The following is a 119,975-nucleotide window of genomic DNA, read 5'->3' on the forward strand; positions in this document are numbered from 1 at the left end:
GCCGGGGGGGGGGGGGGGGGGCGGATTAGGGGGCAAAAACAGTCTGCACACAACAAATTGCAATTTCCACGTTACGCATTTTTTGTGTCCATGCTAGCTGACAGAAATGCATGAAGTGAGCATGTTAATTAGTCGACACAGAGCAAGCTATCAAATCAGGAGGATCACAGACCAGGGATTATGCTATAATAGTAACAGTGGTTGTGGTGTGGAAAACGCCATACTCTCGATGTTTCTATTTCTTTTTAAACTCAGCAGAAGTTGCCCATTACATTACATAGCCTTTTTTTAATCCTTTTGACATTCTGGCTAGCCAGTTTGCCACCCTGGACTATGCTCTTTGCAGTAGTCTCAAAATTTTGTGTTAAAAATATGACCATTTACAAGACTAATCAGGAAGTGGACAAATAAAGAGTCTTACCTTGTTAAAGGTTTACAAACCCCTCCGTCTGTGTCAGAGTACATGCCATCAGAGCACGGCTCACAATCGAAAGAATATAAATACGTACCTGTAATTGAGAGAGAAAGAGAGAGAATCATTTCTATGTTTATAAGTCCATGCTAATACAAATGACATGACCAGTCACTGGAACCCGAGCAACCAGCAAGGCGCAGCTCGAAGAACCACTGCAACAACAGTTTCCCATAATATAAACGGGCGCTTCCAGTATTGTACAGTGCACGCAGGGCGTTTCCAAGGGCCCTGACAGACAGGGGGTCTCAAAAAATAGTGCTATAATTGTGCAGGGAGGGGGTGGTGGCCTTGGGAGGTGGGGCCCTATGAGACATCTTTTCACGGGACCCAAAATCCCTGGCGGCACTCCTGCATAGCTGTCTTATACACGTGACAACAACAACATCCAGGGGGGCCACTTCTAATCTGTCGTAAAAGAAACTGTGATAATAAACAGCAAAAAAAAGATGAATCATTCCACACCTATGGCCTTATCACAGCAAAGCTCTTTCAAGAATCTTCAGGTTCAGTCACCAAACTCTGGAGGGTTCCCAAAACAAAGGTACTGAGGACACAGCACTTTCAAATGTTTTAAATTTTATTTTAACATTGGGGGACATATAGTAGCAATAGTCTTGTTTCTCTGTAATGTGTATGAAGGGTTAACATACTGTATATGGGATTTTGACAGAAGAGGGTGTGGGGGGGGGGGGGGCGGAGATATGAACATGACACTGGACGTATTTGTTTGTTTGTATTGGGTTTATGGAATGAGCAAAACCTACCTGCAAATTTATAGGAATTCATACGTTCTGCCTAGACTCATATTTTTGGTCCTAAAAAGAAGAAATGTCTGGAGGAAAAAGAGATGAGCTCAGTTTATATTCAAGGCATGATTCATTTTCCAGATAACGAGGATATTGTGTGGGTGCTATTGTTGCTTGAATTGAGAATGATGTAGTGTTAGGCTGGGTGATTCATATTTCTTTGCAGGATTTTACCAACTCTGTAGATACACTACCTGGCCAAAAGTATGTGGACACCTGACATCCAACATTTCATCGGAATTATGCAAATGGGCTAACACTAATATTTATTTAGCAAGGAGAATATGAAAAAATGTATGGAAAAGGACATAACCAATTACACCGAAGCTGACCGTATTAGTGTTAGCATTGGAGCAATTCAAGCCATAGATGTATGAGTCAATTCTATTTAATCCCATTGATCGGGAACATAGCTACCACAGTCTCCAGAGTGTGATCTGAATCTGTCAGTAAGGTGATTTGGACTGGTGAATAACTTTAGCTCTCTGGGCAGCTAGCTAATTAGGATAGCAAACTATTATATCTGTGATATCTATGATATGACTATTATATCTATGATATCTGGCACCTCCGCCTGTCATCAAGCCTTCTACCAAATTTACTGCATCGATAAATCAAGTAAAAAAAATGTTCTTCCCCCCCCCCCGTTTTAGCTATATAATTTTTTAAAATTTATTATAACAGAAAGTCAAACCATATTTTGAACCTTGGTGATGTTATATCACTGCTCACCCTGTAGTCACACAGCATAGCATCACTCAGCTAACTTTCTGTAGCTAGTTATCGGAGAAATCCCAAAACAGTTACAGTCTACTTTTTCTCTAAGCCTACGCATATACAAGTCATGCTTTTACTGCTTATACAAGTTATGATGCCATATAGTCCCCATGGTACGGTCAGCACTGAAAGTGGCTATCGAGCACATATTCATATAATGAGCTGGTTTCACACCACCACTGGTGATTGGTGAAAAAATATTTCATGTAAATCACATTGCTCAAGACATCAGTAACAGCACATTCAACTACCAGTAAAAAAAAAAAAATATTCCAGTAATGAGTGGGCTGTATAAGTACTTAAAAACTTTTTCTTTTAATTCAAATTATCAACAGAATAACAAGCGCTTAATATCATAGAATTTCCTTCATTATATGTAACAGCTATTATGGGTCTTCAATACAATGGAGAGATCAATCTGCTCAACAAATGTTGACAATGAAAAGTTAATGAGAACTGCTGATTTGAACTGCTGATCAAACACACAACATGGTAGGTGACAGTCAACAACGAAGAAAGCGCAGGACTGCCTGGTCACCAGTTGCATTACACTTGAAACCCTGCCAGACCCAGGAGGCAAGACATACACCGCCTCCACAGCTCACTCGCGCACACACACGCGCACACGCACACACGCACACACTCGTGCACATGCACATATAGCGGTGTATGATCCCACTCACATTCTCTGAAATGTCACAGGTCTTTTTGCACTTTCGGTACATCAACCCGAGCGCTAATGTGCGTTACCTGTAACTCAAACCCGCAGCGCGTCACCTCTGACGCTATCTCCCACATTCCACCAACCACAGAAAAGCCCTCACTTCTATAAAACCCGAAATGTCACTGCAGCTTCAGACAGAAGGGAAACTCACTGAAGCGTTCTCTAGTGTTTGCTCTTTGGCTGCTCCAAACGCAAACTTTGCCATCGCTGACATCTCCCCGCATTAAAACTATGTATTTCAGTATCACTCTGTTCTACATTCACATATGTAGGTAGCAAAATATAATTGAGAAAAAAACACACTGAAAAATACCTGTAATCTAAATAAAATTTAAAAAAAAAATCATATTCAAAAGAGATAAGCACCCTATCGAACAATTTAACTAAGCTGCTAGCCATGTCAAATCACACTGATGTGACCTCAGTGTCTAGCAAACATTTAGCCTTAAAGCACCAAGTAACGATCTGTGTAACTGATCAGAAGCAACATTTCTCCCCAGCCCTTAGGCCGAGCGTGTTGCAAGAAGACCAGTGCTTCCTACCGCAGTGAGCTTAGTCATTTCCGTACCACAGTTCTTTTTTGCTCTTTGTCTTGATATGCGTGCCTCGAAGTCGAATCAACGCACGTTTGCATAATGTTACGGAATTGAGGCCGTTCTTATTTTAAGGTTGGTCTGCCTTCTAAGAAAGTGAAAAGACAGCTGCATAGTTCACACATTGTTCAGCTGCAAGCTCTGAAATGACTACACGAACACCGAGTACCCCTGCAAGCCCAGCTCCATCCGTTCATAACTGCCTACTAGGACCACTATTATTGACTCACTGCAATATTAGTTGTTTATTGTGTCAGCCACTAATCGTAATACATTCTTGCAAACAGATTTTGATGGAGCTTACCTTTCACTCCTGTAATCCGTGACTCGCTTTTAAAATGCATGTCTCTAGGTGCTCTTGTGAAACAGAATAATGTGAATCATAACGTGATTAATAAAAGAGATATCATAAACAGCTTGGTTTTATCCAACAAACTGTCATTTTAACAAAGTGCATTTTACTTGAGAATTTTGATAGTGGAAAAAGGTAAAGGCTGTTTCACTGTTGTGCTACAATATTCACCAGGATACCACACACCCACAGATGAATGGATGTTAGTTTGCACATTTTGCAACACAATGTTCATTAAAAAGACCAGGTTAAGCATTAATACAAGAAAATGTGATCAATTTAGAGTCTTATTTACATTTGCTACCGCTTGATGGGTTTGAATTAAGAGTAGTTAAGTGTGCGTGTGTGTGTACGTGTGTGCGTGTGTGTTCGTGTGTGCATGTGTGTGTGTGCGTGTATGTATGTGTGTGCGTATATGCGTGCGTGAGTGTGTGTGTGTATGTGTACGTGTGCATGTGTGTGTGTGTCTGTGTGTATGTGTGTATGTGTATGTGGTGTGTGAGTGTGTTGCACCATAAGTTATTAAATAAGGTACAAGACATAAAAATGTGTGCTGTATCTGAATGAAGCATATCTCATTCCTAAACACAGAAATAGGTGCTCACACCTATTTAAACCAGGATAGACCAGTGTGGGAAGGGTTATTGCAGCCAAACTTGTGTTGTGTTTCAGTGATCCCACTTGCCAGTGTGATTGAATTAAACTTCTACCTTCTTTTGTAAAATGTTTGCTGTTCTGGTGAATTCCTACATCGCCCTGACTCCACAGAAAGAAGCGATGGTTCCTGAGAGTTTGAGGAAGAGGATGGGATGAAAAAATATCTTCTGCGTTGGTTCAACAAGAATCAACGAGAATGGCTGAGTTCCATGTTATGAAACCGACCACCCTCACCAGCAGAGCACTCAGTCAGCCGCAAACCCTCACAATCAGCATCTGTTTTTATAGCACTTCCCATTCTACATTTGTCACGCCATCTTGGGACAAAGAGTAATCGATGAGATCCAACCAGCACAGTGTCTGTGCAAGAGTCATTTGTCACCGAAATATTTAAGTTGTTTGGCACCTTTAATAGCCACAAGAGGGAGACAAAGACAACTGTACGGACTGGGGGGAAACAGACAGCACGCTTTTCAGGCAATATGTGGACCGTTTTACAAGAAATGACGTATGCATAATTTATCACAAAATAAGCAGGACTGTCCGACACACTGTGAATCTTGAGTAGGGTTAAGGCCCCGCAACAGACACACGCATCCATTCCAGCGTTTTGAGGACCCCTGGTGGTAATAGTGTCATAAGTCATTTAACCACCTTTTCATTTTAAGACCTCACCTCAATAAAACAAACAAGCAAACAAACAAACAAACAAAAAGACAACACCTATATATGTGCTGGCCATTTAACACAGAGGTAATTAAATGGAGAGAGAGAGAGAGAGAACCAATTGTACTTTATGGCAGTGAGGTGTGGGGTCCACTCACACAACACAAATTTGCAAAATGGGACAAACATCCATTTGAGACCCTGCATGCAGAGTTCTGTAAAAGTATCCTACGGCTTCGGAGGGAAACCACAAATAATGCATGTAGGGCAGAATTAGGCCAATATCCACTACTAATTAATATTCAGAAAAGAGCCATCAAATTTTGGAAACATTTAAAAATGAGTGACCCCCACTACTATCATTACAAAGCCCTGAAATGCCAAGAGGTGAATTTAAAGAAGAGTCCCCTCAGCCAACTGGTCCTGGGACTCACTGAAGAAAATCCTAACACCACTAATAATAGTCAGTCCCAGGACAGTGACATCCTCCTAGCTCAGAGAATTCTACCAAACACAATTATAATGAAACAAAAAGAAAAATATTTGACCTATTGGAAAGAAATGACAAAAACTCAAAATAAACTTAATTGCTATTTGGCCCTAAACAGACTGTGCACCATGGCTGATTACCTGACCATGGTGACAGATAGCAAACAGAGAAAAACCTTTACAATGTGCAGACTCAGTGAGCACAGCCTGGCCATCGAAAAAAGGCTGAAACAGGCAGACCTGGCTGTCCAGAGAGGACAGTCTCTGCAGTCAAGGAGTGGTGGAGACAGAGCTACACTTTCTCACAACATGTGGAAAATACCCGGACATAAGGGAGAATTTCTACCAGAAATTCACAAAAATATGCCCTGAATTTGGAACTCTAAATGACCACCAAAAGCTCCCCTATTTATTAGGAGAACACAAAAAATGCATCAGACTAGCAGCAAATTACATCACAGCTTGCCATAAACAGAGGGACAACCAGTGAGCCTATTTGGGTAAGCCTATATGTCTGTAAACGGTATGTCCATGTATATGTTCATGTGTTCAATGGTGTATGTTCTTTATATGTTCTTTTCTGTGCTTTGGCAACATAAGTTGTATCTTGTCATGCCAATAAAGCATTTTGAATTGAATTGAATTGAGAGAGAGAGAGAGAGAGAGAGAGAGAGGGAAGTAGAGAGAGAGGGAGAGAGAGAGAGAGAGAGAGGGAAGTAGAGAGAGAGGGAGAGAGAGAGAGAGAGAGAGAGAGAGAGGGAAGTAGAGAGAGAGAGGGAGAGAGAGAGAGAGGGGGGGGGTGAGAACTAGAGAGGGGGAGACGAGAGATCATGTCATGTCACCATGTAAAATCAGTCTTTTCCAAGAGTGTAACACTAAATGTAAACCGAGACAATAACAGCCAACTGCCTCCCAAGGTCGTGGCGGTGCCTGGGTGTTGGATGAGCAATGACATCACGAGACACGACTCACAAATGTCAAGGGCTTTTCAGTTCTGTTTCCAGAGCACCGGGGCTGAGGCTGAACTCCTCCACATCGGTGCTGGGGAAATCCTGAGCACCAACAGGGCTCACCCTCGGAACCAGAATACGCTCTGAAAACAAACACCGTTCATTGCTGCTGTTCCGGCCTCCAGCCGACGCCTCTTTCAAAGGCCCGCTTTCAAAAGATAGCATGGAGTGAAATGAGACTAAACATGGGTACCCATTGTTGTGTGATCCTAAGTTACAAATGTGCCTATAATTACATCCAATATTCAGATTGTTTATGAGACTACTGAGATAAGGGAAAACAATATCAACAACCATTTTGGCACGATTGGTAAAAAGCAACATGTTTTTGAGGGGGAGGTCATACTTCCTGGACAAAGTGTTTTGGCTCAAATCAGGCTAATGGCCTTATACATTTGGAATCCCAAAATCACTATAGAATGTAACACATGAAAGATGCATAACTAAAATGAAATTAGTAGGAATTACAGTGATTTATTTCAGAGTAGGTTGAAAATTCTCCGTAACGTAGGAAACCAAGAGCAACTACAGCAGCTCAAGAATAATCCCTGCCGACGGCAGGGATTATTCTTGAGCAAGGTATTGTGCGGAAATTGAGTCCTATGAGGAAACCTGGTGAAATACATTTAGTATATAGCCCAATTTGTAAATGACATGGAAGTTGAGGTTGATTGAAGTCCATCAGGACCTACACAGGCATTGTGCAACAAAAGGAAAAAAGCCAATGGGATTCTGTAATGTACTGGAAAAGGTATTTAGTATAGTCAGTCAAGGTTATATTGATGTTGAACAATATCCTCAGAGTATTGTGTGCAGTTCTGTGTAATACAATAAGAAATATATTGGAACCTAAGGCAAGAAGAGGGAAAACTAAATTGGTTCTAAATTGGCAATAAAACATAACAAAGACTTACAATATTTAAGCTTCTCAGTCTTGGGGAAAAAAAGACTAAAGGGCATTTGATTGATGTTCTTAGAATCATAAAAGTCATTAACAACATAATCAGGAGGTAGTTTTCACAAAAAGTTCTCAAAGTCAAAGAGAAGCTTTTTAGGTGTTCAAGACCACAATTGTAAACACCAAACCGGACCATGTACTATTTGGTCTGTAAGTAAATAGCAAATATATGTAGACTGAATGGCCCATTCTCATCATTATGTATTCTTACGTTCTTTCAGCAACATTAACATATTATCCTCAGATTTGCTCATCCAAAAATAAGAGTTCACTTTCGTTCAACAGGACACAAAGATTCAATTCTAATCCAAGACATTTGCAAAAATACAAACAACTTTTATTTGTCATACAAAAAAAAGTATACAACCTTTTGTAGGCACAAATAATTACCAATGTGAACATGTAACATTTTTAGCAGGTACCACTGGTACAAATTATAACCAGAGCAGACAGGGATCAGGATCATGGGGGATCACAGAGACAGGTCAGTCTGTTGAAGCCCTCGGTTTGACCCCACCCAGGACCCACACACCGTACTGCCCTACAAAGCCTAACTGCAGCAACTACGCAAAGGGTGAAACTGAGAAAAATGGCTTTAAAGTGTTTTAACCGGCCAGCCGTCATGGTATTTGGGCATAAATATCACCTCATGAATTCATATACAATTAGTGCAATATCACTTATATACCAATAACCCAATGGGGCTGGCCACTTCAAACACGTTAAAGCCATGTTTCTCAGTTTTCCTTTTTGCGTAGTTACTGCAGGCTTTGTAGGGCAGATCCATATCCCCACGCAGCAGCATTTCTCGTCTCAGATGGTCAGCAGGAACCTTGCCAGTGTGCTGTGGCACACTCCCCCCCCCCCCTCCCCTCCCACACCCCCACACCCCTCACACCCCCAGCCTTGTTCATGAAGCTGCATTGTGCAGAGTTATGTACTTCCCCCATATTTTATTAAACCGACCATTTAGACGAGAGTTGCGTCAGTCACAGCGGCAGGTATAGGCCCTTCGCTAAAGAAAACTCTAAACATGAAAGTAATTCACTGAACTCAAGGTGTAAAGTGTACGTCATTTCCTAATCAAAAGAAAACTAAAACATCCTCTGGGAGGGAGCATTTCCAAACCCGACGCGCCCATTGTTTCAAGTCTCAACCCCAGGTGCCCTGTCGTTAGAGCCTTTTTTTTCCTTTGGAAAGCAAAGTGAGTTTGAGGTTGGCTCTGGAAAAAACCTGCAATCTAATTAGTTCCAATAAGTTTTATCCACTGAGCTCATCCCTGTTCTCATTGTACTTCCCTTTGTCTCTCAGTATTGACCTTAGCCCAGACTGCTACTACTGCCAACAGTGCATAGTAAACATAAACATATTTTAGAGTAAAATTACTTTCAAAGGTTCATTGCTATGGTCATTGCAATCTTCTTTGACAACAACATGACAGCACATGCAGGGCAGTGGGTCCCCAGGACCCAGGCTTTTGAAAGTTAACAGGAGGATTTTGTTGTTGATCCGTTGTTTTATTGGAAGCCAGTGAAGGCCACGGAGAATGGGGGTGATGTGATTCCAGGACTTGGTATTGGTGAGGAGACGTGCAGCAGAGTTTTGGACCATTTGCAGTTTACGGAAGGATTTGGAGCTGATGTCAGACAGAAGAGCGTTTCTGTACATTTCAGTACATTTTCCTTCCTGATTGCCTTGCTAGAAAACTATTTATTTATTTTGATTAAATGTTAAAACTTTGGATCTACACAGACTTAGATGAATTTCATTTGAATCACTGCCTCCTTTTGGAGCCCCATCTATACAACACTATGGAGAAGTGTTGTAACTGACAACTTTTTTATTGGCAAGTGACATCGCCTGGACCAAGTTAGACAGACTTATTTCACATCAGCGTATCTACTGTGGGTTATAAGCCCAAAAAGTGAGGCTTTTCTAGTCAGCAAATGAACATAATAACAGTACATGCATCCAAAATGCAATATATTCCTACACAACTTGTTTCATATGATGAAAATTCTGATAAAAAGTTGTATTTTGCACCGCAAAACCTGTGTGATTACATATTGTGGGTGATCACAATAATCTGCACAATCACAATCACAATTTGCATTTGCAAAAATGTACACAAGAACCAGAAAATACTTATTTTGAGTGGTGGTTGGCATGACCGGCAGTTCAGGCACGTGCAGGGGGGGGTGGGGCGGAGGGTGCTCAAGCACCTGCCCCTTTGCCCCTTGCTGTCCAAAGTGCCCTTTTGTCAAGGCGTTTTTGTTTTTTATGCCCGCTTTGAGCACCTGCCCCTCTAAAGGTCTCTGCTTGGCCCTGAGGAAGTTACCACTCAATGGTAAAACACTACAACATTAATACTTCTACAACATGCAGAATCCTTGTCGAGCCTTACTCACAGAAGAAAGACTACAAAAACAAAAACAAAAACAAAAAGAGTAAATCAAGCAAAAACAGCCGATTACCAATATCACAGTTGCATTAAATATTTCAGTCAAAGACTGTAGACAGCTTGAAGGTCTGCTGTAATTAAAATATGGGTGAAGTAGTGGAGACCCCCTAAAAGCTTCTTTTTTTCTACACGATTGCCATACCCATGATGGGGGTCTTTATTGGGGTTCGTATTTAATACAGAATAGCCTTAAGCACTGAGGTGTTCCTGCTATACCCATTAATGAATTGTGGGGAAGACAGCCACCCACAAGGAGGCCAGGAAACACTCACTGAAATGCTGAGTGTTCCCAATGGGTAGCAGGACACGTGTACGATGTCACGGCTGACCCTGGCATGACTTGACTAGCGAGGAGCAGCTGCTGTCTCCGCTCTCTTCCACGGGTCTGCGACAGGGAGTGTCTGAAGAGGGAAGAGAAGAGAAGGGAGGACAAGGAAATGAAATGCTCAAGACGCACACCTGACCAGGCGGCACACAATCGAGCATGAGGCACCACAACAGCTGTGGATCAGCTGCGGCTACGCACATGTCACATGTGCACAGTGCCTTTTGGCTTATGCATCACACACACAATGCAGCAAAATACCAGACACCGAGCCAATATGTACCTGCCTTCTTCTTGTAGTTCTGGATGAAAGGAACGATTAGGTGCTTGCAGATGACAGGAGACAGAAGGATGAGAAGGAGAATTGGTGGCACAGCAATGGCGTAACCAGGGAAACCTGCAGAAGGCAGAAGCATTCAGCGATCTCAGGTTTACAGCGCAGCTTCACACATCCACTGCACTAGGCAATAAACAACTCAAGCCAAAAGCTGTTGAAAGGAATTTGTTGTAAATACAATAACTGAAAAACAAAACTTGTGCAATATGAACAAAGTACATTACAGGCATTTAGCAGATGCTCTTATCCAGAGCGACTTACACAACTTTCACATATCATTTACATTTTCTTATACAGCTGGATATATACTGAAGCAATACAGATTAAGTACCTTGCCCAAGAGTACCACGGCAGTGTTCTACCTGGGAATCAAACCACTGAGCTGTAGGTTACAAGACCAACTCCTTACCCATTATACTACACTGCCACCCTAAAAAACGTATTTTAGCATATGCATATCCAGCCATTATATTATTCTTATTTTGCCATAAAAAGCATATGACCTCATGGTGACTGCCTACGGGATGCGATGAGAAATACCCACCAGGCTTCGAGACTGGAGGTGTGTCTGCGCTCAGAGAAACAGATGCGGAGGTAGAGGCGGTGGTGGGTGGAGTGACGGAAGGGGAGGCGGAGGCGGTGGTTTGGGGAGACGTCATGGCCACGGCTGCAGACAAGGTGACGTGCTTCTTGTTGTCGAGGCCCGAGACGGAAGAAGGATCCTGGGGGTTGGATGTCCGGTTGTTCCCCGGGTCGTCGCGACACTCCACATCCGAAGTGTGAGAGCCCGGTTTCCTCACTCCCCGGGTCCCGCAACTGGGCAAGGGAGACAACACGTGAGCAACATTCAAACATCCGCCATCCACTGTCCCGCGGAAGAACAATTCCCTTGAGGAAGAGGAAAAAGTCCAGGTTCAATCAAGACTCTGAATGACTGACTTGATGAAAAGAAACAGGACTATAGTCATAAAGCATTCACTCTCTGTTTTCCCACTTACGATGAGGCTAAATAGTCAAACGTTTCAAAAGGTAAGCTGCCCTGATTGAATTTTACTTTTCTCTTTGATTATCTCGGAAATTATTGTTGATTGGATAAATGCTAGAAAAGACAAAACATCTTCAGATGAAATAAATCTTTCCGTACTTGGTCCAGTCTTCGCACTTTTTGCCAGCAATATTGTTGAATTTTCCGTGTGGACATCTTAGACATTTCTTTACTGAAACAGAAAAATGAAAAGATTTCCTTCAATATCAAAGAAATGAAAATCTCTTCAAGTAACTTAGAGACAATACACAACAGCTATGCTAAACTACAGTCTCAATGTCTTTCAAATTACTTTCCCAAAAGCCAGCCATCCAAAAACACTTAAGTTACTGGAACTAGAGCTTTGATCTTAATTTCAACACTTTTACAGCTAAAATAGAACAGTTTACTACCCAGTCTTCTGTGACTCACAACTAACAAAAACAAAAAATACTACCACACACACAACCACACCAGTGGTGCAGGTGCAAGAGAGAATAAACAGTGTTGGCGAAGAAAATGGAGTCTGTACACCACATTAGCAGCTCCCAAATACCCAAAAATTAATTTTAAAATGCACCACAACATGATGAATGTTTTGACCCCTGCTTTAGTTTTCACCGCGATAAATTTTATTTACACCCATATAAAAGCTATAAGGTCAGGTGCTTGTTGCAGTGACAGAGGGGGAAAAAACATGGCAGAAAAATGTAGAAATGTGTTTTTAAACAAAACAGCAGACAATAGGCTGAAGCTGTCAATAGTGTATAAGGCTAAAAATGTACAGAAAAATGTACAAAACATGTAGGCTGTCCAGAACAGCCACCATTTGTTCTAGTTTTTTACCTGTCTCATCCAGCTCAGAACCCCTGTCACACTTGCAGGAGCTCTGGTCTTTCTCTCTGGCGACAAATCCCTCGCGGCATCGACACTCTGCGTCCGCCGTGCTCGTGCACTTCGAAATAAACTCACTTCCCAACGCTGGAGGAAAAAAAAAATGAAAATGAGGTTTTCATTTATAAATAGATAGACGTGTCGACGCTCACAGAGAAGGTGGTATGCACGAAACCAGAATGTGTAGCCCATCTGAGTTCCTGTGGTTTGACACACTGCGAGAACCCCCATCAGCTCGGCAGTATTGTATACCCTCATTACATATCCTTGAATTTGTACGCTCATTTATACTGTTCTGACATTTCCATGTATATGGTAAAAAGCTATGGGAAGGCAAAGAGAAAGTTAGGTGGACCAGCAGAAAGAGAGAGAACAAGAAAGAGACATCTGAGGATAGGTTATTACACAACCCAGGAAAAATACGAGCAAAAAACCTGAAACATTCATTCATCCCATACCTTCTTCACAGGTTCGACAGTTTTTACAAGAAATTCCGTTGTTGGGTGTTGACTGGAACGCGTAGTCTGGGCAGGGTACACAGTTGCCAGTCCCGTAATTTTTCATCTGACCTAAAAAAGTTTTTTAAAATTTTCATCGTCATTATCATTATGATCATCGTCAGCACCATCACCCTTGCTCATAACAAAATCTTAACAATCTTAACAGAAAAACAAACACACAATATAAGATGTTGGTGTACAATGCTTGTTCCAGCAGGAGTGTAAGAAAGCAGGGCACTGCACTTAAAGACTGAGAAAGCCCTCATACTTTACCTGGCGGACACAAGTTTGGCGCTCCTGACAAAAACTTCAGGCAAATGCAGAACCATGTTAGGCAGCACAGGAGTCTTATACTTGCGTCCATACTTGTGCATTCAGTTGTACGGTATCTCTCCTCTTTTTAGCACAGACCTGAAATTTATACGGTCGTTGTGAACAAAGGAGACACCATTTACAAAAAGCCGTATTTTTTTTCTTTCTTCCCTTTTTTCGTTCAGTCCTCAAAACCAAGCGGTTGTGTCAGGGTCTCAGACTATCGCACTGCTTAACACAGCGCCTCTGAGCATTTCAGAGCTCATGCTAATGACATAGGCAGTTGTGTGGCACGTTTATAGCCTCGCCCTCACTTTTGAAGACACAGCGTGGAACGCTTCCGTTTGCTCTGACCTGTTTCCATTACACGGGCAGCAGGAAGTTAAGGCATTAAATCTTGCTTCTCAGGATAACCAGCAAGCGCATATTTTCACTTGCTAGTACAACAATAAAACTCCTGTGCTTTTATATCATAGTTGTATTACATCAAGGATCACCAACATATCTGCATTTCATTTGAGAGAGAGAGAGAGCGAGAGAGAGAGAGAGAAATGACATAAATAATGTGTACATTAGTTTGCCGGTTGTAGAGTTGATTATTATTATCATTATTATTATTATTGTTGTTGTTGTTGTTGCTGTTGTTGTTATTTATTTTTATTTTTTGTTTGTTCATGTATCTATTATTGCTATTACTGTTGTTCTTTATAACTCTTGCTTTGGCAACACTGTGCATGTCATGCCAATAAAGCACTTTGAAATTGTGTAATTTTTAAAATATATATATCTCAAATATATACAGGCTTTCATGAATTGAATTTTTTTTTTAATTTTCTCTTTGATTCAGTCATGAAAGTCCTCTTTCAATACTGATGAATGACAAATTACAATCTATACTAGATTTTTCTGAAACATCCTGTACAGCAGTTATTTACCCTCTTTGCAGACACTCATATTTTTGGATTGAGTCTGGGGGAACTCCCAGGTTACCTCCACATTTTTCCTATTTTGAATTACAAAGAAATTGCAGTTGCAAGACTGATATTACTGTGAGTGAGACAGGGCAAATGTGTTGGAGAAAAACTGATTCTATCAATACTTCACTGCCCATAAAAAGTGTATTAATTATATGATGGCAGACACTTCAGTAATTTAAAGTTCTATATAGTTCTGTATTTGGGCTGGCACTAAATGACATTAACAAATGGTGGAAAATATTAGACATTGATCTTCAAATACTCTATGAAACTAAAAAGGGGGAAACGCAAGAAGAAACTGGACTAAAAACCGAAACAACTGCTGTGAGAAAGTAAATCCCCCTTCCCCCACAAAAAGTGTGTCTTACTCAAAAGTCTTTCTTTATATAGCCACCTATTCTCAATTCCCTCCAGCAGAACCGAGCACAAATAGGCCTTCTCACAATTATTCAATCGGCAAAAGGTATGACACATCATTCTATTTATGAAAGCTGTGCAGGAGACAGAAAATGAAGGCGACGGTTGTGAGACACTTATAACCTGACCCATTATCTGACAGCTCGGTAGTCTGGTGTAACACAAACAGTGTTTGGAGCCAAGCTAAGCTCTGTTGCCAGACTCTGGAGCTGGGGGAAAGGGGGGGGGGGTGGTTTTGGCGAGGGGGGGGGGGGGGGGATCATTGAGAGGTGCACTGCCTCCCACGCAACCAGGGGCACCTGAGTCCTTGGTTTGGCAAGGGTGGTCTGCTGCTGTCCTACCCCAATGGAGACACTGTTATCTGCTCTCCTGTGTTCTAAGGGCGCAAAAAAAAAGGTGACAGGTTTTCTCTGGGTTAAGAGACAAAAATCCACTGAGAATAAGAGAAAAATCCCCGCAAAGAGAGGAGTTGCCATGGTAACACCTCTGTAGAACATACAGGCAAAAAAAAAAAAAAAAAAAAAAAAAAAAAAACCATGGAGCAAAGCCTATTTCAGTTGTGTAGGTGTCACTTCCTTCCTCATCTACCATAGGTTCGGAGGATGTTTCCAGAAATTGCATTGAGACTGATGCTATCTGTCAGAAACTCTTTAGATGGAAATTCGAACCATTGTTCCGGTAACACATACCCACACCTCCAGCAAAAGCGTATACCTGTACAGCGTGCATACTAAACGATCCCAGCTTTAACTGTATCAGTATTGTTTTCACTTGACTGTTCTTGGCATCACAGTATAACCATGGCATCGCCAAAATGCAAAGTTTATTGGCCAAATGCCAAAATATTACTGATTTGAACTGAATGGAACAACTGCAAACCACCATGTGACAGCAGTAGTTTCTGAGGTGTGCAAAATTAAAAAAAAAATATATATATATATATATATATATATATATATATATATTATATCTTCCAGACCAAATTTTCACAAAGCCAAGTTATTTGAGGAAATAAATTTAATTACTTACTTGTCTGATGGAAAATAAATCAACTTGCTTCTTTTTTTGACCAGGCACACATAAAACAAAGACAAAAACACTGTTACAGGGTACAAGTGAGGACAATTTTCTTTATAGAATAAAAAAAATCAAACAAGATTAAATCAAACAATATTCACTTCACTGCTAATTTAAAACTTGCCTGAATTGCACCTGCTGCTGATCAGGCTGTTAGTGGAAAGCCACTTGTCTCTGCACATTGCTGCCCGGTTCGATTCTTCATACGTTGCAGTACGATATGTCTGTCATCTCAGTTTCCTTCAGTAACTTGGACATAGCAGCCTCTGTCCACTACAAATTCTCACAAATACTGCATCACTAAGACAACATTTTGACCAGATAGGTCTTTTTTTAAGTGATTTAAAAAAATCTGTAGACAGACATAGCATCACTGCCAGATTAGTGTACATGCGCTACTTGATTGTGAAACGTACTGCATATGTCAAACACAGTGTCTTCTGCAATGACTAGTCTACATGTTAAAACATACTTAAATCCATAACCACCATAAGATCCTAATGAAGCACAGCTTATATACTTCCAATGTGTTCAAGGTGTGGCCAGTTAATCGTTAGTTCTAACAAAGCTGCGGTGTTTGATGATTCGAGTTTTCAGATTTGCTCGTTTTTCTGACAAAGGATAAGCCGCGTTGGTCATATAGATCACGTTCGGTGTTGTTCATGAGATGCCTTCCTGCATTTTAAATTTGAAATGTTACGTCAAAAGGGTTGGAGAAAACACACTGCTTTACATTTGTACTGTAAATAAAATTGCTCCGATCTTGTTGTTATTGCCCTTACAATAACAACAACATCAAAAGTTAGATGGTGAACAGTGAAAGAGAGAGGACAGCAGTAAGGTCACGACAGTGACGCCAGCTTTTGGCGAAGACTTTCAGGGAAAACCTCTCCGGTTCGCTAACAGGAAGATAAATCTTCCTGTTAAAACCTGAAAACGGACTCAGTCAGCAGAATTTCTCATAAAGGAGATGAGCGCGAACGGAGGCAGCGTCCGGAGGGGGGGGAAACGAGATCCTCAAGGCCCGGGTCTGCCTGCAAAGAGCGTCGGGGGAACATATGCGGCTGTGCTGGTTTGGAAATTACAGGTTTCGCACCAAGACTGCTAGGTCTGCAACCACGCAATGACAGGTTTCCACCAGGAGGAAGCCTGATCAAACAGCCGCTACCTTAACTGAACATCTCAGCAGACGTTGAATCGTCTGTGCAAAGTCACACGTACGAGAAGGCAGGACGTTCTGAAACAAAATTCTCAAGCGCCTGCTACTTGCTGGAAAAGGATCAGTAGTTCGATTATAACTTAAAATGTATAACTTGACATCTTTATATACATATAATTGGAGTAATTGAATTATGATGTGGAGAAGATCAATAAGCATTTCCAACAGAACACCAGCAAGGTATCTAGTGTGAGGGAACCAGCCTACGCTAAACGGTGAAATTAGTCATAACTTTGAAGTAGCGATCCATTGAATTATACTTTCTCAAATGTACATTTATAAAATAATGCTGATGTGATAAAAAAAAATTACCCTAAAAGTAACGTTTTGGCAAGCAGCAACATTTTCCATTTTCCTTACATAAAAGCCACTAAATTGATAAATATCAAATATATTTTGAGCTTTACATTCTATTCAGGAGAGAACATTCCCTGTGATCAAATATGATTGAATTGTAAGTATATGGGTGGGGTCTTATAAAGAAGGTATTCTGCTGAGGCAGCCAAGTAATGCAAGGCATTATTTAGACCTAAATTATGAATGAGCGTTCGAAATTAGAGGGGGGCAAGAGCAGAGAGAGTAGGGGAGGCCGAGGCTGGTTGGCACAGGGACTGGTTGGCACGGCTATTTTCTGGTCCTTTGTAGGTCACATACACAAAAATGTCAAATCTAAATGTTTGTTTTCTGGAACTGCAATCATGCATCATGTTAAAACATCTGAAAAAGTAGTCACTTTTTTGTGAGGCAAAGGATTTCAGTTTTGTCGTATCAACGTTATCAAATTAAACTTGCAGGTGGTAAGCTGTCATTTGCAAGACTTTCTCTCAAGAGATTGGCATTGAAGATCAAGTTGATGATTGACAGGTAAATGGACTGCATTTATATAGCGCTTTTATCCAAAGCGCTTTACAATTGATGCCTCTCAATCGCCAGAGCAGTTACGGGTTAGGTGTCTTGCTCAAGGACACTTCGACATGCCCAGGGCGGGGTTTGAACCGGCAACCCTCCGACTACCAGACAATCGGTCTTACCTCCTGAGCTCTTACGGTAGATACTGACTGACGCTGCAAAGAAAACCCAGGAGGCTCTGCAGTAGCGGGGGGTTGCTAATAAAACCACCATGTGGTTTCCTGTTTTGGTGGTTGAAAGCTTTGCTTTTCTTTCTTTCTTTTTTTTGCTTTATAAAAAATTAAGCATGTAGATTTGTCAGTAAATGTCACTTTCATTTCCCACGTTATCTCAGGACAAAAAAAAACCATGCAAACAGTAAGTGAGTAAGTGAAGCATTCGCTCCCTGCACCGAGCAGCTGGTCCACATGGCTGTGTCATGCCCTGTTTGTGTGCCTTCTGCCATGCTATTTGTAGCTGACATTTAAAGAAGGAAACGAATGGTACAAAAAATATTGCTTTCCTTTCAAATTAGAACCATAGAATTTTAGCTCACTGCATTTTTAACATGGGCAAATGGATTGTGTAACAAATCCATAAACAACCAAGTGATTTTTAGGGATAAAATCTAATGATGTGGGAACAAGTAATAACATCTGAAAGTTTTGTGGTTCATTTTTTTAAAAAAACAATCCACACAGTAAATTATCTGAATTATTAGCATTTATTTTGAGCTGGGAAGAAACATCTACTAGCTTATGTTAACTCAAAAGAGCACTTGCAGTTGCCTCTGAATAAAACATACTACCATATTTACATTGCCAACGCCATAACTTTGTCTTGTGTGCTCTCTGAATAATTAATGGGTGTGCTTCTAGCCGTGGCATAATTTCATCTTAAATGTACAGTATTTCCTGAACAAAAGGGGACATTTTTATCAGAACCTGGGAATTTTGCTCTGTATCATACTTTAACTTAAAAAAAACAGTACTTCCATGCCAATTTACATTATGGCCTATATACAAGATGAACAACTATACTCAAATGAATGCACGAATGCAGCAGTAAAAATGATCTTAAATTAAAAATAGTTTTTTTTAACAAATTTGTGAGAGGAGGAAAAAAAGTTTCTAGCACCTTCTGAGTTGTTCTCCGACACAATCCTCTCAAAATGCCGTGCCTAAAGTTGATGGTTTGGGTAGGGGGCAGGGAACCGGGGAAAGATGAAAGTGCTGAAATCTGTAACGGGATTAAACGCTTAACGTGGGGACTGTAGTCCGTGGGACAGTCAGGATGCAACTGTGCGCCTTCCAACTCAACCCATGCGGACCCAACACCCACTGTATACAGGAACCCAACTGCAGGGGCAGTCATGCAACAAGCTTAGGACTGAGGTTTGGTGAAAAAGGGGGGGGGGGTGGCGGGGGGGTTGCGGAAGAGTCACACTGCAGTCATACTGTTCAGCCCGCAGGGCGGCGATAGTGTCCGTGTGTGTTTGGGGAGGCGCCCCCTACAGGAGTCACACTGCAGTCATACTGTTTGGCCCGCAGGGCAGCGATAGTGTCCGTGTGTGTTTGGGGTGGCGCCCCCTACAGGAGTCACACTGCAGTCATACTGTTCGGCCCGCAGGGCGGCGATAGTGTCCGTGTGTGTTTGGGGTGGCGCCCCCTACAGGAGCTCCTCCTCCAGCTTCTGGGTGGCGCACTTGATGCGGTCGTTCTCCCGGAGGTTTCGTAGCCGAGCGGTGCGACTCGTGATTTCCTCCACGTAGGATTTGGGGAACCAGCCCCTCTCCCCGTCAAATAGCCGGATCCCCTCCACCCAGCCTGAAGGGAAGGGGAGGAGCCAAGCGTTACGGTGTGAAATGAAATCTCTTTCTGCGGGAGAACGCCAGAACTCGATTCAAAGACTGAACAAGCTCCACGTGTCCCTCGATTTTCCTTCAGAGATTTGACAATTTGTCACAAAGTTCCACAGTAATAGGCATGTAAATAAACACAGAAACAGAAAATGTACACAATGCTTTGGTAAACAGTGGTAACCAACCCTGTCCCTGGAGATCTACCACCCTTGTAGGTCTTCACTCCAGGCCTTACAAAGCCCTCCTCACCCAACAGCTCAAGATCTCGTTGAGCAGCTAATTAGTAAAGTCACATGTGCCAAATTAGGGGTGAAATGAAAACCTGGGTTGGGTTGGTTACCAGTGTTTCAAAATATAGGCAGGAACATAAAAAGCACAGCTCACTTTGAAAGTGCAGCAATACATGGACACATACAAGTACTACAGCCCTGTCTGATATAGCCCTTTCTGAAACAGAGCTACCTTTTCCAGAGTCTCCTGGCTGAAGGTTTTGCGGTTTCTGGGGGTGGACAGTCCACTTCAGTAAAAGAACTGTTCCAATGGCCTACAGAGATGAACTACAGATAAGCCCGCCCAGGAGAAAAAGAGGAAGTGGACAACAGACTGAGAGGCTCACCGTCGCTTGTGATGGTCTTCGCCTGAAGAATGTCGGCCTTCTCCAAAGTCAGCTCGTCGTGTTCCACGGCCTGGTAGCTCTTGATGCACTGCACCTGGGAGAGATCTGCACGAGGAACAAAAGTAAGGGACCGACCGCTGTTTGTTTATGACATGTTTGTTAAAAAATAAGCACACAGTTGCAGGCTGAACTGGAGAACGTGAGGAGGCCTTCATCACATTTACTGATGATGATGCTGCTGTGATACCTTCACCGAATGAAGCTGTCACCTCTCCACCATACAGCCAAAGCTGCACTGGATAGGATGGAGCTAAAAAAACTGCAGAAATCCTGTTCAAATGTGAAGGTATAAACATATAAACCGTCCCTCCGTCTCTCAGTAACACACTCACCGTCGTTCTCCCTCGTCTGCTCTCCACTGGACTCCAGATCCGGGGGAAACATGGCCGAGATCCAGCGCTGCTTCTCACTCCTGCACATAAAGCAGACTCGAGAGTAAACGCACACAGAAGCACCACCAGCCGGTCCCTACAGAGAATTGTCACCTCGGGTCCTTTCCTATCCCCCTGCTAACGAAATCCACGGTGCCCTCGTGTGCATATTTCCAATATAGAACACACCTCAAAAACCAAAAAAAAAAAAAAAAAAGTAACATCAATGAATATAAGTGCCATCCTTCACACGGAGTTTCAATAATGAAGTGACAGATCTTTCGTTGTAAAGCTGTGGTGTGAACTCGATTAATTTTTTTCATGATGCCTTCAAACCAGGGGAAACTTAGCGGCGAGCAAACGGGGGGGGGGGGGTGCTCCCGTTCCCAGTATAATTCAAATCAGCAGCTCTCACCAAGGGCCAGAAACGGGCGGACCTTCAGGAGATGGGACCTGGCGTAAAATGCCCACTGAGGGGGAAAAAGGCACCGTGTGGCCCCTCTCTCTGAGACACTGTGTGGCCACTCTCTTACTGTGTGGCCCCTCTCTCTGAGACACTGTGTGGCCCCTCTCTCACTGTGTGGCCCCTCTCTCTGAGACACTGTGTGGCCACTCTCTCACTGTGTGGCCCCTCTCTCTGATACACTGTGTGGTCCCTCTCTCTGAGACACTGTGTGGCCACTCTCTCTGAGACACTGTGTGGCCCCTCTCTCACTGTGTGGCCACTCTCTCACTGTGTGGCCTCTCTCTCTGAGACACTGTGTGGCCCCTCTCTCACTGTGTGGCCCCTCTCTCACTGTGTGGCCTCTCTCTCTGAGACACTCTTGCTCTCTCTCTCTCCCTCCCTCGTTCTCCCGCTCGCTCGCTCGCTCACTCACTCCGTGCGGGCTTTCAGCAGGATCTGGTGCTTGAACTGTGGCCCGTCGCACAGCTGCAAGTGGAAGATGAAGCCAGAGATGCCCTGCAGCTTCTGGCTCAGGTCCTTCACCTTCAGCTGCCCAATCCTGGCATGCACAAACACCACAAACTTCCACGTGCTGCAAACAGAGGAAGACAGGAACGTCCGTTGTACAATCGTTGTGCTCAATTCTCCAAAGAATAGCGACGGCTAACACAAAGGGTGTTTGCGAAAGAGTTTAATCTCTCTGGCTAAAGAAAATACTGTCATTCAGTGTCATTTAAAGATGGTTAGTACATTTTCAGTACTTGAGACAGCAGCAGAATGGATTATCAAGAGGGTTTGATTCAATAAAATATACTTAAATTTCACAAAAAATAGGGCTTTTTTCTAAAAGTTCTAACCAGTTAACACTCTGATTATTTTACATGTATATACCAGGGAGACAAAAATGACAGTTTCCTGGAATGTAAACAATGTAAAACGTAAACAAAAGTATGTAGTCGCCGCTCACTCCTTCTTCCGGGACAGCAGAAGGCGATCGTTGAACAGGTGCAGGTAGACCGGCCGAGTGGGCAGCTTCAACTTTGACCCGGATATACTCATGGTCTGCGTGTCCACCTCCAGCAATTCCCCGTGTTTCACCAGCCACCGAGACTGAGAAATCAGCGGGAAGATCTGAAAACAGAAAGTACACGAAGACATAGAATATATAAAAGACACAAAGGGTTAAACTTTCTATTTGACCTGATAATGTACCGCTCTGTTCTGCAAGAAACTGGCTTAAAGCTAAGAATTGTCACATTGGGCACACACTAATCATTGGTTGTCTTGTGAGTAGCGTTTAGGCATGTTGGATATTTCCTCAGACATACGCAGACATGGTTAGGCGCCAGCTGGTAGCTATGTTCACCTCTTTAATATGAGAACTAAAAGAATCAAGGATGTGCATTTCTGCGCACACCACAAAACTGAGTTAGAGTTTCATGAACTGAGATGTGAACTGAGATCAAAGGAGGATTGGATGTATACAGGCAGAGCATGCATTGTCGTGAATTTTTCTAGAACGGCTGACCAGTGCCTTCTGAAATATCTGAAAGCTATTTGACACTACCTTTCCCTCAAAGTGGATTTTCTTATTTAAGTGAATGAGTTCTTCAGTTCTCTTCATTGACTGAACACTGGAATTACATTCCTTTATGATCTGTAAAACACAGGGGAATAAATGAGTTACTGCTGGTCCATCTATGGCTCGTAAAGTTTTTTGCTAGCCTGCTCAGCGTTCAGAAATTCTGCTAAAATGCCTTCACACATGACCCTTTCCCAATAGACCTTTAAAAACAGAATCTTACTGAACGCTCAAGAAAATTTTCTTTGACATGGACAATTTGTCAAATAAATTTACTCCAACATATAAGATTGGTCAGGGAAGGGAATATTAAACTTGATACCTTTTTCAGCTCATTAAAAGCTTTGGTGGCAGTGTCCTCATCTCGAGATCCAGGGGTTGTCCTCTTCAGGATATTCTGAAATATTGGGGAAATTATTATCAATTATATTTAAGTTAAGCAACACGGATGAGAGGTCATGATATATCGAGAATACATTCACGGCTGCTGGTGTTTGTGTGTGTGTGTGTATGTGTGTGTCTGTGTGCGTATGTATGTGCGTGCGTGTGTGTGTGTGTGTGTGTGTGCGTGCGTGCGAGTGTGTGTATGTGAGTGTGTGCGCGTGTTTGTGAGGGGATTTCCAGTATAATCACTGTAGAATGCACTCTCAGAATCTCAGATCTGAGAATCTGTGCTGATCTCTGCCCCTGTTGGGTTATCGGTTGTTGGAGCTGTTTCTTCCTGGCTGAATCTGATCTCAGAAGTGTTTTTGTCAATGTAAGCCACTACCTCCACCAGCATCTTTAGCCTCGTTATCCGCTGGAACGGGAGGATGAGGAAGGAGGTGAGAGGAAGACGCTGGCAGATGGGGTCTTCCTCCAGACGAGCCAGAATTCCGGGAAACCTGGGGTTCTCCTGTCTGCAGGGTGGGGGGCGGTGGGAGGTGGGGGTATCAGTTAGATTCCCGCAGTTTCCATGACACCAACGACAGCACAGAGCTCAGTACTGTGAAGCACCATTTAGCCAGGGTTAAAAAAGTCACACGGTCCACTCTGTGAAAGCAGCCCTACATGTTAACAAAAGGTTCTCACAGCAGGCGCTGGTAGGTCTGCTCCTGGTAGGCCTGGTTGGTGACGTAGGGAAGGTAGACCCTGCGCAGGGCAGGGCAGTGAGCCAGGACGATGTCACACACGTCAAAACGCAGTATGTCTTCCTCTAAACGCTGCTCCAGGTCCTGCAGGAACCTGCAGTGCGGAGGGAGGGAGGGAGGGAGGGAGGGAGGGAGACAAGGAGAGGGCGTGGGAGAAGGAAGGAGAGAGGGAAGCAGGGAGGGAGGGAGGAGGGGAGAGAGAGAGGGAGACAGGGAGGGAGAGAGGGAGACAGGGGGGGTGAGAGGGAGAGAGAGAGAGAGAATGAGGGAGAGCAAAAGAGAAAATGAAACAGGTACAGAAAGAACATAGTATTCTGTTGGTGCATGTCTGCACAACTTGAGGCATCCTTAGCCTAAATATCAGTAAAAGACAAAAATTGGCACATAACTCCAAACAAAAAGGATCTACCACCCAAATTATCTTATGTTATTTATTGTGCAGGGTAATAATTGAAATGCTGACGCATTTCGACTAATGCCTCCCTCAGGGCATGAAATCTGTAATTTCCTCTTTCTTGTTAAAAGGCAAGTGCGCAAGATCCCCACAGGTGAGAAATCCATGCGTCATACCACTAATCTCCCTCTTAATCTCAATATTGCAAATCATAGCATAGAAAACATGCGCAAAAATTAGACAGAAAAAACAAACAACTGTTTTTTAAAAACAGCTCCAAAAAATATCTTTTAAAAAAACTGCTTCCAAATAGAAAATCATGCATGCCAGCCTGAAATGTAAATAATATTTGTAAAATGTCAGTTATGATGTTTCTGACTTCTTATTACTTTCTCCCAATTTAAGGTGAACAGTATTTGCAGCAACACAAGTATGTGCTCATCCAAAGCATGTTTGAGAATTCGGTGTTTCTTCTCCCCCCCTGCAGTCCACCCACTGAGCTCACATACTTGACCCAGGCTAACAGTCTCACGGATGCTAATAAGTAAACAGAACACAAGGATTGAGGAGACAGGGACAACTCTGCCAACTGAAACCCTACGTACTTCCAGGGCAATGCTACTGCTATTTATTCAGTGCCTCGGGGCACCCGGCCCAAATGGGCAGTGGGACGAACAGGATTCAACACCAGAATGTGGAGTGGCTGTGTCCCTGCACTGAGATCCAGTGTCAGAAGGAAATAGGCCACGCAGAAGCCATTTTTAAAAAAAGTCCCTCAGCTTGTTTTCAGTCTAACCGCCGTGCCTCCGGGCTGACGGGCCAGCCCCTGTCGTACCTCTCGCTGACGTCCTTCACGTCGGGCAGCTTGGAGAACAGCCACTGCCTCTCCTGGGCCCCCAGGCACTCGCTCAGGTCCCGGGACAGCATGAAGTGGTCCACCGCGATGGCCAGGCTGCGTATGTAGGAGGCCTCCGACGTCACCAGCTCAAATTTAGCCTGAGACGAGGGGGCGGGAGCAGAGAAAGGGCGTACAGAGACTGACTGTGCTGACACAACCCCCCCACCCCCCAGACAGATTCCTGACTCCTCCCCTTATTTTTTATTTCACAGTTTTCCTCCATGTCTATTTACCCCTCCCTCTTTTCCCATCACTGTTCCTTCTTCCCTCACTCTCCCTCTTAATCCCGCCTCTCTCCCTCCCTCTCTCCCTCTATCCCTTCCTCCTCCCTCCTCTCTCTCTCCCACCCTCCCTCTCTCTCTCTCTCACCTCCTGCAGTTTCCTCTCCTCGTTGCTGAAGGAGTCCAGCGTGCCGCTGCTGCGCACGTCGGGGATGTCCTGCCACAGCGAGAAGGCGGAGCCCCGCGACGAGCGGAAGGAGCTGGTTGGAGAGAGGTTGTCGGGGGGCGTGGCCTCCCCCGCCTCCCCGTTCCCGAGCCTCTCGTCGTCAGCCCCCGGCTCCACCCCCTGCTGCCGCTGGATTTCCCTGTTGATGGCCACATCGCTGTACTCCTGGTACAGTATCACTGAGGAACCGGACAGCGAGAAACAAGGTGCAAGGGAATAATAAAATTATAATCACAGTGGTGAGGCAACACACAAAAATGAGAGGGAGAGCAAAGTACTACTTTACTTAAAAGTAAAACTACTTTTTATTAAAAAGAACATTCTACTTAATACTTTTATGGTAGGTGTGACTAAATTTAGCTTTATGTCTGACTATACAATTCCTCATCTCGCACCAGATGTCCTCGCAATCAGTGTTGCCTTAAAGAAGTGATTTCTTGTAAAGAACACTGAGTAATATTTCAAAATATTCCTTCTGGCACCTGTTTACACTGAATTGTTGAACATTACCGCAGGTGAAAACGTTTTTCTGATGAAAAGTGGCACAGGCATTTGAACGGAGCTCCACAGGGAAGAGGGGTTTAAAAAAAGGGGATTGATGTGGGGCATATGTGAGGAACTCGGGTGAGAGAGGGTGGGTGGAGGCGGGAGAGATTGGGGGAGTCTTACGGCTGGGCAGGAACCGGGACAGACGATTGCTGCTAAGAGTCACTGAGGTGCCCACGTGCTCCTCGATGGAGTCCTTCCTCGCACTGAGGGAAGAGAGAGAGACACAGGGTCACTGCCCACCTCACCTGACGCAACGGCCTGGTGTGCCGACGTCGCCACGGCGACGGTCCTCACCTGAGCCTGGCGCTCCCCCTGTGCAGTGGCGTGGTACCGTCAGCAGGGGGCGACAGCAGGGCGGGCGGGCTGGGACCCATGGGGCTGTGGGGGGCGCTGTCACTCGACCCCCCTGAACTGCGATCTCTGGAGCTGGATTTGTCTGAGGGGGGGAGGGGGAGAGAGAGAGAGAGAGGGAGGGGGAGAGAGAGAGAGAGAGAGAGAGAGGGAGGGGGAGGGGGGGAGAGAGAGAGAGAGAGAGGGGGAGAGAGAGAGAATGCAAGAGGGAGCATAAAAAATAAAGGTAGATAGATAGATAGATAGATAGATAGACAGACAGATATTTAGTTTTGATGTTTCTCCTATTTAAACCTTGCATCCGGTTTTTTGTATTCAAATTTTACACAAAAACAGTAAAAGAACATAAACGGAGAAATGAACTGAAATCAAATGTTGAAATAAAAAACGTGATTCACTTCACAATTATTTGACACTGTCTGTATTAAGGCACAGTGTGAAAGTCCTAATTGTCACTGTAAACATTTAGGCCTATGTTTGGTGCATGTGAAAAACACGTATGTTGTTAAAAATGTAAATTATGCATATTCTAGGGATAAATATCAGAACTAGATCTGCCACCAATCCTCCCTGCATTTAATGTGTGATTGTTAGCCAGGCTATTGAACTGGTCCCAACAAAAAACTGATCAGATTACTGGCACCTGCAAAAACCCCAGCCAGATGTAAACCTCCCGCATCTCTCAATAATAAAATAATTAAGAGAGAGGGTGAGAATTTAAATTTAAAGAATGACAGTTTTTCGCTAAAACTGTATATTCAGATCATCACGGCAGGACAAAAAGCGTTTATTTTAATTGCTGCATCAAAAAGAATGTTAGCTTGCATGGGCGAATGGGCAGCGAGAAAATCAAAACAAGGGTTCACACATTTGCATTTCCCAGACTTCAGAGCGTTACGACACACATAGGTAAAAATGGGTGACCAAGGAGCCTTCTGATTGGTCAGGCCCTGCTCCTCCCCCTACAGAGACTCACTGCTGGGGCTGTGGCTGCGGGGGGGCTGCCGGTCCCTGGAGGCCACGCGGGCGGACAGGGACTTGCCCAGCTTCAGGGCCAAGGAGCTTTTCCGCTGGGAAAGCTGCAGTCGCGAGATCAGCTCCGACGCGGAGAACCGCCTCCTCTCCTGGTCGCCGTGACGACGGGCGTGGAGGCCCCCCGGCGGCGGGAGGGCCTCGGGAGTCGGGCCGCCCGCGCCCGCGCACGCCGACCCGTCCCGCCAGCTCCTGCCTCCCGGGGCTGGCTCGGGTGACGGCGGCAGATCGGGGAGGGCGTCGGGCAGGGGGTCTCCGGCGCCGCCTGCTGGAGGGGTAGGGGAAGGCGCCGAGGGCAGCGTGGGGGAGACCAGCCCCAGCTCTAGGCCTTCTTCCAGAAAGGGCCCCGGAAATAAATACTCACACTCTGGGCTGGGGCTGCTGAGAGAGTCATCGCTCAGACTTTCGGGGGAATACACCCGCATCTTACGCCCTGCAACACACACACGGACACGCACGCACACACACGCACACAGACACGCACACAGACACGCACAAACACCATTAATTACACTCATGTAATTAATTAAACTGCAAAAAAAGTCTTGTAAAGTCTTTTAATCTTGTAATGAGACTTGAAGTCTTTTTATTAGCTTGTTTTAAGTGACGTTTTGCTTGACAAGTTAAATTGTCTTTACCCGTTAGGCGATCTTGAAATGAGTAAAAAATCATTTGTCTTATTTAGTAATAGAAATAAGATTTTAAGTCTAAATATAAGACCAAAATTTAAGTCTAAATGTAAGATTAAATTAACCTTTTTTTTGCAGTTTATCACTATTTTGCAGTATGGTTATTGGCTCCATAAGTTCAGGTAAGTTTCTGTAGACAATGCTGAACTGCATTCAAAACATTTTGGTGATTCTTTACTTTGAAGTACTGAGGTCAGTGATAACAGTTTTATGTGGTTTATGATTTTTTTTAAATGATACAAAGCAGGTAGTTGAAGAGGGGACGTATTTAAGCAGGTGCTCACTGATAGATTTCTCTTTGATGTCCCCGTAGGACGTGCGTCTCTGGGGACTGCAGGGAGCAGGACTGCAGACTCCTAAATCTAGGGAACAGGACCTCTGGGAGTGAGGATGGTGGCTGCTGTCTGGGGACGAGGACAAGGGGAGGAAGAGAGGGAGCGTCAGAGGGGGGCGGGGCTGCGCGAAGACGGGCACGTCGCTGGGTCCCTCGCCGCGTTTGGGACCTGTCCCGCCGGGGTCGGGGACGACGCTCGATCCCTCGCCATGCTCCGGAACCCTCCGTGCATCCAGGGCCGCGCGGGGGCCCAGACCGGCGCCCTGCCCCGGGTCCGGCGGCGGGGTCAGAGAGCGTCCGTTCGGGGAAGGGGGGGAGGGGCCCAGGCCGTTGGGGGCGGGCGGCGGCAGCTCGGTGAAGGCCAGCGTCTCCTGCTTGCACACGGCCACGTGGTGATGGGGCGGTCGCGGAAAGGCCCTGTCCTTCCGGGCCTCGCTCAAAGCCTGGGACTCGGGTGAACCCGGGATCCACATGTTGGGGCCCTCCCCTCGGCAGCGGAGAGCGTGGAGGTGGGGCTGGAAGTCAGGGAGAGGGGGAAATCCATATCCAGGGAGCATGACGAGCGGGATGCATTGGAGCTTGGAAAAAAGGACAAAAAAATGTCTGCCATAAGCAAAGGGAAGTCTCATTTAAATATCAGTAATGTGTCACAAAATGGCACATTTTGTGACACCAAAAGAAATAAGCATCAACATTAGTAACTTGAACAGAAGTTGAATCATATAGCAATTTCACATTCCTTTGCTATTGTTACTTTCCATATCACACCTCTCTGAAATATGCCAGTTCAGTCTACTAAACTGCTGATCCGCAAAATTAAACCAATTTAAAATATTGAATTTTAAGACTTTATTCTAAACTCTTTATTGGCTTGTACTCGTCATTCGTTCTGCCAGTGTTGACAACATGATAGCCTTCGTACGCAGGCCCAAGCGTGGCAATCTTCCAAATCGATCTTAATGCGGCAGGAGTTCTATGAGAAAACATACCGACCGAACAAAGCACCGTGAAAAATGAAAGATAATTGCGAAGCTAGGCTCACGCTCGCGGCCCTGCTAAAGCATACCGCGGCGCTGGGAGATCTGCGTCACACTGTCAGGGTATCTGTGTCCTGAGAGATGGGTCCCGAGCCTCCTGAGGGACCAGACAAAGATCGCACAGCGGTTCATTCTGCTCAATGTTCCACTTACTCATTTCATACGCACGTGTGCATAAACACCGGGCCTCAGTCAGATCAGTATTTTCAACACGCTGACTCTTTAGATGCCAGTAAAATTGGCAAACACTCAGAGTTTTCTCGCTGAAACACTGACAAATCGAGTTTGTTGTGAATATCAAAGAAAATATGCTTTTTTTAAAAAAATTGTTGGTAATTGGCAGGAATTCTAAGCATTAGGGCATTTCAAAAAATCATCACTAGGCTGATTCATATATGCATGCGCATACACGTACACACGTGCACACAGTACATACATGAAATAATACGAATGTTTTAATTAAACTCATGACACCTCACCCTAAAGGCGCACCTAGCTGAATTAGAATTTAATGTGCGTGTATTAATGTATATATCTGTGTGAGCTTTAGTATTTATGAATACGCAGTGACATAGAAATGCGGTCTGTCTTTAGCAGAGGAGAGTGCTGTAGGTGAGGCGCTCGCTGACGGTCCGGCTCGCTGCTCCGGGTTCGAGCCCCCGCCGGGGCGGGACTGGCGCGGCCCTGCCGTTCTGGGCCTAATTAGAGGGAGCGGCGCGGGGTCCCCTCAGCCCCTGTGCTGATCCCCTCCCATTCATCCTCAGATGGCCCTCTGGCTCACCTGCAGCGCGACCCCCCCGCCGCGCCGGGACAGGGCCCGGGGACCAGGCTCGGCAGCAGACACAAAGGAGGCTTTCATGTGCGCGCCGCGCACCTTTAAACCACAGGGGGGGGAAGTCCCTGACCCATTACTCTCTCACCCCACCGTCTGGGTTCCTCCGTCCCGTCGACGTACGCCTCCGCCCCGTCCACACGTTCCGTGCGTGACCTTATGGAACCTTTTGTTCTTTTTTTTTTTAATATCCTTTTTTTTTTTTATCAAATGATTTGCTCGACTGCTGGTTTTAAATGGCAAAGGAACTGATAAAAAAAAAAAACTTTGCTCACCTTCTCAGACCTCGTGAAACTAATTTAAATAAAGCCAGAATGGAAAGCTGACTGATAAAAGGAGCACACAAAATCGAACCTTCAACAAAGCAGAGGGTGTTCTTTCTTGCCTTCCGCTTTCCCTTAAAAAAAAACCCCAAATGCGCAATCAAAACACAACCTGTTAACTAGGTCAGCTGTCAAGTCTAATTAGGCAGCAGATCTATTCTGTCCAGACATTAGTGCAGCGATTACCCTTGTCTTGGAATCTGAAGCATCATTACAGGGCCAAAGGTCAAGTGGAAGTGAGTGTCACTTAGTCAGAATTCAGGCACCTGCTGTCCAGCAGTATGCGCAAATATTTATACGAGAAGACAAAACATGCACAGTGTCACAATATTCAGTGTCATATTTACCAGAAGCAGAATTTTTCACACCGTGTTCATAGATCATTAAAAGCTGAGCTACAAGTACACCCCTGGTCAGGATTTATGTTTCTCAGGGCCGTTACCCACAATCCATCTGTGTTTTCTGTACTGGTGTTCCAGGCTTTAGGCTTCAAACTCACAAAAGGACACAAGGTCACTGTATCAGCCTTAGAAGAGTATCTGACTCAACTAACTTGCATTTCTGAGTTTCACTCTGCGTGGTGTATGCAAATATTTTTTTAAGTTTTTTTACAAGTCTTTCCAAAACTCCCAAAGTGCATTTCCCTCTCTCTAAAGCTTTTCTTTTTCCAAATTTGTTTAGAGCTTTCTCATGCCCCAACTGCCTCTTTCTATAAAATGAACAGTCCCTCGTGCCTTTTTCGAGAACAGAAAAACAAGTGGCCTTTGTTTCCTAAAAAAAAAAACTCAACGTCCCGCTTCCTCTCGATCTAAATGTAAACCCCCCACTCCCCCCCTACCACCACCACCAACCCCGAACCCAGACGGTATGCACCCAAGTAATCCCCACCTCCCCCCCCCAAAACGTCCATCCTTTCAGACTCCACTTCCATCACCCTCCCCCCTTAATCTGTGCAATGCCACGAAGAGGGGCTCGTAAACATACTGAAAGGGCCCTGAAAGCAAACAAATACACAGGATATAGGATTCACGGGCAAAAACACAGGATTTATAAGTTAAAACATGCACAACCCTCATTGGTTATAATAGTGCCCCCCACTTACTACGCACTGTTGACACACACTATTACACGCACTCTTAAACTGTACACACTTACACACAGACACACACATGCACATACACACACACACACATACACAAACACACATGCACACACACATACGCACGCACACACGTACACGTACACACACACACACAAACACACACACACACACACCAGGGCACATACCGGCAGGAACGCACACAGGCTCAGACACAAATGATTACCTGTTCCCTGCCCTAAACAAAGGTCTCTTTATACTGGAGCTACAGTGGAGGAGACAGCTGGGGCAATCAGGAAAGAGAAAAGAGGACAGAAAGACTTTTTCCCTGATCCCATAATCCACGCAAAAATCATTTTCATAACATTTTATTCTTTTTTTTCATACATGCAGTCCAATGTAGGGCACATTAATCAAAAAGAAAAAAATCAACCTTGTCTCAAATTTGCCGGGGGAATGTTTACCTCAAATATAGACCTGAATATCAGCAGTCTGATTCATCAAAAGATATTCTCAGTTCACTGCCAAATTTGAATATCTAAGCTGTCATCATATCTCACTTCAAATAACTCTTCAAATAACACAATCAACTTACAGCCCCAGCAATCACTATCCACTCTACTGCTTCTTGTAACTAGCGTGCCTAACTGACTTTACCGAGAGCACTTTAGGCCATGTTTACACCAGCCTGAATTCAGCTGCTCTTCAGTGAACCCAAAGCGTTTTTCACTGCTGTAATCTCTGCAGGTACACCTCAGTCCAAGGCCAGGAGCGGATTCTCCCAGTTTCATATGCATTTCCTACATTGCCCAAGTCATGTTCAGTCTACGTCATGTCTGTCTAATACGACAGCAGATCACACACACGTTCCAAATGACTGTAGTTTCATTGAGTTTCTGTAGTTAGACCCAAATCCATTCCTGATTTGCCACAGGAGAACCAGACATCAACTGCCTCTAAACTGCCATCCATGCTGCCATGTGGCTTAACTGCAACATGCTTGAAAACTGAAACTTCGTCTTCTGAACACACAATATTTTCAGTTGTCCATACACAAGCAAGTTTGGTACCCAGGGAATCATGGGAAATGAAGGAAGGGTAGTAATTACACTCTGCTCACTCAAATCATTTAATACACATTACTGACTGTGATTTTATCCTTATTGACTACTGTACCCCCACCTGAATTATATTTAATACACATAAAGCTTTCAGAAATTAAAATACAATTCATTGTTTTTTTTTTTTTTAATATAAAAATAACAGTCTCTGATGTTTCTAGATTTCAGGAATTCAAGGCCTTGATGTTGAAGATTTGCTACCTTACTAATGAATTAAATTTCAATGTCAGATTTGCTAAGCAGATGCACCATCCAGTCAGACCCACACAATTAATATTTTTTGTACATTGCAGAAATTACACAGTTGAGTATTTTTCTGAATAAACTGAGATTGAAAGTAGGATACATCCACCTGTGAAACCTCTGACTAACTATCCAAGGCCCATTCTTCAACCACAGTGCTACACTGCCACCCTCAGTGTTAAACCATACCATTCAAACTACCTCTGTAAACAGAATGTGCAGCTAATCTGTTAAGTGTCAGCAGACCAGAGAACCATAGTCTACCACAGTCCTGTGTTAAATAATGCTTTTATCTGTGCTTTCCCCTTGTTGTGTAAGGTGCCTCTCAGTAATGCACCATGATTAAAATTCAAAAACCTATCGATGCTGCACTGTCTGTGTATAGGAGGTGTGTACCACGGGTTTATGAATACAAACAATCACAGTTTCTCGTTCCGTAAAGTCATGACAAACTTGCCCGCTTGTGCTGAGTAACACAATGGGATAATGTTCAGGCAGCCAGCATTTTAACGGTTAAAAGGTTTAAAGGTTAAAATACAACACTGCTGGGTGGGGCAGCCACGGTTACACCCTGGGGTGAAGTATTTAACTTGCAGTACCTCAACCAAACTATGAAAATGTATTAAATAGAAAAAAAAAACTATGGATGTCACCCTGGATAAAAGGGTACAGGAGCATATAAATAAGCCTATTATGAAAGTCTCCTCCTTCCATAAGTTCATATCAGGGTAAAAACTGTTCAGTTACAGACAGCCCTCTTACTCTCTGAAAGAAAACAAACTAATCTGAGCTCCCAGTGTATCTGCAATGTGGCTACTTTCATACACAGAATGTTTTTGTACGATATTCTTCGGCATGAAACATGGCTTTCCTTATATCACTAGCATCATTCATTTTAGATGCACAATTATTTTCCATTTTTACAGCCCTATATATATATATAAGATGAAAAGTGTCAATCATCAGTCAAACAAAATGCAAATTTTTCCCCTAACTTAAAATCTCCCACTGCCCATAAAAAGTAAACGGTTTACTCTTTACTCTGGTAGTAAAAGAAAGAAAAACTGGCTTGCACTGGTGTCAGTTGCAGTCACTGCAAAAGACTCATCCACCACATTGATGAGTGCATGCTGTGCTGGTGCAAGACTGGCCATGCACGCAACGCAAGCATCAACGTGAGAATGACATCACTGACTGTTCAACAGATCACTTCCCGGCAACCACGTCGGAGTCATCCAATCAAACAGCCTGCCCACGTGCATGCACTGGGTACATTCATCTCTCCTGTCTATATCGTGCATCCCTCAACCTTTTTACAAGGTGAGGACTGTGCTGGAGGAGAATTCAATCTGACCACGATACCACTCTGTCCATAGCATAGCTTTCACATTGCAGTTTGATAAAAATGTCGCCCTAAAACCATTCATGGCCTTAATGTCCTCATTTCTGTTCTCTACCAGCGTTTTACTCTATAAAAATCTCTGACTTCTCCCACCTTATACAGGAATATACAGACAAATGGCCATCAGACCACAGAGTTACACACGCCGCTGAGCGGTTCTGCTCGTTAAACGGAGACAGATCACATCAGCGTTCTGATTTCCCCAACGCTCAGACTGTGCCCTCCATTCCTAGCTACAGTGCAATCGGGAGCTTTCTTGTGTGGGACGGGGGGAGTACTGCTGTCATGGGAACGAGCGCTACAGAAGATCTTACAAAATCCGCAGCAAAAACATCCTGGTGGATGGATTACTTTAAACATAGGTCATTAGAGGCAATCGTTGCCTGAGACAGATCTCGAGCCTTCCTTCGGGATTTTTTCGAGAAACAATACCATGCACTTGACTACAATGCCCCTAAACCTGCTTAACAAACATATTAAAAGTAATTAGCAGTAAATATCCTCAGAAATACACACATAAAACAGTAGGACTGTGATTAGCCTGTGGCACAAATAGCCCAGATCGGGCAAACTGGAGTGAGGATTTATTGAGCGGAGCTCATGATCTGCCAGTAGATATGAAGCTGGAGGCTGAAGTGTACTTTCCTCCGCTGAACTAGACCATAAAACCAGACCTGACAGCCGATTCAGCATTTCTCCTCATAACATCTCAACTGCTGACATCTCGGAGGTAATTTCTCGAAATAAGAATAACAGCCCAATTGGAGCAGACACCGCTGCATGCAGACTGCAGATACGTCTGACGGGAGAGCTCTGCACCCCCGAGGACACGTTACACAGAAGCACAGCCTCGCGAGAGGACTCAAAAATGCGAAGGTGACAATAACACAGGAGCCAATGCTGAAGTAAGCAGGAATGAGAATACTGAACCTCACCCCAAAATCCAAATTTTTACAGTAAATTAGCTGGGCTCATGATCTTGATGTCCAATTCCTCATCAGCACTGTCACGTCCTGTTCTAACCTCATAACTTTCTTCCATAATGGCAAGTAAGCTACGCTTAGCATGCACCAGTAACTGTCATCCTTGATGATACGTAACCACTACAGAGACATGTATGCTAAGTCAGGTTAACAGAATGTACTTTGCATTTGTAATGGCTCAGTTTTGGAACTTACCTGATTTTAAATTAAAATAAATTTAAAAATAAAAAAAACCCAGGTTAGGCAACCTTATAAACAAAGCACAACCAAGGCCAATTTAAACATTAATTTCGCACTGTTTCGCACTGTTGATGCCTGGCTTTTCTCATCAAAGTGTCTTTGATACAGTAGCTCTGTTAAAAATAATAATAATAATTTCTTTTTTTTAAAAACTATACAAATAAAATGGAATTGAATTGACAGAAAAATTGGTTAATCTGAATGCCCGAGTTCTGGTTGAGGAATTTCTGCTCTGTCGCATGTCTGCCTATTCCTCCGTTCTTCCACACACGCGTGAGGAAGCACCGAGCAGCAATTCGCCCTCAACACTGCCACAAAGGCGCAGAAAGGAATGTGTGTGCCAACACAAATTTGGAGGGAAAACAAACTTTATTATTGCGCTGTTTTCATGTCATAGCATAGGGATCGGATAATTACATCAATTATCCGGCATCCCATACAGATCCGCCATCCCTGTGACGTCGTTCTTCTCAGTAATAAGAAGATGCTCCATCCCGAGAGCTCCAGACACGCACGGACAGACCGCAACGCGCCGATCGAGCGCGGTCTCGGCGTCTTCATCTGCGTGTGGCTCCGTCACCCGAGAACGGCGGCCTGCCCGTGTTTACACAACTCCCTCAGCCTGAGGCCTTCCTCTCCTGACAACTCCGGGACCACAGCACAGCACAGCACAGCACAGCCCGTCAAAGACTTTTAAAAAAAAGGCTATTGGCGGCTCGTTGGACGCACATCCACGCAAAGACATTTGAGCCAGGTGAACGCCTCAGAAAAGAAACGCGAGAACAGACGCAACAAGTCGAGACTAAAAATCATTTTAGAATATGACTCAGTGTGTATCACACCGTATCCCGGCTTCCCAGCACGGCTCCCTGTCTGAACACGACCGATGGGAAAACATCCCTTTGAAATCAATAATATCAGCGGTTGGGTGTCACAGGGTTGTTGATCCAAAATGGCCACGCTGGTTTAAATTGACGGCACTTGGGCGCTCAATGGGACGAGTAGGTGTAAGTGCTCTCCACAGCCGCTGTTTCGACCTTATAACCTTGGTATTGCGCAATGGAGCCTGGGTTATGTCTTCAGCTGCTTTTCACAGGAGGTCCAGAAATGTGGGACACAACTTGTCATATCCTGATAGCGGTTGAACAAGGCCAGGATCTTCAGGGTACTTACTGCTAATTAAACTCACCCCCCCCCCCCCCAAATGGCACGCCTGGCTACTAGCTGTCATCAGTGAGAGATCAGTGAGTCTCTCCTCCAAACCGCACCAGCTCTTCGGCATTTCTGTGTGGTCTGCTGAGTGCGTGCACTTTGTTTCCAATCCTCGGACTTGTTTGAGTGACACTACAGCAACTTCAGAGACAGACTTAATATTCCTAACTGGGGATAAAAATAGGAAGCCGTTTAAAAAAAATTTTTAAAATCTGACAACTTATTTCAAGATAAAATTTCATTCTTGGCCAACCGAGACAAAACGAAATAGAGGAAGACAGATAGATCTTATGTAATAATTATAATCACGTAATAATTATGTATTAGTAAATGAAGGCCAGACAAATGGCTAGCGAAGGCACTGTGAAGAAGCACCGTCAGTCTATTTGAGAATAATGCCACTAAACTAAGAACCATAGGCCTTGGAATGACAACGCAGTATCTCACAGGCAAACGCAAAAGCAACTGCAGTGGTCGCTTCCCCCTTCACATCGCACTGGAACAATCTTCTCCTCTTCTCCCAACACACTTAGAATGAACAGAGACCAGATACAACACACCAGAAGATAAAATTCATCTTCCTCACAGCCAGAAACAACACCCTACCTCCATCAAGGATAAGTACTGAGCACCTGCTTATATGTATGTACAGTATATGCAGTATGACTAGACAAAGATCTAATTACCTAATGACACCAGCTATAATTACAGCCCTCAATATCAACCCAAAGTACGCAATGAACAAATACTTAAAAAGAAGATTGAATGGCACGTATAACATTGACCTCACCCAGTGTTGTGTATCTCAAAATGTAATTGCTTGATGGTATTTTGTGAAGTGTACACTGAGCTTCTCAAAGCTTTGCTGAAGGATAAAAAATCTGGAACCAAATTCTTAACTCTCCGTACACTGTAAGTAGCTGACCTATTTTCCACATTCTGCAGATTCATCAATTATCCATTAAGTCCCTGTTTTCTTTCTCTCTCACCATTTTGGATGGAGAAAAAGCAGAGCCTATTTACAAAAAAATACAAAAAAAACATTTACCCTCTACTACATGGACAAGTAAAGACAAGCCGGTCGCAGGCACTTGTTTTGAAATGTGATCCGAGACAGAGCACTCCCCGAAACTGACCAGGTTAGGTAAAAAAAAAAGAAAAAAGAAACAAAGCCTGGACTTGAATGTTTCCTATCAGCTTTGAAAAACAACCTGCCCAACTAAACCTAGCCTTCTTCTCCCCCTAACGTCTCACAGCAAGGCCCAAAACCCGACATGCAAATTAACCCGTTACTTTGAATAGTTTTGTAAGGGCGGGTCTATGTAATAAAATCCTTATGGCACGATTATGTCTGTAGCCTCTGAACACGTTACAGTACTGGGACCGTATTGTTTGGATGCCCGCGGAATTGTGTGCCCCCAAATGTAAAAAGAAGGTGAGACCACCTGACAGTTTTGGAGGGGTAGAAGTTGAACACCAGCAAGACAAGTCAATCAACCCAGATACTTTAAGGAAGCAATCTTTCTTTTTTACCCGACCTGGGTCAAATATGTATTTGTTTTGGATTCAACTACTTTTCTACTCTTGACTGATCTTGTCTGGTGTATTGGAACTAATTAAATACTCTCAAAAAGAGCAAACCCTGCCTTCTGGTCATACTGGCAGGCTCAATTACACCAGGCAAGATCAACAGAGCACAGAAAAGTATTTGAATCCAAAACAAGTACGTATCTTACCAAGGTCTGTTTTTCTTCTTCTTTTTTTTTAACCAAAATAAATAAGAGCATGGCGGTAACAAGGGGCATCATCGGGGAGTGTCATTCACCATTTTACGGCAGGATTAAGAAGCTCAAACCAAATCCCCTAACTGTAACATTTCCTTTCTACCAAGGGTTTAGTTCAACAATCAGTCAAACAATACAAAACCAGAAACCCTCCCTTTCATCTGTACACGTGAAACAAGCAGCACAATTAGCAACTCCCTCTTCTCCAAGGGGAGAGAAGTTCAATTTGAGATGAGTATTGCAAAAAAAAAAAAAAAAAAAAAAAATGCTTCAGTGTCAGCAGAGATAAATCCCATACATTTATGAGCCACATAAATATAAAGCGAAACAACAACTGTGAAGCTCGACACGCTTCCAACTTAACGAACGTTTCACCGAAGCAGCGCTCGCCGCATTCTGATGGTCAGGTGGAACAGAGGGGAACCATATTCATATTCAAAAGGTCAAAAAATGCTTTGCCGTCCCATAATTCAGGCGGGAATTCTGGGTAGCCACGGCCCCGGCATCGTGAAACCGAGCCGCGCTCAGGTCTGGGAGCCGCCGGAGCCAGCTCCACCGCACACCTGGGCAGGTGTGCAGGCAGCACGGGCAGGTAAGAGATTAGCATGCATTCCTGCAGGGCACGGCTTTCTCGGTCCTGTCAAGCGTTCACACAGAAACAGAGAGAGAGGGAGAGAGAGGGAGGGAGGGAGGGAGGGAGGGAGGGTGGAAGGAGGGAGAGAAAGAGAGAGCAGAGGGAGCCAGAAAAAAGGAAAGAAAGAAAGAAGGGAGAAGAAGAAGAAAGGAGAGAGAAATAAGTGGTGGGGAGAGGTAAAAAGGAGGCTTAAGTCAGAATAACTTAAGGGTGCATACTTTGAAGTCGATGTGAACTCATTTGAAATTTTAAAGTGAAGCGCAGAAGCTATTGGGGGGGGGAGGGGTGGGGGGTGTAAATCAGGGTTGTTTATGTTAATGGTATACCAAGGGACAAGCCTCTTACATTCCAGAAAGCATTTAAAAATACCACTTTAGAGACAGAAAACAGATTTGGTTTTCAGTACTGTAAAAAGACACTAGGGATTAAGAGAGTTCATTAGATTGGAATTTGGTGCGTGAAGGTGTACTGTATCGCCATCAGTAGCGTACCGCAGCTGAAGGCACGCTGACTGGAAGGGGGAGGCCACTTTCAAAATGCGGGGAGCAGCAAGTTCATTTTCACTGCCCACCCTCCCGCCCCCCCAGGACAGACCTCCTCTGACACACACAGGCACTGCACATTCCCCAAATAGCTGGGTGCTTGTCATTCCACCGAAATTGCCTCCGAAGACATGGGAGGAGACAGAGAGAGCCACTTGGAGAAACTCGTCCGTCTGAAGGAACGCTACAACACAGGCATGCTAATGGTGGCAGCTAGCAAGCTACAAAAATTAAAGTCTATTGGCCAATTTTCCCCAAAATGATTATTCGTTTCATTTGGATAATGTGGGTTTGGTATTTACCTAAACGATTGTTCGTCTGAATTGGATAAATGTGGGTTTGGTATTTACCTAAACGATTGTTCGTCTGAATTGGATAAATGTGGGTTTGGTATTTACCGAAACGATTATTCATCTGACTTGGATAATTTGGGTTTGGTCATTTTCCACCAAGAATGCGGTTGTTGACCTTCCCTCTTGTTCTCCAGACCCTCTCCAGCTACCCCTTAAATAACCCACAGTGCTCCGATCCACTGCTCTGACCCCTTCACCGGCTCCATGTCGCTGCTTGCATTCACCATTTTGGCCTACACTCCCTCTTGTCCCCTTGAGATAAAAGATTATCTATCCCATATCTTCAGTCTCCAATTTCTAACCCTTCTAACCATTTCTATTCTCCCGCTCCCAGCGTGGAATGAGCTGACAAGACAAATTCAAACTAGCTGAATTTCTCTTTTGCAACCCAAATGATTTTTTACCCCTAGGACCTACAGCTCCCCGAGCTTGTTTATAACAAGAACTGTTATTAAAGTGTGTTATTAAAGCTGAGAGATGAAATGTGTGAGACAGAAAAAATGTTGAGGGTGGAGAGGGGGGGGAAGGGGAGGTTGTCCAGAGGAATTCTTAACTGAGAGGGGGTGGGGGTTATATGAAAGATTTCTGTTGACAAGTATACCATCTTCACCTACTTTCCCTTTAAGAATGTGCCAACTAAGACACAGGAAAGCCAGCATGGACATTCATTTCATTGTGTGAGGTTTACGGAGCTCAGCGTAAGAGCCTGAGATTGGCCACCCATGCATGAGTCTCACGCCTGATATCGGACACTTAAGGTCTGTAGCCCGCCTGGTGGAGTCGGCCAACCAAGTAGCCAAGACTCGGCTTTGTTTTCTGAAGCTCACTTCCTGGTCTTGTTGAGAGACGATGCTGTCAGTGTGGTTGGCTCCAGCCAGCCAAGCCTTTCAGCCACCCATTTCAAGTCAATGGTATAAATACAGTACAAAATACAAAGTCAATACGTAGTCGCATTATGTGTTTTTCTTAGTCTAATGCCTCTCCATGAGATAATTTAAGTTATTCTGTCATTTGGAAAACGTTTTAATATTTTCTGGACCAATCAAGAAGTTTGTGTCACTGCCTTGTCACTGCATGCCACTCGAGCACCGGTATCTCATGCGCTTAATAAAGGGAACGGGCTGTCAATCACATTGTGCCCAGACCCAGCCCAGACCTGATGACCATATAAGGGTCCCCTCTTCTCCCTACTTTACAGGCTCCAATCTGTACAAAATGGCAGCACGAAAATTGCACTTCCGCGGCTTAAAAATGCTTTTCACAGGCGTCACTGGGTGACGTAACAGTCACTTCGTCCATATTTCTTCTTCAGTCTGTGGGACCATCCACCACCTGGATCCCAGAGAAGCCAAGCTTCATTTCACTGTGCCGTACAGACAAGCTGCAGATACATTATGCTGGAGGGCTGTGCATCTTATGTAACTGGTTCAGGGAGACCACAGGTGCCCCTTACAGAGAGGAACCAGCAGGTTGCTTCACTCCCGAAATGAAGAAAACCGCGATCTTTACAGATTATTATATCGCATCGTAATGATAAAGAAGGGGCCAAGCAGCGGATTTAGATCGCTGTAATGAGCAGCTATGGCAGACTGCCTCGTGACTGCGTGAAAAGAGACAGAGGGCAGGTACTGCGGCAGGACTGTCCCTCAGCTCGATGGGCCCACGCGTACGTTTAGCTTCCCCTGCTTCCGCTGCTCTGGCTGGTGATGCACTGCAGCGATTTGAGCTCAAAGCCCTTGCTCCGTGTGACAGCAAGGTCCACTGAAAACAGGCTCTGTCGGGCTGCATAGTGTGTTAAACTAGTGGGCGTGGGAGAGATAGAGACAAGAGAACAAGCAGACAGACAGGACAGACTAGCACTGTGTCATTTCAACCTCACGTCATGGACATCCAACCCCCCCCCCCCCCCCCCCTCCCCATGGCCCAACAGCTTATGCCTAATTTTACATATGAACTGCATTCAGAGAATTTTACTTCGCTGTCCTAACAAGTTTGTGGTCGCCATTTTCACAATACAGGAAATTTTCACGAAGATAAATCTACCTGTTCCCGCATTTCTATCTTTGTTTGGATGCCACAGTGAACCCAATGCCTACCATACAGGGGCCATGACTCATGCTTTTCGCTATTATACACAGCCTCTGTATAATGGTTTGCTTTTAGCCCTCTATCGTTTTTGATAAGGGAATCTTATCACAGGACACAAGGGCCAGATTCCCCCCCTCGCCCACCCCCCCAGAGAATAAATGGTAGTGTAATAAACGAGAGCGCACAAAGGACTCAGTGCTCCCGCTTATCTGCGCGAGCGAGCCGCTCTGAGTCACACTGCAGGGCCGCACGCCTTTCATCTGCACACGAGCGGGCAACCCGGGACAGAGCCGAGTGCCAGCGCAGCGCTGCCGGGGCATTCAGACGCACTCAGACGCACTCACGGGTGCCCAGGCGCTCAGAAAGGGGGCAGACACACACACACATGCATGCACGTACACACACACACACACGCACGCACACACAAGCATGCACACGCACAGACAAACATACACACATGCGCACACGCACACACATACACGCACGCACACTTACACACGTACACGCACGCACAAATATAAACACACACACGCACGCACACGCAAGCATGCACGCGCACACACACACACCCACACAAACGTACACGCATGAGCACGCAGGCACGCACACTCACACACATACACGCATAATGGTTTTTTTTTAAAAAGAGAGAATATTTATTTTGTTGGAAAGCGTTTTATCCCAGTTTTAATTGTAATTTCTTCCCCAATTTGTAACGGCCAATAACTGGTAAGTCCATCCCATGCTTGTGATGTCTGTACAAGTTCCAAAATCAAAATGCATGAAGTGAATTATTTAGTATTTAGGGTAGGAGGCGGGGAAGGGGATGAGGAGATGTCCCGATGAATTTACGACTGGCGGGTTGGGGCAGGGGAGGGGTTGTACTTCGGCAGCCTTTCGGAGTGAAAACTCACCGACTCCATCATGCGAGCGGCTGAAAACCCAGCGCTTCCATTCTGGGGCGGGGAGCAGCAAGGCTATCGTGCTGGAGGACTGAAACCTGCACATCCTGCGCAGCTGGCGCAGACAGACCCTTCTCTGTCCTCCCTCCCGCTGAGGACGGCACTGTGGCCAAATATGTATCGCCCCACAGGACTTCCAAACGCAGTTCAGGTGCGTCGCTGGACTGAGAACCAGCACTTTTCTTTTATAAACCACCAGAAAGGTGAGAGGCAAAAAAAATATATATATATATTTTCAAGAGTCAATTATAACATTCACTGATTTACAGTAAAAAAGAAAAATGTATCTCACTTATTATGCCAATGACATGGTGCTGAGTATTTACAGTACCAGCAAAGCCTAAAGACGGTAAAGTCAAAAGCACGTCAGGCACTCACCCACCTAGAAGCACCTAGAGCAGGGATCCCAAACTCAAATCCTGGAGGGCTGCTGCGTGTTGCTGGTTTTTGATGTGTCACAGTACTTATGTGCTTAATTTAAGGCCTTGATTTGCACACCTTGGGCTAAATTGGCTGCTGATCGAAAGGAAATCACAACGACCAGCAGAGACCGCGGCCCCCCAGGACTGGACTTTGAGACCCCCTGACCTAGAGAACGGGGAAAAGCAGGACGGGCTGACGATAGCGATACTGTGAGGCCCAAAAATCTGCATCCCCACCCACCGCTTCTGACAGCCCCGCTTCACGGCCTCCGTCACACGATCCCGCAGGTGCCGGTAAACGAAGACACACAATAAAACGCTTTGTGGATATACTGCCACCGTGAAAAGGCCAGGGGATAACGCGGGGGGGCATGGGCAGGAAGAATGCGTTATCTGTTCTGTGACCGTATGGGAGAGGCTATATTAACAATGAACAAAACTACCGATGCTTCGTTCCAGCTACAGTAGGCCATCCCTTACCCTAATCACAAGCACTGCAGCTGGCTCTGGATCACGGTTTTGGGGTGGAGCGTAAAAATTTTAAAAGCGATACCACAAGGTGCTCCGTTTGATGTAGACAAACGCCGTCTCACCCTACGATGCAATATACCTCACTGTATACCTTAGCTTACATTCTATCCCATTTGCTTAATCATGCAGTTATTATAATTTTTTTCAACATTTTTAATAATTAAAAATATATATACCAAACACTATACCGCACACATAAGTATATACCTCTACAAATATACATCCAATTGTATCCAACAAACTCATGCAAGGTTCAGTATGGAAGTCGGATGGGTTTTTATTATTATTATTATTATTATTATATATATATATATATATATATATGAATACACACTGTTCTCTTGTATAGCAGATAAAGAATTGGATAAAAGATGGAATCTGCTGCCTTCTGCCCGAAGGCAGATTAAAATTCTGAGTGTTGGATTCTTGAAGCACACAGGCACGCAAACACACCCACACACACACACACACACACCCACACCCACACCCAAACACACACACACACGCATACACATACACACAGACACACACACCCCTACACACACACAGACACACACACACACCCACACACACACACAAACACACACACACACCCACACACATACACACACACACACACACACACATAGACTTTTAACTCCCTGCACAAAATTGAATATGCAGATGTGTTTCAAAACACAGCTATGCGTTTCATCTTTCCCAGCATGGACCACCCTCCCCCATCAAGCCCACTGAAAGCACACGAGGAAACCTCAGCTTACACCACTTTAATATCACACACCCAGCCAGCATGTCCATCTCACAGGCAGTCTACCTGCTCCAGAGAACATTCAAAACAGAGTTATTAGAAGGACAGAAACACTGCGCTGAACCTACATGGAACAGCACAACTCCCAACACAAACCAGTCCAATGCACTCCATCATCCCCTCGCTATTGCTAAAGCAACTTATGTCAACAAATGGGCCACATGACTAGCCACCAAAGCTAACAAAGCACGCCAGAGATCAAAAAGTAGCTCAGTTCCAGCAGGTGAGCACCAGCTCGCAGCGGCGCTCAGAATGATAGTTATGACACATCTTTCAATGAGCCGGACAGTTTTTTCCCCACTCGGTGCATGTAATTAACACATGCAGTAAGAGGAGTAAGAACAGCCTGTCCATGTTACGGTACGGTATACTACCTCATAGAGGGTGACTTCCTCTGGGCCGGGCAACAATCTGCAGCAGAGTGGGATTCTGGGTCATCTGATGGACTGGCTGGGGTGCTGTGTTATCCATGACTGCGCTGTGGCGTCCGCTGCTCTTCCTCTCCACTCCTCTTCCTCCTCCTCCGCCTCCTCCTCCTCCTCTTGCTGCCAGTGCACCAGCTCCCGGTCGCGGAGACCAGACGAGACGGAGCAGTCCCCTGTCCCTGCGCACGCTTTCGCTCCTCGCCAGCCCTCCTTCCAAAAAAAAAAAGAAAAAGAAAAAGCCAAAACAAGGCAAAAAAAAAAAAAAAAAACTGCTCAGAGCCACTTGTCCGGTCCGGTTTCTCTCTGAGTGGATTCCCTTTCTCTGTCTTCCTGTCTTTATTCTCCCTCTCCTCTCATGGCTCTACTGGCAAAAACCTCTTCCGAAGACTCCCCCCTTCCATCTCTCTCCCTCAAAGAGTTATTTATTGTTTTATCTGCCTAACACCTGCCAGCAGAGAGAGAGAGAGAGAGAGAGGGAGACAGGGAGAGAGGGAGGAAGAAAGGGAGAGATATAGGACAGAGCTGCTGTCTGGTAGAAAGGTAGAGCACTGTGTGTGTGTGTGTGTGTGTGTGTGTGTGTGAGTATGAAGGTCTAGATTCTTGTCTGCCGTTTGCACTGCAAGTACGCAGCACGCAAGAGGGGCGAAAAAGCAGAGAGTGTGATTGTGCGTGTGTGTGTGTGTGTGTGTGTGTGTGTGTGTTTCTGAAGGCATCTGATTGGAGAAAGCAAGTCACTGCTAAGACTTGCCCAAGCTCACTTATCCCCCCCCCTCCCTCGCTCTCTCTCCAATTTCCCTTTATCAAACACAAAAAAGGGAGAAAACAGGTTCAGCCTGACCAACCTTGCCCCCTCTCGGAGCTGGATAGCAGGGTTGCTGTGTGTCAGCAGCCACTGAACTAAGCTACGTTGTGGCAAAATAAGGCAGCCATCTTAAATCTCTATGAAATTTAAAAAAGTACGACTAGATTCTCGTTGGCAGATTCATATCTCTCCAGATACTAAAATATGCGAAAACATACGGGTAAAATCCTGAAGAACGATGTATTTTTAGGCGGTTTTATAAAAATTCATGGATTCACACATATGGCACAGCAGGTCCAAACTTTGCACATGCTGTGTATTTGTTTCGGATAGTGGTAAGCAATTATTTTCTTTACAACTTCCGCATAATTAATTTTTTGGCAGCACTACATAAGGCATGTCGAATATTCTGCACAGAGAACTGAACCGAGTGAATTTTAAAGTATCAACGAATCCCCACATGGCCCTGTTTCGACACGGCCCTCAGAGAGAGGTGCCCAGGATTGACTCGATCGATTCGACAGCGTCAGCTTTTGCTCTGACGGATCCCTGCGCCGCCGGTTCCCGGCGCCCCTCCTCGGTTCGGCGATCTGTGCCGTTACACGCCGTCCCGACCGCGCCGCGCCTCCCGCCCCGCGCCTCCTCCCCGCGCCTCCTCCCCGCGCGACCGGGGCCAGCGTCGCAGGTGAGAACCGCTGTCGGCTGCGCATACCTCCGGGCCCCGACATGTACTAACGCACACTTCCTGCAGGCGGAACGGGAGGGAGAGGTACGCGCCGCAATCACAACAATCGCAAACCCGGCAGCGGCAGGACAGCGGAGAGGGAGGAACAGTAGAACTGCCCCCGGGGGCGGGGGGGGGGCCAGGGAGATAAAACGAAAAGCATTAAAACGGAACACCTGCCCGATTCTGACTCCTAATAAATCACTGTTCTTTTTTTTTTTATGGAATGTCTTTTGGGCTTTTTCTTCTTCTTCTTCTTTTTCTGACAGTAAAGTTAACTTCATATTAGGCAGGTTAAGAGGGTCTCTAAATGCTACGATGCCGTAGACTAATGTATCATTATCCGTCTTTATTTCTAAACTCACTCATTTGACTCAATTCACTAGCTCTTTACTCAAAGAGGCAAAATAAACTGAGAGGGATGAAAAGGAGAACTTTAACAAAGCAACCTGTATTTATGAATTGCCTGGGATTACAATGGACTTCATATGAAACGGCACAGTACATTCAGTTTTGCAACACAATGCAAATTCATTTTGGGTCAGGTGATCCATTAGATTCCCTGGAGTTATAAAACAAGTCCATACACACCTGTATATGAAATACCCCTCCCCCTGCCCTAGCAGTGTATACTTAAGGGAATTATTAGGGATCAACTTTGGGCTCACATTCCTGGTCTGGAGCAGCCTGCAGACAGCTGGGGGGGCGGAGCTTGGACCGTGGTGCGCAGGCCAATCAGACCACGCCTTCTGCCACAATTAACTCAACTAGGGACACACGATTTCACCCAACTGCCACTAAATCTGCAAGGAGGAAGAAACATTTGCAATCCATACTGCTCAAAAAAGCGTGCACACACTCTCACACACATGCGGTCACACAAACAGGCAGTCACACAAACAGACACGCACATGCACACACACACACACACACATGCACACACACAAACAGACACAGACACACACACTGACACACGCACACACAGATGCATACACACACACACATACACATGCACACACACAAACAGACACACACACACACACACACACACGCACAGGCAGTCACACAAACAGACACAGATGCACACACACACACACACACACACACACACACACACACACAGGCAGTCACACAAACAGACACGCACATGCACACACACAAACAGACACACGCACACACAGATGCATACACACACACACATACACATGCACACACACAAACAGACACACACACACACACACACGCACAGGCAGTCACACAAACAGACACACACACACACACACACGCACAGGCAGTCACACAAACAGACACAGATGCACACACACACACACACACACACACACACGCACAGGCAGTCACACAAACAGACACAGATGCACACACACACACACGCACAGGCAGTCACACAAACAGACACAGATGCACACACACACGCACAGGCAGTCACACAAACAAGACACAGATGTATACACACACACAAGCAAAGGGGGAACTTCCCATTATTGTAGTGGCCTCATCATTTTATTTCCATTTGATGTAATATCCTGAATATCACTGCAGCTAAGCAACGGCTTTAGCACCCGAGGTCCTCCTCCTTCCTCTGTGCCAGTTAGCCCACTATACTCACTTCTGCGTGACAACTTTTACCAGAATATCTTCCAAGAAGGCTCATGCTCTTTAATAAGTAGCGACACGCAAATTAATGTTTTTCCCCCATAAAATGGTGTAAATAAAGAAGCCAATGTGATCCCTTTAAAATTTTTCTCCCCGCCCCCAAAGGTAGCTTCTATTTGCGGCCCCAGGCAAATTAGAGAGTGGCGCATCAACACAATCGCACGGAGGGTGTAATTTCACTTAAATCGCACATGCACGCACACGCACGTGCGCACACATACACACTGCCCTCTGATCTGGCCCATTCTAAAAAGGAAGGACTGAATTACCATGTTAAATAGGGGATGTATTTCTACACGAACCAGCATCTCAGCATCATTTGGAGCCAGAGAACTACTTTGAAAAAGCACATCACAATAAACAATCATGCACTCCCAGTCAGAGTTTAGCAACCTTGCAACTCCTAGTCGTTTTAGTAGTATTCACCAGCTCAATAATTAGTCCATCAAGGGTCAGACATAGGCACACATATCACCGGTTTCCCAACTACAATCTCCCAATATTTTTTTTAAATAATGTGACTAAGCACAATTAGCACTTGCGTTGAGCTCAGGGCCGAAGAACTAGATATCCATATTAAATATGAATCTCACTGCAGCTCTGGCTCATGAAGTGCGTTCTGCAGAACGTTTGCTTTCATTTCTGAGGAGTACTGAAAGAGGGAAACCAGAGAGGGCTATACATCACAATACATAAGGACACAAGGGCAGCCAGCATGCACCCAGCACCCATTCAACCACATAGCACAGTGGCACCAAGGTAAATCTGACACACTGTTCCCTCGACCCCAAATGACATCCTCCCTGAAAAAAAGGTGAAATAAAGGCCATGTACCCAAACATAGGCATTAAAGACTGTTGCTTCCGTTGCTTCGTGTCATTATAGTGGTTCGCTGGAATTGCTATTTTCACAGGCGCAATCATTCTTTACAAAAAAATAAAATGCTGTACGGTAACCAATGATTACAACTGAGGCTCCTTTTGGTGGGGGGGGGGGGGGTGAGTTAAGTGAGTCATCTGATTAAGACACCATCGTTGTGCATGGATGGGCCCCATGATACAGGGTAGAATCGTGCGAACCGTGCCATTGCCAACGGTGGCCCGTAGCCTCACAGGGTAACACGTAACCAGCGGTAGCATTGCCCAGGATAGGGAGGGCTCAGGCAGCGAATGATTCATATCTCATTCCTCTCTAGCGACCCCTGCTGCTCGGCCGGGAGAATGCCACTAAAGTCACCCCACTGCACAAGAAGCGACGTCCTTAAATTCATCTGTGCGCGAGCACGACTGGCGAACCGCAGCGTGGAAAGAAGAAGGGCTCAGCATCGCAGCAGGTGCATGTCGTGCCCTCCCGAATATACACAACTGGGCAATTCAAAATGGGGAGAAAAGAAAACAAAATAAATGAGGCATCCTGTGGATGAATGAACCAACAAGGCAGCTGATAGATGATGAACGCAGAACTATAAAAGACAGGCACAGCGGTGAAGTCAAACACTGTCTGAATACAGAGAGGCCAAAACTGTGCCACGTCGCTCACAGTATACAGTACAGAGCCACTGACTGCACGCAATGCTCAGTACAGTAGAGCGTGAGGGTGTAGTCTAGCAGATAACCTTTTCACCCAACAGTGTCTCTCAGTCACAGCTGCAGCTTCAGTTGGATTGATACTTGTAATTCAATCTGGGTTTGCCAAAAAATGTTAATAAACACCTTGACAAGACATGTCAGTGTGGTCGATTGGCAAAATATAAATGCACACTTTGAGGAGATAATTTCTTCATCAGTGAATTACAATAAACTCCAGCTGGCGAGAAATCAGAAAAACGCTGCCCTGAGGTGATGGGTTTGACATCTGTCGAAAATTACAAGATACTGGGCGGGGACGGGCAATGCCTTCCAGTCCCATTTGGTTCCTGCATATTTTAAAGCTTATTAACAATCAGAATTTATTATCTAATTTTATTTTTATTAAGCAGTAACATTGTTCGGCTGGAGGTTACTTTATGTTCCACAATTGTCTTGCAGTTTGCAATCGTGTACCATCAACAAATCTGGATCTTTAGGGAGGCAGTCCTGCATCAGAACTGAACGCAGGACTTGAACCTGCAACCATCTCGCTCAGCTTGTAGGGTACCTGCATCAAACATAACCCTTTGATGGGTAGGTTCTTTGGAATGTTTTTTTTTCCAAAACTCTTAAGTCAGTGTTCTAGAACTCCACTGCTTTCAATCACCAGTACTCATTGTTACATCAGCATTAGGATGTTCAGTTAAGAATCTAATCTAATCAGTTCGGAACATTCGAATCACATACCGTACCTCTGAAGTAACCAAAAACTGATCACAAAGGGTGGGGGGGGGGGGGGATTGGGGGTGCTGCAGCCTGGAGCTTGTCAAACCCACTTAAAAATCTTAAGCTGTAAACTTCACCTCCCATAAAGCTTGCTGATATATGTTTGGAGAAGCCCTGCCTTTTGATGAATGTGATGGTAAATCAATGTCAGTTAGGCCCGCAGACACCGAAGGAGGCTGGCTAAGGCCTTCCTCATTATATAGCTGTTCGTTCTTTTTCACTTCAATTTACGTATGTGCACCAAACTAAAGGCAACTAAACAAATAGCAAACAAATAGTTTATCTCAGGCACAGGGTAGACCAGTGGATCTTTAAGTGACGGAGAATCGATCTGGCACCCATAAGGCACAAAGGGAGTTTTGGACTCTCTCTTGCTGTGCCTGGCTGAGGTGACTTGCAGCCAAAAGAACCCAAGTGAACTGAATCTGACCCAGGCCCCTTGAGTAAATAAGAGAGGGGCTTCACAGACTAGTGATTTAATAGGAAATGGCAGGGTCAGGGGGAGAGAGAGAGGGACCCACGAGAGCTTTTAGAGGAGTATTGGCTCAACAAGGTGGCCCAGCACCCCATGAAGCAGCTTTACATTGGTGTTCCTGTGTTCCTGTTCACCAGCTGTGTGTCCTGATGCAAGGAATTCTCCAGGCTCAGGAGCAATGGCGCCCCCTAACGGATATGAGGTGTAATTTAAAGAGGAAGACTGATTATAACTGTTCTTTTATTGCTTAAAAAAGTGCAAAAAAAAGTGGACAGTGCCCCTCCAGGGAGTCAAACCTACAACCTGAGCGTTACAAGCCCAGTTCCCCAACCATTATAAAAGAGTACTGCTAAACCATGCTGCTGTCCAGAGAGAAAATGGCAGACTCACCACTCCAGGCAGAATCTGCAGAGGACTCAGCCCAATGGGTTGTCAGGCACTGATGGTATGGTGGAACAGGAAGTATGTCAATGAGAAACTATAATGTATAGAGGTTTGGATTAGTGTGGAACAGAAAAATAATTATTGAAGAAACAGGCCCACACCCTGAGTAGTTACTTAATTTGAATAGCATCTTTTTCAGGTTTTGCAGATCAGACATGTTTGGACAGCAGTTGTTCTCAGGGAAGTAAAACACACGTCCCTTAAGATGACTTCTGAAAAATGTCATACTGGTTTACCAGCTGGAGGCAGGACAAGAAATATCTCTTGCTAAGACGGGGCAAGAAAAGGCTTTTGAATGAATCAAAAAATTCATCTACTTCTGAGCTTGGCCCAGTTTCTAATATCACATGGGTTAGCTGAAACAACCTTATTAAAAATTATTAAACAGTTGTTTTTGTATAATCCAATACAGCTGGTCTACAGGGGTTCCATTTCCAACTTATACCATGGTCAGACATGTCACAACCCATCGCATGTCTGTCATCAAGTTAAATAATACCATTTGTACAATTTTATCAAATATTTTGAATAGCACTACATCTGTTCTTTCAATGAAGGGGTTCGTGCTTCATTGCTCACCGAATCCTGAAATATTCCTGTTAGCGTTTCATTTATGGATTTAACATCCCCCCGACCACCCTGACCCCTCCGACCCCCCCACCCCCACCCCCACCCCCACCCCGAAAGGTATTCCCAAAACAAGCACATCATATCCTAGATTCAGCCTCAACTAAACTGTATATGAAATGAAAAATCACCTTACATTGAAACGTTCCTCAACCACACTATCCCAAGCTTCAGAGAGAAGAGCAGAAGCTCCAGTAGCGCAATCGGTTAGCGCGCGGTACTTATACAGCAGTATGCAGTCGAGCGATGCCGAGGTTGTGAGTTCGAGCCTCACCTGGAGCATGAGATTTTTAATAATAAATCTCTGTGTTATCATTACAGCACAGAGGGTTGTCTTAAAAAGTACACATGTAACCAGCCAACATGTACTAAATGGAGAAACCTGCGCACAAAAGATTATGAATAACATTTTCTTGGGAGATGGTAGGGTCCAGCCTGGCAAGAAAATTCTCATAAAGAGTGGACACAAAAAGATCACAGCAAATTTTCACTAAAAGATTAAATACATGTTAGTAAGTGTGTGAGTCAGGTTTATGTGCTGGTACTTAGAAAAGAAGTGGGGGGAAAATTAAGACCCCCAAAACACACTAAATTCTATATGAAATGAAAAATCACCTTACATTGAAACGTTTCCTCAACCACACTATCCCAAGCTTCAGAAAGAAGAGCAGAAGCTCCAGTAGCGCAATCGGTTAGCGCGCGGTACTTATACAGCAGTATGCAGTGAAGCGATGCCGAGGTTGTGAGTTCAAGCCTCACCTGGAGCATGAGATTTTAATAATAAATCTGTGTGTTATCATTACAGCACAAAGGGTTGTCTTAAAAAGTACATATCTAACCAGCCAACATGCCTTAAATACAGAAACCTGCACGAGCAGGATTACTATGTATTATATTCTCTTGGGAGATGGCAGGGTCCAGACTGGCAAGACAATTCTCATCAAGAGTGGACACTAAAAGATTAAATACATGTTAGTAAGTGTGTGAGTCAGGTTTATGTGCTGGTACTTAGAAAAGAAGTGGGGGGGAAATGAAGACCTCCTGAACACACACAAGCTCCAGTAGCGCAATCGGTTAGCGCGCGGTACTTATACAGCAGTATGCAGTCGAGCGATGCCGAGGTTGTGAGTTCAAGCCTCACCTGGAGCATGAGATTTTAATAAATCTTTGTGTGTAAACATTACAGCACAGAGGATTGTCTTAAAAAGTACATATCTAACCAGCTAACATGCTTTAAATACAGAAACCTGCACGAGCAGGATTACTATGTATTATATTCTCTTGGGAGATGGTAGGGTCCAGCCTGGCAAGACAATTTTCATCAAGAGTGGACACAAAAATCACAGCAAATTTTCACTAAAAGATTAAATACATGTTAGTAAGTGTGTGAGTCGGGTTTATGTGCTGGTACTTAGAAAAGAAGTGGGGGGGAAATGAAGACCTCCTGAAGACACAAGCTCCAGTAGCGCAATCGGTTAGCGCGCGGTACTTATACAGCAGTATGCAGTGAAGCGATGCCGAGGTTGTGAGTTCAAGCCTCACCTGGAGCATGAGATTTTAACACATCTTTGTGTGTAAACATTACAGTACAGAGGATTTTGTCCAGTTGGTTAGTCTCTGGATTTTTTTAGTCCAGAGACTAACCAACCTACATGACAATAAAGGCAGGAACAGGATTCCATTATACAGCTGTGTAAATGGACATTTTATTTTAAAAAAAGGATAAAAATCTAAGTCACTGGGGAAAAGAGCGTCTGCTAAATGCCCATAATGCAAAGAAGGAACTTGTAGACTCTAAAAGCATCTACACAGACTACACAGAAAAAGAAAACTTTCCCCCATGCACACACAACACACTTAGACAAACACCACAATAGTTTTTCAAAAAGCACCGCCAAAACATCTATTCTATATTTTTAAATCCAGTTTTATTAGTCTTCTGTCATACAATTAATCCAAAAATAACTTTATTATTTTCAAGTAAAGTTCCTGTTAAATACAAAAACTCCTCCACAGGGTAACCAGAAGGCTCTTATTTTGGCAAGCAAATTTGCATTTTCTGAAGTGGGGATTTAGATTTTTTCCCCCAATAAACCACTGTACTCCGAAACCTGACTCCTTTTTCACTATTGCTTGTAATATTACGCACCTATTAATTATATTTAGTGTTTTTATATTATTGAATGTCCCATAGATATAGAGCACTTTGAGATGTACTACTACTGTACTACTGAATTTCAATTTACTAAATGAAGATTAGAATTATATTATTATTATTGATCTGAAGCATGCGTTCAAACAATGACCAAACCAGCACACATACAACAGCAACAATTTGCTAGCTGTATATTTTAAAGCAACAGTTCAGCCAAAATATTTCAAATTCCCCTTCCTAGCTCAGAAATGTTCAACAGATTCAACATTGTCAGACTCTCATGCTGTGATGGCAGCAGATTCCAATCTGCCATTTACTGGATTTTGACCCAAAATGGATGCCAGTGGGAGAGCAACCATCTACACTTCAGATTACACTTCTCCTCCATTTATCCCATTTCTTTCTGTATTAATCAGCTGATGAAGTGCTGTTGACAGGTGGATTTGTGAATCCACCATGAAACAGGGAGCGTAACTACTACCAAACTACAAAGGCAGGTTTACAAGTGTTGCTTATGTTGCATGTGCACCTAGAGTTACCAACACTAGCTAAGATAGCAAGTTTCCAGCTAGAAATTCTCAAGAATTAGAAAGTTTAATTTTAGAGTGAACTATCATTACTGAAGTTTGGGGCTAAATTTTTGTCACAGGAAGACTGTGAATCCATCCAACCCAAACAGACCGCTCTGTTCCTCCCAACCCAAACATGGGAGGAACAGAACAGTCACATTTTCCCCGAGCAGCACAACCGCACACATGCACAGTTTGGTCCCACACACTGAAGGCCACTGCACAGCAAAGTTCGGTTTGAAACGCACGGGCAGCGGTCAGGTTCTGGTCATGCTCCCGGTCTCTGTCCCGGGCCCGGTGACCGGGCTTGGGCGCGCTGCCCCAACCGCCAGGCAGTCCTGGTGCCACAGGCCCTCTGCCAGGGCATTGAGGAGGGGGCCAACCTCCCCAAACCCACCAACCACATCTGCCCCCGTGCGGAACACGGGAAGCCCCCACACTTCCTGGAACTTTCTGACGTCTTGATCGGTTACGTCCGTGTGCATGAAAAGGTCAAATCTGACAGAGCAGATAAGGACAGCAAATTTTGTTTTAAGACATTACAGACAAAACAATAAAAGAACAGAGGCAGGTGGGCAGAGCTTCAGGGGTAAAATAATGAAGGTCTTTAGCCAAGTAAGCAGGATGCGTGGGTTATGTATTCTGGTTTTCAAATACTGACTCATGTGGTGCATATTTTCCCCTAATTTCAATGAAATCTCAAGTTTTCACTGCCCACTATTCCCTTGCACAACATATCATGAACTTTCAAGCAATTCAGACAATTCCTCGAACAGATACAGGTTGTTCATTTTTTTCAAAATGTATGCTGGATTCAACTGATACTGTTATGATATGTCTGCTCATTTACAATGATATTCAGAAAAAGAAGATTTTCAGAAATGGTGGAAGCTGGTAAATGCATTTTTAACTCTATAAAGTCTTTCAGAACTATTTTAGGGTTGCACCACCCAACCCGTCCAGACATCTGAAAGGTAATATAAGCATTTCAAACGCTCACTCAGTAACACAAAGCACCACTGCCAACTAGCAAAATAAGGTTTGTAGGCAAGTGTAAGGCAAGTATAAAGCAAGTAAAACAGGTATGAATGACTGGTCTCAAAGCAATGGGAATTACATATACACTGTAACTGATGACACAACAGAGATTTGACTATTAATGTGGACATCACTTTTTGTCATATCCCTTACTTTGATTTACTTTCACATTTCTGGTAGTGACCAAAAGATTCAGGAAACTCCAGCATAACCGTTTTTGAGTAAACTGCTGGCCTTATCCCCGGTGGAAATTTGATCTAATCCAGTGTTACTCCCCCTTTCCCACGAACACTATGTTTGAACCAATATATTAAGGCCAATTCTTCCCCATGAATGTATTTTAAAGGATACTTTGTACCCACCACCAACTTCACGATGTTGTCTGAAGGTTCAGAGCTTCGAGCAATCTGATTGGACAGATCTTCAAAGGAGGCCCGGTCTGTGAAGGAGAACAGGAAGAGAATGGCGTCCACCTGCTCCTTGCAAGACTAAAAAAAAATAAAATAAAATAAAAACAATAATATAAATAATTCCATCACATTCCTGACAAAAATTATAGTTCCACAATAAGCATGTCAAACTATGGAAGAGAACTCTGCCCATCACTGCTGCTCTCCTTCCAGTTAGCTCTGCTGTTGTACCATGCAGTTCTTCCTAGTCAAACTGACTACATTACCCAGCACCATACAATGGGCTTATACACCCATAAACCTCCCTGTTGCCGTTGCTTGAACCTAAATCTCCTTATCTTCTTAACCTCTTCTCCACCATTTTGTCTGCCCAGTATCTGCCAAGATTGAATGGCTGCCATCCCCTGAGTTCCAATCCACCCAATGTTTCTCATTCAATTTCTTCAGAGGAGTTTTCATTGCCATTGTTGCCTATAGGCGGCCAGCGGTACACCAGCGACCTCATTGTGTGTGACCTCAACATACCGGGAGAAGGTGGTCGAACCTGCGCAGGGCATTCTCCCCACAGTCCCACAGCTGCAGCCGGAAGAACAGCACCTGTCCGTTATCTCTCAGCTTCACTGGCCAAAACACCACTGTGGTCTCAATTCCTGCAAAACCACACACGCTCTGGTCTTCCTACCAGCGCCCAAAATCAGAACCCTCAATCCCCACATGCCCAACTGCACCTGTACAGTGCACAAGACACTGCACGAAATATGAAACTATAATGTGCGTAATCTTTGCAAAGATTTTGCGAAACATAGTTGTTTTCAGATCATCTGCAGTTTATCTACGATCTCGTGATTTTGTGAATTATTCAGCTTAGTTCATGGCAAGCACAATCGGATTCTAGAGTCTGTGCATTGATGCCCTTTTTATAAGCGCCAATATAGTTTTTTCCAACTCGCAATTTCTTTTTATCTACTAATGCAAATATACAGATAATCTAACACGTACTCACCAGTGGTCTCATAGTGCATGTTCGGAATGTCCAGGCCAGCAAGCCGGGCAGCAAGAGCAGTCTTCCCCACACCACTCTTCCCTGAGATAAAGACCTTGTACCGAACAATATCAACACTCAGGTGAGGTGGCAGCACTGGAGCTTCAAGGAGACCTTAAAAAAACAAAACATAAATAGCACTGTAACACCATGGGTCATTTGTAGTGCGTTTAAGCTCGAGTTTAAACCACTATACCACAGAACCGCATTTCAACTGGAATACTTAATCCTTATTCCACCGTCTTGGAGAGCTCCAACAGTTGTTATGCCGTTCTGTGGTCTAAAGGTTTAAATTAAAATCATCACCTAACACTTTATTATACTCAAGTCACAAATGAAAGTTGTCCTTACATCTATGGTGCACAATTTTTACTTAAGTAATACAAACATATAAGGTGAGGGGGTTCTTGCTCCTCTGGTAAGGATGCAAAGAGGTACGCAGACATTTAAAGTGCACATGATAAGTTCTAGCAAGAGTACTAATATGCACTGAAGGGCTCCGCATACCAAAAAGCCTGCGTTGCTTCTTGTTTTTTATTCGGTTGAAGTACTCCTTGCTGTCAGCAGACCGGTACCAGTCGATGAGTATGACTGATCCTGGTGGGGGCGGCGGGACCATCCTGAAACTCGCCTCTAGTTCGGCGTTTTCTCTTGACTTTAAATATATGCCAACATGAACGTACAGACGTCAGTATCATTCATTTGCATGCAATATTGTTCTCGGTTACAAATGATGAAGTAGTGTAGAGTATCAATAGTGACGTGCGATACCTGTAAAGTAGTACTATGCACTTATATTCTACAGTCGAATTGCTTCACTATGTTCGGAATACTTTTAGATTTTGTATACGCAGAAACGCAATACATAGTTCGTATGCAACAAGTAGGACTATGTCTATATTTAATTCGTATAACATTACCTAGTTACTATAAATAGCAAAAAGTTAAACTAGCGATTTTTTCATTTATAGCCTACTAAACAAGGAGACTGCATTGCCTCAGCAAGTTAATCACCTCGTATAACATCAACGCATTTCGAAACAAAAGCTCAGTTTTGTATTATTGTCTGTTTGTTTTTTTCATTCAGTGATCGCTAAGGACAAGTCCTCAATATTTATTTGCACTCACCATAGACACCACCTGAGCCCGTGTTGTGTTTTTCTTTATGACCTCATCAAATCGCGACGTGTTTTCCTTGAGGAAAGTGTTTCCCAATGAAAGACCAAACTCTAAGCACAAACAATAATGTAGCGTACATTACATGGCAGTTTACTCAAAGGGAGACATGGCAGTCTTCAAATATCGCGGTAGAGATCCACGCGTTAAACTAGTGCATTAAAATGAAAAGACCAAACTCGGCGCCGCTACACGAACCGAATTCAACCAAGCAGCGTTCCCATCGTGTTGACCAATGCAACTACGGGGCGTGGTTTTCGGTAAGTTTTGTTGAATGACGCCTTCGTTTCAAATTTCATTAGATTTTAGCTAATTATTCATTATTCACATTGAAACAGAACACAAAACAAATTATTGCAAATTGGTTGAACAGTTTATGGTCTGTTCGAAAACTGGTAGTTCATTTTGGTTTGTCTTGAGATTTCAACATGAGTATGAGAGATGCCTTAAGGAAAGGCTAAATGTTCATGGCCGCTTTTATAGGCCATTTCCAATCAATAGGCTAAGTATTTATTCTAACATCTATTTTCGCCATTACAGGCAGATTCATGTTGTATATTTTTATTTTATGCACTGTGATGAGAAGCATTAACTAGTTCATGCAATGTCAGAACACACACGCATACACAGACACACACACACACACACACAAATTGTAATTCTTTTTTATTTTTTATCACCGTACATTTATCTGAAATAATATTTTCCTTTAATCTGTACTGAGGCAAAAGTAAGATGTCTCCTAATGGCTCCCTGTTCCTAGCTGGTTATGTTCATTTACAACTTCAGAGCTGAAATCCAATGAGTGAGGAATGTCTCAATCTGTTGATGAGAAAGGTCTACATTAATGCTCGCACTGAAAAGCCACTGTGGACAGAATGAACTACAGAAATCTTCTAATTGGGAATACAATTCTGCACACAGAAATATTACAAAGAAACCACTAAAGGTAGTGGCCTGATAACATCAAATGTCAAATCCTGGGGCACCGTGTGCTTTTTAAACGCTTCTGTTCTGTTATTTATTGTCGTCTCTCAAATTTGTAATACCTGCAAAACAACATAGTCCCTTGAAGTAATACTGTTTTGCAGAACAAATAACTGCAACATAGTTATGGAGTTGTGTAAGAAATAAGCATTTCAAGGCTTCCTAGAATTGCCTTTCTCTAACAGTACCATCGCTAGCTGCCCATCGGTGTCCTCTGGGTGGACAGGATTCTGGCGACCAATCTGAGACCGCTCGCACACATTTCGGTACAGATTCAAGCAGGCCATCCTTGTTTTCCCAAAGAAAATGGTCTGCTCCGCTGCCGTTTTCTGAATACTGCTCCATGTCCTCTCCTTAACAGACAAACAGAAAACAGGGTATACACATGTGTATCATCTAAGGAAGCCAAGGCTCATGCATCTGAGCATGATGCACTTTTGGTTACCTCCTACTTCCAATCATGCTTTACCACATCATCCCTCCAAAAAAAAACAAGTATTATTATTTTATCAATGCCAACTCGTTAGTGTTGCTTTCGTTCATTGCTCTCTCTCCATTGTCCTTTATTCATTGCTTTCTCTACATTGTCCCATTTCCTTTCAGCCATATTTCACTCTCATCCATTTTCCAGCTCTCAGTCTCACTCATTCTGTTCACCTCAAATGGGCTTCACCAGCATCCATGTTCTTTTTTTGGTAAATGGTAAATGGACTGCATTTATATAGCGCTTTTATCCAAAGCGCTTTACAATTGATGCCTCTCATTCGCCAGAGCAGTTAGGGGTTAGGTGTCTTACCCAAGGACACTTCGACACGCCCAAGCCAGGGTTTGAACCGGCAACCCTCCGACTGCCAGACAATCGCTCTCAACTCCTGAGCCATGTCGCCCCATTTTTTCTCCCCTAAAGACCATTACTTCTGTGTCCGTCTTACCCAATGCATAAGATTCTGCTGCGCTTCGTCCAGTTGCCTCTGGTATTGCGCCGTTGTACTGGTCAGGTGCATTTTGACATCGCTGCTCTCTTTGGTTAAACTGTCCAGATGGGCCCGGGCCTCCCGGATCTTTTCTTGGCCCTGATGGGTAAGTTTTCGAAGGTGTTCCCTGGCCAAGACCAGCGTCTTAAAGCGAGACATCACCCGTCGTGCTTCCTGAACCCATGTTGGACAAGAATGAGAAAGTCATCCATGGGAAAGTGAATCGTGCCAGATTAACCGTCTCTGTCTCCCATCCAACCTCCTCCCACGCAAAAAAAAAAAAATTGTAACCTACGACATTGGTGGCCTGCACAAATGTATCCATGTACTGGCTGTAGACCGCATATCTCTGCATGCGTTTCTCCAGCTGGTCTCTCTCCTCAGTGAGCTCTCCGATCTCCTCTTCAAGGTCACGTACGTCTACCTCCCTCACGGCGATCAGCTGCTTGTCGTGTTTCGCTTTTCTCTTGGCCGCTTGTTGATCTGCATCTTTTATCTGAGCGACAGGAAGTGGTTCCGAGACTGTTCACACTCTTGAGTGGGGTATATTTTATGGCTTGATGAGCACCACAGAAATTCTCAGTGTTTCCCCCTCATGCGTTTCCACCTTCAATGCCCTCAAATCTTACAGAAGTTGCTTGAAAATATAATTCTGACTAGATACTAGTGTTCAAATTTAGTTATGTATGCCTATGGGCATGATACGCAGATACTAAAAGTTTTTATTCCATGCCTCAGGGCACAATTATAAATTATGCCTTTATCAACTGACCATCGATCTGAATTCACATACTACTCAAAATGCATAGGATATTGGTTTGGGGTTGAAAGAGCTGATCCCTGGATAACATTAATTTTCAGAGGAATTTTATGGATCAACGAATCTAGGGAATGGGACCCTGAATTGACTTGAAACATCCTTTGCATTGTAGGTAAAAAGTGAAAATCTTGCCTTCAAAAACTCTGTGAAATCTTCCTTGCAGTCCTTCATTCGCTGCATAGTTTTCTGAAGATTTTCCTTGTGTTCTTCCACAGACAGAAGAGTCAATTCAGATTGCTGACACAGATGGAGATGGGAAAGGGAGGATTAAAAAGAACACGCTAAGACTGCTCTCCAGCTTCTTCAATCTGCATAAGCATTACATTGCCTTACCAAACTATCTACCAGCCTAAATGATGGTACAACACAATGACAAAAATATGGTCTTAGTTTTGATAGTTAGTTTTGAGTGAAATTATGAGACACTCAATAATTAGAAAATTTCATCAAGAGGGTCTAAAAAGATGATAATTGCTGAAATGTCAGATGTCCATGTCTTCCGAGTACAAAATGTTATTTCACGTGTACTTGAAATATGCAGAATACTCCGGAATTATTTGACTGAAATAAATGATTGACAGTGTTACTTGGAAGCTGGAGGAAACATAGAACATTAGGCTAATCCATGTTAAATCCAATCTCTCCTCTGCGACAGTGAATTGGACTTAACACTTGATGTTGTGTAAAAAAGAAAATAAAAATAAAATAAATAAATTCCTTTCTGGACAATAAAGGTTTCAGAATACTGTCAAATCTTATTCCAAAATTTAGCTGAGAATGCATGCTTTTTAAACATTTTTGTGGGAAATCACAACCAGTCAGAGCCCTTATCCCTCACCTCCTGCATTCTCAGTTCAATGTCAGCCTCCTCCTCATCCTTCTTTCTCTGCATCAGCTGGAGGGAATACAATGGCAGGTCTTCAGAGGAACCAGGCTCCTGTGAAAGTGATGCTCTGTGTTATGCTGATGCATAATACAACAAGGGGTGCTTTCTAGTTTCCAGACGTTTTTAAGCCAACAAGGTCCTGTAACACTTTTCTCCTACATGCATTTTACAGGAATTATTTGCGGACGCATATGCTACTTTGCTAATGCACGAACTTCGAGATTTGCGATGGCTTTCTGAGAAAAAAATTCAATCATTTCGGATCAACATTCGTATATTTTATCAGAGAAATTATGTAGAGAGCGATCATAGTACAACTGAAGTGGTGTTAAACATGTTTGATATATTTTATAATTGGTATAGCCTTACATATTGTTTACATATCAGTAAACCAATTGAATTGCTACATATAGTGAATTGCAATACGATATAATTAACAAATGCTTTTTTTTCTTAGATCAGCGGAGAATGAGTGAAATTTAAGGACGATGTATGTAGTATTGTAGTATTTTTACATGTTTTACAAGTGCTGTTCATATCGAAATACAAATGTGATCCGAGCACAATTCCGTACCATTTTGAGTTTTCAACGGTCCAAATCAATTGCTAGTCAAATTTACATGTAGATTTACACTTTCAGGGGCGTCACAGAAAGACTACGCTATTTATCTGACTCCATTTGTTCAGTTACAACGTCACAATAGCCGGAAACAGTGCAATGTGCATATCTGTAGTGACGTAGAAATAGAGGTATCGCTCGCTCTAGAGTGGTTGTGACCTCACTTTACTATCATTGAAAGTATTTCAGCGCGAATCTACAATCCACACGTAGTTATAAAGTCACATGTAATGTCAAGATCATTGCAAAGTGACTATCCTATCGGTCATATATCATAGCAGACTTCATTATGATGCCCGAAATTAGTTGATTGTCTTTCGGTAATATCTAATATCACATATACCCAGTGTAATTCCCAAATCTGACCAATAATGTAGTTATACGTTAAATGACAATAAAATTCTAATGTAGTGCACTTTTAAAGTTTATATCAACCTACCATTGTCATATACTAAAACCACTTTGATTGGAGATTTGGCTTTCAAAGTACCCTTTAGCCAAGAAGCATGTGACTCTGGGTCACATCCAAGACTTAATTCTAAAACACAACTTAAGCTTCACTGAGGAGTGGCCTCAGTAAAGCTTAAGTTGTTTTTGAATAAAACAAATGATTCAATAAAGAATAAATAATTTTATTTATTAATTAAAAATAAACACTAACTCAGTAATAAACATGAAAATAAGTTTTTATTGAGCATTCAGTAACACTGACATAGTAGCTTAGACATCAACCAAATAAAACAAGAACAGGCTCGAAACAGGCTTACACCTTCAGCTGTTTGGCTGAAACTTGACATGCATTATTCCAATCTTCCAGTAAAGGACATGGGTTTAATATCCTCCAGGAAAGCTGAAAAAATACACAACAGAACCCAGCCATAAAAACAGGTAATTTAGCAGCACAACTGAAATGATCTGTCACTTCCTGTCATATCGTCACTAGTCTATTCACAGCATGTTCACAGGTAACATTTGTCTAACAAGTGCAACATATACCAATTATTGTTTTACTTGGATCTGCCACGCCTAGTTCGACAGGTTGATCCGAATTTCGTGAGCCGGGCACAGCTAGGCTGAACAAATTAAATTTCCATATAGAACACTTCACAGAATACACTCTACCTGTCAGAGGTCCTGCGTATCTATCCCATTGGTCTGTGAGGACAAGGTCATTATCCATGCCTCTCTGTCTGAGCTGCAGACATAAACACGCAAAAACTTGAATGAATATTAGTTTTTTCTTAACGGAACAGTCTGGCTGAGAAACTGCTACGTCCATGTTCCACCTTTTTTAAAAATACATTTTCACTCATTAACACCTAGTTACATTGGCAGGGCAGGCCCAGCACTGACACTTCCTCAATCCATCTAGAACAGGGGTGTCCAACTATTCTCCCAGAGGGCCACAGTGTCTGCAGGTTTTTGAGGTTTCCTTTCGGCTGCCAATTATTGCCTTGGGAACAATGTGTGCGGATCCTTCAGCCAATCAATGACTTAAACCACTCGTGCCGGGACACCCCGAAAACCAGCAGACACTGTGGCCTACCAGGAATAGAGCCTGACACCAGTGATCGAGAACAAGCATGAAGTGTGGCTTCAGTTGCCCTAGACTCAGTCTGCTGAGCTGCACAGTCAAGGGAGTACACTTCCTGTGCAGACAGAACAGGCAGATCACAGGTGCCTGTCAATCAGCCAGAGGCCGATTGGACCTCTATCATTGGCCAATTCTACAACCAGTTGACTGCCAGGCCACTCTGCAGGGCTACCAGCCTCAGTTGGCACCATTATGATTTACTCATGTAACATTTAGAAACATTTCTGTCGCACGTTCTCCCCGTGTCCACTTGGGGGTTTTCTCCCACAGCCCAAAGACATGCAGGGTTAGGCTAATCGAAGAGCCTAACTCTCCTGTAGGTGTGAGTGTGTGAGTGAGTGGTGTGCGTGTGTGTAATAAAATTATTCGGGAACCTTTAAGACTGAGAGGTGGAAAAGCACAGCAGTGGTTACACAGGGCTGAAGGGACGGACCGGAGGGAGTGGAAATTCTGGTACCTGGAGCGAGGATGAGGGCGGTGGGGGCACCGGTGTGGTTCCGTGAGAGACGAAGTAGGAAAGACTCTGTAGGCAGGCCCAAAATTTCGGCTTTCAGCTGCCCCACCCCCACGCGAGCCGGAAACGCAGAGTAGTCCAGCACACTGAACCGTCCCGCTCTGTCAGAGTACACAACAGGGGAACAGGAAACACTCGTCGACCTCAAAGGAAACCAGGTGAGCTCAGTAACCCAGCAACCGCCAATGATCTAAAGCCTCAACTGCTGACAGTATTATGCTTGGAAGGGGGAAGGGAGAAAAAGGAAGAAAAAAATATATATAAAGAAAATGAAAAATTGGTACTGCCCATTTAGAAATAACTGCTTGGCACCATCTTAAAATTTACAGTATTGCATGTAATCAATTAACAATGCTTTAACGATGTCAACATTTCTTAACATATCATATTATCGTATATCTTATTTAACTGATCTCATATCTTATTTTAACATTTACACAAGGCTAAGTGGGTTTTATGTAGTGGCAGTATTTTGACTTCTGAAATGCAAGACATAAGTGTTGCCAGGACACGTCTCAGCCTAGTCACCTACATAACTGGAAGAACGGAACCATGCATGTTTGTAATTTAACCAACTCAGTCTTCTCACATAACTTCACTTTTGCAATATTTCAGAAGATCATACTGCCTGAGTGACAACAGGAGGAGGTCGTTGAAAAGGTGCAGATAGATGTCCTTGAATGACACTATAGATCCGCTGCTGGTGCTCCCTTCCACAATGACCTGTCGCAGGGGACCATCACGCAACAGACGGCGCCCTCTGCTGATCAGGGGGATGGACTACAACACCAGAGGCAAGAGGAAAAAGATAAGTGCAAGACATGGTAACCTGAGAGTACAGAGCATTATGATGAACATGTGAATCCAGCTCAGCAAATCAGTTTTACAAATTCATTTGCATACGTTCCTTATCCATAGCTTTCCTTTCATTCCCAATCTGCAGGCCTGTACCACTGCAGCAACATCCTCCGTAAGAGTGTGAAGGTGAACAAATGTAATTAAATGAACTGCATTCAGGGCTACACACTTCCAATCGGACTCATTTGAAAGAGGCAGGGCAGGGCAGGGCAAGAGGCACCTTGACACTGCCGAAATCAACCAGCTTATCCAGGCGCACCAGTTCCTCCGTCTGCTTCATGCGCTGAACACCACTGTCACACTCCGTCACAATCTGGAACAGACGGGACAGGCGAGATGGAGCCAGGGATTGGGGGGGGGGGGGGGGGTGGACAAACAAACACGTTCTCCTTTATCGCCACGGTAACAAGGGGATGAGATGACCACGATAACTGACGCATAAGGTCGTCAGTGCGGTTGCCAGTGCAGGTTTAGGCTCAGGCTTGGACCTCTTACACACAGGGCCTGCATTCCACCTGCCCCCCCCTGAGGTCACCTCCACTGGCGTTCCTCTACCTGGTGTATGGCCGCAATGGCTTCCTTCAGAGTGATGGCAGGCTCCGAGTCAGGCGGGGTCAGCTTCAGGACGTTCTGAAATGACAGCGTTGCCTAAATCCCCTGACGCCATTACGCCACAAGCATTCTGAAGACAAAGGAAATACGCCTTTTGGCTGGACCGCAACAGCTGGGGCCAGCCCTATAAACGCGAATGTCTGTGACTGACTGAGTGACTGAGTGATGAAGTTACACCATTGGTCGGACGTGTTATGAAGTTACACCATTGGTCGGGCGGATGACGTGTGTTAGGTCCAGCCATATACTAGGTTGACCTGGTCTTGCTCTGCATTAACCTTCAAATTAAAGCAGTTGTGCTTACAGGAACCCCCGTCCCCCCCCCCCCCCCCCCCCGTCCCAACCCCGTCCCGACCCATCATCCCAAATCACTGCCACCCCACCTCCAGGATGATGCGCAGACGTGTGATCCTCTGAAAAGGCAGAACCAGGAAGGACTTGAGGCTCTGCCTCTGGCAGACGGGGGCGTCCTCCAGTTTCCTCAGCGCCTCGACGAACTCTCGGTTCCCCCGCCTGTGGGCGCGGGGGTGAGACAGAAAAAACCAGCTCTGTCAAAAACCCTTCAAGCGCAGCAGCGACCTCCTGCCATGGGAACGGAACGTAAGAGAGCGGGGGACTGGGGACTGACAGCAGGCGGCAGACGAGGGCCTCCTGGTACATCATGTTGGTGACGTAGGGCACGTAGGCGCTGCGCAGGGCAGCCCGGTGCTGAAGCACGAGGTCGCCGACCTGCGGGATCACAGCGCCGTCTCCCAGGCGAGACTCCAGGCTCTGCAGGAACCTGCAAACATCGGGAGTGTTTATCCCTGTACATGGTTATGGAAGACATAACAAATAAGCAAAAAAAGAGAACGTTCAAACAGTTTTCATAGAGACCGCCAAATAACTTGAGTCTACTTAAAGCCATCTGGGGTGTATTTTACAATGCAGGATTATCGAGATAGTGCAGGAGAACTGCATTGAGTAAAACCCAGAACAACTCTTTTTACTTCAGTCCATGTTCTAGGTTTTGGAGTGTTCTGGGTTATACTGAGGACAGTTATCCAACTGACTCTGTAATCCTGCTTTGTGAAACAAACATTGTTTTTTCCCCAATATCAAATAGCACCCATGGACCAAGGGCCTATTTATAAATTAAAAACAATTACAGGTATAACACACAACATGCAACCTGTTTGTTTCCAAGTGATTAGAATCTTTTCCGTGTGGGTTTTCAACAGTTTCATTTTTGCTATTTTTTATAGCACACAATTTCACTATGACAAGGCTAATTTATTACACCTAGATTTTATTATACCAGAACATTCAAATGTCAGCGGTGTGATCTGACACAAGAGCAGTTTATACAGCCACTTAACTGTAGACTGAATTGCCCGTACCCATCTCATCTTAAAAGCAATAAATCAAACTACAAAATCAATCATTTTTAGTTTCAGGCAACCCTTCACCTGATCCGACCTGAAGAACTACGTATGTTCATATGCAAGTACTGCCTGTTCCACCATCACACCTTAACATTGTTTCAGAAGCAACACTCATTACACATGAATGAAAAATGATTATTATTATGGATGCATGTGAGCCAGCAGAGCGGAGGTCACTCCAGTCCCACCTCTCGCTGACCCTCTTCACCTCAGGGAGGTTTGAGAAGAGGATGTGGTGCTCCATTTTGGGCAGGGTCAGTCGCAGCTCCTGTGACCCCAGGAAGTGGCTCACAGCGACCATCAGACTCTTCAGGTAGGAGGCCTCTGACCCAATCATCTCAAACATGGCCTGACATGCAAAGCATACAGGGAAGAGTAGTACAGGGCTCTACAGTAGTCTCATTTTATCCGCCATTCTGGCTCATAAACATGCTCATACTAGGGTATGGTTTTATAACATTCCTGGGCTTTGACATTGCAAAGTTTTACATTTTACAAAGATGAGAGAAAACTTCAAACACATAATAGGAAGTTTATGTGGACAAAAAGATCCTTCAAACGCATGGTGTTACACAAAAGCCAAACAAAAAAAAATAAATCCCCTCCACTGCACCTCCTGCAAGCGCTTCTCCCTGGCGGTCAGCACATCCAGGAGGCCGCTCTCTCGAACCTCAGGCAGGTCCTGCCACAGGGAGAAGTTGAGGGAGCGCGATCGGGGGACGGGGTCTGCCGGGTCGTGGTGGGGCGGAGTCAGGAGGCCAAAAATATTGGGCACATCTCGCTTTCTGCTCAGCTCCTCCCTCACACACTGCAGCCAGTAATCCTGGTACAGAGGCACTGGGGGTGGATGGGAAAAGAAGCAGGGAAAATTCACACAGGAAAACAAGTGGATAGAATAACAAGCAGACAGGCAGGTCCTGAGACAATAACAACGTAACGTTAAAACCGACTTACAAATATGAATATACTTAGACTGAGGTATTAATGCATCTTCTGGCTTGTCCTCCTCTTTGGTTTCTTCTGCGTCCCTTTAAAAAAAAGGGAAAAGTACTCAGACTGATCTTGAGTACATGTGTTTTTTCACTCAGAACTTCAAACAGCAGATGTTTGACCCTTTAGGGTGTAAGACCACAGATATGTGATCAGAACTTCTTAACCGTACACTCTAATGCTGATGTAACAATCACTGCTGGCAATTGAAAGCAACAGAGTTCTAGAATGTTGACTTGAAATTTTGAAAAACATTCCAAAAAACCTACTCATCAAAGTGTTGGTTCTCACCTTTGCTCTGCTAGGCCCTCTCTGGGTGGTGTAATTTGGAGAGAAGGTTCACCAGCTGCTTGAGTCTCACCAGGTTCCCCCTTGCCCTGGCCATAGGAGAAGAGTCGGGGCACGGGCGAGGTGACATGTGACCCCTTAATCCACGAATCACAGGAGGCTACAGACCTCAGTGCCGCAGCAATGCCGCCCGCAGGGCTACAAAGTGCCTCTATGAGAGGAGAGTACAGGTGCAATATGATACAGGAGGGAAGGAGGAGAGGAGAGTACAGGTGCAATATGATGCAGGAGGGAAGGAAGGATTGAGAGACGGAGAGAGAGTGATAGGGAGATGGACATCATCATCTGGGTTCCCAGAACTTTACCGTATAAATAATGGTAACAATATGTTAAGCATACGGCAGCAGTTTATATCGAACAAATTTTAAATATATTAGTGTTTTACCATAAATACAGTTATTCACATTTCAGACATTTACAATTTTACATCTTTGCTATTTAACAAACTTTAACTGTAAAATTCAAGGACATTTGTTTTACATTGTATGTTTAGACACCCACCCATGAGGTCTTCATAGCTCCCTTTGGCCTCGTCTTCAGAAGGTACTTGCAGTCCAGTCACCTCCAGGTCACCCAGCTCCTCCGAATTCACAGGTGCCCCGTTGTCCAGAGCAGGGAGGTTTCCCTCGGCTTCACAGTGCGTGGCATGATCCGGATATCCACCGTCATCATTTCTCCTTTCAGGGGAACTTGTACCGGCGTGCTGTGCCACTGCCCCCTGCTGGCTACTGCTAGAACTACGATGCCGCATTGCTGCCTGTCGCCTCAGGGTTACAGGGCTTGTGTGTGGCCTGAAGAACACTTCCATTGCCGAGTAAGAGGCACACGCAAACTAAGGTAGCCAGGATAAATAATAGTAACAGGTAAGCAGGCATGCATTCAGATTTACAGCAAAGAAACCTAACAGACAGCTGCTGTGGCTGACTACAGCAAATCCCATCTCATTTATCATATCTATTCGATAGCCAACAGTTCGCATTGTATGTGCGGTTTATGACTTTGAAAAGAACAAAACAATAGCTACTCCATTCCTAATACAGTACATGTTTGCAAAACACAATTTGGTCCTTCAAGATTACTCGACTAGTAGTTTTTAGTAGACAATTAGATGTTCAGGCGTCCAATTATAACTACGTGCAGTGATAGCTCTGGTCTTGGTGTGTTCTCGAGTTTTAATATGCTACATCTCTTTTACCCCCGTAAAACGATGCACTACAAATTAATTCATTGTGAATTGATTCCCCGGTAAACTTATATTAGTACATTATACTTGATGAACTTACCGGTGTCTTTCTTGGCTTTCGATCACAATAAAGGATCTATATGTAGTATATGTTTGTTGTCCAACTTGTCCACGTGATCTCATTTTAGTTCATAATTACCCGGTGTTGCACTTTAATACGGTGGCTCTTAAGCGCAAAACTGTTTTGGGGCCCTTGTGTCCAGATGCAAAATAAAAATAATAAAAACTTGCAAAATACATAAACAGAAAAACTTTCTGCGATGAAGCGCAAAACGCAACAATCCAAAAACTAGCGGCCCAGAATTGATGGAACAAAAAATCAAAAGCGTCTTTTTTTCAGAGCGCTTTCACACCATTTAAGGTCATTTGTAAGTAGTCGCATGCTGAATGCCCGCAAAATACTTAGTAATGCAACTTGACACCAGCCAAATTCAAACGCACTTGAAATTGCATGAAGATTAATTCGCGTAAGTTTCGTTACCCCAACTGCAAGGACCAAAATGACGCTATTTACACACTGTAAAAATGTCTCGTATATCCTGGTAGAATCCTTAGCGCACCAGTATCCTTATCCGAAGTTCATTTGAGCAACACATAAAGGTCCATAACGCCACATAGTCATACAAGTAAAAGGCCCTGTGGCTTTTAAATTATGGACAACCCTGAAATCAAAGTGCACCATTGGACAAGGAACACATTAACGCGTTACTCAGATACAGCACCCCCAATAATAAGAATTATCTCATTTAAGTAATAATTAAGAGGTAAATACATATGCCTTTATTTCTGCTGTGTTACATACAGTACCATGTTAACATATGTACACATTATTCATGTTATGTTACAATATAAAAGCTCATTAAAAACATGCAGGTTATGAGGTGTGGCTGAGATTGTATTTGAATGCCATACTGCACATTCATTTCATTAGGCTTCTTCAAGTCATCTGAAAAATAAAAACGTAATTCACCAGCAATGTCCTGTGAATACTCGGGCAATCCTTCAATGGGAAGAAGAAAATAAAAACTGTGGCATTCCCAAAACTGAACGCCAAACAGCTTTCTTGAATCAATTCATTTTGACTGCAATAATGCACAAACATTATTTTTCATAAAACGTTTCGGGCCTCTTGCATATCTGAACTTGTAAAAACTCCCAATTTTACATGGGAAATTCAGCAGGAAAAAAAAAAAACCAAAGTGTCCAAATGAACAGAAATAGAATAAATATGGAATAAGGCAGAACCCCCAGAGGGAAAGAGAGGTGTAAACTGTCCTGCTTTTACTGCAGAAAAATGTGGGCGAAGACGCCAGAGGAGTGTGCTCATGGTGGCTCTTGTTTTTCGGCAGAATAGCCAGGTGTGCCGTTTACTCAAGTCAAAGCACTGGGAGGAAAGCTGGAGGAGGGTTTGTGACAGAGGCACTGAGCGGAGCACGGCATCCTCAACCCACACAGGAAGCAACTTCCCTGAACCTACACAGGAAGCAACTTCCCTGAACTTACACAGGAAGCAACTTCTCTGAACCCACACAGGAAGCAACTTCCCTGAACCCACACAGGAAGCAACTTCCCTGAACCTACACAAGAAGCATCTTCCCTGAACCTACACAGGAAGCAACTTCTCTGAACCTACACAGGAAGCAACTTCCCAAAACCTACACAGGAAGCAACTTCTCTGAACCTACACAGGAAGCAACTTCAGGACCAGCTATTTGAGAGCCATTACTACATTTTTGCTTTGCTTCGGATGCAATATCTGTCCTAAACTAGTCTCTTGCATTAACTTCACATGCACTCTCCCCTTCTTTGCAGCATTTTTTCTTTGTTAACCACCTTTAAATATTGTTCTAAAAAAAAGATTATATATGTACAGATTAAGATTATATTTTAAAGTTTTATAGGAGAAGGCCACAGGTAAATAACAGTGATAATGGTGACCTCAGATATCAGCAGCCTCTCAGTTCCCACACATCTGAATAAAGCCACTCTAAGGATTTTTATATTGCATTGGAATTTGGAGAAAGGGGGGAAGAATTCAGAATGACGTGAGTGGCAAATGGAGTGTGAATGTATGCCCATATGTGGCTGGAACTTTTAAAAAACCAATTTCTCAATGTGATAAAAGGGACAGTTGTTTGCAAACTGAGCGCTATAACTTTAAAAGGGAAGAAACATCAAGATAGAAAATGATGTGCGTGGAGTATTAAAACTACTTTCCAGTGACTTTGTTAATTGCAAAGTATTTACATTAGTTTTGCCCCAGATCCTTTCTGTCCCACTAAAAATAGTCATTTCTTCAAAGAAAGCCGAATAATGTTTTTTTTTCCCCATAAATTTTCAGATTTATCCCAGTTGGATCTGCAGTAGTAAATACCAGTACTCTCCAGTTGCTGATCTGAGTTGAAGGCAGTGTGGAGGCAGAGATCACTCAGGGGAGGAGCCATGTAAACTGTCAATCAAACCGTCACAGCCCAACTTTCCAACATCAGCCAGTGCCCATCAGCGAGAGCAAAGCCACAGCACTGTACTGAGCCTCAAACAGGACGGACACTCCGCGCAGTGCAGAACCTCTTCCACCATTAACAGAAGCAGCACCCGACTCTTATTTCCTCCTCCTCCCAAAGACAATGGGCCTCATTCACCAAACCTTTCTTAAATTATTCTTACTTTTATTCTTTAAAATGTTCCTACAAAAAAAACCAATATGGGATTTATGACATGTGCAGACCTTTTGTTTTTGTGCGTATCCCAGGTGTATGAGACGATGAATGCTGACTGCTTGTAAATGTTATGCACAATCCTGTTCATGTGATTAGCGTAAAGAAACAGCCACAAACAAATACAGATAAGAAAAAAATTATGAATGGCAAAATATTCTTGGAAACACAAGTACACAGTTTATGATCAAATGTGATTGTACACGTTTCGTGAATGAGGCCCAATTACTTTCACACCACAACAGCTTATTCATTCATCCTGTGTGCATTCAAACTCATAATGCTCCATTGTATCTAGTGTCAATTAGTAAGAATAAAAAACCTCCAACATGCCAAACGCACGCACGCACACACACACACACACACACACACACACACACACACTTTAATACCTCATGGTAACGGCATGCAACTGTAACCATTGCTCCCTATATTTTTTGAAAAATAAAAGAGGAAATAAAATAAAAACTTCTGAAATGTTAATGCAGTAGTGCGCGTGCATGCGCACACGCACAATCCACTCAAGGCCAGAGTGTTCAGACTAACACAAACCATGAAAATATAAAAACTAATAAAATGACACTGTGCAATAAATACTGAGCTTTAGTTCACCGTCTTTCCCAGATGAACAGTGACCTTTACAGGGTTTAGTGCAGGTCTCCCTCTTCTCCTTCAGGACTCCAACGCGCTGACCTGAGCCCGCTCCTCTCCCTCGTCCCGCACGGTCAGCTCGACCGCACCGCCTGACATTAAAGTGAGGTAAAAACCCGGCCCTTCCGCAGGTCCGAAATCCAGCAGCTTTTGTGCTCACGGTCCCCAGACTGAGCCCGTCATTCCCCTCCTCGGCCCCTCTCTGCAGCGACATCCGCAGAGCACTTTAGAGACTCCGGGGAGCACTGACACCAGGTCTCCACACTGAGACCACAGTGCGCTGAGGGCCCGAGGTCTAACGCAGCATTATTATTAAACGGAAGACCTGGGGATAAGCAGGTCAGCTTTAACACAACCAACCGTCTCACTCTGTAACCCTTCTGGAGTGACTGAAACGCTACATTGCCACCATCTTCTCTACCCCCGGGAATACAGAGTCCCGCATGTAATCCAGGGAAGGTGCTTTGCAAAGGGGATTGGCACGGCGGGTGCTGTTAGCAGATGTTTCCGTGACCACGTCCCTAAAGGCTCCGCCCCCCCCCCCCCGGGTCCCTCAGCACCAGGGCTCTCTGGGGGCTGTGCCAGGGTGCAGGCCGTCCCCGCGCTGCCAGCCGCTCCTGATCAGAGCCAGCGCCTCCCTGCAGCGCGTCTGTACAGCGGGGTCCGACACGCCCTTCTGCGGGAGAGTCAGCTGGGGAACGGGAGAAGGACATGAGGAGAGGGGCGGGGGCGAGGAGGAGAGGAGCGGGGGCGAGGAGGAGATGGGCGGGGTGGTGAGGAGAGGGGCGGGGCAATGAGGAGAGGGGCGGGGCAATGAGGAGACAAGTTTAATCCCATTACAGTGTTTAATGTTGCTTTCTAGCATGTTCTATGTATGCAGTTCTCTTCATGGTTCTCCTCCTCCTCCTGTCTAACCTGAAAGACGTCCCTCCATGCATTCTGCAGAGCCCCGAGCAGCCGATCTCTCTCCTCACAGCCGCTGAAGTACAGAACCCAGGGGGGCAGGAACTGAGCGCGCTCCTCACTGAACTCCTGTAAAAGGACAGAGAGAGAGAGAGAGAGAGAGAGAGAGAGAGAGAGAGAGAGAGAGAGAGAGAGAGAGAGAGAGAGAGAGAGAGAGAGAGAGAGAGAGAGAGAGAGAGAGAGAGAGAGAGAGAGAGAGAGAGAGAGAGAGAGAGAGAGAGAGAGAGAGAGAGAGAGAGAGAGAGAGAGAGAGAGAGAGAGAGAGAGAGAGAGAGAGAGAGAGAGAGAGAGAGAGAGAGACGCCCTTTAACCTGCCATCCCAGAAAACACGCCATTTAAACCAGTAAACTGCGTGGAGTCATCGGTGACTCACAATGACGCAGTACGCTGCGTCCGTCTCCAGGCACACGGCGGTGATGTCACGCAGCTCGGCCGTCCCCAGGGAGCGGAAGAAGCTGGTCTGGCAGTCCTGGTGACACGTCAGCAACTGCCTGTCCGTCAGCACGAGGCAGCATGGGATACATGGGGAGGGGCCAGCTCCCTGCGGGATCATCTGTAAGGGAGGTAGGGAGAGAGTGAGAGGGAGAAAGAGAGAGAAAAGGGAGTATGAGAGAGAAAGAGAAAGTGTGTGACAGAAATAGAAAGCGTGTGAGAGAAAGAGAAAGCATGTAAGAGAAAGAGAAAGCATGAGAGAGAAAGAGAAAGCGTAAGAGAGAAAGAGAAAGCGTGAGAGAGAAAGGGAAAGCATGAGAGAGAAAGGGAAAGCGTGAGAGAGTGTGAGAGTGAGAGAGAGAGAGTTATTCTTCAGTTACCAGTGCTACAAATATTTCCAAAAAGAACAGACAGGTTGCGGGGGGGGGGGGATTGGAGCTGTAGTTGCGTCCCTCGGGGGCCCGTGTGCACGCTGGCGTGTGACCTCACCCCCCTGCAGGCCGCCTGGCAGAGCAGCTGCATCCACTCGGCCACGTCCCCCTCGCTGTCGGCGCTCAGCTCCAGCGGCGGCCGCTTGGGCAGGACCACCTGGAACGCGTTCCGCCTCTCCGAGGACCCGGAGCGCCGGCAGCCCCCGCAGTGCTCCCCTCTGCAAGGCATCATGGGAAATCCCCCGAAATTACCCACGCCCGCCACGAGCAAAGCGATGAACAATGCAGGTGATGAACTATTCTGTAGGCTCAAAACAAGGGAAATCACATTCATTAACTGTAAGGTTGAGTTTCTCAGTACTGGGCTGGATTGGATTTTTGTGTGGTCATGTGAGCAGCCCAAGCCTTAGTACCACACAACAACACAACAAAGTTCAACAGCGTGTTGCAAGTACTTCGGTCTTACCCCAAGGAAATGGACAGAAGTGGTTTCACGTCTGTTCTCTCTGGGTACTGATACAGTATACCATTGCTGTAAAATATAAAGCATTTCGTTTGATCAAAGTAGGAAGAAGGTAAAAATGTGACAAAAAGCACCAACTCAACATGCAAACGTGTCCATACTGCACAATATTACAGGACTTCTGGAAAAAAAAACACCAAGCACCAAAAGCACCAAGAGTGGAACACAAATAAATCGATAAAAGTAGGACAGCAGGCATTTAAACCAAACATAAGTGACTGTACCTGAGAACAAGGTAGCACCTCTTCCAGTGCCCCCTGCCCAGGTAAGAGGTCCCCGCACGGTAAAACAGGGGCCCCTCCTTAGTGCTGCTGGAGGCCAGGGGCCCATTCACAGGGGAGCCCACAGTCACATCCATGGGGTCCTCCCAGTGAACCAGAGAATACAGCTGTATGCACACCTCAGACACCTGCAGTACAATGCAGCACACAGAAAAAACAGCCTGGATGTCTGGTAGCTGAATAATGATCCTGAACATACTGAGGCTATTTATTGCCTGGATTCTCAACAGGGGATCCTTTAAGGTACTGTTGGAGGTCCCTGGCCAGACTTAACATGCAATGACTAGATTTGGGAAAATGTATCAAAATATAATATCAAATAATAAACTTGTGATGGGGGTCCCATGGATGCCTCTGAGTCTGGGTGGGGGGAACCTGGAAAACCCCTGATTTTCCGTTATCGCACCAACTTCCAAAGATTATATAAGCACAATGACAACTTTGTGCAATTATCTTAGGGCAGGGATTGGTTGTTTTTGGCTTCATGTCACAGTGAAGGATGAATGTGTCTTACGGTCAGTGTAACCGGCTCTAAACGGGAGAGGCCTTTACTCAGCCTGGGCGGAGCGAGCTGTACCTGGCAGTGCGCCTCCTGGCACACAAACTTGGTGAGGGCGAGCCTCTCCATGGTCGCGTCTGTCAGGACGGGCGGGCGGGGGGGCTCCCCACGTCCTCCAGCCATGGCCGAATTCAAAGCATCCAGAAACCAGCTGAGGGAAAGACACAGGCAGGCCACGGGAGTGAGAGGGTAACACACGAGTCAAGGACCGAAATTTAAGGTGACGGCCTTATTACAGCTGACTGTTAGCCTCCGTGTGTACTTTAGCAAGAGTGCTCATTACCACTTACTGGGGGTACTTGCACAACTTTACAGAGAAGCGCTTATGGCAACAGATATACACCGTATTCACTGGTATTTATGAGAATGTCTTCATAATACTCTAATGCTCATCAGTAAGTCGCCTCCAAATTCATAAACAGTATGACACCTCCACAACGTAGGGCTGCAGTGTGAGAGATCGGTGTACAGCTGTGTTTGACAAAAAAAAAAAAAAAGCACAGCCTCATACACTACTTTTAGATCTAAATAAAAGCATGTGCACAACATAAAAGCTGGGAGCCAGAGGAAGGGGGCGGAGGTGGCACTCACACGGTCAGCGACACGTCCGCAGTGTCCAGCAGGAACTGCCTGCTCCTGTCGGCACACACCAGCCGGACCGTCTGCTGGTCCAGACCCACCTGAGACACAGACGCACACGGCCTCCAGTCACAGACCTCACTAACAGAGCCCAGAGCCCCACGCTCCACGCACAGCTGGGCACCACACACAGCTAGGCCACACTCACGGAGATGGAGTCGAGCTCGCTGTAGCTCAGGCTGTCCTCCACGGTGTAGGGCTTCTCCACAGACCCTTGGGAAAGAGGGAACACACGGGAAATTTGTAAGGAAACCAGAGCGTCCTTAAGCCCTCAAACACAGCCCTGGTGCTGACAGCTAGCCGTGGTGCTGACAGCTAGCCCTGGTGCTGACAGCTAGCCCAGTGGAGCTCACCTCTGCGTAGCATGTAAACGCAGCAGTCCGTCAGCAGCACGTAGAGCGCCTGCAGGTTGCCCTCCATGTGGCCTGTGCTCATGCTCACCACCTGAAAGACCACTGGTTAAAACAGAGAGCTCAGACCCAACCCCCGCTGGTCCCCTGGTCTCCTGCCGGATAAAACACATTGTGTTCTCCTCCAGGCAGCCTTACACGTGTGGGCTTGATGTAATCACACTACACATGATGTGGGTGTGTGTGTGTGTGGGTGTATGCATGTCTGTGTGTGCATGCGGGTGTGTTTGTGTGTGTGTGTGTGTGTGTGTGTGTATGTGTGTGTGTGTGCGTGTGTGTGTGTATGCGTGTCTGCATGTGTGTGTACGCATGTCGGTGTGTGTGCATGTGTGTAAATTTGTGCATCTGTGTATGTGTGTCTGCGTATGTACGTCTGTGTGTGTGTGTGTGTGTGTATGTGCACACTGGACCAGCTCTAGCCTGTCTGTGGCACAGCTGGCCTAACTCCCTCCCACCCCCCTCACCTTGTAGAGCTGCTCCTCGCTCTCCCTGAACACATGCAGCATGAGCAGCAGCAGGTGGTTGTTGTCCACCCTGAAATAAAAAGCTCACGGTCAGTGCCACAGAGACAGGGAATTCAGTTCAAAAGCTTAAAGGGACCGCATACCATAACAGTAGGCGTAGTGGGCGACAGTGTTGTGGAATGGGTAAGGAGCTGGTCATGCAACCTAAAGGTTACAAGACCAACCGTTACCACTACCGTTGTACCCTTGAGCAAGCTACTTAACCTGCATTGCTCAGTATAGATCCAGCTGTATAAATGGTGAAATGTTGTGTAAGTGGTTCTGGATAAGAGCATCTGCTAATGTCTGTAATGTAATTTACAGAGATCAACTAGCCAAACACTACGGTGTTTAATGACAGGCGTCTCACTGGATTTCAGCAGGATGGCTGCTGTCTGCCGGGCCGGTCGGCTCCTCCTCCTTCACTTCCTGGCTCTCTTCGTCTGTGCGATGCCCGTTCTCCTCCCGCTCAGGACACGCCTCCTCTCCCTCCTCCACTAGGGCGGGGGCGGAGTCTGGTGCCACTGGCTTCTCTCCCTCATCGTCATGGCAACCCGGCAGGGCCTCTGACTGGCCAGGCTCTGCGGGGTCATCGTGTTCGTCGCACGGGACAGCAGAGCCGGGACTGTGGGGGGTGAAACGGTAGAAATCTGCAGGAGCTGGGGGGACCTGCAGGAAGGTGGGGTCCTGAGCCGTGGGGCGGGACAGGGGGGAGGGCGTGGCAGGGGGCTCAGCCTCAGGGTCCCCCCGAAAGGGCTGCTGCTGTGGGCACAGGGGGCCCGGCCCTGCCCCAGCACTGGAGCCTCCCTTCGTCCCGCGGCCCCCTCCGGCCTCCCCCTCCCAGCCACGCCCGTCCCTGTCCAGGCTGTTCACCACCTCGCTCAGGAGCTCTCCTACGCCCTCCATGGACGAGGTGTCAGTCATCTCCGGGAGGCGGAGCAACCCCTCCACGTCCTCCTCCGCCTCCTCGTCCCGGGCCGTCACCGGGCCCGTCCCTTCCTCACGGGGCCCTCCAGAGGACACGGGCCCCTCCCCAGTGCAGCAGCCCCCTGGAGCCTCCTCATGTGCCCTCTCTACACACTCCGACACCCCCTTCCCTCGCCGCCTCTTCCCCGGCTTCCTCCGACGGGCCACCCTGGGACAGGAGCGAGAGGAACACAGTAAAAACCTCTTATTTTCAACATTATTTTCACTTCAACATTTGCGGCATGATGCTTGATTGGTGAACTGTAATGAGCAGTAATGTACGTCAATGAGCAGCAACAAACAGTAACGAGTAGTCATGAGCATTAATAAGCAGTAATGAACAGTAACGAGTAGTCATGAGCATGAATAAGCAGTAATGAACAATAACGAGTAGTCATGAGCATGAATAAGCAGTAATGAACAGTAAGGAGTAGTCATGAGCATGAATAAGCAGTAATGAACAGTAACGAGTAGTCATGAGCATGAATAAGCAGTAATGGACAGTAAGGAGTAGTCATGAGCATGAATAAGCAGTAATGAACAGTAACGAGTAGTTATGAGCATGAATAAGCAGTAATGGACAGTAACGAGTAGTCATGAGCATGAATAAGCAGTAATGAACAGTAACGAGTAGTCATGAGCATTAATAAGCAGTAATTAACAGTAACGAGTAGTCATGAGCATGAATAAGCAGTAATGAACAGTAAGGAGTAGTCATGAGCATGAATAAGCAGTAATGGACAGTAACGAGTAGTCATGAGCATGAATAAGCAGTAATGAACAGTAAGGAGTAGTCATGAGCATGAATAAGCAGTAATGGACAGTAAGGAGCAGTAATGAGAGAGCTCTGCTGACCGGATGACCTCCAGCTCTGTGCTTTCAGTGTCGTCCCCATTTGAGCAGTCTGGCCAGCTGGTCCTCTGGGTGGGAGTGACGTCAGCGTACGTGCATGCGCCCGAGTCTTTTGTGAAGGCCCCCGCTGCTCCCGTCCCCATCACCGTGGCGATGACCGGCGGGGATTCTGGGGCGATGGAGCAAGGGCAGGGGACGGGGTCAGTGAGGTCACCCTCTGTAGGAAGAGGAACAGCAGACACTGAATCAGAGAGGCAGACAAACAGACAGGATGAGGCACCAATCAGATACAGTGACAAAACACAACCAATAAGGTCAGAATAAACATATACAGACAGACACCTCATGCCAGGACACACTGAACATGATTAAAACTTGCAGACACATACAAAAACAGACAGACACATACACATTGACACATCAACATGCCAAAATGCATCTAATCAAAAAAACTTACTGATCCATTGAGGACTGATCGATTTATTTGTTTGACCCATTTTTAACTCTGTGGCTCTGGCATTTTGCAGCTATTGCTTACAAGGTTAGACACCAGACAGGGTGAGTTACATCAGCAACACTGAGGGGTTGTAGTGTGTATTAGTACCAGTCCATGCTGTAAGGGAAAACCCAAACCCAGACAAACAGATCATCTACATAAAATCCAAACTCAGAACATGTATTTTGTTGCAGAGGTAACCTGATTGCATAGCCGCAGAGTACCGTATTAATTATTTAGACATTGGAAGACCACAGCATAAATTGCGTCTTTTGTTTATATTCAATATTAGTAATTGCAGCAAGAAACTGCAGCTGTAGACACAAGACAGTTTGTCATATTATGGTAGCAACAGAACGAAGCGGACTATATATATATATATATATATACGTCATTGTTTTATTATACCAGCGTGCTTTCGTGCGTTTTCAGAGAAATACTATCAATACAAATGGTTTAGCTATTTCTCAGCATAATGATGGATGCAAAGACTAAACAAACTCACCCCATATTGTCTTCAAATGGATCCATGCCAAAGAGAAGTAATTATTCATCCTCTCAAAAAGCTTTTACTAACAAACTTTTAGTAGCATGCACTCTAGCACTGTCTTCTATTGCTTCCTCAACCCTCCCCTAAAACCTAGTATATGGCTGGACTACCGGCCAACGTCACAGACATGCGCGGTGTAACTTTATCACTCAGTCAGTCAGTCAGTCAGTCAGTCAGTCATAAACATTCACGTTTGTAGGGCTGGCCCCGCTGTTGTGGTCCAGCCAAGAACTCTAAACAGTCACAGTTCCCATGTAAACCACTTAAGGCAGCAACTGACTTTCTCCATAAGAATTACAAACACTGCCTTTCTCTTCTGGTTGTCTGCATCCACTCTTGATGAAACAATGACCCATACACTTCTCTTCAAGGATATCCACAGGTGATCTGAGCAACTGAGAGGAACTCAAATGCTATCAAATGTTGACTAACCATTACAAATCCCTGCTGAAATGCAATCAAAGCCTGATCAAACAGTGTCAAGTGCTGGAGACCCAAAGAATCCTGATCGAAAGCCCCGTTAATGGAGGACTCCGTATCGCCCTAAATGCTGTGTGACTTCTGCTATGACGCAATCAGGTTTGTATTTAGTTCCCCAAGATCATTCCTTCCAGGAATTCCAGTGTTAATGAATGAACAATAACTGGTATTTAAGATATATAGCAAATGCAAAAAAAAGTGATCACTTCCCACATTAGTAATTATACGGATAAAGACCGAAGCCAGGAGAGTTGGTTTTTGCCAATAAATGGGGATGTAGCAGAGCACTGCACTTTGACGTTACAGATTACAAAAAGACCGGCCAGTGAAACATGCGACCGGACAAGCGTGGAGCAGCAGGAGGAGCAGACGCACAGATGTGTGTGTGCGTGTGTGTGTGTGTGTTCGTGCATGTGAGTAGGGAGGGGATTGGATAAACTCTTCCCACCTTCCCAGTCAGCACTGGGCAGTGACTGCAAAACGGGGAAAAGGTCACCAAAATCATAATCTAAAAATGGAGGGAAGACAAGGAATATAAAGAGAATGGCAGATAGAAAAATAAAACAGTGACATGGAAAAAAACATAACAGCTAACATTTTTGTTTGTTTTTTCTGTGTTGTGGTTTTTTTATTAATGAATTCAACATTAATTCAACTTAACCGTGTTTGTGTCACTATGTTGAGGCAGGCAGGTGAGAAAGTAATGACTATACGAGGAGCATTCACAACTTTTATCTTCACAATCAATCAGTCAACAGTCAAAAGCAGTCAAATTTCACAGCAAGTCTTTCACTGTTGACTTTGATTGGTTGTTTGGATACCTTATCATTCCACATGCTCCGGTCAACTGAAATAAATCAATTTAAGCAGCCAATTGGATGGTAGCGAGCATACGTGAAGCAATAGTGCAATTTAACAGTTAACTGTCCGATATGACACCAGCCAATCAACGGCTTCCGTTACTGGTGATTTGATCACACATTCGAATGTGTGAGATAGGGTGTGCCCCCGGGGGGGTCCTTACCCTCACTGGAGGGGGCGATGGCACTGTCGTCCCACTCCAGATTGGTGGAGGTGAAAGAGTGCAGCGACAGGCTGTCCACACCGGGCAGTCGCTCTTCAAAGTCCAACAGGTTCTGGGGCTTGTAGTACTCCGGCATGTAGGGTGTCACATCCAAATAGGGGGCATCCTGCACCAGTGGGAGCAAGGAGAAGAAATTAAGTTTCAAACCGGGAGGGGGTGGGGCAGGGGGGCCCAGGCACTTTCTAAATATATCTTACATTAACAATCCTGTAACAATTAAGCAATTTGGCAGAACCGTTTAGCCAAAGCTACTTACAAACGTACATTTTACATTGATAGCATACAACACCACTAGAAGCAAACATATTTTTGCAACAGGCCGCTGTTGACCAGAGGGAAACAAATAGCATTTGTGACATGTTTGAAACTGAAATTGAAAACTGAAAGCACATTTACCAACTATAACTATAGAAATGTCACTCAGTTTCATATGGCTCATAAACCTCTGCTTGCAGCCCAATGACACGCTTCTGATGGTTTTTAATAGGACGGCAGTGGACATACCAACTCCAAGTCAAATCGAATGAACTCCAGTCCTGACACCAGAGTGAGGAACAGTGTGAGATGATCGTGGCTGCAGACCAAGGCGTTTCTGTAAAAGAAATATACGGTGCGACATGGCTCAGGAGGTAAGAGCGATTGTCTGGCAGTCGGAGGGTTGCCAGTTCAAACCCCAGCCTGGGCGTGTCGAAGTGTCCTTGAGCAAGAGTCCTTCGCTCTGGCGAATGAGAGGCATCAATTGTAGAGCGCTTTGGATAAAAGCGCTATATAAATGCAGTCCTTTTTTTTTTTTACCATTTACACACCAGCTACCAACCACAGCTGTCAAACTCAATGCATGGGAGATCGGCCTTCAGAAAAAGAGACTCACTCATAATAGTACTTCTGCAGCAGGGCCTGGTTTTCCTGAAAGAGACGGAGGTAGCTCTCCAGAGAGCTCTCGCTCAGCGCCAAGTACAGCCATGCTCGGCCTAAACAGGATTCAGACCACAACGCCACCGTTACCAGAACAATTACGTTACCAACACTGCCCACATTAAATAAGGATACTGATCTATAATTCTTAGTTACAATACATTCACATGGCCAAGCACACAGACTGGCTAGAAAATCAAGATTTTAGGAGATAATGTGCAAATCCCCTGCTCTCTATGAGCAGATCTGAGCACAGGTGATTGTGCACAAACAGCTGTACAAGGAAGGACTAGTTTCATTTTAAGTGAGTTGCCATAGTCATCTCCCTGCTACCAACAGGGCCTATGAGCAGGTTACCTACATGAAAAATAGGAGTTAAAAATAATTACAGAAGGGTATATGAATTACAATAATGTAGCAAAAAAAAATTTTTTTAATACTTTCTCAATCATAAGCATTTGCAACTTTCCCTACCAGCAAACAGGGCGGACCGTGACTGTACAATTTACACGTGCCTGTCCATGTGTCTGCATAACGGTGCAAGTTTTCACTCACTGCGTCCAAGGTTGGTGGCAATTTGCTGGAGTCCCTCTATCTGCCGGATTGCTTCTCTGCGTGTGAAATGCAGAACCAGGACCCAGTAGCCCGAAGAGATGTTCTGCAGTCTGAGAAAAAGTGTTCTGCTTCACTCTCTACTCCATATACTCCAGAGAAGAACGTTTAACAGGATAAACAGCTAAATGGTTTACCTAACTTTTTATGCCAACAAAACATCTCAGTTATTTGTGCTCAGCAGAACACAAACCTCGGCAGCACAGCAACCCTACAACACAGTGTTTTCCTTTCCCTTTAACCAGACACGTAACTACATACACTCCAAAATTGACCACAGTTTTCTCCACTGTCCGGTTCCTGGACAGACAGGTGAACAAACAGAAGCCTCAGAGCTCCTTTCTCATACCCGTAGAGGAGGGCGTGGTCCAAGTGCTCACATAGACGCTGTAAGACACGGTCATGGTTCCTGATAGCTGGAGTCTCATCTTCACAGGCGGCAAAGTAACTCTGCAACTGAAGACATATGCATACAGACACTGATAGCAAGGCAATGACAAGAACTGGTGTCTTTCAATGTAAATTGTACAATCACTAACTTTTTCAAGGCAAAAAAACTTTCAATTTATTCCTTCAATGAAACTTTAGAACTCAGTCATACAGGAGTATAAACAATTCACTTGTTAACAGTGCTAAAGGAACGTTACAGAAAATACTGTATGATTGCACTGGTGTATTAATAGCTATCATGTGCTACACATGCATAAATCCAGTAGAATTCTTCCTTTTTAGACTTTTGTTTGCCTTGAACATACAACTGTACACAATTCAGGATAATTGTTTGTGTTGAACCGTGTTGTACTATGCCTATCTATGGAGACAACAAGATTTGGTGATGTTTAAGTTTCTACATTGAAATGTGCCAAAAATAAACCTAGTAGTACAGAAGTTGCATCACAGGCTATACATGCCATTATAATTTATCATACTACTTATACCCCGGGCCCTAAGAGTCTTTTTTTACTTACCTTCTTCACCGACAACGAAAGATTTTCCAGGATTCGGTCTTTAACTTTAAGTTGATCCATCTCTAACTGTCCTCGCCCCCAATGCTTACCAGCTGTTCTCCAGGTGTAAGGTTGGTTTATGAATAGTCACCAAACTAACTTGCTAGCCAACCATTTAATCGCCCATGACCAGTCGGATAACGTTATTAGACTGTAACAGCAAACCAGCTTGACAACAATAGCTAATATGCTAACTGTTAATACGAGCCAGTATTAGCTAAACTTCCACGAATCCGGCTGGCTAGCTCGTCTGCCATTATCGGAGCCAATATTAATCTGCACCTGGCTACTGTAGTTGAGTAGCTAGTCAGCTACCTAACGTTAGTGTTAATTTCGAGAAACTTTAGGTTTGGAAATGTGTCCGACCCGAAAGACATAGCTAGCTAGCTAGTTAGCAGCTAAGCAACCAACAGAAAGTTGCGAACGATATATCGGTAGCAAGGAAATTAAATCAGAGTTAGCCAACGTTAACTTACAATGCAAGCAACTGTGCCAAACAGACAGTAGTCAGCAGTAGCCATCGTTAACTGACACACAGTCAGCATTAGCTAGTCTAACTAAGCTACTAGACTAGACTACCCACTTGCCAGAAGTAAAGTTACACCGCCTTCGCTGTTAGCCAGGTACACGGCTTCATTCTAGCGGCAATTTAAATGTGCAGGTATCCACCTGAAGGTGCTCGCCTGCATATGATACGGCATTGACGCGCAGTCAAGCACCAGAAATTCCTGCAAAAGAAGACGTGAAACCTGGATGCTCAAGAAATAGTCTACACTGCCTGTTACCAGACGAACAGCTGGCTAGCCTTTGTCGCCGAGGTTAATCGCTGTAAGGTTACTCATTTCCCACAGGTCACTCTCTTAACATGTTGTCAGGATCACATAACCTCTACATTTCTTTTCAGACGACCTGACAGTCCTTATTTCAAAAACGGATTTGGATAAATTGCTTGTATCATTGCTGCGGCTGTTGGGATAGTCATTATAACTTGACTCCACTCACACATCCAGACAGTCAACAACAAACTCCGGAAAGTAACGGAAGTGATGTCATTACATTGACCTGAAACTGACCACAGATCAGCCAGACAGATATATGAATATTATCATTATTATTGAAAATGAATAAATGAATGCAAACACGAATAAGAATATTAAGACTAACAACAACAGTATCATTTGTATGGTTTAGATAAAACACAGTGGTTGCTGTGTCAAGCAGAATACTGTGCTATCATAACATGTCAAAGTTCGTGTTGCCTTGATATGCCATGTAGACTCATGGGCAAATGCTTAAAATCACAGTGAAGTAATTTCCTATTGAAAATCCATGCCCCACATTGGATTCATTTTGTAAAGCCTATACTTAGTGGTGGCATATTGGCATTTTTTTACACTTTAAGCCACAGAAACATAAGCAAAGTATTTTGTCTAAATGTAAATGCCTATGTACTAATTACTACAAATATATCTCTGTCAATTGTCCACATACACACACGCACACAAGTACAATGTACCAGACTGAAAGTTTGCACTAAGAGTGGCCAAGATCAGCCCAAATCATAGCCCATTAAATTTGTTTGTTATGGTGTAGACCAGGATTATGTGATTTCAAAGTATGCAAGCACAACATAGAAGCTCCAGTAGTGCAATCAGTTAGTGTGCAATACTTATAGAGCAATATGCAGCTGAGGTTATGAGTTCAAGCCTCACCTAGAGCATGAGATTTTAATAAATCTGTGTTATCATTACAGCACAAAGGGTTGTCTTAAAAAGTACACATGTAACCAGCCAACATGTCCTAAATAGAGAAACCTGCACGAGTAGGATTACTATGTATTATATTCTCTTTGGAGATGATAGGGTCCAGACTAGCAAGACAATTCTCACCAAGAGTGGACACAAAAATCACAGCAAATTTTCACTAAAAGATCAAATACATGTTAGTAACTGTGTGAGTCAGGTTTATGCGCTGGTATTTAGAAAAGAAGTAGGGAAAAAATGAAGGCCTCCTGAACACACAAGCTCCAGTAGCGCAATCGGTTAGCGCGCGGTACTTATACAGCAGTATGCAGTCGAGCGATGCCGAGGTTGTGAGTTCGAGCCTCACCTGGAGCATGAGATTTTAATAATAAATCTGTGTGTTGTCATTACAGCACAGAGGATTTTGTCAAGAAGTATGTGATTAAAAAACATACATAGTTAAATATGTAAACCTGCTCAAGTAGGATTATGTACTGTTTTCCCCTGGGAGATATTAAGGTCCCAGACAGGTAAGAAAGCTCTCATCAAGAGTGGCAAGGACGGACACAAATCACAGCAAATTTTCACAGAAGATTAAATATGTGTTCGTAACAGTGTGGACCAGGCTTATGCGCTCCAAGTTGTAGCCTAAACACTGCTGGGTTGAATCCCACGTAGGGCAAAGCCAGTTCCTTTATGGTACACTGTTTCTCATACTACACACTCTTATAAAGAAAGATTACATATTTAATCATAAACAAGTTTTTTTTTCAATTCCCTCTGGGGAACATTCTACCTGGTCTAATGGTGTTACCGGAGCTCAACAACCACATACACATTAATAGAAAACAATGCAAATACATAAAAGCAAAATGCTCTATTTAAAAATCTTTTAAATAAATCCCAAATGTTACCCACTCTGATATGCATAAAATGAGAGGTTTAAGATATGCAATTTCCCTCACAATTAATTGGCATAGGAAATTGCCTGGATAAAAAAAAAAGTTGAAATAAATGACATCAATCCTCTTTTAGGATGCAATTTGCTCTCTCTTAGCCATTTTCGTTTCTATTAGTTTTGGCCTGACTGTTTAAGCATTTGGTTTTAGCATTAACATTAATTGGCTTTATGCATATGGAAACAAATACAATCACAAGACCTGCAGACACTTCTCAGTGGAAACTATCTGGCTTACTAATTGTTTGAATCAACACAAAAAAAGTGTACTTTGCAAAGTGTACAATTGCCATAAATTCCAAGAATCCAAGTAAAAGTGTGCCCTATCAGTAACTAAATTTACATCACACGTTCAAAGTAACATTATAAAATGACAAAACCAGGCTTGTAAAATATAAAGAACCAGTTTCTTTATTTGTATGTTTTACTCATGTATACAAGATCAAAGTGAATTTAAATGGCCTGAATGTTGTTGGTACAGAACCAAGTTCTAAAAAAAATAAAATATTAATAATAATAATAATAATAATAATAATAATAATAATAATAATAATAAATCAGAATTCAAAATAATCTAGTTGACTAATCGACAGAATGAATGAATACTTTTGACAGCTGGATAAGGGAGCTAGACTGAGGGAAGAGATTAAAGACGGACTTCAAAAGCTAAAGGTTGAAAGACAGGGGCACAGTTAACGCAGAAAAACCCTGAATTGAGGTAAAAATCCTGGCTGAGCACAAGCTACCCACGTCCCCGGGAAAAGTGAACACCCGATTAAAACCGGGGGGGGGGGGGGGGGGGGGTTGGGAGGTGGGGAGTTGATATTAGTCTGGCCCCCCCCTGCAATACGTATGCTGCAGAGGTCAGACTTGCTCTCTAGAACTTTCCATGCACTTCACACACGCTGCCATTCCTGAATGCTGCCTCGCATCCTGTAATACCAACCCCAAGCAGGCTTACGTTCGCATTTTACAGACAATAAGAACACAGCTGCATTAAAAAAAATAATAATAATCATAAAAAAAATCAATGCACACTTCACTCTGCATTTCACAGCACAACTTTCCTCAAGTTCTCCAGGATTGACAACTATTGAATAAAGAGTGGCTGATTGGCTGATTGACTTAATGAATGAATGAATACATGAATACATGAATAGATGAATTTACGAGCACATAAGTTGACAGGACTTACTTCTGTCAAAAAAAAGTTTAAAAAATTAAGGGTAGGAACCCCTCTGCACAATTACCCCTCAGTCCTGCCTGTAGCACAAGCACTCTCCACCGTGTTCTCTGAGCTTTTTTTATTATTAATTAGAGTGCTTATCAACTCCTTCAAAAGAAACCCCTGTGTTAATCCCTAACTGTGCCTTTCCCACTCCAAATAAAACTGAACTCAGTTCTTATGAACCTTAACACTTCATGTTAAAAAATAGTGCATGTTAGGGGTCAGCAGGCAAGCGGATGTGGTCAGGACAGAGAATGCGAGAATTCCCATAGACTACTTCCCATCGAGTCCAAACCTTCAAACCCCCTTTGTGTTGAAATTTTTACCTCAGTGGTCCTTTTAAGCTGACACAGTGGCACAATTTTACCAGGACCACCGGCCAGTCAGGCCACCTGTAACTGTGTTACTCCTCTCTTCCCCGCTCACAAGAGGAGTGAACTTGAGAAATCTACACAGAACAGAAGTATTACTGTGACAGGGAGACACACGCTCCCGGCCCTGTGTCAAGGCCTGTTTGTGCAGGCCAGTGCTGCCGCACTCTTTCAGTGTAAAAAGGCACCTTTTGGTTCTATGAGAAAAACAAACCCACAGGAAAATGCTCGGTTGGCTCTACCGAGGAATCATAAACTAGACCCTTACGGGCCCATTTGCTGTGGTGTTTGTTCACAAACCAGACACTTTCCTGATGCTTCAATCTGAAAAAACTGCCTTTTTATTTCTGAAAAAACAAACTAATATCTCATCCCAATTAGATATAGATTGTACATTAACTGTAAGGTAAACTAGTGAGATTTTCAGAAAACCCAAGGTGCAATTAAAAGCCCAAGCTTCCATTTTCTCTCTACAAAATGGCGCTCGGCAATCCGCAATGGTCTTTTCCTAAGCCCAAGGTCCAAGAAGATTCATAGCTCCTCTTTTAAAAACCCAAATCTGTACGAGAATTAAAGATGGCCGTCAAGCATTGTATTGTGACGAGAAGAAAACAAAAAGTAAAAGAAAGGGGGAAAACTCAAAGACATGCCCGACCCCACGCCCCAAAAAGCATGCCACCCTAAAACACCTGCCTGCTGCGGAGCCAGCAAACGCTCATGCACTTTTCAGAACGCACCAACATCGTCTGGCGTGCCGATGAAAGAACATCACGTCCCCAGATTCTTACTTATTTTTATTTATTATTATAATTTTTTTTGAACTTCTATCACGCATATTGTCCCCGATAAAGTCCAGGAGCCTGCACTTTCCTCTTGACAGGCCAATGGGAGGGCAGACAGAGGTTGGGGGGGTGAAAGGCCGGGGCCCTGGCTCCGGCTGGGTACCCTGCGGAGGGTGGGTGTCTAGGAGGGCACAGTGATCTTGCGGGCCAGCAGCATGAGGAGCGCCAGTTCTACGTGGCCCTGGACCTGCTCCAGAGCCTCGGCCGCCTCTGAGGCAGAGAAACCGGCCGCCTGGATCTTCTGGATGTGCGCCGCGGGGAAGCGATCGCTCGGAGCGCGCGGGGGAGGGGCCGCCGAGGAGGAGGAGGGAGGAAGAGGGCGGGAGACGTTCGGCGGTACGCGGGGGTCTTCGTCAGGCATTGCCGGGGCGGCGCGGGGGGGGTCCGCGGTCGCCGGCGGGGCGTTTGGGGGAGCCACCTCCATCGGAGAGGGCAGGGGGTCGGGGGCGTTGGGGCCGACGGCTCGCCCATCCGCCACGCCCCGCCCCAGCTGGCCCTCGGGGGGCTCCCGGAGCTCCAGGTCCTGCTGAGGTGGGGCGCTCACCTCCGGCTCCGACCCAGCCCTCCGCTCCACGTCCTCCATCTGCTCTCCGCCCGCCTCGCTGTCCCCACACGCCTTCTCCCCGTCCATGGCCTCCGCCTCCCCTCCCCCTGGGCTCCCCGCGTAGCTGGAGGAGGACCGGGAGCCGGCCGGACGGGCCGGGAGAGGCACGGGGGCGCTCTCGAGTCCGGCAGCGCCCGTTTCGGCAGCGGCGGCTGGCGCCCGGGCGCAGTCCAGCGCAGCGGGTTGAGACCGCGCGGCGGGACCGTCGTCCACCCCGTCGGCGTCTTCCCGGCAGGCGGGGGAGGGGGACGGGGAGGGGGTGGGGCTCCTTTCCTGGGACAGCATGTGTTTGTTAGCCACCAGCAGCTGGTGCAGCTCCTTCAGGGCGGCGGCCAGGGAGGGGATGGTGTCAAAGTTTGGCTGCTGCTCCCCTTCGGGCTGGTCTCTCTCCACTGGGGGAGTGGCCTGGGCCTCGAGGGGCGTGTCCATGGCCAGGTGGGAGGAGGGGCCGGAATCGCGGCGGGGCTGGGAAGCGAGGTCCCCCCCGTGGAGACCGAGGCCGGGTTCCAGTTTAGGGTCGCGGGGAGCCGAGCAGGGGCGCTCACCGCAAGCGGCGTCCATCTCCACCCCGCGCCCCTCCTCCTCCTCCTCCTGCTCGTCCTGCGCTCCCGAAACGCACGCGTGAGTGTTTTTGGCATCGGTCGACTGCGTCTCCTGCAGCTCCCGCCCCGTCTGCAGCGTGGGGGGCTCAGGGGGGGAGGGACACGGGAGCGCGGGAGAACCCGTTCCTCCCCCCCCGCCCGCCGCCCCCACTTCCATGGCTGTGGGAGCCAGACTTTCGGCGTCTTCCGTATTCATAGAAACCTTTGGAGCGGATATGGGGAGGTCCAGGGAGGCGGGAGGGGGCAGGGGTAGGGGGAGGGGGGAGGGGCCTGCTGTGGGAGGAGGAGGGGCCTGGGGCGGGGCCTCTGGTTCTGGGGTCTCCGGGGTCGCTGGGACCGGTGGTGCAGGTCCGGGGAGACCGCGGAAGGGAGGATGGCTTTGGCTGGACCCTGAAGCAGACGCCCCCTGTGGCGGGTGGGGGAGCAGAGAGGCGGGGGCAGACTGAGACCTGTCCAGGGCGGGGTTCTGGGTGTGGCCGGGGGAAGGGGAGGACAGGAGGGAGGTTTTGTCAGAAGGGGGGGATAGAGGGCACGGTTGGACTGGTGATGAGGTAGTTTGTCCATCTTCAGTATCTATGGGATAAGTAATAATCAAACTCATCAATTTCAATGGCGGCATGCAAATCAGCTCTAAACTTGCAGGATAACAACATGCTCGGGAATCAAAGCCAAACCATGCAAAAAAAAAAAGAAAATTACAGCATACTTAGTTTACATTTCCATAGCATGACACAAGGAGACAAAATAATAATTGAGCGATCTTTCAAGATTTTGACAGTTCCTCTACTTTTCAATGTGTAAGGTAGGCCTTTGGCACTTTTGGCAAACTTGTACACGTATACATGGACTGCATTATCTAATAATTACTCGGACATTATGGGCAATGCTATCAATGTAGAATTACTGCCAATTCTGTGACCCTTCAATGAGGATTTGAAGCCCAGAGCGGCCAGGCCGTTCGGACAGGGTTTTGGTTTCCCTGGTTACGGAGCTGCAGTACCTGCTCGGCGGCCCCCTCTCCAGCTGTCTGTCCACATGCATCACTGCTGCTCTGCTCAGGGTTAGGACACACGACACACGAGACACACACAGCACACGAGACACACACACACACACACACACGCACAGCACACACGCACGCACACACACACACACACACGACACACACACACACACACATACGCACACACACAGCACACGAGACGCACACACACACACGCACACGAGACACACACACACACAGCACACGAGACACACACACACACGCACAGCACACACACAGCACACGAGACACACACACACACACACAGAACACACGCACACACACACACACAGCACACGAGACGCACACACACACGCACACGACACACAAGACACACACACACACACACACGCACAGCACACGAGACACACGCACACACACACACACACAGCACACGAGACACACACACACACAGAGCACACGAGAGACACACACACACACACACGCACGCACGCACGCACACGCACGCACACACACACACACACACACACAGCACACAAGACACACACACACACACACGTGCACACACACGCATACACACACACACACACACACACACACACACACACAGAAGCACACACACAAACACAGCACACGGCATGCGAGAGGCAGAGAGTTAGCACTCACACAAAAGGCATGCACCAATTCACCACTCAGCTCACTGCTGCTTTCATGATGCAAGGCAGGAGGTACAGCAGGCCCGGAAGCCAAGTGACCTCTGACCTCAGCGCTACCAAACTAAATCGGTCTGGCGAGGACGTGGTCACGTGACCTGCTGCAAACTCTGACAGGGTGCTAAGGAACATCAAAAATGTACTATGGCTATACAGGAACGAAGCACAATTTGGATTATAACCATAACATCTCTTGCCATATCACAAGGGCTTCCAACAGAGAGAAAAGCTAAAACCTCACCAAAACAGGATGTTAAGAAAACGGTTAACATTAACATCAACCGCAGTTCTGGGGTTTAGTTTGTTACCAGAAAACCATGATACATATAGTTGTTGTGTGTGAGTGTGTGAATAGAACTCCTTGTGCGGGTTCAGGTGATGACATGCAGGAACCTCGTGGCTGAAATATGATCCAGCTCAGGAGCTGCTTCGGCTGCTTGCATCAACAAGGCTGACAGCGGCTGAGCAAACATTTCGCGTGCAGTAGTGCTGTCGTGCCTGCCCCTTCTCTCGCATGTAAGCTCTACTACCCCCCCAACCCACCCTCGCCCTCTCTTCTCACTCCCCTCATCCCCAATTCTGCTCAGCCCCTGGCTGTGACCCCCACCCCTCCTCCCCTATCCCCAATTCTGCTCAGCCCCCAGTCCTGTGACCCCCACCCCTCCTCCCCTATCCCCGATTCTGCTCAGCCCCTGGCTCTGTGACCCCCACCCCTCCTCCCCTATCCCTGATTCTGCTCAGCCCCCAGCCCTGTGACTCCCACCCCTCCTCCCCTATCCCCGATTCTGCTCAGCCCCCAGCCCTGTGACCCCCACCCCTCCTCCCCTATCCCCGATTCTGCTCAGCCCCCAGCCCTGTGACCCCCACCCCTCCTCCCCTATCCCCAATTCTGCTCAGCCCCCAGCCCTGTGACCCCCACCCCCTCCTCCCCTATCCCCGATTTTGCTCAGCCCCTGGCTCTGTGACTCCCACCCCTCCTCCCCTATCCCCGATTCTGCTCAGCCCCCAGCCCTGTGACCCCCACCCCTCCTCCCCTATCCCCAATTCTGCTCAGCCCCCAGCCCTGTGACCCCCCCCCACCCCGGCTCTGTGACCCCTCACCCCCCTCCTCCCCCGGCTCCGCCCCCCCCCCCCCCCCCGGCTCCGCCCCCCGCGCGGTCGCTCACCGCTCTCCTGCACGGATCTCTGCAGCGCCTCGGCCAGCTCGCGGTCGGCGATCTCCTCGGGCTGCGTGTCCTCGCGGCTGTCCGCCCCGTAGGCCAGCCGGGCGCACTCGGGAAGCTCCGCCTCCGGCAGGAAGCGCGTCTCCGAGCCCGTGGTGCCGATGAGGAGCACGCTCTTCTTCAGGTCGATGGAACACTGAGCGCCGCCGATCAGAGAGAAAGATGAGTGCACACAGGAAGTGAGAGCAGCACTAGCGGACTAAAGAGGCATTACTCAGAGGTAACCGTGACGACACCACAATCCTAGCCGGACCATTTTAGGAAGGGAGGACAGCGATTCAGCCAATGGTGACGAGCGAGAGAGAGGGAGAGGGAGAGGGAGAAAGAGAGGGAGGGAAAGAGAAAAAGAGGGAGGGAGAGGGAGAGAGAGAGAGAGAGAAAGAGACTGAAAGAGAATGAGAGAAAGAGAGAGAGGCAGACCTGGTGTCTCTTCAGCATGTCCAGCCCCAGCAGCATGTCCATGGGCTGGTCCTCTAGGATGGAGAAGGAGCAGGGCAGGAAGTCCCCCTCAATCTGGACCTGGGCTGGAAACATTAAACACGCATGGCCAAACCCGGTCAACGGCAGTAAGACAGTTATGCAAAGATCGCAAAACAGTACAGGCATAAACAACTGAACACACAGAGACACAGGGGCTATTAAACAGCACAGGGGGCACAATACCTGTGAAACAGGCATTTAAAGTGCTGAAATTTGTGATACTGAATTGGCTCAACTGTGCATTCAATGTTTTTTTTTTTTAAGAGGCAAAGAGATGTTTCGTTTTAGTTCTATGGACAGGCGTGCTTCATATTTTTCTTTCAGTTTACGAATGTTTTTTTCATGGCCGGTTTAGTTTTAGTTTTGATTTACAATAATCTGAGACAGTACTGGGTGGATGAATCGAAACACAAAAACAGAGTTACGGTTTTAAGACAAAAAGCTACAAAAAGCAGTCAGCGGGCATGCAGGGGAGAAGGTAAGGCTGGCCGGGCAGGGACTGGCGACGCACCTAGATGCACCCTGCCGATGATTTTCTGGGTGCCCACGCCCTTGGCGATGCCCGCCCAGCGCCGATCCACCAGACGCATGATGTTGCATCGCTCCGCACACGCCTGGCTCATGATCGTCATCTGGGCCCCTGTGTGGGGGGGGGCGGGGGGAATACAGTGCAGAAAGAAGGGAAATACAGTGCAGTCCATCAGTATTTGGTATTTGGATTATTTTTATACAGTCAACTCATTTCAGGGTTACTCTTATGTATGTGCGTAAGAGGTATCTGTGTGCGTGTGTGTGTGTGTGTGTGTGAAGGGGAGCATACAGGCGTAGAAAGGGCAAAAGTGGGGTAAAAACAGAGGTGTTTGGGGAAGAGGACTGTTATGGTCTATGGTTGGCTAGTACAGATCCAGGCAGCAAACAAACCCATGCAAGTGTGTATACATCACACATCACACAGCTGTGACTACACAAACATCTCCCTGAGGCGTCTCCAGAGTTCAAAGGAAACGATCTGTGTCAACACGATCCTGGCAGCACAGACACGGTGGCACACCGGCACTCAAGCCACCGAGGAAGAGGACGGTGGCGGCGGCGGCAGTCACCTGAGTCGACGAAGGCTTTGACGGGGTGGCCGTTGACCTTGCAGTTGATGTAGAGCATGACCACCTGGCCGAAGCTCTCGGGGGCCTCCTCCATGGCGATGGTCATGTTCTCCTCGATGTTGTGCTGCCTGGGAGGAAGAGCAGCGGCTGGGGATGAGTCAGTCCAGCGTGCAGCACTCACCCTGCTGTGTGTGACGGGGCTGCCGCCTCCATTGTGGGCGAAGGCCGTGTGACAAATGGAGCATGTGGGCATGCAGTGGTGCATGGAGTTATGCAGCACACTGCTTATCTGTCAATCGGAAGCCCGTATCCAGGGCGACGCACAATGGCCACAGTTAATGCAATCTGTACCCTGTCGGCCCGGCTGAGTTCAAACAGGAGGTGTGAGTTAGTGTAAATATTCCATTCCTCTGGGCGCCACAGGAGCGTCCTGAGCAGGATACAAATCCTGTGTTTCTGTGTGTGTGTGTGTGTGTGTGTGTGTCAGTGCGTGTGTGTGTGTGTGTGCGAGTGTATGCCTGTGTGTGTGTGTGTGTGTGTGTGTGCGCGCATGTGTGTGTGTGTGAATGCGTGTGTGTGTGTGCGCATGTGTGTGTGTGTGTGTGTGCGCGAGTGTATGCCTGTGTGTGTGTACCTGATGTCCTCCTCTATCTTGGCCTGGGCCTCCAGGTCGAAGGGATCAGCAGTGAGCAGCCGGATCCTCTCCTGCTCTCTGCGCGCTCGTTCCTGCTGCTGCTCCAGCAGCACTTTGGTGAAGCGCTCTGTGGAGAGAGATGGGGGGAAGCACCTATTACATCACACTGCTCCTTTTACATCACACTGCTCCTCTTACATCACACTGCTCCTCTTACATCACACTGCTCCTTTTACATCCACACCGCTCCTTTTACATCCACACTGCTCCTTTTACATCACACTGCTCCTTTTACACCACACTGCTCCTTTTACATCCACACCGCTCCTTTCACATCACACCGCTCCTTTTACATCCACACTGCTCCTTTTACATCACACTGCTCCTTTTACATCCACACTGCTCCTTTTACATCCACACTGCTCCTTTTACACCACACTGCTCCTTTTACATCACACTGCTCCTTTTACACCACACTGCTCCTTTCACATCACACCGCTCCTCTTACATCCACACCGCTCCTTTCACATCACACTGCTCCTTTTACATCCACACCGCTCCTTTCACATCACACCGCTCCTCTTACATCCACACTGCTCCTATTACATCACACTGCTCCTTTTACACCACACTGCTCCTTTTACATCCACACCGCTCCTTTTACATCCACACTGCTCCTTTTACACCACACTGCTCCTTTTGCATCACACCGCTCCTTTTACATCCACACTGCTCCTTTTGCATCACACTGCTCCTTTTGCTTAAAGGTGCCCTTATCCACACCACCTTACACAGTCGGCTTCGTTTATTTATACAGATGGATATTTTCAGTGAAACAACTCAGGTTACAGCCTAAGCAGACGCAACAGCAGCGGATCAGAAGGAATATAAACCTTTAAGCTCTGAGTAGCACAGCCAGTTCCGACACCAGCACACAATATGACTGCATATCAGCTTTCCCAGCACACATGCGCACACAATCACTTCCACTGTGGAGCCATCTCTACTGCCATCAGATAGTGTGACTCGCACTGGGATTAGTCTTAATGGACACCCTTTAAGTGTCCATTAAGATGTATTGGATGCTGTCCCCTGTGACAGCATCCAATACACCTGACGTTGAAGATGCTAGCAAGCCTCACCCAAGTCTCCGCTCAGCAGGGCTTCAGCCAATGGGGGATTCCTCTCCTTCAGTAGCGACAGTTCGTGTGGATTAGCCAGCAGCATCTCTCGGAGCAGAGCGGGGTCATCCAATCCCTGCGGAGAGGAGGCGGAGCCTGTAAGAGAAGGGGGCGGGGGAGGGACAGGAGCTTGCTCCGGCTGCTGTGGCTGCTGCTGCTGCTGCTGCCGCTCTTGCGTATTTTGGCTTTGTCTCTGCTGTTGCGAGGGGGGCCGACGCCCCGAGGAGGTGCCCGGGACTGCGATGGAGCTGAAGTCTATGCGGGGGAGGCCTGAGAGAGGGAGACACAGGGAGAGAGAGACGGCAAATGAGGAAAAGGGAGGATTATCTCTTCATTATAATTCATTCATCTGGCAGGCACATGTATCTGGGGTGGCTCGGGTGACGAGAGAGTAGAAGGCAGAGAGGACAGGGGGGAGAGTAGAACAGAGAGAAAGAGAAAGACAGAAGGAGAGAAGCTGGGTAAGTGAGAATTTCTGGGGCAATGATTTGGGTGGAAGGAGTTAAGGGAGTAAAAAGGAAATTGAAGGTTATAAGGGTTGAGAGTCAGAGGCTGAAGGTGTGGTCAAAGAATGAAGGGAGTGGTAAGGAAGGAAAGAAGGCAGCCACAAATTTTTTAAAAAGACAATTTTCCCCCTTTCTGAAGCCTGTTACAGAGACATTTTGAGAGCAGGGAGAATTTGTGACCCATGGGGGAAAAGAAACCTGTCCCCAAACCAGCCTTTGACCTCCTCTTCATTTACCGTAGTAAATCCTTAGCCCATTTTATTGTCCTCCAGCACTGTAGGCCCCTCTCAGGTGAAATGATCATCTCTGGATCAACACCCCCACACAAGTGCTGTGCAGATTCACTGAGCTTTGAACAAAACCTCAGTGGCCCGTCCTGTTCACACAGCCCACTCCGCCACCGATCCACGTGCTATATAGCTCGGTGAGTCAGAACATCATTTGCATACCAGAAAAACCAAAAAAAAAAAAAAGAAAAAAAAACCAGACACAAGGCCGATATTCCGCCGTACCTGGGAAAGAGGGCTGGGGCGGCGGCGGCCGTCGTTCTGCCTGCCGGAGCACCACCACGTCCCCGTCCTTCAGCCCGTACGTCCCAAGGGCACGGGTGGGGTCCTGCAAGGGCTGCTCTGCGTAGGATATCTGGCCACACAGAGAGAGAGAGAGAGAGAGAGAGAGAGAGAGAGAGAGAGAGAGAGCGGACGGCACTGTGAGACCCAGATATCCCTCACGGTGTGAGGCTTTCAGCTTGTGCCAGACATGTCTCCACTGTGTATATAATTCCTCTTTCTTTCCGGCTCCTCAATGCTGATGACATGATCCAATGCTATGATGCATATAGGTAATGCTATGAAACAGGCTAAGCCTGAAAAGTGTGAGCGTTCACCGAGTATCCAGTCAACAACTGGACAACAAAACCCATTTAACACTCTATGCCCATGAAACAAGTTAGGCAGAAAAAGAGTACAACACTTTCTTGTTCAGTTATTTGACACTGCCATGAAATCAATGAGAATATTATGGAACATTGCTGCCAATATAAACATAGCCTTAAAATGATATAAGAAAAGTAACCCTCCAGTAAAGTAAACAAATGCCTGAAAATACCAGTAAATTGGTGAAAAACTACCACAAAACACCTAAAAATTTCTAAATTCTGACACTTACAGAGATACATTACAACATATTTTTGTCCCAGGATAGTCAATATTTACTGCATGTTATCTGCTCTGTTGACAGTATACTTAAGTATCCAGTATAACCTTTACTCTTGTAACCTGCAGGACATGGATCACACTGGAATCAGCGTGGACTTAATGAGAGTTCATTACACCACAGGCCACGCAAAACCAATAACCTCACCACAATCCTGGAACATCTTGAACAAAAGAAGTCACCAAGTTATCACTTCTACTTTCACAAAACTAAGAACATCCTTCATATCTAAGGTTATTCCTGCTCGGAACAAGGGCAAACCACATTGAAACGAAATTGAAAATGAAATTCAATTTAATGCGCAGTACACTGCACCTTACAAGTATTGCCATTATTATATATATCCAATGTGATACTGTGCTCATAATAACATTACAGTCAAACGTTCATATCGCTACTGTAACGTTCATATCGCTACTGTCTATTTGCAGTTATCAATGTTTGCAGGGCATAGATGTACCTAGAAATACTAGGCTAGCTAAGTTTGGCAGGGTATTAGCTTGCACAATATCTATTTGAAGATTATCTTTTGACCAGTGTTGAATTACTTTCGGTATAGGTGTGGATGGGTGAATTCATAACAAATACATTCCATTCCATCAAGTCATTTAGTAAGCTAGCAAGCTATTTGGCGGTCAGGATTCTAAGATATCAACTAACAAGTTGGCAAGGCGGGTAGTAATCAGCTATTCATAACGCTATATCATTACTGTCCTTACTCTGAACAGTGCAATCCTCGACGATGAATAAAAGACGTGAGCTAGCGGGTTATATACATACTGAGAGATAATTAAGGTTAGTTGACTAGCTAGCTTCATTGATTATTAATGGATTGCAATCTGGCAAAATATCGTTGGTTGGTCCCAGACATTAGGGTTAGCATTAAAAGCAGGTAAGTCGGCTATTATTGGTTTGCCATATTGTTACAACCAGCTGCTAGCTGGCTAGTTAGCATTAGCACTAACTAATATTAGCACGTTAGCCAGCCACCCCATGAGTTCACTGCTTCACCTGTATTTCCGCAGCCGGTATTCCAGATTCTAATTCACACAGAGCCACAAAGTCCCTCACTTCGAGCTCAGGTGACACGTCCAAGGAAAATGTTATTTCCGGGCGGTCCCTCGGAGCGCAGAATACGGTCACCAGCATTGCGCTTTTGGGTAGGTTGTGTCACTTTAACCCGCGGTGGACAGGCGTCGCTTCTCCAACTAGCTAGCAAAGCTTTAATGTTTAGTTTGGCTAGCAATGTAGCTAGCAAGCTAAGATTTCCAAATCTCACAAAACTCCGACGATAGTGAATTCTTCTTAATTTCCCCCTATTTCGTGGTGTGGAGTACCAGTGACTGACCCACACATGTAGTATGATAGCGAAACTAGTACACAGCTCAAGAAAAGCAAAACAGTTCTTTTTTTTTCTTCGACTCGCACCCACTTCCTCGACGTTGCCACACTGCCGCAAATTAATTTAGCTGCTGCTGCACAAAGCATGACTGTCGTGCGCTTGAGTGGGTGGAGCGGGTGAGTCAAAGGGGGTCGTAAAACGCCGCTTCCCACCTTGGAAGGTGGTGTTACTTCCGTGGGATTGAAGACGAAAATATCGATATTATTATAGTTTCTGGACTAACCGCCAGAATAAATAGCTGTAGATCGTTATACGAGTTTTTTTTATAACGCACAAGTACCAACAGGAAAATTTCGTTCCTTCCCTTCACTCACATAATTCAGAGATGGGTTGTTTCGCTACACGGGAAAATGATTCATTCACGTCTTGGGAGAATTCATCTTGGCTTTGTGCTATTCAACAGGCTATATTAGGTTGCTTGCCTAATTACATGTTGTTTTTTTGAAAAGGCACAATTAGGCTAATCACTGGCACTCCAAATCAGTGAGGTGCAGATCCCAAATTTGTGTATCAGGTTATAATGGACAATGAAGAACACATGAGAATAAGCCATTCAGCATTGAGTCTGTCTTCCTATTCATATATAAAGGGCTGTGTGTATGCTGGTTTTGATTCCAAGTGATCATATGTGCTCATTTGTATGGTAACCAAATGAGGAAATGCATGCACACACACACACACACACACACACATCTTCCTAACATGTGCACATGCATATTAGGCTTGTCAATTTAAATCTAAATCCCACGCAGACACGACTGTAAAATTCACTTCATAGTCACACATTTCACCAAGAAATAACTCATAAACATTCAAACTTCTTTGGGTGGAGGGGAATGTCAACATTTTATTGTGTATTTTTCTGGGTAAAAAATAAGGGCATTAAAAAAACAAAACAATCTTGACATGACAGCAAACATGATACACCCTGACCTTGTTAAAAAGATCACCAAATCACCACAGAAAGATGATAAAAAAATAACAGTGCATTTCCCCCCCCAATTTCCTCAGGCCTTGGCTTTAAGTTAACTGACATTTCAAACTGAATCAAAAAGAAGGAAATGATTTAAATACCCCCTCCCTATTCTTCCTCTACCACACCCAAAATCAAGCCATTTGTTAGAACAAGTGAATTTGTTTCTTTCTGTTCCCCTTTACCGCCAGCAGAATCTCTCCTTTTAAGTCTTCCACACATCCTTTGTCCCCCACTCGCCCTCCAACCACATCCATCACTCCAGGACCATCTGCTGCTCTCCCCCATCATTTCTTCGGCCTACTCTGCCACCCCTTCCCCTCCCCCCCTACTCGGCCTTCTCCTTCTCCTTCATGTGGAGGAAGACTATGCTGAAGATGAAGAGGCCGCCCATCATGGAGAACACGCTGGCGTAGTACGGGTATGCAGAGGGGATGAAGCGCTCATACTGCGTGTGCTGCAAAGGACGCACAGACACCTACGGCCAAGGAGACACAAGATTAGCCACTCACTGTTAGCCATTCACCTGTCCATCTGCAGGAGGATAACAAAAAATCTGGAAAATCAACATGCTAGTTTAGAGAGCCATTCTCTCAGGTGTTCTTACCTGGGTAGAAGAGTACAGGTGTGTGTACCCTAGTCTGTTGTAGTCCACCTTGAACTGGAACACTCCATACACATCAGGCAGCTTAAACTGAACGCTGTACTTCCCCCCTGTCAAGGTGAAGAATCATACTACATGATGTATGCATCAACAAACAATCAGGAAATAAAGGAAAAGAAACACGCGCAAATCAAAAGTATGTGAACTTGGGTCCTACATTAAATATACAAATGTGAGATAAGGACCGCACCTCCATAAAATATTTTTATAGATCTTTTATTTGCACGGACATGTACATTCAACAACAACCAATCAGAAACGACACTGGAGAACTGCTAGCCATGCAAGTTGAATCATGTGGTTCAGCTTGTTCCCACCAAGTTCTATGTGAACAGAAAAGACCCCCACATACCGTTCTTCTTGAGGTAAGTGCGGACGAACGGGTCAATCCTGACAAACTCCAGCTGGATGTCGTCTCCGTCGAAGGGGACCCATTGGCCCTCCGACAGCTGCTCGATTACGATGCTGTACTCCTGGAGGAGGAACAGGAGGGAGCAGCCGAAACAGAGATCAGAAACAAACAATGCGGAGAACATACAAACGCCATGGGGTAGAGGAATATGCACTGAACACACGACTGACTCACCACGAGGTCGGTGATGGTGTAGGCAGCAGGGGGCGTGCTCTCCCCGACCGGGTGATGGGTGACGGCCCCGACGCGGAGAACTCCTTCCTCCTTGAACGCCCAGCGAGAGAGCGCCTCGGCCAGCTCCTTGTTGCCCGTCTGCTCGTGCCTGCGGGGACAGAACCAACACCCCACTGCTCAACATGCAAGACGGGCACGTTTGTGTTGAGGAAGGCGCATTTCACACACAGGAAGGCTGCATTCCAGCCATTTTGAACAGGGAGAGCAGACCTGAGGTTCAAAAAGGAGGCCAAAAACACTGCTTTGGGAGAGGTTTTTTTTGATGGGAGATGGAGTCCATGGCTTGGCTAGACTGAATGCATGTTCAATAATCAATATGGAGTGTGGACTGGCACAGTAAACCTCAACAGCCACTCAGTTGGATTTATGACCAGAGAAGGCATATTAAGATCACCATGGCGCCCTTGAAACACAGCCATGCCCTTCAATCCGTAACTGCCATCTTGTTTAAAGTTACAAAAAAAAAAAAAAAAAAAACCTGACCAAATGTCAGAACAGCAGGGCGGGACAGGTGAATGTCTGCGCAGGTGCGTGATGCTTACCTCTGGGAACCGGGTGTGGCCTTCTGGACAGGGGAGTTAAAGAAGGCGTCACTGAAGAAATGCAGAGATCCACTGAAGACCACCCTTGCATTGTTCCTGGCCTGGAGACCAGCGATCAGCAGCGTGTTCTTCCCCACTGCATGGGGGTACTGAGAAGGGAGAAAGGGCCCCTGTTAAACACGCCTTCTCCATGCAAATGTACAAATCAATATTTACTATTAAGCAGGATCTAGAACTTATCTACCTCCTGCCCTAACATTACCATAGATTAAAAATAACTGAAACACACATTTTATAACTTTCCACAATTCCAGTTACCAGTGAGCAAAGCCTCATTGCTGTGTTTGCAGTGTCCATTACAGTCACTAGAGTAAATTTGAGAGCTCCGTGTAAACAGGTGTGCATTTAACACTGTTCTTCTGGATTTTGCTTGCTCAGGACCCCATGAGGTGAATACAAATGTATACGTGTTCATAAATGCAGCATTTGCATAACAGAATCATAGCCAGTGATATAACACCTTTCCTTAAATATATACTCAGCGCTCCTCCCCTTAGTTTACCCACATGCATGCAGAAGAGACTATTCCCACTATAATTCTGATATCTCACTGACTATTAGCACAGCTGACATATGTCTTCTTCACTTACAAAACACATATTGGTAAATGGCACTTGTGGAAGTAAGGACCACTGCACAATGTTTCTAATATTAAAGCACGTCTAGGTATTTAATATTTTCAGATATTAGATAGACTGAATCAGACCTGGGTCAAATATGTATTTGTTTTGGAATCAAAAACTTTTCTGCGCTCTATTCATCTTGTCAGGTGTAACTGAGCCTGCCAATATGACCAGAAGGGGGCACTTCTTGAGAGTTTTGTCATTGGCTCCAATGATCCAGACAAGATCAGTAAAGCGTAGAGAAATATTTGAATCCAAAACAAATACGTATTTGATCCAGGTCTGGACTGAATACATGTTTTCCCCTCCAGAGACAGAAGCTGAAGGGCAGCTTACCTGTGTGATGGGCCGGTCAGGGAAAAAGGAGTAAGAAGTTGAGGAACCAGTCAGGATGTCCAGCACCAGGGGGTTATCAGGGTCAGCCACCATACTGAGCAACAAGAGCCATCAGCACACAACCATGAGTTACCAATTAAAACAGAACTGCATCAAATATCCCATCAGGCATCTGTACATTATGTTTTTCAATTTATAAATTTTAAAAAGATAAGTATATGTTTATTTTGCCCCAATGAACACTTCAAAATGAAATACAAAATAGTGATTGTACTTTGAGTGCTGATCCTTTCACTACACTACTTCAAACATGCGCAAGCAAGTCCAAATGGGGTGACTCACCCAACGCCCTTAAAGAGAATGGGCTTTTCTGTTGGCTTGCCAACAATAGTGGGAGCCTTCAGCAGGTTCTCTGGGTCTGCAACAATCAGAGTGTGCTGTAGACACAATGGTAACAAGAGGTGAGTACAGAACTGGAGAATACTCTACAAATTAACTTCACATAAAATGAACTTTAATTCAAGGTTAAAATTGTGGCAGAAGCGCAACAATCCAAAGCTTGTAGTGGTGCTAACTGGAAGGTCTCAAGATTTACAGTCCACTTCCACTGACCTCGCCCGGATCCAACACGTCATAGTTGTGGTGGTCAATCACTGCCGTTTTCTCCTCATCAAACTCGATCCCACACTCGCTGCCGAGCTCTCTGAGTGGGTCGCCTGATGGGTGAGGATATGGAAAAGCAGGTGGGTAAGGCCAGAAATAGACAGTCAACGTTGCCCAAGTCCAAGCATGTACTGACGCACATAAGTTTGTTTACAATTATTTTTCCATTCTACATCAGCCGTTTACTGCCTAATGCTGACTGAATTCACATTTACAAGTATGTGAAAACAAACATAAGTGCAAAGTATACCCCACAACCAAAAAATCAAGACAGGGAACACATTTGAAGAACAGTTAAAAGAATGCTTCTTTTCTAATCCTCAAGGGCAACAGCACTCTCTTCCAGAACCTATCCTTTCTTTAAACATTTTCACTGTTGTTTTTTTAATTATAAAGTTTTTTATCAAATCTTAAGAGAAAAAGAATGTTTCTCTCATCTACTGGTCAGGGATTTACCGATATCGGAACTGGCAGCAACAAGGACGTTTCCCCCTCCATCAATGAAAGCCGTGATAGTTTCGACGTTGATGTTGCCCCCGAAATCTGAAACATTATGGAAACTTCATCACAAAAAAGAACAGCGCATGTCAGACTCCCTTCATTATGATGAAATTGTGTGTACCCAACATGACAAGGATTGGTCCAAGAATCAAGTGCGAAACAAATGCAATAGTGCACACTTGACACAGTTGCGCCAATCAGGAGCATGAACTCACCTTCCACGGACGGAGAGAAAAGGATAAGGTGATCATATAGGAACTGGCCGTATTTGATTAGCGAGAGACCAGGATCGTCAGCAGTCTTGAATGTCAAGTCGAATCCACGATCTGAAAGCATGAAGAATCAATGTCAAGTTGCAACGTTCTGAACATTAAAGTTGCTAACAGAATAGCAAAACAACCTGTAAAAATACGCGATAAGCTAAGAAGAAACGCCAAATAACACAAAATAGTACCGTCATCTCAGTTTATCACTAGATATCAAATAATCGGATCGGGCCTGCTTTATCTCGCAGGCTAGAAGGCAAATGGCAATGTAGCTAAGATTTAAAATGCAAGATAATTATAATTCAGCGAAAATTCTCAAATTACCAAAACGAATACACTTTGCACATAATACAATTAGTTATTATCAGGAAACGATTCAAACTGAGTCGTGAACTCACCGGTTAAACTGCGGAAGAAAATTGAATGGGTGTCTTTGATGTTCAGGTTATCCAGCAGAACTAGCGTCTTTCCATCGGCCAATGCAGTATGCAACGTGCCTAAAAGCACCAAAAGGAACACGAAAAGACTTTGCGCTTTGTTTTTAGGTCCAGTGACACCCAGTCTATTAAAACTGGACCGAAACCTCGCACACACTCCTTCCACGGCCATGTTTCCTATTAGAGCGACGTCAGCGCTATAAGCGTCACCTTTCAACTTGCACCAGCCATCCAATGACATTCCAGAATCATGAGATCTGAATATTACACCAAGGCAACAGACATTACCGTAAAGTGTTCGTCTAGGGTCGCGAAAAAAAAGAACAAGAATACATACATGCAATAGAAATTCGACCTCTTGCAATTTAGAAATGAATTTTGTGCAAAACAACACAGAACGTTTTATATTACCGTTTATCTTGAGGACTAATATTTATTATAGCTGGTAGGGGCTATTCTGTTATAGGCGAATTGTCTCGAGTTGACCAATCAAAACCCGACAGCTCTACACGGCCAGAGAAGAATAAAAGACAAAGAGAGATGCGGCATCGTTGATTTTCTGCCGTTGTTAAGTGTGCTGTTCTACTCACAAACTAAACGAGTCATATATTTTTATGCCCAGGTTGTCAGTTAAATATTCTAATGAAAATTCAAATTAGACAACACTGACATTTTATGAAAAATATTTTTATGAACCACTTTATATCGTACACTTTCATTTAGTATAGTAATGAAGCAGAACTGACATTTTCCTGGGAAGCAGTTGCATTTCCAGATTGAATAACTTGCAGTTGGTCATTGTTCGGCTGTAGCGCATGTCCAATAAATGTCCCGAAGGAATATATTTCAGTAGGCTAGCAATTTCCATTTAACACTGATTCCTAGTTGTGGATCTTGTTAGTTTCCCCTTTGTCTTTGTTCAAGCACCTTTCTTCCCGGCGAAAGAGCTTCACGAGCCCTCGACAGTTCTTGTCATACAGAAAAAGATTCTGCTCATGAAAACGCAGTGAAGTGCAGACATAATAGACAGACAGTGATAGCAGACGCAAAGGTAATGTGAACTATTGGCCTGAAGACAAGAAGGAAGCCTGTGAAGACCGGATAAGGGAAAAAAGTGAAAAGAAAAAAAGATTATCGAGAATGTGAGCATGTGCACTGTTAGACGGTGTCCACAAGGGGGAGACAACGCACAGCGTTATTTTCTCTTCTGTGTCCACAAGAACATAATACTTCAGTTTCATTTGTTACCAGGCCATCGTGAACTCTGACATGGCTCAAGAAGCACCAGCACTTGACAAAAGTCTTTATTCCAGATTCTTTCGCTTCAGTGCAGCCAATTATTGGGGTGACAGTGGCTGCGGCTGGTCGGCTGCCTGGACTGTTGAAACCAAACTGGAGAAAGATATAAAGATATTGGAAAGGGGGAGTGAAAGGTAGAATCCCTGTTATTGCTTGTTCATTTTTTAAATGTTACCACAGCCATCACAGACAAAGGTCTTATTTCTGATATGCTGTCAAAAAGGAGCAATCCCTGTGTTAATCCTTCCCTGTGCAGCGGACACAGGGATGTTGAGGGACCATCTCTCGCACAGGGTAAAACTGACACCACAGCCCCTAGATACAAACATCACCATGTTTTTAAGCAGCTTTCTTTTGTACATTTGCTCATGTATAGTATGGCTTCATCCCCCAGTGGTACACAGACAACATAAACATTGTGACTACAACACCAAAAATAAGTTATTCGTAGGACCGCCCACATTTACAGTGTTAGGAGACTGGAGATAACAATTAGAAAAAAAATAAACAAAAAATGAATTCCCCATACTTTGTTTTACACAGCACTGAATATTTTTATTCATCAGCTAAATGGTAAATGGACTGCATTTATATAGCACTTTTATCCAAAGCGCTTTACAATTGATGCCTCTCATTCGCCAGAGCAGTTAGGGGTTAGGGGTTAGGTGTCTTGCTCAAGGACACTTCGACACGCCCAGGGCGGGGTTTGAACCGGCAACCCTCCAACTGCCAGACAATCGGTCTTACCTCCTGAGCTATGTCGCCCCTGAGCTACCCTCCGACATCCTTGCTTCCATTTTGGCACCCTTCCATTTAAACCAAAATGGAGGTCTGGCTTAGTCCTGGAAGCCCTGCTTGCGTAGCACCGAACTCAAGCCCAGACAACAAAATAGTGCAATTACGCGGGCCTGTTCGTCTCTCATTGCAACTTGAATTGCGCCAGGACCGTGACACACGCAAAGGGTGAATTTAATAAGTCAAGATGATGAAGTGACGTAAGAGGGAGATTATAATGAGCACTGCACAATGGAAATCAGGCAGTAATCAAGTTACCCACAAAGTGGAGTATCTCAGACATTATTACAGACATCCACCATTATGCGTACCCTCAAATTGGGATATCTTTGCATCATTACTCCTTCCAGCGCTAGCTCTTTGTTGAAATGATAAGGGGCTGGTAGTGCGGTACAGTGTTCAGAGTATAGGTTTGGAAATGAGAGGCTGCAGTTCAGCTGTATCCCGACCAGTGTTGGGTTGCGTCAGACATAATGCTTCGCATGCAGACCAAACAGTTCCCATTTTGTTTCACAAACCACAAAACCTCAAAGCAAAGAAAGGCGCTCTTGCAAACTCCATGGGGATTGAAGGCTTCCTTCTCGTCTCTGCTATAGAGGATCACTTTGCGGAGTGATATTTTTTCCGTCGTCTAAACCAGTGAACTCTGTATCTCTTTCAAAGTTGACTTGAACCTGGCAGTGGTTTTTTTAAACAATGTCATGGTTTGTCAGGTCATATTTAGGGGTCAGCCTGATAATTTCCAGGGGGTACAGTACACCAACTCTCTTCGTAATGATTAACTATGTCATTCCTCAGCAACAAAAACAGAAAACAACACGGCAACTAAATAAAAATTTTAAAATCCCTCAGTGGTTATTTATATAGAATAGAATATATAAATTTCAAGCAAAAAGGCTAATTAAATTCACTCTGCAGTTATACCCTTAATTTTCAAGACCATGGCACTAACGTGTTTGTATATGTGTATGTCTTTGATTTTTACAAATATTTAAACTGATGACTTTTCAGAAATACGATTTGTTAATATAATTACCAAACTCTGTCAGAAGTTTAACATAAACAAGCTCCGCGGTATTTCGCTAAGAGCACTTGATTACAGAGTCTGTCTGTATTCAATATCCCTGCGAGATAACAAACCTGACGGACAATAGCTATACAACAAAAAAAGCTTCTTTCAAGGCCATCTCTGAAGCAAAGTTCATTTTCGTCCATAGCAACTATCTCCAACTAACATCAATATATATAGACAGAGGAATGTATGCATCACAACCGCTCTGCACTGGAACTCTTGCATACTGTTTGTGCTAATTACTTCTCTCATACTTTGATAGTGATAGTGTTCCAGCATCTGCGCAGTCAGATTTTGTATGTCAAGGTTTATATGCAGTCAGGGTTTATAAGAGTCAGGGTGAATTAACAATGAATTAATATCGGACATTTTACTGTGCACATTTTATGACTGGCATATTCAAATAAACAAACACAGGTGTTTTGTGCTGTATTTATTTATTTATTCATTAAATACATTTTTATGTTCCTCACAACATCTGAGTGATATTTTGTAAAGATATATATACACACATACACGCACGCACACACACACACACATACACACACACACACAAAGACAGAGTGGGCAAAAGAAAGAGAAAGACCAGGAAAGTCTTACACACAGCACACACACATACACTCACATGTGTCCCATCTTTACCATGGCAGAATCATCAGCAGAACAGAGGAAGTTGTTCAAACAGCCTAATGGAAATGGAAACTACCAGGATGATTCCATGGCAAAGAAGAGTGAGGATTTAGGCCACTTTACTGTGTCCTTGATCTCCTGTCAGTCTGACAACTGACACGAAACAGACCACACAAGAGCACAGACTAAATCGCAATCTGACTCACCAAATACGAACACACACGCACATCCACTCCCACACAGCACACATATACTGCAATATACTAACCACACATGCCAAGAAACAGGTAGTAATATTACTCATAATTAAAGATACATTTGCTTTCTTTTTTAAAATATGAGAAACATATATTTTTTTTCCACATCACAACATCTTAAAATTTTTCATTTTCATTGAACATGAATTTTCATTTTTATTTATTCTTAATTCTAAGGCATCCACAAGGTGCCATTTGTCTGTGTGTGTGTGTGTGTGTGTGTGTGAGTGTGTGCGTGCATGTGTGTGCTATGTGTCTGTAGGTACTATGCCTTTAAAAGTCATAGTATCCGTAGTCACAGCCGGCTGCCTTCAACTGATGTAGAAAGAATATTTACAAAAGCTAAGAGGTGTTTGCCGGGAGAGGGAAATGTGTGTGTGTGTGTGTGTATGTGTGTGCGTGTGCGTGTGCGTATGTGTGTGTGCGCACGTGTGTGTCTGCATGTCTCTGTGTGTGTCTGTGTGTCTGCGTGTTCTGAATAAAGCTTTGCAAAGTGTGTGAGACATATTGCAAATGTGTTTGCATTGATCTGTCTTTTTCGTATGTCTGTTCCAACACTAACACAACAGTGTGGGAACAGAGAGTGAGCTGAAATCAGAACTGTAGCTCAGCTCAATAGAGGTTAGTAACAAGCAATACGAGAGTACAGGAAAGACAGGAAAACGCATATCTTGTATGATGCAACGCAGTGCAAAAGGGGAGGGAGGGAGAGAAACGGCAACATAAAACAGTTCAACATGACAGGTGTGAAGAGGATGAGAGGAGAGGAAGGGGTGGAAGAGAGGGGAGGAATAACAGCAGGTGGAATTGGGAATGTCAGGCTGCGCGGGACGGGGCGATGGGACAGCCTTATCTCCCTCAGATCTTGATCTCGGTGCGGAAAGTCTGAGCGTGCTCGTGCTTGGCCGGGTGTCGGCGAGCCTTGACGGTCAGGGTGCCGCCGTCCCCCAGTGATGATGTCACAGACGTAGGGTCCACGTCCTCCGGCAGCTGGCACTTGTGGGCAAAAGTGTTCATCACTGTGCCGTCCGCTGCCAACTGGGCGGGCAATGGTGGGGAGACAAGGAGACAGAAAAAGAGAGAAGAGTAAATTAGACAAAGAAGGACCCCAGTGATGGGGGAAGAAGAAGAATAAGAAGAAGTAAAATTAAAAAAGGCACTCCTTATGTGTGCACTTATGTAAAAAATAAATCATAGTTAATCATGGCTGAAAAACAATAATAGTTTTCCCATGTATAGTTTCATTATTTATTTAATGGAAAAAAATGAAGTCATACATGAATGCTTTGTTAAGTCGGTATGCTTCCCTCACGACAGTGTTAGGTAAGCTTTACAAAAGCCTTATTAAGTAGCGGTCAACATAAACATGGCCGATGGATAAATGAAAATGAAAGCAATAACCCTGTCTGAATGTGTCCTCATCCTCTTACTGTCTCTCACACACACGCGCACACACACGCGCGCAAACACACACACGCACACACACTGGCCCACACAGAAGGTGAATTAGGAGGGAAAGAAGTGCCCGGTGCGACTCACCTTCTCGGCGCGAACCTCGATCTGGTTGTTGGAGGTGGTGACGATCACGTCCTCCGGGGAGAAGTCACTGACGTCCACGGTGAACTGGTACGTGTCCCCCATGGTCCGGATGTTTCCCGCCGGCCCTGACAGACCTGTGTCAGAGGGGAACCACGAATCCCACAGTTACCCCCAGTTAATTTACACTTCAGCCTCCCCCTAATCGATGTCAGGGTTTCACAGAAAGGACCTGTGTCGTTATTTGCAGGGTAGAACTCAGGCAAAACACCCATGAGAGCACAAATCTATCTGACCATAACTGACCACAATTTCTTTGTGATGATAATTTGTATATCGTCAGGTGCTTGTGCACCGATCTGTGACTCTAGGCAGTATATTTTATGTCCACTGATGGATGTGAAAATATTTGCAACCGTAGTACACCTTAGGGCACATTCGCATTGTAAAATGTCTAGCGTTAATTCAACTCTAACAGAGTGCATGTAACTCCATAAGAGTTTATTTAACACTGCCTGTTTTTCTGTGCGTGACTACGCGTGTTGGAGTCTTGCCCTCTACTCGCTCGTGCGCACGCACAAGCAGTCATGCGAGACCGCGCGCGTGTGTGTGTGTGTGTGTGTGTGTGCGACTGTGTACCCCCGGTTGCCGTGCGACGGTCCGGCCCCGTCTCCTCGGCTCGGGCGTCGCTCTGTCATTCCCCCGCGGTGAGGTCACGGGCCTGGCTCGCCGCCGCGCATTCCCTCGCGCGAGGAAGCCCGTAAACCCCCCCCCCCCACCGCCCCCCCCCCCCCCCCCCCCCCGAACCTGTCCCCTCTCCCCTGCCCCCTCCCTCCGTGGACGCTTTAACGTGCCGCTCATGGTACCAAAATACCCTCCCCGCCCGCTCCCCCCCTATCCCCCCCCCCGAATTCACCCGCAGCCTTTCGCGTGAAGTGAGCGCATTTAGTCAAAGCACACGCATGCATGCAGCATCACGTTACCATACACCCAGCGTCAGTGCCCGTCCTCCACCAAGAAGCGTACAAATAAAACATTTTTCCAAATGTATTACTCAGATAAATAAATACAAAGAGAAGGGGTGTATTATGAATGTATGAGGAGGCTTATTTAAATCTTACATTTAATATATGCAAAACCTTGCAAATAATAATTATAAAATGCATTGAATTGTCTTTTCATGATTTAAAAAAATGGGTTTGAAAATGATATGGCAAATTTAAAACTATATTGTATTAAAGGTTTATCATATTATAATGCATATGTACACCACACATACTTCCAGATACAAATACAGTAAAAATATATTATATACTACATATTTTATTGAATTAAATATGATACGAATACATTTTCATTTAAAAAAATGTAATTTTATGCAATGGAAATATGATTATTTTGGATGATTTACCTGCCGGAGTGAAGGTGGTCCCATATGAAGCACAGATGCTAAAAAAAGGGAGGGAAACTCAGTGCACACCCAGCAAGCTCACCTGGGAATCCAATCGCGTTGTCCCGGGCCGGGCGCATGAAAGACCCGAATTCGTCCGCAAAGAGCCCTCTGCTCTTTTCCATGTAGGGGCCGGTGGTGGAGGAGGAGGAGGACGAGGAGGAGGAGGAGGTCTGGTGGACGCTGCGCTCCGATCGGAAGGCGGAGGAGTTGTTCAGACTCATTGATGTCCAGGTGCGTCGGAGGCGAGAGCTTCAGGGGACAGGGGAGGGCCCAGGGGCGCGGGGGAAAGCGCAGTGTCAGTCAGAGGGCACAGGAAGAGGATCCCTTCAGACGCCGGCGGCGTGGACGACCGATTCTCCCCAATTTACACGGCTCAGGAGCAAGAAGTATATCCACTTAGGTCCTTAGAGGTTCCTCGATCCTTAGCCCTTCGTTTTCTGAGTTTCCCTTCCCTGTCCTGTTCTGTCCTTTCGTTTTTTCTCCTGGACCTCCGGCGTCTTTGATTAGTCTATGTCCCACTACTCTCGTCTTTTCTCTCTCTCTCTCTCTCTCTGTATCCCTCCCTCTGTTACACACACACCCCTCTCAGATTATAGGGAGCTTTCGGGCATGCCTGGTGGGTCTGGCTTTTATAATGTGGAGGTGACTGATGGCGCTTTGTAAACCCCCCCCCCCCCCCATTCCCCCCTCCCCATTCTCTCTCTCTCTCTCTCTCTCTCTGCACTTGGGGAGTTTTGACTATAACCGTGTGCTAAATTTATCATGTGAGACAGAGGGGGAGAGCGTGTCCGTGTGTCAGCGGTTGGAAAAGTTTTTTGCGATGAGGGCATGGGGTTGAGAAAGTGCTCCTGACAAAGATGGGGGGGGGGGGGGGGGGTTGGGGGGGGGAGGGAGAGACAGAGAGAGAGAGAGAAAAAGGAGAGAGGCAGGGACGAGTGAGTGAGTCAACAGATGGCATTCTGGGCCCGGCTCGTTCACTCCCCGAAATGGGCGCCCAATTCCTTCCCCCCTCTCTCCTGTAGTCCATCACAGTCTTCCTCGCCCTTCTTCAGCATGCTGGAGAAATTACGCCTGAACTTTCGTTCATGTTTCCCATGGCACCCAGGACGTTACACATTCCTCGCATTAACATCAACACCCTCACACTCCTTGTGGAATGGCGCGTTAGGTAACAACGCTGACGACAAGCTAACTGCGAAATGACATCATTGGCACGACTGTGTTCCCCTCCTCGACGGCTCTCATCCTCTGTTTGGTGAGCTCTCATCTCTGCGTCACCTCACAATCTGAGTACATAATATCCTCCTGAGACCCAGAAAAAAATATAAAAGTTTACGTTTTTTTTTCTTCCGCATAATACAAGGGTCTGGGATATCATCGTGAAAATGTTTTCAAAAATATTCTTTTATTATTATTGCGGTTTCAGCAAAATCTCTGTCTGTCTGTCTGTCTCTCTCTCTCACTTGATTGTTATTTTCCCAGCATGTGGTGAAAACAATCACTCAACTGTATCAAACCCCATTCTCTCTCTCTCTCTCTCTCTATATATATATATATATATATATATATATATATATATTTATACTGTATATATATTTATATATACATATAGATAGATAGATAGATAGATAGATGATAGATGTAATTCGAATTAGCTTGTTCATTGTAGAAAACAGCTCACAGCCACATATCTTTATGCCCCTAAAGCGTGGAACAGCATACCACTGTCAATTCACGTCAGAATCTTTTGACATTTTTAGAAAGGATCTAAAAACATATCTGTGTAATTTAGCTTTTCAATAGAGACTACGCAACTCAACCCCACCTCCCACATTCTTCTTATTATCATGTATTGATTCTAATTGTTTTGTTGTCTTGGTTTTTCTTTTCTACTCTTATTGTAGTCTTTGGTGTAAAGTTTTGTGCGCTTTTATTGAATGTTCTTATCGATCTGCTTAGATATGTTTTTGTACAGCACTTTCGAGCTGCTTTTTGCATGAAAGGTGGCACACGAATAAAAATAAACTTGAAAATATCTGTTGTCCTTTTTAAAACTGTTGTCCTAGTTTTGAAGTAATGCTGGAAGTAGCAGAGGGTGAGATCTGTGTGTGTATTGCGCCCAATGGAATTAGGTAACCTTGTATACGCACTGTTGCGCGTCTGATTACCTGACCTCCACCCCACGACAGAAGAAGCCCAATAAACAGAGACCATGGGACAGGCGCAGCTGTCTCTCGCCTCATTAGGTCCAAAAGCGGAGCCTGGCGGGGCGTCCATTTTCTGGGCTCCTTGGGTGACCTTGATAATCATTCCTGGCGGGGAGGAGTGTGGGTGGTGGGTGGTGGGGGGGGGGGGTCTCTTCCTTTTCCCTCAAATGCAGCTCGGCGAGATCACCTGGTATTCAGAGAGACCCCCCCCCCAAGACACACCACACCTCACTGACCTTTAAGACTTAAAGCAGTTAAAAATATGTCGGCAGCTCATGGGAACTGAGGCATGAGCTGTTAAGATGCTCTTCCTGTAACACATCAGTGTTCATTAAGTACCGCACACCCAGGGGGAGTTATTTTACTGGAAAGTGACACTTTAGTGCTTTCCGGTGCAAGTACTTTGTGGGGCATGCAATATTATGTCACTGTTAGTTTTATCTAGTATCAGTATTCTTATTATTATTGCATCAATGATTTTTAAAAAGTATTATTTACAGAATAGAATTCCATTTTCTCAAAGTTATTCACTGCTTAATCCTCTCTGTGACACTCCACAGTCCGGTCTGTCAATTGTTGTACTATTAAAGTACACAGTGACACTCTGTTCCTGCCCCTATCAATTTAAACTTTAAAGTGCTTCTCTGATTGTCTAAATTCAGCCTAGCAACTCGCTGCCTGTCCACCCGCGAACACTTGTCAGCGGCCGACACTGTGTACAAGCATGAGCGCGTTTCTATTCTAGAGGGATGAGTGCAGGACAGAAAGAGAGATGGAGTGAAATAGAGAGAAAGAACCCGCATTTTAAAATAATCGGCCAACCCAGATTACAATTACTGACTGCTAACGACAATCAATGAATGTTAGATCTGCAAGCCGTCACACAGTTATCTTGATATAGTGCACGCATATATTACATGGGGAAAGGAGGGGGGAAAAGAAAGTAAAGATTTTAGGGGTATATACAGGGAGCGTATCGACTGGCAGTAGGCATTTGAAATATGAAATGCATGTGGCGCAGGCGTCCGTGTTCACGAGCGTGTTCCTGAGAGAGAGAGAACGCGGGGCTGAGGGTCGCCTATCGTAGTATCAGCGATCGTGACAGCGAGGGCTTTTACTCCCACAGCTTCGGGACTGACATTGAGCTGCCCTCAGCGGGGTCGCCGACAGTAACACAGGAAACCGCAGATCGCGGGACGGAAAACTGCAGCGCCAGATACGGCCAGGGGGGTAACTGCCCGCAAACAGCGCTCCGAACTCATACCTTTGTTCTCATATTACCCCCTTTCTCCACCCCGTACATCAAATGAGATTAGATTAGATGCGATGCAGAGCCAATTTCAATTCAGCTGCAACTGCGCTCCAGTTACCATTGAACGAGCTGAAAGAGGGCTTTAACAGAAACCGTATGAAATGTGAAAACAGAACAGAACAGGAGCTTCTGTAGAGAGAGAGGAGAGAGACAGAGACAAACAGGTCTTGGTTTGCAACGTTTCTTTAGAGCCTGACTTATAAGTAAATACTAATCACAAACCCAGAGAGGCAGAAGTTCTCAGAAAGGCCTTTTGGTGGGACCAATCACCCCCTGCCTACTTTGTAGGCAGATACACAAATATCGGCCAATAACAGGGCAGTTTCCCCTCTCCCTCTCCCAGTTGCCGTGTGTTACGTAACCTGTCCAGCGCCACTGCCCCTTGCTCTGATTCACTGTCGCTTCTATTTATATCTTTAACAGAGCACACTGTGGCACTGCGGAATATGCGATCACACAGGTAACTCCACACCCACAGACTGCGAGAGCCATTTAGGATTTATGAGCGTAAGCTTCCTGAACTCTAGCAAACCTGCCATTTAAAAGGCCCCCATGGGCTATTATCCATATTTTCATTGCGCTTGCCATAGATATAGATGAAGTTGGAAATTAATTTAGTACACCGCAGGTGAAAAGCCCATATAAAGTTTCATTTTCTGTTTGTTGTAAATTCCTGCGTGTTCAACCTTTTGGGGGGGGGGGGGGCAAGAATAAATAACTTTAATATAACGTAATGCTTGAGGCACAAAAATGGAAGGCTGACAAACGTGAAGGGCTGGGAATCCGGCATGCGGACGCTAAATGGTATTTGAGCAGTTATTCATTGGGGTGAGGATGTGACATTCAACACACGGTCTGTGTCATCAATCACAACGTTACCCCCCAACCCCCACCCCCCACCCCCCACCCCCGCTGACTCGACACTGCCCCACTTTACGGGAGCAAATCTGCCTTTCAAAACAAAACCTGAACTGTCCACAGCATTGGTTTTTATGAGATATCACTGTTTTCAGTTTTTTTTTTTTTAATAATTCAAAAATTATGGAGAGAGGGAGAGAGAGAGAGAGAGAGAGGAGGGGGTTGATACAGTTGATTGCTTTCACCACTTGCCGGGCAAAACAGCGAGTGCCATGACAGCCTGTGCCAAACGCACTTGGTATGCTGATGCATGGCTTGCTGAGCAACAAAAACACAAGAGGAATTCTGGGATACAAGAAAAGCAGTTGGCGTGCACACATGAAGGAGCCGGTGGAAATTTCAGTGTGCCAGTGCCGATTACCGCAGATCTACTGTTGTGACTCGGGTTCTCTTGTGCGGCAAGAATACATAATTTCATGCACTGCCGCATGATCGACGGTTGGCTTTTTCCCCCCTTCGTTGAGCACCAGGTTTCGTCAATCAACAGAAGGATAATGAGTTCTTCCCCACTGTTGGCGATAATCCCCAGCAATGCATCACAAAAGAACCGGGCAATTTAAGATCCGCTAAAAAGTTCCTTCAAAATAAGGATCATGGTAACCCTTCTGAGAATTGGACAGGCTGCATGCCAATAATTAATGTTCAGATTAATTTTTTTTTTGAAACAGCACGCTCCATTATTTAATTTTCACTGGTGGGTACACCAGGGGCACACTTACTCCTCAACTCTGACACAGTGACATAGCTCACCATCGCCATCTCACTCTCCCTGTTCGCATCTCTTTGGTTCATCCATCTCTATCCCCTTTAGTC

General features: G+C 45.2%; 9 protein-coding genes, 1 long non-coding RNA gene and 5 other non-coding genes across 20 annotated transcripts; 6 read left to right on the forward strand and 9 right to left on the reverse strand.

Annotated features, from left to right (window-relative positions):
• Window positions 1-9,189: 9,189 nt before the first annotated feature.
• si:ch73-361p23.3 (tumor necrosis factor receptor superfamily member 4) lies at window positions 9,190-13,952 on the reverse strand. 2 transcript variants are annotated; one of them, XM_035387096.1, is made up of 7 exons: window positions 13,322-13,952; window positions 13,007-13,117; window positions 12,501-12,635; window positions 11,775-11,847; window positions 11,175-11,446; window positions 10,581-10,690; window positions 9,190-10,369 (listed from the first exon to the last, which is right to left on the reverse strand). In XM_035387096.1, the coding sequence occupies exons 1-7, from the start codon at window positions 13,410-13,412 to the stop codon at window positions 10,313-10,315; spliced, it is 849 nt and encodes a 282-aa protein (XP_035242987.1). In that variant the 5' UTR covers window positions 13,413-13,952; the 3' UTR covers window positions 9,190-10,312. The 2 variants fall into 2 exon arrangements, with proteins under 2 accessions (XP_035242987.1, XP_035242986.1); XM_035387095.1 differs by having other exon boundaries at window positions 10,577-10,690; window positions 13,322-13,950.
• Window positions 13,953-18,643: 4,691 nt separating this feature from the next.
• On the reverse strand, window positions 18,644-46,441 carry LOC118210532 (rho guanine nucleotide exchange factor 19-like). Of its 2 annotated transcripts, none has more exons than XM_035386789.1 (16): window positions 45,688-46,441; window positions 28,648-29,275; window positions 27,619-28,107; window positions 26,586-26,727; window positions 26,412-26,494; window positions 25,665-25,921; window positions 25,233-25,393; window positions 23,945-24,097; window positions 23,643-23,772; window positions 23,196-23,270; window positions 22,859-22,948; window positions 22,259-22,422; window positions 21,725-21,883; window positions 20,808-20,887; window positions 20,416-20,520; window positions 18,644-19,764 (listed from the first exon to the last, which is right to left on the reverse strand). In XM_035386789.1, exons 2-16 carry the CDS (start codon window positions 29,252-29,254, stop codon window positions 19,607-19,609), a joined length of 2,853 nt encoding a protein of 950 aa, XP_035242680.1. In that variant the 5' UTR covers window positions 29,255-29,275; window positions 45,688-46,441; the 3' UTR covers window positions 18,644-19,606. The 2 variants fall into 2 exon arrangements, with proteins under 2 accessions (XP_035242680.1, XP_035242682.1); XM_035386791.1 differs by having other exon boundaries at window positions 28,039-28,107; window positions 45,688-46,440.
• Window positions 46,442-53,026: 6,585 nt separating this feature from the next.
• Window positions 53,027-53,120, forward strand: trnai-uau. The gene is made up of 2 exons: window positions 53,027-53,064; window positions 53,085-53,120. It is a non-coding gene; the product is annotated as a tRNA-Ile (tRNA).
• Window positions 53,121-53,511: 391 nt separating this feature from the next.
• On the forward strand, window positions 53,512-53,605 carry trnai-uau. The gene is made up of 2 exons: window positions 53,512-53,549; window positions 53,570-53,605. It is a non-coding gene; the product is annotated as a tRNA-Ile (tRNA).
• Window positions 53,606-53,893: 288 nt separating this feature from the next.
• Window positions 53,894-53,987, forward strand: trnai-uau. The gene is made up of 2 exons: window positions 53,894-53,931; window positions 53,952-53,987. It is a non-coding gene; the product is annotated as a tRNA-Ile (tRNA).
• A 307-nt stretch (window positions 53,988-54,294) lies between these two features.
• trnai-uau lies at window positions 54,295-54,388 on the forward strand. Its single transcript has 2 exons — window positions 54,295-54,332; window positions 54,353-54,388. It is a non-coding gene; the product is annotated as a tRNA-Ile (tRNA).
• Window positions 54,389-54,747: 359 nt separating this feature from the next.
• On the reverse strand, window positions 54,748-59,448 carry cplane2 (ciliogenesis and planar polarity effector 2). 2 transcript variants are annotated; one of them, XM_035386798.1, is made up of 6 exons: window positions 59,181-59,448; window positions 58,560-58,707; window positions 58,014-58,166; window positions 57,536-57,660; window positions 56,952-57,088; window positions 54,748-56,060 (listed from the first exon to the last, which is right to left on the reverse strand). In XM_035386798.1, exons 1-6 carry the CDS (start codon window positions 59,181-59,183, stop codon window positions 55,820-55,822), a joined length of 807 nt encoding a protein of 268 aa, XP_035242689.1. In that variant the 5' UTR covers window positions 59,184-59,448; the 3' UTR covers window positions 54,748-55,819. The 2 variants fall into 2 exon arrangements, with proteins under 2 accessions (XP_035242689.1, XP_035242688.1); XM_035386797.1 differs by lacking the exon at window positions 59,181-59,448 and adding an exon at window positions 59,067-59,173.
• LOC118210541 lies at window positions 59,359-62,350 on the forward strand. Its single transcript, XR_004761873.1, has 2 exons — window positions 59,359-59,488; window positions 62,225-62,350. It is a non-coding gene; the product is annotated as an uncharacterized LOC118210541 (long non-coding RNA).
• LOC118210537 (coiled-coil domain-containing protein 42 like-2-like) lies at window positions 59,880-63,078 on the reverse strand. The gene is made up of 6 exons (XM_035386800.1): window positions 62,848-63,078; window positions 62,142-62,246; window positions 61,485-61,685; window positions 61,148-61,363; window positions 60,404-60,568; window positions 59,880-60,050 (listed from the first exon to the last, which is right to left on the reverse strand). Exons 1-6 carry the CDS (start codon window positions 62,899-62,901, stop codon window positions 60,006-60,008), a joined length of 786 nt encoding a protein of 261 aa, XP_035242691.1. The 5' UTR covers window positions 62,902-63,078; the 3' UTR covers window positions 59,880-60,005.
• A 1,561-nt stretch (window positions 63,079-64,639) lies between these two features.
• si:ch73-15b2.5 (rho guanine nucleotide exchange factor 19) lies at window positions 64,640-71,244 on the reverse strand. The gene is made up of 14 exons (XM_035386792.1): window positions 71,138-71,244; window positions 70,356-70,686; window positions 69,798-70,005; window positions 69,471-69,544; window positions 69,130-69,353; window positions 68,705-68,865; window positions 67,721-67,873; window positions 67,476-67,605; window positions 67,036-67,110; window positions 66,701-66,793; window positions 66,248-66,402; window positions 65,572-65,723; window positions 64,923-64,932; window positions 64,640-64,712 (listed from the first exon to the last, which is right to left on the reverse strand). Exons 2-14 carry the CDS (start codon window positions 70,660-70,662, stop codon window positions 64,640-64,642), a joined length of 1,815 nt encoding a protein of 604 aa, XP_035242683.1. The 5' UTR covers window positions 70,663-70,686; window positions 71,138-71,244.
• A 610-nt stretch (window positions 71,245-71,854) lies between these two features.
• LOC118210540 (pleckstrin homology domain-containing family M member 2-like) lies at window positions 71,855-87,192 on the reverse strand. Its single transcript, XM_035386806.1, has 20 exons — window positions 86,130-87,192; window positions 85,511-85,617; window positions 85,105-85,214; window positions 84,506-84,605; window positions 84,139-84,226; window positions 83,575-83,740; window positions 82,999-83,058; window positions 81,028-81,241; window positions 79,577-80,341; window positions 79,168-79,237; window positions 78,647-78,737; window positions 78,442-78,506; window positions 78,246-78,334; window positions 77,673-77,805; window positions 77,039-77,223; window positions 76,758-76,823; window positions 76,350-76,509; window positions 75,802-75,981; window positions 75,381-75,497; window positions 71,855-75,156 (listed from the first exon to the last, which is right to left on the reverse strand). Exons 1-20 carry the CDS (start codon window positions 86,187-86,189, stop codon window positions 75,019-75,021), a joined length of 2,964 nt encoding a protein of 987 aa, XP_035242697.1. The 5' UTR covers window positions 86,190-87,192; the 3' UTR covers window positions 71,855-75,018.
• Window positions 87,193-88,191: 999 nt separating this feature from the next.
• trnai-uau lies at window positions 88,192-88,285 on the forward strand. Its single transcript has 2 exons — window positions 88,192-88,229; window positions 88,250-88,285. It is a non-coding gene; the product is annotated as a tRNA-Ile (tRNA).
• A 971-nt stretch (window positions 88,286-89,256) lies between these two features.
• Window positions 89,257-102,034, reverse strand: ddi2 (DNA-damage inducible protein 2). Of its 3 annotated transcripts, none has more exons than XM_035386795.1 (10): window positions 101,582-102,034; window positions 99,868-99,997; window positions 98,811-99,119; window positions 97,669-97,795; window positions 97,035-97,162; window positions 96,446-96,574; window positions 95,875-95,978; window positions 95,398-95,590; window positions 93,516-93,566; window positions 92,858-92,981 (listed from the first exon to the last, which is right to left on the reverse strand). In XM_035386795.1, exons 1-9 carry the CDS (start codon window positions 101,717-101,719, stop codon window positions 93,556-93,558), a joined length of 1,269 nt encoding a protein of 422 aa, XP_035242686.1. In that variant the 5' UTR covers window positions 101,720-102,034; the 3' UTR covers window positions 92,858-92,981; window positions 93,516-93,555. The 3 variants fall into 3 exon arrangements, with proteins under 3 accessions (XP_035242684.1, XP_035242686.1, XP_035242685.1); XM_035386794.1 differs by lacking the exon at window positions 92,858-92,981 and adding an exon at window positions 93,007-93,088; XM_035386793.1 differs by lacking the exons at window positions 95,875-95,978; window positions 96,446-96,574; window positions 97,035-97,162; ... (2 more) ...; window positions 99,868-99,997; window positions 101,582-102,034 and having other exon boundaries at window positions 89,257-93,088; window positions 95,398-95,535.
• Window positions 102,035-102,790: 756 nt separating this feature from the next.
• Window positions 102,791-107,901, reverse strand: ddost (dolichyl-diphosphooligosaccharide--protein glycosyltransferase subunit (non-catalytic)). Its single transcript, XM_035386796.1, has 11 exons — window positions 107,645-107,901; window positions 107,196-107,306; window positions 106,936-107,022; window positions 106,429-106,532; window positions 106,159-106,253; window positions 105,817-105,910; window positions 104,798-104,946; window positions 104,196-104,343; window positions 103,962-104,082; window positions 103,553-103,659; window positions 102,791-103,423 (listed from the first exon to the last, which is right to left on the reverse strand). The coding sequence occupies exons 1-11, from the start codon at window positions 107,853-107,855 to the stop codon at window positions 103,274-103,276; spliced, it is 1,377 nt and encodes a 458-aa protein (XP_035242687.1). The 5' UTR covers window positions 107,856-107,901; the 3' UTR covers window positions 102,791-103,273.
• Window positions 107,902-111,749: 3,848 nt separating this feature from the next.
• LOC118210539 (heat shock protein beta-7-like) lies at window positions 111,750-115,351 on the reverse strand. The gene is made up of 3 exons (XM_035386805.1): window positions 114,766-115,351; window positions 113,276-113,409; window positions 111,750-112,774 (listed from the first exon to the last, which is right to left on the reverse strand). The coding sequence occupies exons 1-3, from the start codon at window positions 114,944-114,946 to the stop codon at window positions 112,595-112,597; spliced, it is 495 nt and encodes a 164-aa protein (XP_035242696.1). The 5' UTR covers window positions 114,947-115,351; the 3' UTR covers window positions 111,750-112,594.
• Between the last annotated feature and the right edge of the window lie 4,624 nt (window positions 115,352-119,975).

The sequence above is a fragment of the Anguilla anguilla genome, chromosome 13, assembly GCF_013347855.1.
Source record: "Anguilla anguilla isolate fAngAng1 chromosome 13, fAngAng1.pri, whole genome shotgun sequence".
NCBI lineage: Eukaryota > Metazoa > Chordata > Actinopteri > Anguilliformes > Anguillidae > Anguilla > Anguilla anguilla.

Excerpts from the sequence above, each read along its gene's own strand:
- si:ch73-361p23.3 (XM_035387095.1), bottom strand. The coding sequence starts at position 13,412 with ATGGACGCAAGTATAAGACTCCTGTGCTGCCTAACATGGTTCTGCATT. Across the intron at positions 12,636-13,006 it reads CTGTCGAACCTGTGAAGAAG|CGTTGGGAAGTGAGTTTATT; the intron begins GTATGGGATGAA and ends TTTTTCCTCCAG. Across the intron at positions 10,370-10,576 it reads GAACTACAAGAAGAAGGCAG|ACACTCCCTGTCGCAGACCC; the intron begins GTACATATTGGC and ends TTCCCTCTTCAG.
- LOC118210532 (XM_035386789.1), bottom strand. The coding sequence starts at position 29,254 with ATGCTCCCTGGATATGGATTTCCCCCTCTCCCTGACTTCCAGCCCCAC. Across the intron at positions 23,773-23,944 it reads CAGACCTACCAGCGCCTGCT|ACAGGAGAACCCCAGGTTTC; the intron begins GTGAGAACCTTT and ends CCCACCCTGCAG. Across the intron at positions 22,423-22,858 it reads AAATCCACTTTGAGGGAAAG|ATCTTCCCGCTGATTTCTCA; the intron begins GTAGTGTCAAAT and ends TTCTGTTTTCAG.
- cplane2 (XM_035386797.1), bottom strand. Across the intron at positions 57,661-58,013 it reads CATGCACTATGAGACCACTG|GAATTGAGACCACAGTGGTG; the intron begins GTGAGTACGTGT and ends GTGGTTTTGCAG. Across the intron at positions 57,089-57,535 it reads GGTTCGACCACCTTCTCCCG|TCTTGCAAGGAGCAGGTGGA; the intron begins GTATGTTGAGGT and ends ATTTTTTTTTAG.
- LOC118210537 (XM_035386800.1), bottom strand. The coding sequence starts at position 62,901 with ATGCAGAGAAAGAAGGATGAGGAGGAGGCTGACATTGAACTGAGAATG. Across the intron at positions 62,247-62,847 it reads TTGAACTGAGAATGCAGGAG|CAATCTGAATTGACTCTTCT; the intron begins GTGAGGGATAAG and ends CATCTGTGTCAG. Across the intron at positions 60,051-60,403 it reads CCGATGGGCAGCTAGCGATG|ATTGAGACATTCCTCACTCA; the intron begins GTACTGTTAGAG and ends TCTCATCAACAG.
- si:ch73-15b2.5 (XM_035386792.1), bottom strand. The coding sequence starts at position 70,662 with ATGGAAGTGTTCTTCAGGCCACACACAAGCCCTGTAACCCTGAGGCGA. Across the intron at positions 66,403-66,700 it reads TTGATTTCGGCAGTGTCAAG|TCCATCCCCCTGATCAGCAG; the intron begins GTGCCTCTTGCC and ends CTGGTGTTGTAG. Across the intron at positions 65,724-66,247 it reads CTCCTGTTGTCACTCAGGCA|AGCGGGACGGTTCAGTGTGC; the intron begins GTATGATCTTCT and ends GTACTCTGACAG.
- LOC118210540 (XM_035386806.1), bottom strand. The coding sequence starts at position 86,189 with ATGGATCAACTTAAAGTTAAAGACCGAATCCTGGAAAATCTTTCGTTG. Across the intron at positions 76,510-76,757 it reads CTTCTGTCCATTTCCTTGGG|AGGGGAGCACTGCGGGGGCT; the intron begins GTAAGACCGAAG and ends GATGCCTTGCAG. Across the intron at positions 75,982-76,349 it reads GCCAGGCGGCCTGCAGGGGG|ATGATCCCGCAGGGAGCTGG; the intron begins GTGAGGTCACAC and ends CCTCCCTTACAG.
- ddi2 (XM_035386793.1), bottom strand. The coding sequence starts at position 93,552 with ATGTGGACAGACAGCTGGAGAGGGGGCCGCCGAGCAG. Across the intron at positions 93,089-93,515 it reads GAGAGGGGGCCGCCGAGCAG|ATACTGAAGATGGACAAACT; the intron begins GTACTGCAGCTC and ends CTTATCCCATAG.
- ddost (XM_035386796.1), bottom strand. The coding sequence starts at position 107,855 with ATGGCCGTGGAAGGAGTGTGTGCGAGGTTTCGGTCCAGTTTTAATAGA. Across the intron at positions 107,307-107,644 it reads TTTCTTCCGCAGTTTAACCG|ATCGTGGATTCGACTTGACA; the intron begins GTGAGTTCACGA and ends TCATGCTTTCAG. Across the intron at positions 104,083-104,195 it reads ACACCATCACCGACCTCGTG|GAGTACAGCATCGTAATCGA; the intron begins GTGAGTCAGTCG and ends TTCCTCCTCCAG.
- LOC118210539 (XM_035386805.1), bottom strand. The coding sequence starts at position 114,946 with ATGAGTCTGAACAACTCCTCCGCCTTCCGATCGGAGCGCAGCGTCCAC. Across the intron at positions 113,410-114,765 it reads CAACGCGATTGGATTCCCAG|GTCTGTCAGGGCCGGCGGGA; the intron begins GTGAGCTTGCTG and ends CCTCTGACACAG. Across the intron at positions 112,775-113,275 it reads TCGAGGTTCGCGCCGAGAAG|TTGGCAGCGGACGGCACAGT; the intron begins GTGAGTCGCACC and ends TTGCCCGCCCAG.